Genomic DNA, 144,179 nt, shown 5'->3' with positions numbered 1-144,179 from the left:
TTTAATAAAATTGTTATGCAATATTTTTATAATATTTCCTTTTCATATCAAGACTGAAATACATAGTGAAAGTTATATCAAAAAATCAACACGTTCACACCAGGGTGAATCACGCTTGACGGTCCTATCGGGGGCATGGATCACCGGTTGGGGGGGTCAAGTTTGAATATTCGATCAGACACCGCGTAACAGTCACAAAATCCTTGTCTGAAGAGACTGAGAGTATTCTTGTTCTTGATGGGTTTTTTCCTGCCTCTATTTGTAAATTTATCAGACAAATCACGTATTTCCATATCCATGTTATCTATTCATATGGCAAAAATTTAAAAAGGAAAAATCCCGACCACCTTTCTTATTACATTTACTGGGAATGTGTGGTTTAAGATGCAAAAAACGCACGAGTCGTACAACTTGTGAAGTAAACGCACTTTATTACTGGGCGAACAGTTACACATGCAATATCTGAATAAATGATAATAACGCGCCGTCTCACACCGAAAACATGAATATCGGTGCCCACTGAATGGATTAAACATTCTGCATAGAAGAAAAGTAAAACATCAAACTGTTAAAGCATTTTTCTGGAATATCTTAAAATAACGGATTATTAAATCAGATGATTTTCAACTAGCAGGTTTAATAATTGTTTTCCTTGTCTTCTTTCTAGCAAATTCATCAATTGTTTTCTAAGGCCATACAGTTTAGTTTAGTATAGTATAGTAAGTATAGGGCCATACAGTTTAATATTTCTTTTGGCACTGTATTCCTTAAATAGCCTTTTATTCTTTTTAAGACAGAAAGATACTTACATACTCTGGAAGTACTGGAAATTAAAATAGTAAAAAAAAAAAAAAAAATTAAGTAATTTCTACATAAAAAAAGTTGATGACATTTCTCTTCGAGCATGATATAATTGTGCGTCAAGAATAAATTTGTCTTTAAAAACAATAAAATCTCTTACACTTCTTCATTAAAATGTATGACATTTTATTTTTAGCTTTCTTAAAATTCAACATTTTTTTTTTTTTTTTTTTTTTTTTTTTTTTTTTTTTTTTTACATGTCAAAGATGTTATTGCAATTCTCTCTTTTCCTATCTTAGAAGATTTTGTATTGTTACGAATTTTACATCTGTGTTAATAATTTAAATGAAAATTGTAGCATCTGTTCAAGGCAGTTCCTGGCGCGTAAAAGTACGCGGGCGGCCGGACTCTGGCGATATCACGCCTAAATATTTTTAATTCATTGTAAGTACTTTTTATACAATTTGTCATATGTAAGTACTTATTGAGCATGAAATAAAAACTTTATTAATCATTAGTAATTTGGGGGCGGCAATCTTAAGAAAATACGCAGGCAGTCAATGGCCTAGGAATCGCCCTGCATCTGTTGTATAGTAATAGCATGAAGAACCTCGGAAATTCGAAGCTTTGCCCGAAAAATAGGATGTAACTTTATCGCCCTACGTAACTATAACTGCGTAAGCCTTTCAGGAATTTAGAAAATATTGGAAAATTCTCTGCGGCCGGAAAAAAACTATACAAGACCGGAAAGAGTTTAACTCAGAGAACTGTTGTATAGTAATAGCATGAAGAACCTCGGAAATTCGAAGCTTTGCCCGAAAAATAGGATGTAACTTTATCGCCCTACGTAACTATAACTGCGTAAGCCTTTCAGGAATTTAGAAAATATTGGAAAATTCTCTGCGGCCGGAAAAAAACTATACAAGACCGGAAAGAGTTTAACTCAGAGAACGAAGAGATTACTGCGTGAACCTACGCATTTTGCACTGTCTTGTATTTAATGTTCTTAGTAGTTTAAACTGATAACTACTGATTGGTTTCTGTTATACTGAGAACAGTTGCCGAGTACTTTTGTGAAACGTGCAAGAGCTGTAAAGTGTTTCTTTTCGGAAAACGAATTTTATCAACCTATCATCATTTCTGTTTGCATTCAATCCACTACGAACCAGTACGCACGTAATGATTTTTGGTGACAGGAGTAAGATTGATTATTGGTGACGAGAACGATGGAAGTGCAACTGAGACAGACTTTGCTTCATTTAAAGAAGAGATAAAACTTGGGGGGAAAAAAGATAGAAGGAGCAGTCAAATAATTTAAAGCAGATATGAAAGTGAACCAAGAAAAAAAATTCTGCTGTTTGAAAGAAGGTTGGCAGCTTTTAAGGAAACTCACAGTGACAGATGGAAACAATTCTGAGCGCTTTAAATTCCTACCATTGTCTTCTCAACTCTCTGAAGGTATCCTCGTATCATGGAGAGACTTCCTAGCAACGTGCAAGACTCAGTTCTCTGGTTCTGGCGGACGCAAATGGATGGGATTCTCCAACTAAGGCCTGTCATCTCGCCATTTCTGTCAGAGCAGACGCAGCGGACATCCTTCAAACTTTGCCCGAAAACAAAAGGCCGGACTTCGAAGCTGAAGCTGCGCTTTGGTGAGAAAGATTTAAAAACTACAACAGACTTCAGTTAGAATCTCGCCAACAGAGGCCTACGGAAGCACTCCAGGAGCTTGCCATGTGTATCAAAGGCTGTGTCATTTCGCCTTCTTGGATTACACTAGAGAAACAAGGAAAATCCTGTCCTTGCAGTATTTCGTCAATGGTATCCGAGATCTTGAGAAAACAGAAACAGTACGAATAACGGATGTCAGTGATCCAAAAAGCGCAGGACGTAAAAGAGAAGGTCTTGTTCATAAAGCTGAAACAGAAAGTGAGGAATGATGATTTAGTCATTTGCCACTGATTGTAAAGACTCAATTCGCAGTAAAGAAATAAACGTTTTAAATTTGAAAAAACAGCCTTAAAAAAACTGTGTGAAAAAAGAGCTTTAATTTAGAAGAGAAGATGTTATTAATATATGCATTTATAATGTTTAAAAGTTGATAATACTTATTTATTAATTTTAAAATAAAAAGTTGCAGGTTTTTTCCTCTGTGCATTTTTTATTAAATCATAAATGAAATAACTATGGCATTCATTATCTTTTCTTCATCTGCTTACTAAGTGCGAGAATTCTATTACTCTTTCTAAGATAGCTATAATAAAAGCTTTTTAAAGTTAGTCCAAAAAATAATAATTTAAAAAAAAAAAAAAAAAAACTTAGTTTGGCGGAGTTCTGAATATAATTTTTTTTTTTTCTGCAGCTAAAGAAGAGAAACTTATGTTTGACTGCCCTTGAATTTGACTGTTAACTTACTCTCAAATTTATACACATATATTACATTTAAATAAATATATGATCGTTGTCTTACGTTTGACAAAACTTTGCTTCCAATATCTAAAGAGAATTACTTAAAATCGTTCAAAAAGGGGCAAAGGAGGAAGTTTATTTTTTATGCGAAATTACTTACTATTCGATTATAAATTACCTAATTTTTTTTGTTTGTTTTTTACAAATCAACAATGCATTTTTGTTTATTTTTACAGTTAGGGCATTCAGCAATATTTATGTCGTCATTTGTGACTTCTATTTTAAAATCATTTGTATCCGATTTATTACTTGTATTTCTATCATTATTTTCGTAATGAAATGAATAAATTTTCTTCAAACATAATTTGTATAGTCTTTCAAAATCACTCTGCATTATATTTCTTTTCTTGGCACATTATTGGATCTTACAGTTTCTTTTATGGCTATCCAAGCAAGCCATTTTTTATGTCATCTTTCACAATTATTACATAGAAAATGTTCGCTGAAAATTCTTGTGCAGCAAATGCAAGAAGACATATTACGTAAACGTTACTTTACAACAGTGGTCTCAAACTTACATTGCACACGGGCCAGTGCACAATTGAAAGCAGAAAAAAAATTAAAAAAATTGAAAGCTTTCAGATTATGCCGTTTAATGTTAATTTTGCAGCAATATCACAAAATATTTAAAAGAATATATCTTTAGAATTTCCGATGCCCAGTCTCGCGTGTTGGAGATACATATATTTTTTTCCCGTACAATGTTGCCATTTCTCGCTTTGAAATCGTTGAGTTTCTTAATCAAAAACTCATAAATGCTTTACAAAATAGGAAATAGGTAATAAAACAAATTTCAAATTTGCGCTTTCAGATGCCCATATTCGGGTGGAGACGTACGTTATTCAAAACTGGATGGCTTTAGGTACCGTTGCTTTATCACAGTGCGAGAAACATGTATACATTTATGCCGATTCTTCATTATTTAATTTCTTTAAATATAATACAGGGCTCTAATATTTGGTGGCAACAATTTCAAAAGTGATTCGCCGTTTATTGTGAATTGACTCAAAATGCCAAAACGAAATTAATAGCCCTTCTGTTCTAACGCTCCTTTGAACCGAGACTTTTTTTAACGAAACAAAATTTGTTAATTTGTTTAAAAACTTTTTGCTAATATTTGTAAAAGCATACGAATAAAAGTAACGCAAAGAAAAATAGAAAATTTATACTTCTATTTTGTCTGAAATCTAAAAGTTGATATCTGCAAGATATTTGTGTTCCTCACTATTTGGAATTCAAATAGACAACTAAATATTAAAATTTTGAGATTGGCATTCATTTAAGATATCTCTTTAGATTTTTCGCGTTACATTGCACAGAAATTTACAACAATTTCACATATAATTGCACTAAAATCATCTATTTATGTACGAATTCGTAAGATTCCCCCTTCCTAAGGACTGCACTTCCCGGGCAATACAATACCTGGACAGGAAGCCATACTTACAACTAAGGCAAATCAATGCAATACTTAACCAACAATTTCAATAAATAACGTAAAACAAATCAAGTACTAAATCAATAAATGAGTGCACAAATTTAGAAACAAATAGGACAATGGTCTTATGCTATTTACATTATATACACTACATACTATTGCCATAGTAAGGAGCTAGCCTGTTGTAATGAACGACTTTATGGTTAGAATTCGTTGACTTAAGATCCGAACTCCGACGTCGTTCAGCCTGTTTAGGACTGTGTAAGGTCCATCTCAAGGTGACTATATTTTAGAGATAGAGTCCTTTCCATCGAATCGGATTCCAAAACCATACATTGTCCTCTTCGTTGAATCGATGTCCTGTAGCTCTCGTGTCGTATCGGGTCTTCATCTTCTCCGTCGACTAGTGCTCTCGTGCAAGATTGTGCATCACTTCAAATCGTGCCTGGAGATCTTGGATGTATTCCTCAGGCGATGAAGGCGCATCCGGAGGGAGACCAAACAAAAGATCACAAGGCAAACGAAGAACACGACCGAAGAGCACCTGAGATGGGGAATAGCCGGTAGTTTTGTGAACAGCACTGGAATAAGCCTTAAAAAATTGAGGTAACTTCTTGTTCCATTCCTCCTCGTTTCTGGAAACCACCGACGAGAGGTTATTACGAAACGCTCGATTTCATCTCTGTACCATACCGTCAGACTGGATGTGTTAAGGTGTCGTTTGAGTTTTGTCAATGCCTAGTAGTTTCTAGAGATGTTTAGTTACAGCCGATGCAAAATTTCTACCTTGACCGGAATGTAACTAAAGAGGCACTCCGAACCTGGAAATCCGATGCTGTATCATTACCTCTGGCTACTGTGACAGCCTCTTGATGAGAAATAGGATATGCTTCAGACCACTTGGTGAAGTAATCTGTGACAACGAGGACGTATTTGTTGCCATTAGCATATCGTGCAGTAGGTCCCAGGATGTCAAAGGCGATACGTTCAAAAGGCGCTCCTATATTGTAACGTTGCAGCTTGCCTCGTCTGCGTTTCTTCGGTCCTTTCCGACTCGAACAAGCACCGCAAGATCGGCTCCAGTTTTGCACGTCATGCTTTGCATTACTCCAGTAAAAGCGCTCTCAAACTCGCTGCAAAGTCTTCATTATTCCGCAGTGGCTTCCTATAGGGTGCTATGTAGTTCTTTAAGAACGTCCGGGATCTTGCTCCGGATCTTCCTCTTGTCCGCGATCATCAGTATCAGCTGCCATAAAAAGCCTTTCCATCACCCGATTCGAATTTCCGGTACAAGATACCGTTTCGAATATGGAGTGAGTCCCAGATAGCCCAATATTGCTTTGTCGTAGGACTACAAATCGAAATGTCCTGCCAAGTAGGTTTCCTGTTTGAAGATTCCATTAAATCAATTACTGGTTTAATGTCGCAGTCTGCCAACTAGTCCATCATGACATTTTTATCACTCCCCGGGTCTCGATCAGCTGATATAAGTTGTAACTTGCCGTACGACCGGATTCAGCAGCTCGTATTTCGCTTCTACCCTGGAATAATATCCGCAGCTTTCTTGGCAGGGTCTTTTGCACAGGGCATCGGCATTTCCATGTGGTGACTCCTTTAGACAACGGGCAGTTATGTTCTCAGAGGCTGAATGCAGTTCGTTATTTTTACAGTTCAAGAAAAAAATTATATTTCCTTATAAAATCTAGTCCGGGTGTGCAAGGATCTGTAATATCTACCACATACGCCGTGTAATGGTAGACTGCACTTCCGAAGTGATGTTTAAGTTTAACTTCCCATCAATTTCGATTTGTATCACCAGACGCATTCTGGAGGGTAACGCAGGATGACGTCCAAACGACTTTATCTTTAAACTGTTGAGCCAAATATTTTCGAATGATCATAATATTGGCTCCTGTGTCGACGGTCATTACAAGGAACTCGATTAATATGCCCATTGATGAATAGTCCATTACTGCTATCACTCAATGTAGAAATCTGAAGAACTTTAAAATGCTCCTTCTTATTGTCTTTCAAATTCCGCTAGGCGAGATGGCCATTACTTTGTTTCTTGCGTTCTTGCTGAGGAATGGTCTTATTTTCCGTACCCTGGGGTTTTCTGCAATTCCTCCGTACATGGTCTTCAACACCACAGTTCCAACTCTTTAGGTTTGGTTTTTTTGTCACTCCTATTCCATCTAAAATCATTGATGTCTGTTTAAATCGTGTGCGTTATTTTCCGTAGCCTGGGATATTCTGCAGTTCTTTCGGACGCGGCCTTTAGCACCACAACAGTTCCAACACTTTTGAGTTGATTTGTTGTTACCCCTATTACGTACGAAGGCACCGACTTGTCTGGTTAAATCATCTAAATGGGCAGTCACTCGATCCACTGGCATCTGGAATTCAGCTGCTCTGATTGGATGGCGGTCTGTACGATTTATTTGCTGGGCTGCCTTGAACTCCATGGCGTACACTAGAGCGGTTTTTAAATCCTTCGCATACGCCATTCGTAGAGCTCTCTGTATTTCAGGATCCCGGATTCTGTCGATGAAATACTGCAGGTAGAGATTTTCCTTGTTTTTGTCCGGCACTCCGAAAAGGGGAGATGAATCAGCCTTTCAACATCCGTGGCCAACTCCTGGAGTTTTCTGTGAGCTTATGTTGACGGGATTTTAATTAAAGTCTGATGTAGTCTTTTAAACATTTCTTCCCAAAGTGCAGCTCCAACGCATCGTATAGAGATTCGAAGGCTAGTCTTTGGTTTTGGGGAAGGGTTTGAAGGATATCCGTTGCGTCTGCTCGAGCGGCGAGATGACAAGCCTTAGCTTGGGAATCCAGTTCATTCACTGATGCCACTATAGAAAATTGTGTCTTATAACCTTGCCAAGTCTTTTCATCATGTGTGGATAGCTTCCCAGAGAGACGCGCAGGCATGGATAAAGCTTTAAAACCATGGCTTCCTGCCGTCTCTACGAATTTCTTTAAGGTACGAACTTCTTTGGCCACCGCAGAAATCCTGCCATTTACTTGTTGTTCAATTTGCTATTGGACGACAGAAACTCTTCCTTAAATTCGTTGCTCCAAACAGAAACTCTCCCTTCTATTTGTTCTTTGACAGAAGAAATTCTTTCTTCAACTGTGTCCAACTCTACTTTCAACACCATCTAGTCTGCCTTCCATAGCTTCAGATTTGTTTTCTATTATGCAGGTACTTTCTCTTTTCATTTCCTCTTGACTTGCTTTAACTTTTTCTTGACCAGCTTCCATCGTTTCTTGAAGATCTTTCGTATCTTTAACGGAGTTCACGCCGCCTTCTGTCTTTTCTTGGAATGCAGCAAAGGCAGTCATCAACTATCTTAGTTGCTCACCATCGCTCTTGTAACAGGCATTCAATCCCACTTCTGACACCAAAATGTGTTGTGTGCGTACAGGTTTGTAATAGATCAAGTCCGATTATAATATAGATTAATAAAATTTATTTTTATCAAAAGAAATATCTCAGAGCTCTGGAATTTTCCACAGAAATATTCGTACAAGTGTTCACAGTATCATACAGTACAATCAGCAGTTACACTTCAATCTTCAAACTCTAAGAAACGTTAAACACAACACAGTGCGAAGCACATTTAAAGAGAAAGCTAATCAGATCTTACGCTGAACTAAAAACTCGTAACAACAGCAACAACAACAACTAAAAGCAGATGCTGTCTCTCTGGTCTTATATAGTTTACAACCGGGCGCTGAGATATTTCTAGTACTTTCTGCTTCTCGAAATTATTGGAAAGCAACATGAGGGTCGAATTATGGTTGCAGCTAATATAGCGATCAATTACATTTATTCAATTATAATACCTATTATGATGATACAGAGACCAGACCAAAATGTCGTCAAAACCACTCTCAGCTTGGCGATATCTCGCCAAATTATCAGGATAACTATTTACTCAATGTTAAATGGACTTGCTCCTGTATTACTTTTCTCGCATAGCCTCTCTTTTTAGATTTTTCTTGTTACTTTACACAGAAAAATACAACTATTTCACATAAATTGCCCTAAAATCATCTATTTATGTATAAAATGTGTAACAATATCAACAATGATAAGGCCATAACTGATTTGAAGAACTTTTGTAGAGATGTGTGTGTGCATGTATTCGTAAAGGTGAAATCATTAGGGGCCCCGGCATGATTGTTGAAATAGACAAGAGTAAATTTGATAAAAGGAAACACGTTAGAGGTAAACGAGTGGAAGGAAACTATATGTTTAGTGGTATAAAACGAGGGAGTAGAAGGTGTTTTTTTTTTTTAAGTGGTTGAGGACAGAAGAAAAGAAACTTTGTTGGAAGTAATTCAAAGGAATATCTTCCTGGAACAACGATTATATCGGATTGCTGAAAGTCGTACGATTACCTTCCTGATAATGGCTTCGTGTACCTCTCAATAAAACATGGACATTTAAGGATCCGATCATATCGAAGGTATGTGCAGTATAATAAAAGGGATTTTCGAAAGAAATGTTACCGACAGTCCGGCACTGCAGAGGATATTTTTGATTCTTACTTTTATGAATTTATGTGGTGACGCAGTATACAGATTCCAGTTCAGATAATTAATAACATTTTTAGATGCTCTTAAGGAATTCTATGTGCCACACAGAAATTCTTAAATAAGGTAAGTCGATATTTCCTTTTTATACTTCGCCAAGGGAAGCCTGAAATATATGTTTACCTAAATTTATACATTTATTTATTGATTTGTTGTGTTATTCATTGAAATCATTATTTTAGTAATGCAATGCTTTGCCTTAGATTTAAGTATGGCTTCTTGTCCGATTGTACTGCCCAGTATGTGCAGTGTTTGGGAAGGGGTTCTATGTTACGGAATTTTATTATACATGTAAATTGTAGTGTCTGTGGTATAATGTACATGAAAGGCCTCAGAAAACAAAGCAATGCTAGGCAAACAGGATTTCAGGGTTAAGTCCATTAAACATTGAGGTAAACGACCATCTCCCCAAATTGGTGAGATATCACAGAGCTCGCGATAGAGTTGGAAATTAATTTTTGTTGCCAAATCTAGTGAGAAATCTCCAAATTTGGCGACTTTTGGTCTGATCCCTATGTAAGTGTAAATGTAATTATGTATGCCTTCCAGCAATTTCGAGAAGTCGAAAGTATTGGAAAGTTTTCGGCGTTTGTGGGAAAACCATACAAGACCAGAAGCAGCATCACTTTAGTTTTAGTTCAGATTATTTCGAGATTACTATGTGAGTTTACACATTTGAAGGTTTTTATAACCTGTGGTTAACATTCTTAGTAGTTTGAAGTGGTAACTACCGATTGTGCTCTGTCATGCTGAGAAGGAGCTATACGAGTATTTTTATGAAGAGTTCCAGAACTGTAATTTCTTTCTTTTCGGAAAATAAATTTTATCATGTTATCATCGGTTCTCTGTGCATTCAATCCATTAGGATCCTGTACACACACGTAACATTATTCTTATCTGACATATTTGTGATGACTTCGTGATTTAATAAGGCACCATTTAGCAAGACGAAACGAACATTTATTAGGAAAATGTGATTCAAAGCATAATAGTAACTCAGAACAGTACGTCGCTCCTACCGCATAGTACAATCTACTACTACCTTCCTCTTCTGAGGCTAACACGCAACTCTCAATAAATACTTTAACCCTTCTTGGCGAAGAGCTACATGCGCCAAGCACGATCTGTTCATCGCCAAACAGTCGCCAGATATCACACCCCCGTCGTAAGATTGTTATTGATACTATTTACAAATCTATCAGCAATCTGGAAACTAAAATCTAGCAACTGTCTGCGATCAACGAGAGAAAAAAAAAAAAAAAAAAAAAGCTACATATATTTTTATACATTCTATCCAAATTTTCAAATCTCAACTACTATAGACATTTGCAACGTAATACCTCAAATTACATATGAATTTTTTACATAAACATAGATTTACATAAACATTTTTAACTTCACTTGTTCCGAACATTATTATTATTGTAACAATTTATCAATTCTTAACCCAAAGAAACCCAGTTGATATTTTTTCTTTTATAAACATGTTAAAATATATCCTAGTATAATTCCAATGATGACAGTAAAATTATTAAGCTTCTTATATATATATATATATAATTATACTCTTAACGTTCTCTTTAATTAATGATGCTGCAGCATGATTTATATCCTTGGGAGACAAATATCTAAATTTACCACTTATCTCGAATATTTTTTATCCAACAATTTTTCTATCTATTTCAAATTACGTAAACATCTTATTTGCACAAAATTGTAAAATTATTAAGAAAAGCAAAGAAAAACTATCTAATCGTTAACTATACAAAATGTTCGTAAAGATGATCAGTAAATTAATGTTCAAAGTTAACAGGTGGGGAGTCTGGATAATGCACCTGCGTTCGACAGTTTTTTTCCAGGGCAATGTTCTATTTCGAGATTATACTTCTGCAAAGCTATGGCCCATCGTTGTAATTTTGACGATTACGAAGCATTTCTCACTATAAAGGCTAGAGGATTATGATCAGTCACAATTTTCACCGATGAACCGAATATCCGCTGCGGATTTAAATTTTCTAAATTCTGATTTGCATCTATCTTCCAAGGGGGTCGAGAGATCTTTTCCTAGCAAAGTTATAATTTCTCAAAATTCTTCTTCATTTTCAAATATCAGTCCAACTGCATTGACGCTAGCTTGGAATTTTCTAATTTTATTTGCATGAACATGTTTGAACTTTCCATCAGGTAGTTTTACTTTATAGAAATGCGGTGGGCAATGATTCACGATTTCTCCTGGTCCAGTCCATCGTGCATAGAGTTTGTTATTTGAATCTGGTATGAGTAAATAAACTTGTTCTCCGATTTTGAAATTTTTTGGTATTGATCTCCGATTCAAGTAGTCAGCATATTTTTGTTGTTTATCATTTGCAAATAAATTGGCTTGTTCAGCTGCTTGTTCTAACCTTATTTTTAAATGCTGTAAGTAACCCACTGCCGATTCACTTAGATTAGGTGGTATAGGTATTTCTCCTGACCATGAAGACTTCAATACTGCTAAAGGACCTCTTGGTTGTCTTCCGTACATCAGCTGAAATGGTGAGACACCCGTGGTGCAGTTTGGTACTTCTCTGTATGCAAAGAGTAGGTATGGGATGTGCTTATCCCAATTCGAAGGATCAGTCCTGATGACATGATGTAACATTTGTTTGAGGGACTTGTTCCATCTTTATACTAATCTATTTGAAGCACTGTAAGCAGGTGTAGAGAACCTAGTCTTTTATGGAATTCTTTAATTAATTTTGAAACAAAGTTACTTCCATTGTCACTAGCTATTGTATTAGGGATTCCTGTTCTCATGAAAATCTCCAAAAGCGCGTCACAAGTGGCTTTTGCTGTCAAGCTTCTCAGTGGAATGGCTTCTGGCCATCGGGAATGTTGATCTACCAGACATAACACATATTTATGTTTCCTAGCAGAGGGAGGTTCAATAGGTCCAATAACGTCGATGTTAACTGTTTCGAAAGATAATCTTGGCCTTCTGACCGGTGTGATGGGAATCTTGTCTGATCGCTTTTCTGGACTTTTCAACTGACAATCTTTGCATGTTTTACAAAAGGTTTCGACATCTTGTGCTAATCCAGGCCAAAAAAATGAATATCGTATTCATTCTTTTGTTTTCCTTATTTCAAGATGGGCACCGAAAATGGAGCTATGTGCTAATAATTCCAACATTTGTGCTCTTCTACTAAGCGGAAGCACTAACTGAAAAACAGTCTGTCCTAATATTTTTTCTTAATGATGTAATAGATGATCTATAAATAAATAATTTCCTTTTTTTTTCTATAGCTAGCTTCCATGCTTCTCTGAGTGAGGGACAGTTAACTTGCTCTTCGCGTAGGCGTTCAGCAGACGACAAGTCTGTGTTTACGTAAGCACTCGCCTTCTCCTCTTCGTTTTTCTCCTCCATAAGCATTAGCGAGGGGGACTCGACGCTGTCGTTTGACTGTGCATTGGCGAATAAACTTTGCACGTTTTCGCTTCCGTAATTATTTCTTTCTGCGTTTGATTCTTCTGCTGCAGGATTAATCAACATTTCGTGTATTTCTAGAGTTATTACGCAAGGCATATTAGCTTATCAGTCACTGCAATTAATGTATCCACAAAATTAAATATATTGCTTCCATGATCTTTAAGGTAATAGGTACACGGCAAACTTTTGCTTCAATTGGTTGTCCAAAAGCAGGTATTAGCAATATTTTACCTCCTTCTCTCTCCTCTAAAACTGGAATGAGCGATGAATGTATGATAGTTATCTGCTTTCCAGAGTCTACGATAGCTTCGATTTTCTCAGAGTTAATAAAAACATCTACTTTTTGCAGTGGTTGAACGATGCGTTCTGCGAATTCGGATTGTAGATGGGATGAGTCTACTTTAGCTACGATGGTTTCTTCTTTTGATGTTCTGTTTGAATTTTTTCGAGTTTTGGAATCATCCTTTCCCTTCTTATTTACTGCAGTTTCGTTCTTTCTTCTTTTGTCTGGGCAATTTCTTGCGATGTGTTGATAGTTTCCACAAATATAACATTCTTTTCTTCTCGCGTGAGATCCTTGTTGTTTTGAATATTCTTTTCTCATGTGTGGCGGAATATATTCATCTTGTGTACATGTTGTATCCAGGAATCTCGGTGATCGCTTAATTCCATTTCGAACTTCGTCGAAAGATTTTCCTTTGGCCGTGAAATAAATATCACATTCTGTAGCTAATTCTTGAGGCTTCAGCCATTTATTTCCTTGGCCTATTGCGATGTGCGCAGCTGTTTGGAATAATTTATCCGAAATAATTAACTCCTTGAGTGTTTCGAAATCCTTTACTTCTCTTGATTTGCAGTAATAGTCCCATGTAGCTGTTAGTCATAAAGCGAACTGGATATGCGTTTCGCCGGAATAACGTTTAGTTCTGAAGTTTTCTAAACAGATTTGAGGAGTAGGTTGGTATTCCTTCAGAACAAGAGTTTTCACGTTTTCGTAATTTTGCAGATCTTCCTCCTTTATATAAACAAGAACATTTGAAGCTTTTTCTCCAATTAATTTCAATAATATTTCCGATTTGTATTCTTCGGGAACCTTCTTGTGTTTAAATGCTCTTTCGATAGCATCGAAAAATATATTCCATTCTTCTACTCTCTTCGGTACTGGTATAGTTAGTGTTTCTACTCCTTTGATCAGCTTGTCCAGGGAAATTTCGGTTTCTCGTTCTGTGTTTTGGATTGAAGGTGTCGGACTTCTACTTCCTTCATTTTGAGTTGCTCGAATCTTCGCTAATTCTATTTCGTGTTCTCTTTCTGTTTTTAATCTTTCTTCTTCCATTAGCATTCTTTCCATTTCTTCTTTTCTTTTTCTATTCTCCACTGTAGTAATCAGAATTTCTTTCACGAACTCAGCATCCTCGATGTACTCCTTGCTATTCTGGAGTTTGTGTTTCAGTTCTACCAGCTTCAAATTTGGGAATGCTTCTTCATCAATTTCCAATAGAACTGTTACTAAATCCTCTTTCTTTGCGTTTTTGAACATTTTCTTCGATTTTCCTTTTAGAATCAAGCTTTCGAACTCTCGATTAAATAATTCTCATGTTTTTATTCCCTTTTGCAAATGTGCACTTCTTCCGTGAGTTAGGCTTAACTTTACTCCTCTTCTGTTTTCAACGCACTAAGTTTCTAATCTCTCTGGTTCTCGTAAGAGAGCGTGTCGTGATGGCTTCGTGGTTTAATAAGGCACTATTTAGCAAGACGAAACGAACATTTATTAGGAAAATATGATTCAAAGCATAATAGTAACTCAGAACAGTACGTCGCTCCTACCGCATAGTACAATCTACTACTACCTTCCTCTTCTGAGGCTAACATGCAACTCTCAATAAATACATTAACCCTTCTTGGCGAAGAGCTACATGCGCCAAGCACGATCTGTTGATCGCCAAACAGTCGTCAGATAACACAATATTAACTCCTGTTTAAGTGCAGAAAATTAATTAAATGATTTTTTGGGAGCTACATATATGAAAGAAACATAAACTAAGTAGGTATTGCTGACATTCTAAGCAATTAACTTCATTAAGTTCAAATCGAAAGGAAAATCATGCTAATATTTGTTTTCTGCTTAAAAATTTTAGAAATATTCAATTTGCCAATTAACAAAACTATATTATTCAAATATTAAAAATGAAAGAAATGTATGAACCAGTGTTTAGTAACATTGCCAAGTCCTTCCACTGTTCCTAGGGCTATGTCTGAACCAGCAGAACTTACTGTATTTCGACTGTACATTACCACTCTTATCTTCCCAAGGTTAGGTTATTTGAACTTGGCAAAGCATATGAGGGCTACCTGCCTAAGGAAAGAGATGATTTTGTGAAGGATTTTCTATGGGAAATGGCTTGTATTTACATTACTTATATAGCAAAGCTCAAAAATCAACCGTGAAACCAGCTTGTTCGCCTATGATTGAACTCGAGGGGTATTACCAACATTTAGTGGTCGTAACTACTCGTCCACAAACGGAGCTTTTGTCTTTCCATGAGGAAACGGCCCACAGAAATAACCGATTAAGGTATTTACCAGAGTGGACTAAACGGAAGACAGGAGTAACTTATTAAAATACACGCATGTTTTCAGTAATTTTAAATACACAACTATGAATGAATCTCATATCATAATTATAATTTAATGAGATTAAAACCATGCCATTTAGTTGTTGATAAATACCATTTACGGCAACTGAATTTAGGTATACGAGACAAAAAGGGATAAAATGATACTTTTATCCCCATTTCGTAATTAAACTTTAAATGCATTTTTAAAATCAACCACAAGAATTTCTGTCCTGAAATGAATTCCCTTTACTTTTTATGTGTTGCATTAAATGTATTTAAGGAGTTTCAGTATATTGTTTAAAATCTAAGTCTTCTAAATAAATTTCACTGACAGTTGTTGCAGAATTTTATCGCTATCATTCCGATTTACTTTTGATGCAAATGGTGATGTACATGCAGAAGAGAAATCTGTAACAGAGATGCATAATAATTCTCATCCAAAACATCAATTTAACAACCGAATAAAAGGTATAATATTAAATAAGCTTTCTGTAAAAACATGCTAAGAAAAAATAACTGATTATTTTATATGTGTCACCTGGACAAGAATTACACTTTTATAATGTTAAAGAGACCTGAAAGATGATATACAGCATAAATATGCAATAATTTTGTTTCTGTTCTGGGTTGGATTTTAAGCAAAATTAAAATGTTAATGCCAAAATAAGCTTTTCAAGTGTTTTCAATCGAAGTTTAATTAAAGAATGTTTAAATTTGAGAATTATTAATTGTTTTCTCACAAAAAGTTAATTTCATAGTATGGTAATTTTTCAAATTTTAATTAAACTGAAATGCTATTTCATTCACGAAGGATAATCAAACATAATTATCAAATGCTTATACTTATCAGGTTAAAAAATATAGAGCAGCAATAAGGATTTTCCTTAAGAACTCAATAAAACCATATACAGTACAAAGTCTGTAATCCGGGCCTCAAAGACACAAACGTTTTTTCTGTATGCTTTACGCATGCAAGTAACGCGTTTACGTGCTTGCTTAATGTTTATGCATGCATGTTTATGCCCAAAAAACGAAGCAACTTAACCTTTTCGCGACATCACACCTTTGTTTAAGACGCTCGTGCGGGACGGAAGAGAATCAAAGGCAGTCACCGTACAGGACGGAGGTTTTGCATCGCTAAGCCTAATTTTATAACAAAAATCAGAAAAACAAAAAAGTTTTGCTTCTAGCATCGTAATTTTTGGTATCATTTTAGATTATTACTTGAGCTCTTATATATGTTAAAATCAGCTCTTAAAACATTTTTTTCTTTATTTTACATGAAAATATACTTCTAGTATCACTTTTTAACTCTTTAGAAAATGAATCAGTACTCTCATTTGCGTTAGTAAATGGTTCACTAACCATACAAGGGCATTCTTCCTCTGATAAATAGCGCCTTCCCGCCATAATAGACTGGGTGAGGCTTTCCTAAATAAAAAAAGAAGGAACGGAAATATATCTGAAGGCAATGCAAAACATAAAAAAACTCCGCACAGTAACCCTAAAAGACCGTACATAGAGGGAAAAAAAAATAAAAAAAGGAATTGGATATAAATCAGATACGAGAATGTTTTCATTAGCACGCTGCCACTTAAAAAGCCCACCTCTGTTTACGCTTTCCCTCCCCCCACCCCACCCTCGAACAGCTGATGAGTGAAATGCCAGAGTTAAGCAGAATATATCAAACTCAAGGTCAGAACCTAAAACTGTGTTCATTTCAAAAGTAATGGACACAGGATGCCATCTAGTGGCCTTCAGAAAAACGTTCCACCTTAAAATGTGTATACCAATCACCCATCCTCTGAATGCGATCTTTACTGATGCGTGGATGGGACGCCCTTCTGTAAGAGACGTTCTTAGGGAATGCGTATATGGGACGCCTGTCTTGAAAGGGTTAAACAACTTACATTGAAAGAAATGTTTAATAAAGTAAACAAATAAATATTAAGCTGTCCTCGGAGGTATCAAATGGCCATGTTTGGAGAGAAATTATTTTAGTGATTAAACCAATATTGATACAGTAAAATAAATCAGCAAAAACTAAATTAAATAATGCAAGAGTTTTATTGACACAAACTCTACATGCACAGTCCAACACATGGTTCACAACTCAGAGACACTCTCTCTTCAGTTCAAAGTTGCAGTTGAAAACACAGTGAAAAATTAGGAACTTAAAACAATTAAACAAACAGAAAAATCTTTACTTTACAATTAATCATTACTTTATAATTTATTATTATTTTCTACATTTCCACACTAGCAGGCAAGCCATCTTTGAAACTGTGAATAATCTGCTTCATGCATAGTGCAGCCATCTGATAATGAGATAATGAAGTGAACATTGTTCTAACAAAGCTTTTTTTTCGTAAATTTTGATACCCTCTAGAGCATAATTGCTCTTTATTTCATAAATTACGGTTTCATATTTTTAATTGTATAATTTCTGCATGCCATCTTACCAGATTTAAATAAATGATCTATAATTTGGGAAAACCCTTAATCCGGAATCACCGAAGTCCCAACGAGTCCAGATTATGGACTTTGTACTGTATGATGAAATTACTTTATCAAGCTTTATTGAATATAAGCGATCTGAATTCTGAAGAGAGCAAACATTATTTTAGAGCCAATCGGTAGAAGTCTAATTTATATTTATCATTAATATCTTATATGTGTAGTGCCGCCAAACTTACTTAAAAAAGTGTGGAAAATCATTTATGTTACATTATGTAACTATTAAAAAAGGTCTTTGCGGAGAATGTGAAACAGAAGGATTTCCATAATGGCCATTTCCCTGAACTTTAAAAAAGAGGAAAATTTTTCAGATTTTATATTATGCCCAAAAGGGGCTTTTATCTTAACGTTTTGTGTTCTTTTCATTTATTAAATATCATGCTCTTCACACTTAAACTATAAAATTCAATTCAACAGTAATATTGAAAAATAATTTAAAAAGAGCATATCTTTAGAATTTCCGATACACAATCTCGAGCACTGGAGATAAAAATGTTTCTTTTTCTATACAATTCTGCCATTGCTGGCTTTGAAATCGTTGAGTTTGTTAATCAAAAACTCATAAATGCTTTACAAAATATGAAATAGATAAGAAAACAAATTTCACATTTGGGTTTCCAGATGCTCATATTCGGGTGGAGGATTACATTATTCAAAATTTGATGGCTGTAGGTACCATTATTTTATCACAATATGACAAACATACACACATTTATGCAGATTTTTCACCCTTTTGGGCTAAGATGAGCAAATGGTTAGAATGTAACAAAATTTAAGTGGCCACTTTTTTTTTTTTTTTTTTCAGATTTGTTGCTTCTAGGTAACATGGATTGATGAATATGTTGTCATTTTAGGCTATTTGTAATAAATAATTTTAGTTGATTACCAATTTGTTAATTAGAAAAAGGTTATATTTCCAATTGACTATATAGTCATAAAGTCCCTTCGAAACTCAGGCTCACTAGTTACTCGACCCATGAGGTATAAATGAAATCCTTTTTATGATTTTTAGTTAAATGCAACTGCAAAAATTAAATGATATAAAAAAGTGCATACACATAAAAATTTGGACTATCTTGCGAAACAAACTCTCTTCCTTGCTATGCTTCAGCAAAAACGATAGGAAAACGTTTTTAAATTTTAAAAATGCATAATATTAGTTAAAAACGAATTAAAATGCACGATTTGAAAATATTTAAACTACCTGAATTTAATTTTACATTAAATTCTTATGCATCCAGACATTCCCAAAGAGATTATTATTCAGAACGGAAAGTTATTTGAATATTCAGACATGCTTTTAACTTAGTGATTTAGATAATGATTAATTTTATTCAAGAAAAATCCAGAGTTAAAATTTTTATGATCATAATTTATAGAAATAAAATTAAAAAATACCCATTTTGTTCATAAAACTTGCATTTCTCCTTCCAAACACTTGTCATAATTTTTCATTATTTAAAATTACTAAATTTTGATTTCAGCTTAATATTTGACATGCAGTCAATTAAAAAAAATTCTCTAACTTAAGCTAAAGGATCTATGATGATTTTTTCTAAGCTATATTATGTGTGGAAAGCTTTTAAAGGTGTTAAAATACTGAGAAAATAAGAATCATTTGATTTTTTAAAAATCTTATTAGGTCTCATTGCTTTTTAGGATATTTTTTTTTATCTTAATAGTTAAGTATTGAATCTCTTAATTTTTCTCCGATTTTGGAAGATTAAAAGTGTATTCTGATTTTAAGACAGGTACGCTGAATTTGTATAATTGATATTCGTTATAATGATCATTTCATTACAATGACTGGTACAAAAAGCACCCAACCACCCACCATATTAAATTAATTTTTGCTAAAGTCGCCATACATTAAGTTCTTTTTCTAGTGGAGGTAAGGCGTCGATATGACAAGCATTACTGGCATAATGAAACAATGATTAAAGTATACTTTCCTGTTGAGAGAGAAAAGAGACTGGCTTCTTTAACATTAATGTACACTGCTCAAAATAAAAAATGGGACAGTGCTATATCTCCCATTCTACTGGGGCGATTCACGAAATTCAAATTGCATTCTTCATGTCTCGAAAGCGCGACTTAGGATATATATTAGATTTATATATAGCACTATTCTAACATAGGTATTTTGACACAAAATCGGACTTTTTCTGAGATAACATACCAATTTTTTTACATATTTCGATTCTACGATGCAAATTATGCCAGAATACCAAGTTTTGTAAAAACCGTACGAGTAGTTTTTGAAATATTAGCTCTCAAAATTTGAGCTCCTCAATGTTAATTGAATTTGGCAAATATTTATTTATCTCTCTTTTTTTATTAAACTTTTTTGATTTTTTCTTTCACATTTCGGTTCATTCCAAATAAAATTTACCCATTTTTTGTGTTTTATTTTTTAAATTTCTATTTTTAAATAATTTTTATAAATTTTTTGAGAAAAATTTTGAATTATAACCTATAAAATTTTTACCATCATCTTAAAGTAGGTATATTTTTAAGCATATCTGCAAAAAATTAGACTTTTTTACTCAAAAGTTTCTAAGATATACACAAATTTACATATTTTCGCGTTTTGAAATTTGGCATCTTTTTTTTGAGCGATAATAACGCCAAATGTGGTCTATGGATTTTTGTTACACTGTATTGCCACAACTATTTTTAACCTTAAATTTCAAGTAAAATTTTACGGAGAATTATATGACATTTTTTCCCTCAATGATGCGTAATAAATATTTATTAATACTATATGAAAAGCTATTTTTTTAAATAAATTTTTTAATATTTTTTTAAAATTTCTCTATCTTTTTTTTTTTTTTTTAATAAGAGTAAATTTTTACCTTCGGCGTTTTATCGTCTGCTACTTTACTTCGTTTAAATCGAAATGTCTAAAACTGAGAATTTTCGTTTGATGTTTATTTGAATTTTATGACATTATAACTGCACAATTTATTTCTAAACAAACTGATGCTTTTGAAGTGGCTGAAAGAGCGGCTGGTACTATCATCCATATTTTTAAAGCACAGTATATTTTTATAGAAACATAAGATTTAGAATAATCATTTTTATAAAAGTCAAATTATGATATAAATATACAACCCTCTAGAGACTGAATTAATGGAAGTTCAAGGGTTATGTAGAAATGATCTGCAGCTACTTAATCGCTGGATAAGTCAGCAGATTCCGTGGACAATTAAGAATAATTATATAAACAACACCCAACATTCTGAATTCAATTAACAACGAGGATACGATGTTTATTAAATGAATTCAAGAAGTTTTAAAACATAAAAAATCAACTCATTTTTTATCCTAAAATGTATTTTTGTGCGTAGCGTATTTTCATTATTCTAATTTAGAATGTAATTGTCAAGAACTGATTCCTAATCATCAGTAATATAATAAGTAATTATTACGATTATTAATAAATCCTTCTTATAAAGTAATTGCAAATATTTCAAAAAACTTTCTGTCTGAATGCAAATATTTTAAATTTTATATTAATCAAGATTGCACACGATATTATTTATTTGCACTTCAGTTCTAGTAGAAGTTACAAATCAATTATATTTAATTAAGGATTGGATTGGATTATTTAATTATGGCAAAGCACACGAGGGCTATCTGCCTAAAGGGAGGGATGCCTTCGTGGAGGACTTTCTAAGGGAAACTGGCCTCGTATACACGTTACACATCGGGAAAACCACGAAAACACCCATGCAACCAGCCCGTTCGTGGGATTCGAACTACCAGTGATCAGCGTCTTTACCGCTCGGCCGTTTGTGGGCCTTTATGAAATGGAAGGCGATAACTTTATTTAAAATGATTGTCAGAAATACGAAAATGTTTCGAAAAGTTGGATACTTTTTAATATACTTTCAGAATGCTTAAAGAAAAAGAGAAGAAAATAAATTTTTCGTAAAATTTAGTATTTGTATTTTTTTAATTTAAAACTTTTCAATGTTATGATATTTGATTCTTGCAATTTCAAAAATAAAATATTTGACTAAAATATGAATAACATTTTAAAAAACCAAATGTAGGATAAAATTGTGTAAAGCAATGGGCACAATGATAAAACTGTTTAAAGCAGTGTATGCAAGTCATCCTAAGTTAAAATGTCGGTTATACATCTCTCTTATTTATATATATCTTTTCTGAACGGAACATTGAAAGGCACGTAAAACTGTGCTTTACTGTATTTTCTCTTTTAATATAGTATGCAGTTTTCAAACTCATCGTAGTCTGGGTTACATAGTATTCTTCCGAAAGAAACGTAGTTCAAATAAATAAAATCAAATTCTGGAAAATTGATATTAATAAATATATTTAAAATGCTCAGTTTGAAGGAATAAATAGAAAATTTTAAAACAATTATCCGAAGAGACAATGCAACACAAACAATTAAAATAAAAGTATAAAAATTTAAAAATTACCTAAAATAATAACTATGACGAAAAATATATATAAAGAAAACTATTTGAAAAAAAATAAACACTGCACCTTTATTTACGCAGTTCGAATAGGTAAATAGAAATTTTTAAAACAGTTATTCGGGGGAAAAAAAAAAGTGCAACTTAAACAATTAAAATGAAATTCGAAAAAGAAAAAAGTGCAACTTAAACAATTAAAATGAAATTCGAAAAAGAAAAAATTACTTAAAATAATAAGTTATAATTAAAAATATAATATAAAGAACATTATTTGGAAAAAAGGAACGATGGTGACTTTTTTTCCTCTCACGGGAAAGGAAAGAAACTAGGTTGTCATATATTAAGCAGTTTGCCAAGTGAAGTATTCTTGGCGCAAACTGACAAAAAAGTGCCAACATAAATTTGTGAATTTCTCCGTAAATTTCGCTCCAAATTTTACAAAATTTCATATTTAGGCGTAATTTGAGTCGTAGAATCGAAATATGTAAAAAAATTGGTATGTTATTTCAGAAAAAGTCCGATTTTTGTGTCAAAATACCTATGTTAGAATAGTGCTATATATAAATCTAATATATATCCTAAGTCGCGCTTTTGAGACATGAAGAACGCAATTTGAATTTTGTCAATCGGCCCAGTAGATCGGGAGATATAGGACTGCCCATTTTTTTTTTTTTGAGCAGTGTACATGAAGTGAATTTACTATTTCATTAATACTGAAAATTATTTGCAGAGATGGATGTATATGAGAAGGAATGTATGACAAGCATCACTGGCATAATAAAACAATGATTAAAGTACACTTTCTTGTTAAGAGAGAGAAAAGAGTAATTAAAAATTAACTAATTTGAATAAAGTTTCATTTTTGTACATTAACATTTTCTGAACAGTCATCAATTTTTCTGCTATTCTACCAACTAAAAGTAAACCATATATCATTTACAAGTAGTTTATTTTTTGCTTTAAAAAACACATAATATACATATTTCACAGAATTATGACAACTAAAGAAAAAGAATTAAATGTATACAGAACTAAATATCTTTTTAACAGGTTTAGGTTACAGAGCTTGATAGTCATTTTTCAATTTATGTGCACAGTCGAATAGTACTCTTTCCAGTAACAACTATAAATTCATCATCTTGAAGATCTTTAAGCACTTCTTCAAACATATCCCTGGTAATCATCTATAATAAATGACAAACACATGAAAAAAAAGATTGTAGTTATTTTTCAGTCATTTATTACATATAATGATAAAAAATGCTATATTAATACCTACTGCTTTTATTATTTTTCTAAAGCTGACCCACAATACATTATTTGTCAAGCTACAGAACAAAAATCAAAAATAAAATCCTTCCCCCCCCCCATGATAAGCTGTAATGCTTAATTATGCAGCATTTTTAACTTAAAATTATACACAATATCATTATTTTAACTAAAAAAAAAAAAAAAAAAAAAAAAAAAAAAAAAAAAAAAAAAAAAAGGTTATTTACACATTTTAGAATAAAGTTGTTGCATGTTTTACAATTAATGAATGTTTTGGATAAAAATATTAAGTATTATATCTGTTGGCCCTTTTTCTGGGCTCAATGAAAATGGCTTGATTTAAAGATTAAAAAGGCATTTCTTACAACTGGTAATATTATTTTACTTCACTCTCCTTCTTTTGCTTTTCTTAGGATTGTATTTAATCATTTTATCATTCCAGGAACACGATAGCTCATTCACGAAATATTATGGGACTTAAGTAACGTAAACAAAAAATATAAATTTACTGTTTTTTTTTGTCTTTTTTGAGAAATTTAATAGATTTAGATGTTAAGACACAAACACACGCCGAATAAGTACTAATTCACAAGTCAAACAACAAAAATCAGCGTTAATTTTCAAAATTTTCACAGGACTAGTTTCGATGGTTTTATCGAACCACCATCCTCAGCTGCAAAACCGCAAATGAACAAGATAGGAAATAATGATTAGATAAGATAAGAATAAGCAAGTGGTGCCATCTGTTGGTGAAACCAGAACAAAAACATAATTTCTTTAAAGGCCAAAGGCAAATCCATCTTCCTGATCAAGTTGCCCGAATTTTTCTGGCTACATGCCTGGTTCTTACCATCAACAGTTTTGAATGTTTTAGGGTGCTATTTGCCATAGATGTAGCTGGAATGCAGTGTTAGTCATTTCAAGCTCCACGCTCTTCATTTCATGCTCTCCATCTGCATATGGAGAGCATGGAACGATTTATTAACATGGAAATGGCAGACATGCAGATTATGGTGCAGTTCACTGCAACAATGGAGGGCTGCAGCACGATTGTATGCCAAATGGTACCCAAATGAACATGTATTGAATTACTGAATGTTCATGAATTTGCACCATAATCTGTGTGAATACATCTGCAAGCACAATACAGGGCAGCCATGAATGACATGCACATCTTCCTTAGAAAATGAGTATTGCGTTGAGTGGAAGAAGCTTCTGGTACAAGCACACGATCCATTGCCCATGATATTGCAACATCTCAATCAAGTACACTGGTGTGCAAAAATTAAGGACGAGAAGGTTTTTTTCAATATAACTTTGTACAAAAGCTTTCTAAATCAACACATTTAATACCGTAAGATCCCCAATACGTAAGGACATGAGTAATGTAAGCAAAACTTACTAAAAGAGAAATCAGAGGGATAAAAAGAAGCTTTATTGAAAAAGTAGCATGGAGCGCAATGCGACTGAAGGCCGAAACGGTACACACTGTACGGGGCGTCGTGCAAACAGACCCCCACCGTGCAGTCTTCTGGCCGAGTTAAAATGCGATATCGGTTGTCCAGTCGCCTGTGTCGTATGTCTAGCGATTTCTCCCGCTATCTGCCGCCTGTTTCTTCTGGCCTGTAAGGCAATATACCGGTCATCTGCGGGTGTGGTTCCTTGTGGACGACCACTACTAAACCCCGGATAGCTGTTCCTGTAGTTTGAAATTGTCTCCAAAGTCGTGAAACGATGCTGTGAGCAATTCCGAACTCTGCAGCCACACTTGTCACACTGCGGCCTTCCTCCAACTTCCCAATGATTCCACCTCAGGTAAAAGCATCCAGATGTCGTCTAACAGATTGATTATTCTCCATTTTTCGCTGAGGCAGCAACTCGGTATGATTTTAACTGCTATACGGCATGCAATCTCTTTGCCAGAAATACTGATCTTACACCGACAACATGCTTTATACTACTCAGACACTCCCCCATTACGTCTACCTGCATATCTGCTCATGTGCTACAACTTAATCTGCTGATTGGTCTTTCTGTCCGCTCTGCCTCTTCGTTCAGCTGATATGCTAATTTTTCAACTTCGTCCTTAATTTTTGCACACCAGTGTATATAGTGTGCACTACGTAAGGAGTATTTACATCTATATGATTTGCAATGGCTCCAACTACTTCATCCGCAGGATTATACCGATGCATGGAATTTGCACGCTGCGAGTGGAAAGTAGAACCTGGCCTTTCCATCTTGCATTTTTTTCACAGATGACGCCATTCTCTTTTGTGAAGGGACCTTCAATCAACACAACATTCACATGTGAAACCATGACATGCCATGAAGTATGCATCCACATGCTGCCCAACGAAGGTTTTCCATGATGTATGGTCGGGTATTATTAGTGATTACTTAAGCAGACCATATCTCTTACTAGCCCTATTGGATGGTTAAAAATAATGCATTTTTCTAGAGTTGGTATTGCTACAATTACTGGACAATGTTCCTATGGCTATTCACTGAGCAATGTAGCTCCAGTTCATTTTGCCAGTGTCAAATATGAATAACTGAGCATATCGATTCTTGATCCTTTATATCTCACGGATATTATTGCAAGACAAATGTACAGAAGATATTTACATATTTTTAGAAAGATTTTGGGGTGGTTTAATAATGTTTAAAATGTTAAGACCATTTTTTTTTTTTAAAGTTTGCTACGACAACCTTTTTCTATACTATAAGTTTGCATCATGATTTCCATGAAGGTCTTTCCATAAAATTCCGAGGGGTATTGATTTCCACTCCTCTTCTACTTCCTTCCATTGTCTATCAGTTATGATGGGTTTGTGCTCAGAAAGTCCTCTTTTTAAGTCCATAGGTGGAACACCAGAGGACTTCACAAGAACCTACTAAATAGCATTCATACAGGATTCTACAAATTGCTCTGCATTGAACCACATGCCTTGCCAAAAACAGGTGAATGGGTGAATATTGTTTTTTAGTTTGTAAAGCTTGGTTTATTGTTTTATTTATTTGAAATTCCAGGATTTTTTTATGGTTAGTGTGGCGAGTTTATTTTTCTTGTAATGAGTCATTGTGTCATTGTAAAGCCTGCCTGCTAATGAAAAAAGAAGTATTGAATTTTTTTAGAAATGTGGTTGTTGTGCCTAGTAGTAGAAAATGTAAGGGGGGGGGAGGTAGGCATTTTGTTATGTATTTTCTTGCATTTTTAGTTTAGTTTATTTGTTGCTGTTTTATATAATTTTCAGTGCTTCATTATCAATGCTTATTTAATTTTTAGTATTTCATTATGATGTTCTGTTTTTCTTGGGTGATTGCGTAATAGCTGTTTTTAGATAAGTGCAAATCTCTGATGGTTTTTAGTGGTATAATAGGTGCCGCTTTATGTGATCACGTTTGTCCATGACTATTTTGATAATATTGATCAAATGACAACATTAAGCAATGAGAAAACTATCTTTCAAAATATCACTGAAATTTAATATAACTAGAAATGTACAATTACTTACTTTCACATAATTTTAAGTAGTAAAAAGTCATTAATAGTTGATTGACTGCAATTACTATGTAAAAGCCCTTTTATGCATTGTTCATATTCATAATGTTTCAGGAAATTATTTGATCGATGCTATATTTTTAATCTTTATACTCATAGGGCTTCTTTTATTTCAGCATTTGCAGGGAAAACACTGATTTCATCATATTGTTTCTTCAGAAAATTTATCATATGAGATGGCCTTAGATTTGTTTTAGAAAATGGCTAAAAAATAGCTTCTTCTGTCCTGACACTGCAACTAGAGTTTTTTTCATCAATATCCACCCAAGTGTTAAAATCCTCATAACTGATGTTAATTGGAGATACTTTTAGTTCTTCAACTTTATTTCATCATTTATTAAAAGGGAGGCATGCTTAACAGTCCTTTATTGCCTTTTTTTTTTAACTTAATCTGACTAACTCTTTCTCTGAAGAATCCAAGATTTAGATGTTGCCTTAAATCAAAATTAAAATGGTGAGTGACTTAATCTCATATTTGGTGACATCTCTCCATTTGGCAGTTTTCATATTCTATTTCAAACTTATTTGGTAATTTAATTTTTTACTTGACGACATTACTTCAGATTAAAACATTATTTCTATAATATTTTGATAACAACAACCAACTAGTTGATCACAATAAGCGATGCATTTTCCATATTTCTTTGTATAAATTGGCAGACTTTGGTATTTTGATAACAATACCCACACGATAACGTTAACCACTATTAAGTCCAAGCGGACCTATAATAGTAGTTTTTGCATAATTTGTGCAATTCTCTGATACTTTAAAGTTAAAACAAGTGGATGTGTACATAGAAAGCAGTGCTAAGTTGCTCTGCGATGCTGAGAATTCTGCATTTCTCTGAAGCTTTTTAAAGTTAGAACGGATCAATGTACACATAGGCAAAAGAATGGGAAAAAATAATGTTAAGTTTTTCATCATGGATGATTTTTGTGTTTTTCATTGGCCCGCGATTTTAAAAGTCGTAATTGTTTTTCACATTAGGTTGGTGAAAAATTAGTCATTAATGATTAGCAACTTTACAGGAGTGTTGGGTGGTTAATGACAGCTACCAGTTTCACTTTCGGTAAGGTGCATACTTATGCAACAACATAACACTTCAACAACTACTTCAGGCCCCAGAAAATCATACTTGGAACGATCTACCAGTATTTCATGATTTTTGTCACTCAGTTGCTTAAATACGAAAGAGGTGAAAGGCTCTTGTTTTGTGTATGCTGTAATCTAAATAATTTGCATGTTTTGTATGTTGTAATTTAAATAACGTTCCTATAAAAATTACACACTTTTTAATTTTAATAGAAATTATAATTCATTAAAATACTTTTGTTAATTTTCTTAATAAATATGAGAAACAAGAAGAATCTTTATTAAATTGTTAGTGAAAAAAATAGATTTTTAATTTTTAAAATTTTAATTTCTTTGAAATTTTTGGTTACTTTATGATTATTTGCACTCCCATTGAAAAGGCGCAAAAAAGTATTAAGAAAGTAAAGTAGTTTTTCAGCAGAACATATTTATGTGTTAACCTAGATATGCACTCAGAACGTATGTTTCGGTCCATGCACAATGCCAAGATTGTAAAATTCTCCAATTTTTTTAAAATCGAAAACAGATCGTTATGCACAACAGAAAAAAGAAGATATCTTGAAAAAGGTTAAGTGTTTTATTACAATGTTTCTTGCTTTTTCAATTTTATAGGCTTTTGTACAGAATTCTTAGTGCACTGCAATTTTGACCACTATCGTCTTTCATGCATTGGCTTGGCAAAAAATTAGTCACCAGAGAGTTTTAACTTTTCGGGGCAGATAATCAGAAAGTACCAAGTTTTTTACTAACTGCAGTTCAAATGTAGACTCATACAGGTTGATAATCATTGAAATTTTACAATGAACCATTAAAACTATACTTACGATATCAGACTGAGTTTTCAATTCTTCAAATACTTTGGCATAGTTAAATGTTTTAGTAGTTTTGCCTTTAGTTTGCAACATTTTTCTGAGATTCTGACCAATTTCTATTCTACGCCTGCGAGCAGTACTACTCATTCCAGTGGTTAGGATGGATATGTCAATTTTTCCCGAGGATGGATCAGTTGCAGATTGTTTCAAAGCTTCTCGGTGCAATCTAAATATTCAATAGAAATTTTTCATAATTAATCAAATAGAAACACTAATAAAATATTTTTAAAATAATGTAAAAATCTAAAATACAAATGCCCTGTAGCACTAAATTTTAAAGGAATTTTTTTTTTTTCTTTTTTTTCTTTTTTACATTTTATTTTGTAAAACATAGACGCAGAATGAAGACCAGAATGTTAATTTTTTTATATTAAAAATATAGATATATGCTTCTTTCTAACATATGGAACACTTTTCCACTCTTGTGAAAGAGGAGCCCCAGATGAAGAACTATCCCGAGATGGTTACTGTTCAGCCACCACTTGATATCCTTAGTAAAATTTGATGGTTTTACTCATATGCTTTAAGAGAAAATTCAGCAACTTTCCTACTATTAGAATTTCCTACTATAAAATTTTAATATGAAATATAAATACACTCATAACCACATATTAAATAATAGCAGCGATGCAGCTTAACATATCATTTTCTCCTACTGCTAATCTCTTGCCCATGCTGATTCTTCATGATACTGACGCAATTACTCTTTTCATAAATTTTCATGATCAGGAAGACTGTTTGTAGTTTTTAGTTTTTTTAAGTAGTAAATTGAAATATTGACTTAAATTTGGAATATGCTTGTTTCTGTGAACACTTTATGTTTACAATATCATGATTTCACATAAAAAGCGAGTTGGCATTCCCAGTAAATAATGTCAGTTTTATGTAGGAGGCTAAATGCTAAGCATGTCATTAAACAGAAGTTGAGTGATATCCACATAAAACGCTAGAATGAACATTAAATACACAGCTCCTGCAGCATTAAACACAATAAACAGATATTCATTTTTTTCCAATAAAATGTACAGTTTTATGAATAAAAGCAGAACAATGTAAATTATTAAAATACAGAATTAAATGAGATTACCATTAAACATTTATTGCATTTTTCTAAACCATAAAACAATCTTTACCTAATATAAACAGTGTACTTTTAATCCTTTCTGGAGGAGTGTCCCACATATGCATTCCCGACGAAAATCTCTCATAGCCAGGCATCCCACCCCAAGTGCATTCACCAGACTGGAGAATGCACTTAGGGAATGGGTGATGAATATGTGCATTTTCAGCTGAACCCTTTTTTAAAGACCAATAGACAGTGCCCTGTGTCTACTTTTGAATTGAACATAGTTTTAGGATCCTGACCTTCAGTTTGATCACATTCTGCCTAACTTAGCATTTCTGATAGCCTTTTGAATCCTTTTTTTGCTACTTTGTAAGTCCTTTGTGGGCTTCCCTTTCTATTTCGAAAAGCCTTGACTCCAGTTTATTATGGTGAGTAAGCATTATTTATCAGAGGAAATAAATGCATACTAGCATGGTAAATGAGCCAATCATTGTCATGGATGAGAGTGATGATTCATTTTCTAAAGAGTAATATTTGTAGTGATTCTGATCTGGACATTTTGTCAGAGACGGAGTGCCTGCCTTCCACTTCCCGTGACAGATTTTGTTACTTCTTCTAGTAAATAGTCCTTCTTTGTATTTTTTAAAAATAATTTTATAGTTTATTAATTATTTTATCAATTAAAACTTTAGAATAATTTGATTAGAACTTCTGAAAATGATTTCTCAAAATAAGCAATTTCTTTTACATATTTTCATGTAAAGCAAGGGAAAAAGATTATTAAATGTTTATTTTAACATATGTGATATTTTAAATAATAATCTAAAATGGTACCAAAAATTATAACGTCAGGACTTAAGCTTTTTGTGTGCAATGTTTTTTCTAAAGTTAGGCTTCGTGATGCAAAACCCCACTCTGTGGAATGATTACTTTCGATTGCCATTCACCTTAAGGAAATGTCTTAAACAAAGGCATGCCATCTCGAAAGGGTTAAAGCTACAATAAAAGTAATAACGATATTAAAATGATACAAAGAAATTTATGAGCTCTTAATTTTTTTAAAATGTGAAATAAGATACTTATAATGCTGGGAATAAAACTCCATTTTCATCAATTGAATTAAAAAAAAAAAAAAAAAAAAAAAAAAAAAAAAAAATGTCATGTCAAACATTATAAGAAGTTTTAAAAATATACTTCTAATGGATTGACATTTTATCTCCTCAAATACTTTGGTATAACTAAATGTTTTAATGCACTTAATTTTGCACTAGTTTCTTAACACTTTGACTGATTTCATTTGATCACAAGTTAGCTGGTTAAAAGATCTCGCAGGTTATTTCTGCATGTGCCAGCAGTTTATAAACACTTAATTTAACATTTTTATTTTACAGTATTTTATATTTTTTATTAGCAGTAGAGAGCAGACAGGAGACTGAATAAAATACTTCTTTATAAAGAAATTCAATAGAATAAAATATATATTCAAACTGGGAAAGAAGCACACCAATGTAAAATTTAAAATTAGGTAAAAAAAAAAAAAAAAACCTTAGTTTTGCAAAGATTTTGAAGACAATCAATCCCACACCCTTTCCCCCCTCCAAGGCCATTTTTTTATTTAGAGTAAAATCTATGCCAAATTATGATTTTTATTGGCTTAATAATAATAATAATAAAAAAAAGATAGAGAGAGCTGGAGTTTATTTTACCTTTTAGCTTCTTCAACATCAACTAAATCAACAACACTGGAAAAGCGTACTTTAGCATGTGCTTCAGCAAGACGTATCAATGATTCCAATTGTCTGGGATAAGCAGATACTTGCCCACGTCCTGCACCAATTTTACGCATTTCCACGTAAGCATGTATTAATGCCTGAGAGGCTTCCTCACTCAGCTTGGGATGAATATAAGTACGAGCATATGCAATGTAGTCTTTTAAAAGGCTCAGGTCCTAAAAACAAGTTTTTTTTTTTCAAATATGATGATAAATTTCTAGTATTAGGATTAATTAATTATAAAGTGTTATTTCAATTAGTAAATGAAAAAATGTAAGCTCTTTCTATGCACTTCAAAGATATTCTTTAGTCAAATATATATCCAGCAATATTATATTTCAATAATTCATAAATATTAAAAATTTTAGTTTATATTAATTTAAAATAACTTAATATAAAAAAGGGTTAATAATTACATCTATATAAATTTACCAAAGAGAAACACCATAAATAGCATAAAATAGTTGAGTTATATGAGAACTCCAGCTTTCGGTGTAATAACATATGAGAATAAATGCTTGATTTTACAGTTGGTTTTTTAATAGGATTAGAGTCAATTTTTTGCCTCAAGGTGATATTGTATTTGTAGCGCAAAAGTTTTTTCACAATAGTTTTTGCTTTACCAACACAGATTGAAAACATCGATGCAAATTCTTTGATAGTGATACACATCATTCAAATGCATTACACCTAGATGGACATTCTTCCCTATATTCCTTTCTTGGAAATTGAAAAATTTCAGATGACTGGACATTTTCTTGAATAAGAAACTTGATTAGAGTGCTAATTTTACTCTCAACTCTTGTGACTGCAAAACACAAATGATCAAGTTCTAATGTGTATGAGAAGTAAGGTGAAGGTAAAGGTTGTATTCATCCAAAGACACACATTGCTGTGTATAAGCAGTAATTTGTAACAGCAACAGTCCTGGCCATATTTGTATCCCTTTTTAATCAAATAAAAATTTTTCACACTTTTACATTTTTGTTATTCTGCATTAAGAAAATTTTTTTGGATTTATTCAACTCTATGTACAGGGTTCGTACATATTTCTGCACACGGAAATTAAGTACTTTTAAGGACCATCAATGAAAAAAATTAAGGACCTATGAGCAAACGGGAACTGAATAAATTCAATTGAAGGTATTATCTATGCTGAATTTCACTTTTGTAATACCATCCTAACAATAAAATAGATCCCTAAGTAGTATGCATTATTACTAAACATGAATTAATTAACATAATTGTTAATAAGTTTGAGAATAAAATAAACTATGCAATTTATCAAGTAGCATTAAATATTTTACACTTTTGATAGTTGGTCATATTTGAACATTTATATCGATTTCCTTTTCGTTAAAGCATCTTTTCTAACAATTAGAGATTTGTCTCAATATGCAAAGCAATGCTCTCACTAGTTTCTGTGTGCTTCATCTCCTAACTTGTCAACTTCTCCATAATGTACCTATGAGGGTTTAACTGATCTGGTAAAAGTTAAATAGTCCAAAACCCCCGACAGACATGAAGCATATTATCACTATGTCTGAAATTAACTACAATATCATACAAAGGTTTAAATGAGCCTCTTATTTAAAAAGAACTTGGAACATAAAGGCATGTTCTGATGTTAACAAAATCAATTACAGCTCACGGTGACGTAATTAAACAAGAACAGTCAAATTCAAACTGATAATGTGGACTAGTGGTCAAAGATTATATACAATTGTAATTTAATCTGGCTCAATAACAATATCATATGAGGAAATAGAAATGGGAAATTATAGTAAAAGTTGAAATCATAAACAATTGGGTAATTTACATAATAATAACTGCACATATCTTTGAAGAATAATTTCCTTTATGTACTCAGTTTCTTTCTTCAGCATGTTTCCTTTTCATTTTAGAAATTTTGGATTTAATTAAGGATTTCCGTTATTTTAAAAAACACTAAATGCATATAGAATGTACAGAAAAAGCGGCTAATTTTATTTCTTTAGTAATATGAACATTCAGAAGCAATATGAAATATATATAGTAAAGGACGGTTACAGAGCTGATGTGGCAGAATTTCTAGAATTTAGTGACACACCAAACAACAAAATCTAGAAATGGCAAAACTTTTAGAATTTAGAGCAAGCATTGGAAGCAGAATTTAGGATCCACAGAGATTGCATCAGGTGGGAAAATGCCTAGTGTCAAGTATGTGTATGATGCATTAAGAAATATTAGATGAATCTTTTAAATTTAAGTTTTCAATTTCTTTATTAATAAAAAAACCCCTTTCTATAATGCCTGTCCATGTGATAAGATCAGAAGCACTTTCGATGTTTTCCATGCTTCTGTCTAGTGAAAAGTAGAGAAAATAAAGAGAAGATAAACATGTTAAGATTCTAGTATCAGAAGTAATACATTCAAATATCATGTTTTCATTGTTCTTCCAGATTTTCTCCCAAAAATGAAGAAAGTCATTGCAAATTTTCTGTAAAATACATCCACTATGCGTTGATACCATGGAGATATTTTTCATTTTGTCACATATTTCTCTAATCTTCTAGAATCGTGGGTCTATAAATCTTGCCTTCAAAACCTTCTAAACTTTCTAAGCTGCAATGTCTAAAATCCTAAAGAAAAATTATCCTTACCATTTCTGTAACAGAAAAAAGCCAGAAATATTTTGAAAAAAAGTAGGAGGGAAAAAGTATAAAATTAATTTTATAGAGAAAACTGATGCACATTCTGAGAATTTTGAATATTCTGAGACATTTACAAGGGAAAAACTCTTACTATGAAAAAATTAAAAACAAGAAATTTTTAATTAATTACATAACTAATTTTGCTTTTGCTAAGAGCTGTTTAGTAAATGGTGCTTTAAAGCATTATACCTTGTTTATTTCTCAGATTTAAAATATTGTATAAGTTGCCAAAATGAAACTTTATAATATGACAGCGAAAAATAAAAATGTTTTATTTTAATTTTATTTTTTAAATATAATTTCAATATATTACCATTATTTTAATAGAATTTATCAATGTTACGATGTTTTAAAAAAATTGTCGAAAAATTCGCAGATTTTGGAATTAATAAGTTTTTATAGAAACTAATCTTAAAATCGCCAAAATGTCGAAAAGTCGCCAAATTTAGAACCGTTTAATAAAAGAATTCACATTCCCAAAAGCAAAAAGTTGTTCTTAAACAACTTCTTAAACAAAGTTGTTTAAGAACAACTTTTTGCTTTTTTAAGTTAAGTTTGTTGTTTTACTAGAAAAAATGAATTTCGAAATGCTTATGTTTCACTTCTTGCTTAGAAACTCAATCTCATCATTTATATTAGAAATAGAAATATTTCTAATATAAATGATGAATCATTTATATTATGATTGATATTGATATAAATGATGAATTCATTCTAATATAAATCCCATCATTTATTTATATTAGAATGAATTTTGAAATGCTTATGTTTCACTTCTTGCTTAGAAACTCGAGTATCCCATCATTTATATTAGAAATAGAAACAAATTATAACTCATGAACGCATTCAAAAGATTACCATATATACAGCAGTGAATTGCCAAAAATATTCCTCAAAATGCTAATTCACACTCAAAATGGCAATCGTAAAAACAGACAGAAATTTCAGGTGATTAAAATTAAGGACCTTCTGTTGATTTTGGCCAAAAATTAAGGACTTTTAAGGACCAAAAATCGATTCCAAAAAATCTAAGGACTTTTAAGGACTGTACGAACCCTGATGTACAAAGAATACAAATAAGGACATACCAGAAGTTCTTCTTGTTCTTCATCAGGACTTCTATAATACAAAGACACTAAATGACGAGCTAATCTTCGATCGTATACTTCATCTTGTGGATCCAGGATCAAAAATATAAGATCAAACCTATGAAAAATAAGAAGACATCACATAATAAAATCACAAAACTAGTTGTTTTTTCTTTCTTTCTTTCTTTCTTTTTTTTCTTTTTTTTTTTTTTACAATTCATATAAACAGCTGAAGTTCACTACCCATGGTTTCAGATATATATTGTAAAAATGGTGACTTCAGAAAACATGACTACCGAGAATGTTCAGTACCATTATTTAATTATGTTTCGAAAGTGATCAGTATTTCTGAGAGGTAGCAATCTTAGGAATGGTTCCATAAGAGGCTCCATCTGTAATTCGGTGATAGTTATTAGTGCCTTGAGGAGGAAATCAAAAATAAAGTATTTAACATATGCTATAGAATGTTGAAAATCTTGTTAAATGAAATGATTATTGTTGATAACTTCAACAGTTTAAATCAAAAATAAATTCATACTTTACTTCATATTGATCAAGTAGTGTATATACTAAGAAACTATGAAGTTTTAGGGCTTAAAATGATTTAAAACTATAAGACATATTATGTGCAAATGAAATGAAAATTAATGCTGTTATATCGTGGAGCAATAACAATTTTACTTTACACCTGACTGCCACTGGCTCCGACATGGCAATGTGAATACTCTACATCTAAAATTTTAAAACACCATTTCAGAATTTTAAATGTTTATTTAATAGAATTCTATTCATATATTTGCCAAGTTATACACTATAAACACAATAACAAAAATTTCAACTTATCTGCACCAGCATGAATAAGCCCGGCATAATTTCTGAACTCGACGCAACTTTAGAAGGTAAAATACCGCAAATTCAAACACAAGGGTTTCATCCTTTTCAACGCAGCTTATTTTCTAAATCTAATTTACTAATATTTGCAGTGGGTCAGCGTACTCCATTTCATTCACCCAAAACTCAAATTTTGTAATGCAATAGTATAAAAAAAAAAAAAAAACTGAAACTCAAAATTAAAAGTATATAGAATATAGAATATCATCCGCTATTGCCATTCCAACACTGCCAAGTTTTTCTTCCTGCAGCTGTTGCCAGACTTATCCTCGCTGTATGTGAGAGGTACAACAAATGCCTATTTAATTTACATGATAAAATTTATAAGCTTACAATAAATACTACTGCTCTGAAATACATACATCAAAGCCTATAAGAATACCTTCACTGCTATTTAAAAAAAAAAAAAAAAAAAAAAAAAAGGGGGGGGGAAGTGAGATTTGTATTTTTTTTTTTTTTTTTTTTATTAAATAGCTTATAGATAGATGTTCAGTACAAGATGGAAATATATATATATATACAATACAAAGTCCAAGATCCAGAATCACTGGAATTTTGGCTTTTTCGATCATCAGTTTAAATCAAGTAAGATGACATATAGAAATTAAAAATATAAAATAGCTGTTTATGAAATAATGAAGTATTTATGACTTTAAAGAAAATTAAAATTTATCCCCCCAAAAAAAAGAGTTCAATATTCACACGTTTGTTTTATTAAACAATTATTTCAATGTAAGTTGTTCACATGGTGTTTCACTACTTTCATTTTTCCTCTTTCTTTCTTTCTTTTCTTTTTTTTTTTTGCTAACACTTTCTCTTTAATTTTACAGATGGGTATACTATTTTTTTGTCCAGTTACAAAGATTCGCTGCTCAAGTCCTGTAACTTCCAGGTCAAAAATTCCTATTAAAATGTCAATTGAAATCTTTTAATTCTAAAAAATTTCGTTGTCATTTTTGTCACTACTGGTAGCAATATTTTCTAGATTTCAAGGCATATTACAGATCTCTCTGTCTGTTAGTTGATTGCTGATTAGGGGCCTGTCACTGCAACAGAAAACTGCCGTTATGCATTCTGTTATATATTGTATTAATTTACTATCACGTCTACACATTTTTTTACAAATTCCATTATTTGGAAAATTTTACCTTTTATAGTATTAAAATCTATGCCAAAACAACCTTGCTGTTTTGCCTAATTTGGAAACGGTACTTTCTTAAATCTCAACTGTGCCAATGCCATTTCTCTTGCACCAAGGATTGATTACAGACGTCAAGTAACAAATACAGCTCTCCTTTGCAGATCATTCTATAGCTTCAGAATTAAGACTCTTTTCAACAAAATTGAAAATTCAAAATGTAATTTTGGTGAGATAGCTGTAATAATAATAACCTGCAAAAAATAGTAAGCCAATTAATTAACAGAGAGCTCTCCTCCCATTGTTATACCAACAAAAGAAAAACCAGTATTGGCAACATCTTACTCCAAACAAATATGCATAGAATTTACAGCTTTTGTTTAGGTCGCACAGAAAAATAATGTAAATAATTTTAGTGAAATTATTTGTGTAACACAAGATGTGCTTGAAAGTGCGTGGTTGTAACATGGATACGAGCCAGTTCCCCTTACACAGTCCTCCATGAAAACATTTCTTCTGTTAAGCAGACAGCTTTCATGAATGTAACAAGTAATCCAATCTAGTTTTACTTGGTCAACAGTTGCTATGCAAATAATCAACTAATTATTTATAAAATGATTTAACAAGAAATGCATAAAAAGTTAGTTTACTTGAATACGGTAAAGCACACGAAGGCTATCTTCCAAAGAAGAGAGATGCTACAGTGGAGGACTTTCTAAGGGGAACTGGCTCATATTCAAGTTACACAATGAGGAAACCATGAAAACCTAGCAGCCAACCCGTTCACTTGGGACCGAACCTAGGTTGAACAATCTTAACCACAGAATTCAACAGCCTTAATCACTCGAAATGCATAAAAAGAGTTTAATTTTAATCTGCTACATATTTAATTTCATTCAAAATTGTCACTGCTATGCAATGAAATTCAGATGATTGAAAAGTGGCAGAATTCCCAGGGAATTAATAAATTATTTTGCAAAAATGAAACTATCGAGATGAGAGTTTTCTATATCATGTTATAGAGTTGTTAGATTTGTGGAAGTTGGCAGTATGAAAAATTAATAATGCCCTCGCCAGGGTTTGAGCTCTGGACATTCTGATGGTAGGCTGAAGTTGAAGGCACAGATAATAGAAAGAACCTTACAACATCAGCAAACCACAGTATTATTTTAATTACAAAAAAATTTGAGCTAATGAAAAGAAGAAAATTAAGGACATAGAAAAATTAAGAGGGGAAAATCTTCAGCAAATGTATCGTTTATAAAAAAATTATAAACTGTCAAACAATTTTGTTTATGAAATTTCAGACATAAATGTTTGTTTTAAGGTTAGACAATACATTTTTTATGCTCAAAAATGGCTTATTTTTATTTAATTTTTTAAAAAATATTTTGAATATTTAAAATTTGAGAGCTAAATTATTTATGGTGTAAAATTAATATAATTAATTTTTGTAAGTTGTCTGTAACTTAGTCATTTATTAATTTTTTAAAAACATTAAATAATAATAATTATGATAAAGGAACCTTAGATTGGCACAAATTTCATATCAAATTAAAAATAAAATTTTACATAAAATTTTCTAATTTACGCCTTTTCTCTTTAAACTTATATTTCATGTTTCCTTTTTATTTTACATGACATGCTTTTTTTTTCTCTACAGATTTATTTATTTATCCCCGATTCATCCCTGATGAAAGGAAGATCTCATAAAAACCTGATCCTGCAAAGCTGGATTAAAAACCAACTGATGCCAGGAACGAGACTACAGTTTTCACTCTTTGTTAACCTAAAAATAGATAAAAGGAAAAAGAAAGGGGGGACACTTTGTAATTTTTCTCGCAAAAAAAATTCTATTATCAATTTTCCACCTTTGTACCCAATAAGTGCATGCTTATAATACGTAGTAATTAATTCAGCCCCAACCAAAGTCCATCATTAGTGAAAAGCTCTTGATTCCCCCTTTTTTGGGAATTGTTGTAAATCATGAAGAATGGGGCGCAGAATTTTTTTTTTTTTTTTTTCACAGGAGCCCTCAAACTCTACTTATGCCACTGATAACATGAGAGCTACATGATATCAGTTCAATGAAGGTGACAAGGTGTGGTTACGGAATCCAACTGGATGAAAATCTCTCATAAACTACAGTCACCCTGGGGCGGTCTTCACATAGGCTTAAACAGGTAGGTAGGTATGATACGGCCCATCCTCCTGACAAGCCAAAGCTCGCCTTATGACTTTTCTAGCCTGGCCACGAAGGAAAAACATAAAGGACAACACAACATGAATAAACGATGTCTCCAGCAGCAGCAATATTGGGTTTTTTTTTAGTTATTGTTCTATTCCAACTGCAACCAGGTTTTTATTAATCCTTTTCACAATCTCTTTTGCTATGTTTTTTGATTTATTTCCAGTATAAACCAGGTCTTTAAATCCATCTTGCTATTCCTAAAGTGTTTTGTCAATTCACATTCTTTTATAGTGACTGTTATTTCCCAGCTTTCCGCATAGCAAACAGTTTGCATTTTCTTGAATCTGTTTAGGTAAGTTGGGAATCTACCTTGACCTGAAAGGATCTGAAAAAGGTCTTTATCGGTTATAGTTTTAATTTTTTTGAGACTTCAATATTTTCTAAGTAGTCCTTTCTACGGTCTGAATCTCCCCATTCTTTTTATATATTTAGATCCATTTTCTTTACTGCTTTCTGTTTAGATCCCTGATAATCTATTCTATCTATATTTACCTCAGTAGCAGCCTCTTTTGCAAAGGCATCTGCCCGCTCATTTCCCTCATATTCAGCGTGCGCTTTCACCGAAGAAAATTTTATTCGATGTTTTGTGGAAAGATCCCTATAGAGTTCTTTCACTTCTTGAGTATCAAAACTCGGCTGGTCCGTGCTGGAGAGGCTTTCTAGTGCTGAATAGAATGTGTATCATTAAGATAAATACGACAAAGAATACGTATTATTAAGAAGTAAAGCTTCACTAAAGCAGGAGTGGCTCCATTACATCGTAGTGGGAAACAGCTACACATACGCGACACATACAGTTACAAATAGCTGTTGAAGCACATTCAACCTTAATACCCTTTTGCGCATGTGTAGAATAGTTGTCGAAGGTCATGTTTGTCATGGGGATGAATGACATCGTAGTTTGGATCTCTTAAGTGATCAAATCTTAATCCTAAAGTAGTTTAGTATGATGGGCTAGCCCTTTACTATGGCCATAGCGCATAGTCCTCGTAGTGTATATATCGTAAATAGAATACTAAGATCATGGTCCTATTTGTATATATGTTTGTAAATTTATGCATTTATTGATTGATTTAGTATTTGATTTGATTTATGTTACTGAAATTATTGTTTTAGTATTGCATTGATTTTCCTTAGTTGCATGTATGGTTTCCTTTTCAGGGATGTACTGTCCAGGACATGCAATCCTTGGCAAGGAGGCAATGTTACAAATTTTGTACATAGATAATTTTAGTGAAATGAACATGAAATGGTTGAAAGAGAAGATACTCTGCTAGAAAAATAAGATTACGGAGGCAAGTCTATTTAACATTGAGTAAATTACCATCTTGCTAAAGTGCGAAAGGTCACCAAGCTGATGACACTTTTAGCAACTAATTTTGTTGCCAAAACTTGCCAACATTTTGGTCCACTCCCTGTATAACTAACTATAAGTGGTACTGTAATTGATCCCTATATGTAACTGTAAGCATATCCGGCCTCTACATGTAAGTTTAACTGTATATGCCTTCCAGTAATTTCGAGAAATGAAAGATACTAATGATTTCTTGGCGGCCAGGTAAAAACTGTATAAGACTAGAGAAATCATCTGCTCTCAGTTATTATTTCAAAGCTGATTTTGGAGTACTGAAAAATCCATGAGAACTTTGCCTTATAAATGCAATTTGCAATGCATTGTGTTTAATGTTCTTAATAGTTTGAAGTGTAATTACTGATTGTGCTCTGTGATACTAAGCAGAGCTGTATGAGTGCTTTTGTGGAAAGTTCCAGAATTGTAAAGTATTTCTTTTAGGAAAATAAATTTGATTAAGCTATTATCAGTTTTGAGTGCATTCAATCCATTATGAACCTGTATGTATGCAATAATGTTAACCCCTCATCTCCACCAGCAGTCAGAGCCCAAATATGTGGTGGTAGTGGTTAACTAGGGCTGTGGAGTCGGAGTCTGAATCAGAGTTGGGCAGATTTTGGGGTAAAAGGAGTCGGAGCTGGAGTCGCTAAAAACAGGTCAACTTCGACTTCTAACAGAAAGACCCCATTTAAAAAAATTAATGAAATTTAAAGAAAAACGAACAAAAACAGAAGAGGAATTCAGTCAACTTCCATGCTATTTCATCGGGGGGAGGAACATTGAAATCAATTGAACTCTCTCTTCTAAAAAAATCCTTGCTTTTCTGTATCCAGAATTAGCCGATGAACCATTTCAATGTATTTTAATTATTATAGTTCACCCGATAATTCTGGCCCTTCCCCAAAGCAAGGAAAAATAAAATAATTTCTAATTAGATTAGAAAAAACTTAAAAAACACAAAAAGAAGTAATTAAGAACCTCAAGCACTCTCATTAGACACCAGTCTTAACTATGAGATGTGAAACAGAAGTGACGTACAGGGAGTCTTACAGTAATATTTAGGAAGTCAAAGTTGGAGTCAGTCATTTCCCCTACTTATTCCACAGCCCTGTGGTTAACATCAGTCAATGTATTCCCCAACTAGCAGGCGTTTGAGACTTATATACTGAAATATCAGTTAGTTGAGGGGCAAAGGGGTTTTCATCGCATATCTTACTTCTTTCTGGAGTATTATATTCTCCATTCTTAAATTTTGTGGGAAAGAAAAATGGTGGTCAAGATATTAGGTTGTGAAGGATATTGGACAGCCAGATTTCAGACTTTACAGACAGACAGTACTGTATAATATTTCTACTTAAGAATGGGAAAAACAAACAAAAATCTTACCTGGAAAGTAATGTATGAGGCAACTGTATATTTTCTATAATTGTTTTATTTTTATTCCATTGTGATTCCACTGGGTTTGCTGCAGCTAAAATTGATGTGCGAGCATTGAGCTGACATATGATACCAGCTTTGGCAATTGATAGTGTTTGCTGCTCCTAAAGGAGGGGGGAAAAATTGTCTCATGCAAAAACAAGATAAATAAATAAAAGCAAAAGAGTTCAGTTTGTAATGATTACTTAAAAGAGCTCCTTTAAAGTTTAATCTGGTTTATTGGTAGAAATTATCAATAGAGGTGGTCAAGGTAGAATAGTGAAACATTTCATATGGTAGTACTCAGATTAACATGGGAACATTTATACATCTTCACTATATTTGTTTGTGAAAAAATATATAGTGTAATTTTGTAAAAAAATTTAATGTTTTTATAAGATATATCATGAATTAAATGCATTTTTGTTTAAATTAATCAGATTAAAAAGTAAAACATCTGACATAGTCAGCAAATGACATCTCACCAGTTTTATGTTAAGACACGGAACTGGCAAAATATCAGCAAGTTTTAAATATGACTTATGTTTGACCATAGTACCTATGCTTGTTTGTACATATCAGCATAATGATCCTGATCCTAAACGTACTGTCCGAAATGTTTGCTTGTGGTTATTATATAACTATCCTGAAGTTATCAAAAAATCTTTGTATTTTCAGATTTAAATCCTATTCTCTATTCCTGCAGAAATTTTACTGCGGATTCTTCCACTGCTAGAAAGTTACGCAAGCATACATTTATAATTAAGTTGAAAGTAAAATATCATGATTTGTTTATAAAAACTGTTGAAACTTGGAATACAACGAAAAGAATTCATACTAAAATGCCAACATTGCTTAACTGAAGAATTGTAATCACAATGGTTTCACATATGTTTGCTAGAGTTTGGCAAATTCTGAAAAGTTGGTGATTTCTACTAAGGTGGTTGTGATAACATATAAACACCTTTTGCAATTCTCTACACTTTTGAATAATGAAAACCACAAAAATAAGAGAGACAATAAAAGAAAGAGAAATAAATTTGAAATCAAAAACAGAAATGATACTACTTTATTATTATTGGCCTTATTACTTAAATGGCTCCAAAAGCCCTCTTGCTATTGTACTGAAAAGATACTTTCTTATTATTATAGTCCCCATTACTTAAATGGTGTCAGCAAGTTTTGTTAATGGGCTGCACCAAAGTGGCAACTTTAAATCGAGCTCTTGACAAATTGTTGCCACTTATAGTTCACACGTCATAAAAAAACCGAGTAGGCTTGCCACTTTGGCACAATTCTTTACCAGAAGGGCTTTGGGAACCATTTAAATAATGGCAGCCATAATAATAAATTACCCTTGAAAATCAATTTTTTTTTTCACAGCTTTTCTAAAAATTTTCCATACTACATGAGAAACACATGACAGTCTTATTGTAAAATGCATCTATTTTTATATTAATACTATTAATACATTTTTGTTTAAAATTTTGCCATAAGCTTTACCCAGATTTTACCTATTAAAATACCTGTCACTTTCATCACAATAAAAATCAGAAAGAGTAAATTGAATTTTACAGAAAAACTAATACATATCTGAAAATTTTGAAGGAATTGCATTCAGAACTGCACTGATCATAAAACTTAGTTTCACGCCTCCATCAAAATAACCTAATGACTCTACAAGGTTAACTTCCAGTTGTTTCATCCTTTTTTACAAAACAGCTTGCTTACTATCATCATTCTCCAGAATGTTCTCCTCAGTTTGTACTGTGTCTATGCTACTAATTTTCTTGCTAATTTCCTTATTAACTTCTTTCTAAATCTACATATCATAAAACACACAAATAGCTGACCATTAAATAGTCCTAATAAGATAGTGTAAGAAGAAAAAATGGTATTTTAGCTGTAACTACATACTCAAGGAAAATAACAGCAACAAAAGTGAAGGAATGTAATATAATCATCCACACAGCATCTCAAAGGTACGTAACTGTTCTCAGCGTACTGGGAGAGAAATCTGCATTTAGATGAAAGTAAGGTAGAAGCTGAACTTTCATTCCCGTCCTGCTATACATTTCTGTACAATAAATTAAATGCAAACAGCTATTGGAGCACTGCAACAGACAGTGCTGATTTCTGGCTTATGCAAGGTAGGACAAGACTCTGCAAGACTGATGAAAGTTTTAAAGGAAAACTTTCCTGATCAAATTATTAAGTATTCAAAGTTCACCATTGATGGGACCAGGAATGGATGCTACATAATTCCTCTCTCTCTCTAACTGTTAACATTTCAAAGATTCTGTCAGATTAACAAAAATTTTTTAGTTGATTAAAAGTTATGTTAATGGTGAAAAACTCCTAAGTGAAACAACAGAAGGTCCGCATGTACATATTACTGACACAGTGATATGAAAAGTGACAACTCCTCCTTAAGAAGAGAAAAATGAAAATTGATAGTCTTCCCTTTCAAAATCTATGTCAATGTGAGATTGCTTTTTTTTTTTTTTTTTTTTTTTTGCCTAATTTTAAACTTAAGTATGTTTTTCTGCAAACTAACAGACACAATGCTGAATCATATTATGAGAAGATGCAAAATACACAGTCACCTAACAAATCATGCGTCCTATAATCAGTAAGTGGTATAATAATGACTTCTTCCATTCTAATAATTATTGAAACAACTAAAGCATGTATTTCATATCAAAAGACACAGTAGCTAAATCCCATCATTCATTTGTACTATATAGCTGAGAAATTCACTAACATGCCAGGCAATGTAAAATCAGAACATTATTAAAAATATCTTAAGAGAGATAACTAAAATTTTCTTGATATGAGTTTCATCACATATATTATTTAATTAAGACTAGCAATACATCCCTTCATTGGAAAGAAAACATATCAAGTGTTTAAAAAAATTCGGGAAGTACAGAAAAAGATCAAGCAATTGCAAAAGAAAGAAAATCACCCATCTAGCTATGAAGTGGGTGATATTATGCTGTTCACAAACGATGAAATGAAACTTCCTGCTGTGATGTTTAAAATCATAACATGATAAAAAAGAAATTGAAGAAAATCCCTTAATTAATATTTCTTGACCTATCTTGTATGAAAAATGGATAAAGGTGCCTGTTAATATAAATGTCTGAATAATAGCAGCAATTACATGCTATAATTAGTAAGCAAAATAAGTAAATAATGTTCAAAGAAAAACACTCTCCTATAATAAATTTATTTTCTAAAAATTAAAATAATGTCTAACTTTTTTTAACATGTTTCATGGCTACAAGAAAATTTCATTCAGTGTAATTGATCTTTTAATGAAAAATATTCTATATTAATTTTCATTTATCATTTTATCAGTTAATAAATATTTAGAACACAGAGAAATTTTAAAATTGTACATTAATAAATTTCAGTTTTTGCATGTTTGAACTGAAAGTGTGACAGATGGGATATTATATTCAGAGGAGTGCTTGACTTTATGCATGAACAAAATTTTATGATACTCATTGTTTGTTAGGGGCATATGAATCATAAAATAAGGTGCAGAAATTTAAAAAGTAAATTTTTATCCAGAGGAGTGCTTGACTTTATGCATGAACAAAATTTTATGATACTCATTGTTTGTTAGGGGCATATGAATCATAAAATAAGGTGCAGAAATTTAAAAAGTAAATTTTTAGAAGCAGAAAAACCAATTTAGGAATACATTTTTGAAATTTATGTTTTACATAAAAATTGTGATTCTTTCAGTTAACTTGGATAACAAAATGACAAGATTTCAATGACACAGCATATACCAGAAATTTTTTTAACACACATGTTGATATAACCTGTGAGAAATAAGAACTTCCAAATATCTCACTCACTTCTGCGATTACCACTTAGACATTAGCATTTTTCTTGAATACTTGGAACTCCTTCAATCTGAGTTTATTTTCTAGCGGTGCTAAAAAAATTTACTTCCTCAATAAAAACATTTTGTTTACATCTTCAAAACGTTTTTAGACATTCCTTGATGTTTCACAATCAATGGCTTATACATTAAGAAATTTAAAAACCTATTACATATCCCAAAATATATTCTCAGATATGAAAAAAAAAGAATAGATTTTTTTTCTAAATAATTATAATAAAAAAGACGAAATTTTTTGCTTCCTTAAATTTGTTGCAAGAAGATAAGAAAATTGTGTGGAGACATTAGATATTTGGAAGCAGAAAAGATGAAAAATTAACAAAATCTTCGCCGGGAATCGAACCATGGACCTCTGGAATACCGGCCCAGCATGCAGAACCATTACACCACGAAGGTGGGAGAAATACCTTATATACTCCCCCTTTTAAAGGCCGGAGTTTTTAGGGGACCCAATCGCCAAATCCTGGGTAAGGAGAATCATCATCCAACACCCTTTTAGTTCAGGCGCCACTGTAGAGACATTAGGTATTTTTGGAAGCAGGCAAGATGAAAAATTAGCAAATGCCTTCGCTGGGAATCGAACCACGGACCTCTGGAATACTGGCCCAGAGTGCAGAACCTACACCACGCTAGGAAAGCGGGAAAAATACCTTATAACTGTACTGCAAATAATATTTAATATTTAAATACTTAGTCTCAAATTAACCCTCTTGGGAATTCATGTTTGTTATTTTAAATGAATATAAACAAAAATTATTGACTTACCATTACTTCATGCAGAATTGATCGAGTACTGTCACTCATTTTATCAAATTCATCAATACAACAAATTCCATTGTCACTCAAAACCAAAGCTCCTCTGAAATATTATGAATAATCTTAATTATAAATATATGAGGATTTAAAGTTAACAAACACAGAAACATTTGATCTAACTAAGGCTTACGTTTGCAACACAAGCTGCCGTGTTTCAGGATCGCGAGTAACGTATGCAGTCAATCCTACAGCACTCGATCCTTTTCCAGATGTATACTGCCCACGAGGTACAAGATTATATACATATTGTAGCAACTGCGATTTACTGGTTCCAGGGTCACCACAAAGTAATATATTTATTTCAGCTCTAAAACAAATACACATGAACATAAATTTATCTTATATATTCATATCAATCTACAAAAAGGAAGTTTATTATTTATCATTTGATTACATTCTTGATTCTATTTTAAAGCATAACTCTTAAACATTAACATAAGATTAAAGATTATAGAGTTACGTTATGAAGTAACTAATCTGAAAAACAAAATAATGAAATTGAAGAAAGGAACTTCAGGAAAATAAGCTTTAAAAAAAAAAAAAAAAAAAAAATTAAGCGGAATCTACAAAATGTTCAGCACCTTCTTGCGCTGAATAACATTTTTAGGAATCTGAAAATATCATCAAATTCTCTGCTGCTTCTTCACACTGTTTATAATCACTTGCAGTCAAATTTTTTACATTGTAATTTTTAATCATTTTTAAGTCAAACAAATTTATTTTGCGATGAACACGCAGACAATCGCTTGTTCTGGTCTCACGGAATGCTCAGTAAATAGTGTTCATCAAATTCTATAATTTTATTCCCTCTACCTATCATGTGATTTTCTTTTTATCTAACACAAAATGTAAATTAATTCCACAGATAAATGCAGAGAATAGAATCAAATGCAAATGACAAATAAATATACCTTTTTTCCCACTAAGAAAATGTGACAGGAGGTAATCAAAAATTATCCAAAACAACAAATGCCAAGTAGTATATATATTTTTACATAATAAAAATTTTCCAAAATTAACTTTTCAAATGAAAGACAATATACAAATTCCCTCTCTTTAAATTTGAAAATTAGTGATATTACCTGAACTTTCCCTTTCCTTTATTTGTAAAGTCCTTTTTTGTACCTCCAAAAAGTTGCAGCAATATGCCCTTTTTAATATCTTCATTTTCATATATGCTTGGAGCTACATTTGAAAGGAGAAAATAAGAGCCATTCAGTCGTAACTCCAAAACATTACTATGTTTTAATAAAATAAGTTGAAAGAAGTTTTATTATTATTATTACACTAAAAGAACTTAATTTTATTATATCGAAAAAGGAGCTAGGGTATCATATTTTCGATCAAGAGAAAGTGCGTCTCTGCAATACTTTCAAAGTGATGATGGGTTTGTGCATTGCCATAACGTACATGGTTTAATGGAGAAACGGGAATTTCGGCCTATAGCCGACTAACTAAATAGCTATAGCCTATTCAGACTAAAATTCCGTAGCAAACGTACAACAATGGTTCAAAGTTAAGCTTGAAGTGTGTCCTCCTTCACTATGGAAATTTATTTCATGCAGTCCTGATTGATCATTCAGTTTGTATATAAAGAATATGAAGATATAAAGAGAGTCATTGATTGAAAGTCTAGAAATCCGCAAAGCTTGGGACCAGAGGATTTTAGGATTTCAGGACAGAAAAGATAAATCATAATATTCAGACTAAAAGTGAAAAATAAATAAGGCATATTAGATACATTTAATTAAATTATTATACACATTATTGCAATAACTTGTTATATGGATTAAATTATTATTACATATATAAATTGATTATATTATTCATTGTATTATATGTACACAGCATCAAGGTTTTCCGATTTCGCCTCATGCAAAGATTTTTGATTTCGGATTCCAGTGTCAGAATCACTGCTCTGAATCAAAATTTCAACAGCTTTTCTTTATTTTTCCGTATATCATACACAGTCGTGTCGCAATTCCATACGATTCTGCTACAAACCGAGAAGTAGCACCTGCTTTGCAGAATTTCCACTTTTTGCATTACCGTCAATGCAATGTGTTTACATTTTTCAACTTTGCAAGCAATAAAATGATGAGTGCGTTTCTTATCTGTCATTGTATTAAAAAGGGCCGAAATTAAAAATATTCTTAATTTATCCACAAAATATCTGGATTTAAAAAAAAAGGCAGCATTAAATAATCTTGCGAAATAACAAAGCTCAGAAAATACAACATGAATCATGAACTTAAATGAATCGTCTGCTTTTTTACCTCGATGCAGATTAGAAGGGAAAAAACTTTTATCATGATGTCAATAATTTAGTATTTCTGTTATGACTCATTATTATTCGGTAATTATGATGTCATTATTCAGTAGGTATTTTTTCTTCAATATTTCGTACTCAATGTTGCGGTTTCTGGAACCTATAAACTTAATGTTTATATTTTGAGAGGGTACGCGGATTTCAGGAGCTGGCGGATTTTCGGTATTTGACTGTATACCAAATATCTCTGTTTCTTGTGCGAGACAGCAGAGCTTGTACAAAGCGTTAGGTACAGTTGAATTGGCTACCAAGAAGACCTGAAATTTGATGATCCAAACACTCAACAACAGCCATTTGTTGACAGAGAGAACATCATATTTTCACATCTACATATAAAACTGAATCTTATGAAACAATCTGTTACAGTTTTGCCAATTAAAGGAGGCTGCTTCAAATATCTCTTTTCGACATTTCCTAGCCAGAAAAGATAAAGGCTGGCATGTTTGAAGGTCCACAGATTTGGAAGCACCTTAAAGATGAACATTTCTTTGGAATAATGACCAAACTTCAAAAGAATGCTTGGTTGGCTTTCAAAAACATTTTCAAACTTTCTTGGATATACACGATCACAGAATTACAGCAAAACTGTCCAGCAGCTTTTGGAGAGGTTCAAAATGCTTTGTTGTAACATGAGTATCAAATAGCATTTTTTTTTTTTTTTTTTTACATAGTCATCTTGATAACTTCTAAAAAAAATCTTGATGGGGTCAGTGATGAGCAGGGTGAGTTATTTTAACGAGATTTGAAGGTTATGGAGGCACAGTCCCAAGGGAGATGGGATGTATATATGATGGCTGACTATTGTTGGAGCATCAAGCAAGAACGTCCCCACATTATACACTCCAGAAAAAGCTATAAGCGAAAATTTTTACCTCAGTATATAAATGTTTACCGTTTGGTAAAAAAACTTTTACTATTTGTATGAATAAAACTATTCTTTTTAAATTATTATTCATTTGTAAAGTTTACCTCTTATATGGCCATTTTGTATGACATTTGAGACAAAGAGAGGGTATCCTGTAATTTAAAAAGTTGATGTGATAGGGAAGAAAAAAAAAAAAAAATGTGGTTATTTTTGGATTCAGAGACCGAAAGTTATTCAAAAACAAGTGACAGATCTAGGACAATAAAACTGCTCTTCCCCAGTGTTATATGGATCCTATTAAGTATTTAAAAACATTATCTGGGCTTACGGAGTATCTATCATTTCTTGAAATTTTTCAAAAACTTTTGTTTCCAAAAAAATATCAGCATGTAGCATCCAAGTAGCCTAGATACTTTTTAAAACATATTATTACTGGTGATGAAGCAAGACTAAATACACCACATCAAAGTCAATCAAAAATCATGAATGTGCCTCATGAATTTCTACTTATTGGCTTAACTGTCAAAAAGGATATTATTTTGGTGTTTTGTGGTGTCTGCATGAAGAAATTAATAGAAAACATTCTTAACTGTAGCAAGAACTTATGGATTTTGCACCACCATAATGCTTTTATTTTTCATAAATTCTGGACCCAAAATTCAACACATATGGTTCCACAAGCTCCAAATTTAACTCAGCAGTATAGCTAGGGTGGGGCAAAGGGGGCGTCAAATTGATGTTAGGAAATTTTAGAATGAAATGTTTTCCATTCTTGGCACACAGAAAGCAGTGCAAAATCTTCAGTCATCCCTGGGCTCTGAACACTTTTGTTACGGCTCTTAATTTTACAGAACAATTTAAAATATTTTCTCAATATATCATTAAATATCACTGATTTCTTACCCTCCACAAGAAATTCCATACTGCATTAACTGTACTGGGTGTTTAAAGCAAATAAAATTCCCTTACAAAATATTTTACTTCTACAATAATAATAATAATAAAAAACAGAAGGTATAATGCTGCAATATCTGTATTAAACACAAGTGAATGTGCTTCAAATATTTTTAAAGAAAAATGTTGTAAAGGTCTTTTAAATAATAATAATAATAATAAAATACCTAAAGCTCTTGCAAGCCGTTCATATATGTCTGGTAACTTTGACAGCTCCTTCAGCTTTTCTATTCTTTCAGGTGTATAGCGAATATCTACCCTGAAATTTGAAAAGTACACGTTCATATAATAAATAATTTAATATTTTGCATATTCATAACTCCAAAAGACTAAGCTTCATGTTAAATTTCAATTTAAAATGATATACATACCCTTCTTCAATATCTTCATACAGTCTTTTGGTATCAACTTTACGAAAATGAACCACATCAACATGTGTTCTGTATACTGCTTTCAAATTTCTCTGTCTTGGATTTATTCGGGCAGCCATAGCTCGATAAATACCAGTTACTGTTATTCTGAAGAAAAACCAAAGGAAAATGCAAACAATTAATTTCTAATGATAATACAAGATATATATACATATTCAGAGTTCAGAAATAATAACTGATCAATCATCTAAATACTTCCTGTTTACTCAATAAATTCTTTTTGATTTTTTAACTTATCTAAAGATGTTTTAATAATAGCTAAATATGATATATGACATATTCAAGATATGTGAAATATGAATAAATAATATTACCGTATTTGACGGCATATAAGATGCACTTTTTTTTCTAAATTCGGTCTCAAAAAAGTTACCTGCGTCTTATACGTGAAGGTAATTGCATTCAGTAAATGTTTATTTGGATTTTACGAAACGTGAGAACTAAAAGAAACCACGCTATTGAAACTTTTTTCCCTTGTGTGTGGCCGTCTAAATAAGGATGCATCTTATATGCCGTAAAATACGGTAAATAAGTCATTAAATAGTTATAAGTACTTAATTTTTACATAGAAAGACAAAAAACTTCTTATCAGGATAGTATATTGTAAGAAATTATGATCAATTCTATTTTTAATGAAATTTCATCGCCTGACAAACAGCAGCAATAATAATAATTTTTATGAAAGAAAAATCTTACTTTTATTTATTATCATACTTCCGAAGGGAATAATTTCAACATGGTATGCCATGTAAGAATTTAAATTAATTTTAATGTGTTCCTCACAGTAGCGTCACCAGCATTTTTGCAAAAAAGCGTTTTTAATTTTAAACAAAATAACAATTTTAAAAAAGGGAATCTAGTTATTAAATGCTTAGTTTTGACTTACCCTACTTAACACGAATGATGAATTAAATATATAAAATTTTAACATATAAATTCATTGCTGAATTGAACTTGATAATAGTAAGTATAATTTGCTTAATTATTAAATACTGGGGAAGCAGGAAAACGGCTCCAAGGGTCTCCCACCATCTTTCCCTAGAACCTCTTGAGAGGGCTTCCGGTTGACCATGTATTTAGAGTGCCCCCATACCGCAAAGACACTACACATTTACAAACATCCATGCCTTCTCTGGGATTCGCATCCGGACCCTTCGGTATTGCAGTAGGCTTCCCTAACTACTATGTATGTAAGTGTGTACTATATATCTGTATATGAGATGTATATGAATTTGTATTTATATGTATATACATATATTTTGATTGTACTCTTCTTCAAGTGCCTTGTATGCACATGTATATACAGTCGTTAATCCGGACTCGTCGGGACTTTGGCGATTGCGGATTATCGATTTTTCCAGATTATAGATTATCAGTTTAAATCTGGTAAGATGGCATGCAGAAATTATAAAATTAAAAATATGAAACCTGAAACCGTAATTTATGAAATAAAGTACAATTATGATCTAAAGGGTAACAAAATTAAAAAAAAAAAAAAAAAAAAAAAAAAAAGCTTAATATTTATTTGTTTATTTTATTAAACATTTCTTTCAATGTAAGTTTTTTAAGTTGCTTCGTTTTATGGTATAATACTTTCTCTTTAATTCTATAAACAGACATAATTTCTTCTTCAGTTACAAAGATCCGCTGTTCAAGTCCTATAATTGCTATGTCGAGAATACTGACTAATTCGTCATTCGAAATTTTTTCGTTTTCAATAACCTCTGTGTCACTTTCTTCACTATCGGAGGCGAATTATAATGACGAGGAATTTGATTTAAATCATATCAAAGGCGGAGTACATCGAGATGAAATACTACATTTAGTAAGGAATAATAAGCCAAATAAAATAAAAACATCTGCCCTGAAGATAAGGATAATGCGACGCATGCGCAGAAAGTTTGTAGTTTTGAGGTCCGGATTATAGGTGTCTGAATTAACGACTTTTGATTGTATTTCTTTGTACATTCTTGTACTCTTCTTTAAGTGCCTTGTATGCATATGTATATATTTCTTTGTACATTGTTGCACTCTTCTTCAAGTGCCTTATATGCATATGTATATATCTTTTTTGCATTTTATAAATGTCATCTGCTCAGCCGGGGCTGCGGCCTGGTAGCCAATAGTTGACTCCCGCCGAGTTGGTAACCAATTCTGCATAGATATATCTATACCTGGGTCGGAAGCCAACTCAGCGGTTTACCTCCCTTAACTACTATACCATCTGGGTGGCCAATTCAAATCTGGATAAAAGGAATAGGGGGTTTTAAATTTATATATATCAAGCATTGGATATTTGCAACACAAAGATATTTATTCTATTACACAATGAATCTGAGACATACTCCACCTTGGATTAGTCGAGGAAGTCATGCATATCATGTACGAAAACATGATGAAAAAATGAATTAATCAATAATATATTTGTTTGCCCAGATGAAAAGTCCTAAGTATCAAGTAATACAATATTTCATGTAAATAAAATAATGCACTATGATACTACATGAATGATTTTTAAACTAATATTATAAATCCATCACATAATTTCAGAAAGACAGCAATAATACGTGCACACCTTTTTTAAAAAAAAAAGAGACACAGTGGGGGAAAAAATTAAAACAGACATACCTATCACCGGGTTGTACAGAATCTACCAGATCATTATGAGCGTACAATATAACAGTATGAGGAGTTTGACCAGGTGGCATATCATCTATATAAACAAATATATAATAAGCCCTTGAAAAGCATTTTACTTAACAATTTTGAAGATTTTAGGAGCTTTTCATGTAATTTTGAATGAAAAATTTAACAGCATAAAATTATGTGTAACATAGCACTTTTTTCAAACCTGATTCGTTGAATCATGCATTAGGTAGGAACAATTTGACTTAAACTGAAAATTAATTAAGCAAAATAAAACATAAATACTGTATTAAGGATTAATTACTAATCTTATTGTAAATTATGGATTTTTTAACTATATTTAACTTTTTATTGATTCCTCTAAAAAAATTTTCATGAAAGTTTTTTCCATACTGAAAAAGTATGTCTACGTTTGGCCAAGTACATCTCAAGTAAATTATTTAAACCCTAAGCCAAAAAATTTTTCAAATTTCAAAAACCTTGAATTTTTCTGAAATTTGAAAACTTTTATAGATGTACAAAAATACAACACTAAATGAATGAATGATTGGAAGGTACCTTAAAATATTGACTATGGTTCTTGATCATATACTAAATATTTGTGCATTCACATGACAAAACAGCACTTGCAGCAGAAGCAAAAATATTTTGCATCAAAGGTCTATCAGCAAATAGAAAATTTGCCTACCAGTGCTTTGCATAAACTGATCTCAAAACATTTCATCATGGCATGAGCTACTTTCACCCAAATATTCCAGAAATGACTAAATTTTTCTTAGATAAACAACAATATTTTAATAAATTCTGTAAAAATTCACTGTAATTTCTTGTTATATAGTGCAATTTCCATTGAAAGGTATACAGCATTCTATGCTAAAATCATTCGCTGAGTTTTTTTTTTTTTTTAATTAGTTATTTGAACAGGCTGTGTAAATGCAATCAAAAAAGAACTAACACAAATTAGAATAAAACATTTGTGTGATGGTAAACAATTGTTATTTCGAAATTCATCATCCCCTCCAAAGAGGGGATCCATTGCAAATCCAGATTTTCTTTTTGCGTAAACCTTTCATGTACACAAATACATTTTCATGAAGTAAAATTTTACAACCTCGATATCACAATCTCTTTTTAATCTTTAAAAATTATGAAATTAAATATTATATTCATGCAAGGAAATTTTATTTATTCAATATTTTATCTCAACTTATTTAGAATTAAGATGTCAATACCTATAAGAACAGTTTACAAGAACAGTATGTTTTTAAAGATAGAAAAGGATAAAATAATCATGACTTTCTCTTAATAATGTTTTACTTATTTTTTACAAACAGCAATACAAAATTAATGTGTATTCTTCTATTTCAAACAAAAATGTATTTTGTCAGATAATTTATTAAATAACATTAATTTCAAGTTGCATTAATAAAAATTATGAACATTAAAAAATAAATGATCAATTAGGAAATTTTAATCAAATAAAGTTATGACAAACATTGTTTTAATTTTTACAGTATACAAAAACAGATAGAGAGCAAATTTAATATTACTGAAAGAAATTTAACACACATATACATATGCATGCACTCATCATACTCTCTCTATACATTGAGTGAACAGTATATTTTCACATGAACAGCAGAATTAAAACACTAAGAAATTAATGATATTTTTGAATTCTAGTTAAAACTTGATTTCAGTGGGGTGCTACAGAATTTTTTTTTAAAGAGACATTTTTAACTAATAAAACATACCTTTAAAAAAAAAAAAAAAACTAGGTATGTTGAGGTTGACTATATGAGTTATTCCTAATTTATATATTCATAGAAGAAATTCGAAAAGTATACCAAAAACAAGAGCAAACTTCACACGTGTATTTTATTGTTCACCATAGACAATTAAGATTTTTTGGATAGTGAATGATTGCTTTTTTCACTTTACCTTTGAGAAACCAGACATACTGTGGCAATCCTTTAATCTGCATTATATCAATTCTTTTAAACAATATTGGTATTTTAAAATTTGTACACTCTTCTTTACAGCTTTCATGTACACTCTTCTTTACAGCTCAAAACAACTATAGCTGCACTTACAGACAGCCTACTTTTGGAAAAGTAGGGACATTTTACATATTTTTGTGCACAAACAATATGAAAATTAATTATGGCTTTAATTTATTACATTTTTATTTTATTCCATTGAATAAAATTTAGCTTTTACATAAATACAATACAGGCAAAATAACCTTTCTTTACATGGGAAAATAAAGCTATTTTTCAGATTACACAAAATTACTGGAAAAACTCACATAAGTAGAGGAAATAATGAATACGCCCATAAAAATGGGCAGCTCTAGCTACTCTGCAGAATATAGCAAATAAGCAGGCTTTGTTTTGAAACATGCTATGAGGTTTTTAAAGAGACAAAATTGCAAATGTCTCGATACAAAGCTGAAAGTGTTTATTTCTACTGTCATGTTATTTTACCTGACTTTTCACTATTTTAAATTTCTGCAAGAATGGCACAGGTTTGCTTTTATAATCTATGAAAATTTTAAGACATTAAAATCAATAGAAGATAATTGATCATCACAACTGAAGATAATTGATAACTGCACACACACAAACGAAAGATTAAAAAAAAAAAAAAAAAAAAAACTACTGATTTTAGGAAAATCATCAAAAATCAAATACATTTAAATTAGAGTTTTGGAATAAACTACACTTGAGAGATTATTTCACAGATTAACTCATGATAAAATAATGATTATTTTGGTTGTTAAGTGAGCGTATGTGTATAAAATTCATAGAGATTGCTTCTACATTACACTAAAGAAAATCTTAATTGATTTTTGTCCTCCTGCCCCAAAAGACTGCATTTTAGTTCATATAAACTCACTAGAGAAGTCTGCACACAAATTTTTTATGCTTTGGGTCTTTCTATTGCTGTAATATGCATTACCTCATCATCCACACAAATACACAAACTCTTCCTTTCCCAACTGAAGATTTAGCATTAACAATCAACATAAAATAGCATGAATGCATGATAGAACAAGAGTAAATTGGAAAATAAATATTAGCCATATGTTTTCTATAGGAATGGAGTTATTAAAAATAAGTCTAAATGCAATGCAAATAAAACATAACAACAGCAAATATACCTGGTGATTCTTGCAATTTAATCATTTGCTTATCTGTGAACTGTGAACGATTATGACTCAAACTGAAGGAATATCCTGTATTGCAATTTGTACATACTGTTGGCTCAGCTATACGTCCACGATCTAATTCAACAGCAGTTGTTTCATGGCACAGACTACATGTAAAAAATGCTTCTCGCATCTCAGGAATAAGATTTGACGTCCTGATTACCATACCACTTATAGTGACTAGCTGATCAATATCTAAAATCAATACAAAACACCATATTTAATTAATTATTAAAGAAAATATTTACTCATTAAGAACTAATGACATAATTATCACATGAGCTGTCACATCTACGCACAAAAATTAAGATATAATGATGATGTCCAAATTATGTTTTCAAATTACAATAACAATACAAAACTCCTTTAATTGTCTGTTTGGAAAAAAGATTTATATAGAGTCAAACCTTAAGTCAGCGAATGATCGTGGCTTTGTATTTTACTGAAGAAATGTACAGTTAATAGAAGTATGTTGGGTCTTTTATTTCCAGATATTTAGAAGTTGTCTGTTAATGTAAGTTTCATTACATATAAATCTTTTTAACACAGACAGGATTCATGCACATTTCTGCCCATGAAAATTAAGTACCTTTAAGGACCACCAATGAAAAAAATTAAGGACATATCAGAAAGCAGGAACTGAATAAATTAAAGAAGGCAATTTATGACTGAACTTCACTTTTTAAGTTTTACTAACAGTAGCTTTATGTTGATTCTTTTTTCATGCCTTGTTTCATCATTACTCGCACAGTCCAGAGTTTAACGCAGATTTTACGTCAAGTGGCTTAGGTTAAAATGATAAGTGAAATCATAATTAGCATGATTCATTAATAGAATCTTGGTTGTCACCATTACTGCTGCTTCCTTACAGACAGAGAGAAAGTTGCTGATAAAGAACAAAGTGGAGCCCTTGACATTAGCATGCTTGTTAAGTGTTGAAAGTTAGTTGCACTTTGTCTGCCTGATCCAGTTAGTGTTCTAGCTCCGCACAGAGTTCGTTAACATATTGTAAATTTCCACTCAAGTACCAGCAACATGACAATCAAAAGAAACTAATGCAACTTAATGTTACTTAGGAACCGAGACACAAACTTGGTTTTTATAAGCATGCTGTCACCAAATTACATGGAATTAAAATAAAATTGGAGTTGCTAATGTTGAGCACTTCCTTGTTAGAAATATCTGTTGAAAAATAAAATCTAATCTACAAACACATAAATTTTCTACAGCCAAAGGTGATATGCACAAAACTAGTAAAGCTGAAGCAAAGTCAACTTAAGTCAGCAAGAAATTAGATATTTTGTTAGAATTACTGTTAAATTTATCATGTATAAATTAAATATAAAAAATATTCCTGATTTTAAATTCTGTACTCACCTTCTGGTCCCAGATTTCTTAAATTCTTTGTCTTTTCGGCATTAAATGGACGAACTTGGATTTGATGAGGTAACTGGCTTTCCGGATACAGTTCGAAATATAACTCATTAACAGCCATATCTAAAGTGGGAATCACTTCTTGAGGATATTGTATGAGCTGACGATATAATTCTGCATCAAAACTGTTGAGGTGGGCACAGTTCACATTCAGAAATGGTTCTTCTAAGGTGTTTATCTGAAACAAATTTTATCTTAAATTAAAGGTAAACATTTTTGATAAAATACATAATAATAATAAAAACTGAAAGATTTTATTTAACACCCAAAGGGGTGTTTCTTTAACGTTTTGTGTGTTACTTTTATTTATTAAATATCATGTTCTTGGCACTTAAACCATAAAATTCAATTCAACAGCCTTATTGCAAAATAATTTTAAAATGAGCAAAGCTTTAGAATTTCCGATACACAGTCTCGTGCGCTGGAGGTAACCCCCCCCCCCCCGATACAGTGTTCTCATTGTTCGCTTTGAAATCTTTGAGTTTGTTAATCAAAAATTTATTAAAGTTTTACAAAATATGAAATAGATAATAAAATAAATTCCAAATGTGGGCTTTCAGATGCCCGTATTCAAATGGAGTTGTATATATCCACTCGAAAAAATTATTCCGTTAATTCAAAATTGGATGTTTATAGGTACCGTTGTTTTTTCACAGTGCAAGAAACCTTCGTACACTCATGCAGATTTTTCATTATCTAATTTTTAAAAATATAATACAGGGCTGTGATATTTGGTGGCAACAATTTGAAAAGTAAACCAACATTTAAAGTTTCCAACATTAAATGCCAAAATAAAATTAATAGTTTTTCAGGGCAAATTGCCCCTTTGGACTAAAAACCAACATTCAAACTAAAGTAATATGAGCTAAAAATATTTTTTATATCTATTGGTTTTATAATAATACATAATCTGAAAGATTATGATATACAAATTTGATGCAAATACATAAATATGCACTTAACAGTGATATTTTTATAAATGACATGTATACATAAATGTTAATCAATGTGTGTCAGTAAATAAATGAAATGCACTAAAATCATTATTTAAGTAAGCAAGCAAACGATTCAGGTTTTTTAGTCATGCAGATATTTTTAATCATAATTACCTGATATCTTTAGTAATTTGCCTACTATTAAAATGAGAATACTTTCCAATTAAACTTTTCACATTTAAATTTAGAAGAAATGGGTATGATGGTGAAAATGGGCAACTGATTAAAATGCAATTTACCGATAACAGAGTGTTTGAAAGAGTTGTCGGGACCAGATTCCGAAACGTATATACGTAAGCATATGAGTATATATGTGCATACATTCCTGAATCCAGTCCTTATAACAGAAGAGTTTGCCGTATCTAAAGTTTAAATATATCAAATCTAAATTAACACTCTTTCCTTTCAGCAATCACTGGCAAGATAATCTACAGTAATTGAGTCATAAGCAAACCAGGGGTATTTTTATCTTATAAATTATGCTCAACTTCTGATTTAATAAATTTACAATTTAAAATGCCTAAATTCATCGTCATTTTACATTACTAGGGTGAAGAAGCTATTTATTAAAACTTTTGTTCAAATATATTTCTGGTTAAAATATTTTAAAATTATTTTTCTTAAACTTACCTACTTTGAAATGAAGATAAGTTTCCCTTGACTAAATTCACAGAAAATTATACATACACAAAAAGATTACCTTTTCAAATGGTTTCCTTTACATTTCTCCCACTTTTAATTGCGTGAAAAGTTTCAATGCTTTCATATAATTTTTTCCTATCCTTTTTAAATGTAATTAAATGATTTCATATCAATGAAGTCTTATAAGTTTTCTATGAAAAAATTATATATTTGACGTAAAAATATTAAAATTAATCTCTACTTACATATTACCTATTTTTTGATAATTTCTAAACTTCTATACACATTTAGAAACTTTTAAGTAATTTTATCAACTAAGATAGCTTGCAAAAAGCATTTTAATCTGCAAACTTGAAACTTGTTTGAATGAATATTTTTAAAAAGTAGAAAAGTAAAGTTTACCTCTTCTAACTTTTGCATGTAATAAGGACGATCTAAATCAATATTCTCCATCATCTCATCTACTTCTATGTTCATGTCAACATATTCAGAAATAAACTGTCTGAACTTGTCCTTGCACTGGCTGACGACAACATCTGTGCCCCATATAACCAACTGAGGTCCCGTATGTGATTCACTAGACATAGCAGTTGGCTCTGTGACAGCAGCTGGCTCAGGCTAAAAAAGGAATTTCACTTTTCAAAATAAAAATCAATCTTTAAATCTAAAAGTTTGCAGTTTTTATTGCAATGAAAAACATTCATCTTCAGATTGAATTTATGTGCTATTCTTTTATTAGCCATTCAATGCGAAATTTTGTGCTTGGTAAAAAGAGAAAGATGTTCACGATGAGGATAATGCTTGATTATACTGTGGATGAGGTAATTATATTTATTTCTAAAAAATAAAGCACTGATTATTTTGTAAAATATGAGTAATTCAGTTTTCCCTATTAATACCATTTATTGAAATTTACCATAGCTTGCAAATGCAAAACACACAGTGTTTCAGGCAAACTTCTTTCCTCATTCTATAACTTACAAACAATTTCTAAAACAGCATATATAAAAAAAGACATGAACAATTGAACAGTCTCAATGCAGAATAGAAAAAGTATACAGAAACAGATTTTAAGAAATATACTTAATCTTAAGAGTTGTAATCGAAATAAAATTTATTTAAACAGGATACAGATTTTCTCCATAATATCTGCTAAAATTTCTATAATCAACATTTTCCACAAGTTTTCTAATATTACTCTTTGAAAGCAGAATTTGAAATATTAACAAAATATTCCTTCAAATGGAATCAAAAACATATTTTTAAAATGCTTCTCATTAATGATATAAAAGTGCGTTACCACGATAAAAGTGTCCCTTTTCGTTAATTTCAAGATTATAATTATCAATGCACTGCTATTATAATAGTAATTTATTGCTTACATTCCATATTGCAGATTTATGCAGTTGAAAATTGCAAATATATAACAGGTAACCCGTTTTAAATTTTAAGTTGAATATTTTTTGCAATAATCCATAAATATTACTGAGCTTTTGGCTATTTTGCTAGTAATTTGCTACATTCAAATTTCAACAGTTATTTTTCCAACTATTTTCAAAACCTGGTTTTGTGATAAATGTCAATGGCAATAAATCATACAGGCGATAAATAACATTCTACCATGATTTTTCCATTTTGTAAAACCATATATAATAGTAGCAAAAATGTAAGTTTTAAGAGTATTTATCTTTTGTATAATATAAAATTCTACAGGAAGTAAATTTGAGTTTTCTGAAAATTCTTTTACAGTAAAAAATTGCCAGAAGGAAAATATCAACCAGGATAATCGATAAATACCAAAAGAGAAAGAAAGAAAGAAAAGAAAAAGGAGAAAAAAGAAAAAAAATTACAATTTAAAACTTATTTAAAAAAACTTTTTTAGTGAAATTTATGAACATTAAATGGCCACATAAAAAAATGTTTAACCTAAATTTTATGAATGCAAATAGGAAAAATACCTCATCACTTCCAAGGTTGACCTGCCTCATTCTTCTTTCATTTCTAATATCATGGCGTTGTCGGATAGGTGTTCCACGACTGCCGAAATTATAATATTAAATACTCATGCAATTTTATGTTATGAATAATAAGATATAAACATGAATAATCAATAAAATACAGGAAATAAAAAACATTTAATAATGAAATATAACGTTGATGGTATATGAAAATGCTTTTCCCTCTCTAACCGAAAAAAATTCAGAGAACAAAAAGTTATCTCTGCAACAAGGAGTTCTGAATGTGCGAAGCTTCTGAATTATTCAAAATATCTATATTGTATTTCTTGATGGCAAATTACTCATTTATAATGTATTCTACGTCACATGTTATAATACAAGGTGGTCAGAATTAAAATGCCTCTTCTCTGAGCTCTCTAAGCATCGAACTACTGAGTGCAAAGGCTCCAAAACTGTTGAATATACTGTTCAAGACATGGGGGAAACGGATTACACATCAAAAAGAAAAAAAAAATCCAGAAATGCTGATAGATGGCACAATACAACAGAAAATGTGCTGAAAGGATGCAAATAATCACTAACAAGGACAAGCAATATAGATTTTTTTCATTCATAACCTATGGGGATTCAATGGAAGAAATTTTACATCATTTTTTTCTGTAGAGTTTAAGTTTAGTAACAAATGACAAGTACAGATTTCACCATCATGTTCCACAAGTCATTATTTGCCTCATGAACAGATGCATTATTTGGTTAAAACATACAAGGTTGGATCGAACAAAGGTATAACAACATGAGACAAAGAATACAAAGGTGTATCAACATGAGACAAAGAATATTACATGAGCTGAAAGATAATGTATAGTATTCACTGTTATTGCTTACTATAAGTGGATCTGAACCATGCTACATGAATTCATCTGTGACTATTACAGAACCACTGAATTATTCCACAGTTGGTAACAAACATAAAGACTTATAAGTTTTGTTTGTGTGGATACCATGGCCATTCATAGTAAAAGGAGTGACCACTGATTTATTAAGACCCATAACATCTCATTAATGTTAAAATGACCAGTAGGTGTGAACTCTCTATCAATAGATGCAACAATGTATACTGATGGGACTGATCAGAGGCTTAATAGATCAGAGGATAATCTGATTATAATACCTAAACTCTGCATATCTTTTTATTGAAGTTTTGCTGAAATGGGCGACTGGTATTGGAAACATAATTTTTTGCACTGACTCAGAACTCCTTAAGTAATATGTGCAATTTTAGTGCACATTTACCTGCCTTCCTCCTTTTTAAAAATGACATCTTACTCAAAAATCATGTTAACATAATTCTAACAAACAGTAAATAATAGCAGGCCTCAACTTTATACACAGAATTTACAGCTTAATTTGTGATTAGTGCACAGATATTGTTGTTTTGTAACTGCAGATAATGTAACCTGATAGATCAGAACTTTTCCCCTTGTATTATCTGTAGTATTATTTTATACAAACCAGCCAATTAGTGGAACTGATAACTCACATAAATAAAAAAAATAATTTTAATATTCAGCAAAATAAATATACATAACAAATGAGTTCTAGAAACAAATTTTGTTTATATATTTTCATAATACATATTTTGTTATTACTATTTTTTACATGAAATTGTTCAATATAAGTATATAAACAATGCATTTAATTTCAAGCGAGATTGTCAGGTAATGAAATATATTATTTAAAAGCATTATGCATTAAAACTATTCTATATCATATGTAATATGTTCTAATATTAATACTCAAGTTAATTTAAAAACAAGTTACATGTTATTTTTCACAGTAAATTGAAAATATTTATGAAATGTAACATACAGTAGGTGTCACCTAATGTCACTACTCATAACAATTATAATGTTCATAACTATTTTGATAGCATTTGAGAGAAAAAATATTTTTTGAAATATCAATGAAATTTAGCTAATTTAATATAAATGCAAGTAGAAACATATAAATACTCACTTTCCAAGTTAATAAATTATTATTTATATCCATATCCAGTAACAAATTGCAATTTATTAGTACACTACATCACTATTTATTCAGTGATATCTCTAGATGCAACTTTACGAGCACATTATATGGGTTTGGCTGACATATTATTTGGGTCATATAATATCTGACTGGTCTGGTTGACATATTATTTGAACCCATATAATATGTTGTCCAAATAATATTGACATATTATATGGGTATGGCTGAAGCTCATTCCTTGTTGAAAAGCCACACATTATATGGCAATGAAGAAACACGAATATAGTTTATATCAGTTACCAGATGATACAGTAAAATAAAGAACTGAAGAACAAATACTCTTTAGGGTACTACTCTTATATGCGTCTTGAGGCCGCCAAATGCGGCAATATGTGTTGGTTTTTGGTGCAATTACATGTTCTGTGATGGTTTTGAGGGCGATGTTTGGTTTCTATGGCAACCCTTTTTATGTGGAAGGTTGGATTTCAGTTGGTTTTAGTTTTTAGTTGATTCGTGTGGTATTTAAGTGATTTATGTATGCTGGACATTGTATACTCTGTGTCACAGAAGATAGGAGGGAAAGATAAAGTGGTGGAAATGGATGAGTCAAAGTTTGGAAAAAGAAAATATCGTGGCCATCCTGTTGAGGGGCAGTGGGTATTTGGAGGTGTGGAAAGATATTATTTATGGTGGCTGTGCATGATAGAAGTAAGGAAACTCTGATATAGTGTATTAAAGAGTGGACTGAGCCAGGTACAACTATTTTTTCGGATGGTTGGAAATACTACAAGGATTTAGGAAAGGAAGTTAATTTATTAGCAAAAGATAGTAACAATTTTTTGGATAGTGAGTCTGGTTGTCATATAAATATGAATCCCTTTCTGTTTGTGATAGTGATTACGTGGCGGCATGAAATTGGTATTTCTGCTGTTCGAAGAAGCATTCATTTATGGTACGTGCATTTTATTTTATTCTTGTTCTTACTTTGTACAATGTTATGTTCATTGTTTTTTAGTATGAATTTCTGTCTTCATTATTGTTTTTTTGAATTGTTTGAAATTTATTTTAGTTTATTTTGTTGATTAGTGCACAATGCCTAGATTGTTCAATTCATAGATGTTTTTTAAAATTGAAACAGAATGCTGTGTACACAGTAGTCTTGAAATTTGTTGTAGTTATGTTAATTTATTAAAGCAAGATGTGCATAGTTTGTAGATTCCTTCGCTGCCTAGATCGTGCAATTCATAGATTAAGTTTAAAAACAACGGTGTACATGGTATTCTTTGAAAATTATTGTTGTTATGTTAATTTATTTGAGCTAGGTATGCGTAGTTCGTAGATTCCTTCACTGCATAGATTGTGCAATTCTGTGATTTTTTTTTTTTTTTTTGAGTGTATTCTGTGATTGCTGTGTACATGGATTCTTCTGAAATATTTTTGGTTAGAAACTTTACGTTTTTGCTATCTAAATTTTTTGTTTCGGATTTTTAGCTTATATTGTGTGTTCAAAATGTGGTTTTTGCACACATTTTAGGCTTAAAGTTCGAAATGTAGACAAATATAGGTAGTAATATGGCAGTGTGGAGTTTCTCACCAAAAATGTTTGCCAAGAAATTTGTCACCAAATATGAGAGTATATGAGGCGCATATGAGAGTAGTTCTGTCTTTTGTAATATTCTTTTTTTCTCATTAATAATATGATAATAAATAGCTAACTTTTTCTTTAAATGAATACTCTTCATTTCCAGTCATTGACAATTCTGTTACACTCTTTAGTTACAGTGCCAACATATGTAAAGAAATTTTTATCATCATCAGGCACCTTAATGATTTCATTTAGAGAACTTCATATCTTGACACAGATGAACTTCTTAGCAAATTGCATTCAGATACTTGGTTTAAAGAAAAATAATAAACGCACCCTCTTCCACTAACCAATAAGTAAACACCAATTAGCAGTACGATACAATATTGATCATGTTAGGATTTGCGCTTAAAATAATAATAATTCTTTTGAAGATTTCTACATATCAGTCAAAAAAGTAGTTGTAAAATTCTGACCTAATTCCTAAACTGGTATTTAAGTTTATATTAATCAGGAAACTAGGCTAAACTACATTCTAATAATGAGTGTTAATGCATACATATAAATGTGCAGAATTGAATAGAAAATATACTCACCCAACAGACCGAGCTGTACCATGAGAGCTAGGTGTACCATAATTTAAAGGTGAACTTAAGTCTAATTCACTGAATACTGTAAAAAAAAAAAAAAAAAAAAAAAAAAAAAAAAAAAAAAAAAAAAAAAAAGTTATTTTTTTTATATAAAAAAATTTAAAAAAAAACTTTTATACCAACATCATGCTGTTTCCCACATTATGACATTCATCATATCAACATAATATTATAATTTTATTCATATAGGAACTTTTGATTAGTATTAAAAAGGCCTTGGTGCTACTTTGGTAGACGGTAGCACGGATTTTTGGCGATTTACGTTGGCACGATTTTTACAATCGTCAGCCATCTTGAGAAACGCTGTTTTTACGCATAGTAAAGTATTCGAAACTAAAAATAAATAAATAAATAAATAAAATAAATATCGTTAAAAGTAATGGATTAATCTTTTGTTGAAAATGTCTTTTTTTTTAAAGATGGCAGGCAAGTGTAAATAAATAAATTTACTGTGAGTATAAAGTACTAAAATAAGGCTATCATTACTTTCATATAGCAAAAAAGAGAATAAAAATATTGTGCCAACGTTTAATTAGATTAAAATATTACTGAAATTGAATATCGAATTAAAAACCATCCTACCAACATTTAAAAGAATTAGAATATTATTAAATTCAAATACTTTAAAATACGTTATATAAAATATAATTAACATTAAAACATATGTGACAATAATTATCTCAGCAATTTTTTGAAAATAGTGTATTAATTTTTTTAATAAAAATTGAAGTATACAATTATAAAATAAAAGAAAAATATGTACTTACATTTTTTTGAGTAATTTAACCTCTTGTTTATTGATAAGTAGAACAAAAAAATTCGAAATCATAATTGAATCGGATCTTTTAACTATCTTCATCTGTTATCAAAATATCTCGCACTTCATTGAAGAAGCAATTAGCGAGGTTTCCTCCAAAATTTCCTCTGACGCTATTAACAATTTATAAATAAATCTTTGATTAGGAAAGACAGGTTGGCCAAAATAAAGTCTCAAAGGGCAATTTTTTTTTATTCCAATACCAATAATTCTTGGTAATTACCAATAACAACATTCGTCTTCGAAACGGAGATATCCATTTCATTTGAAATCCGAGGAATTTGAAGAGATGAATAATAAAATTTTAAAATGGCGCGGTAATGCACAAATATTCAGTAACCAATCAGGGAGCTGATTACATCACGCATAGAATTAAAATTATTTAAATAATCATTCATAATAAAATCATTTTTAAAACAAATGCAAAATTAAATTTTATTTTAATATTTAACAGCCATAAATAATGTTTAAAACATTAGATTAAATTTATAGATATTAATAAAACCAATTACTTTTTAAGTAAGGTGACTTCATTGATTACATCATCCACAACATAAAATTATATAAAATATTATAAACAACAAAATTTTTATTTCAAATAAAAATGTAAAATTAAATTGATTTTTAATATTTAGAAGCCATAAATAATATTTAAAACACGGAAGTTATGCATAATAAAACGCATTATTTTTTTAATAAAATGACAACAAAGTATCGGTTACCATAAATAACTTATCCAGCAATGGGTTTACCATAAGTTGTATTACTCGCCAAAAGGCAAATCGCCAAAATCCGTGCAACCGTCTACCAAAGTAGCACCAAGGCCTTACACAGAGGCTGATCATAATTTCATCAGACACAAATGAGATGAACACATGAGTTTCACTGTATTAAATACAAATCATTATAAACTTTTAAATACCTCAACATGTCACAGGTCGACATGTGTTTTTCATCCATGTTATTAAGTGTACAGAAAGACTAATTGAAGCCTTTTGTTGTTGATTTAAATCAAGTGTTTTCCTTGGAGTGCAAAATTCTACTGTGTAACCACTTTCAACACCCCAGGTTATGTGGCCAGGAAGTCTATTCGAGATGTACACCTTGCATAAAAAAAGGGGGTACAGTTCTGTATCTCCCATTTTACTGGGCAAATGGATGAAATTTAATTTGTGCTTTTCATGTCTCAAAAGTGCAACTTACCATGAAATCAAATAAGAAAGTGCACATGAGAAAGTGTAAAACTTTGTATGAAGTGTGGATGAAATCACATGAAACCTATCAGGTGATAGGCCCTATAACTAAAGCTTTGTGAAGCAACTTATCTCAGAAAAGATGAATACAAACAAAACAATGCAAGATTACTAATTTGTTTGAAATTGCAGATAAACTTTCGGGAAAAACATCTGAAATTCCAGAGGAATTCCTAACTATTTGCTGCTGTAACGTCTTAAGCTATTTTATCGACCACCACGAAGTTCTGAGAAAAAGAATGGCAACCTTGAAAGTTCCCATGGACAGAGTATTTCTTAACGATTTCTTGGAATGAAGTGACCAGCAGTCACAAAACAATCTCAAGTTTTTGTTCCTCTGATAATTGTTCGAAGATAATTATAAACTGTAATTGTCTGATAATTGTAAACTTTACATCCCTTGATGTTAAAAAACTTTTGAAGGAAAAAATTAATCAAACAGAAAAGAAATTAGGTATAAAAAATATTAGGACGATTTCGAATAACAGAATTTTAGTGCAATGCTCTTCCTCAACTGATCGTGATAAACTAAAAGATGAAATCAACAACAAACCTGAACTAATTTCTTCTCTTCCAAGACAGAAAAATCCAGCTCTACTTATTAAAAATGTGCCAAATGAAATTGATGATAACGATGTATTAACTGTTCTCTTTGATCAAAATCCTGACATTTTTTATGGTAATGAATGTATTAATAACATGAAATTCTGTTTTACTCTTAAAAAATTCCAAAACTCAAAGTATATCGTTGTCGAAATGAAACCCGAGCTATACAGAAAATGCCTACCTTTGGGGTATTTGCATTTTGAGTGGTCGGCTTGTAAAGTAGAGGAGTTTATCATAATAAATAGATGCTTTAAATGCCTTGGCTATAATCACAAAGGAGCTAACTGCAGAAATTCTGTTGCTTGCTTCAAATGTGCAAAAGAACATAAAAGTGAGCACTGCCAAACTCAAGAAACACAAGCTTGTGTAAATTGCATTCGTTATAATAGCAAAATCAAGGATGTTGGCAAGAAAGTTGATGTCAAGCATAAGCCTTTCTCGGAAAATTGTCCTTCTCACATTTTTATGAAGAATAGAATAATTTCTCAAATTAATTATGGCTAACTTTCCCATTTCTGTTCTTAAAATTATTCAACTTAATCTTCATCGTTCGAAAATGGCTACTCAGCAGCTTGTTTTAAATATGGAAAATTCTAACATTGATATCGCTCTTGTTCAAGAGCCTCATTCTTATAAATGCTCTCTTCCCAACTTGCCTTCCTCTTACCGGGTTTACTTTGATGCTAATAGTGATACCATTAAAGCTGCTATTATTGTACGAAATCAAAAGCTGTCTACTCTGCTTGATATTAATAATCTTGATTATAATATGGTGTTTATTCATGTTACTCTCAATACTCAAGATTTTATCTTTTTTTCCTATTATTTTGAACCTAATAGAAATATCGACTTGGATCTGCATAAAATTAATGTAGCATTAGCTTCAAAAAATTGTAATAGATTGATTTGGGCTATGGATGCCAACAGCAAATCTGAAATTTGGCATAGTCCAGTTTCAGATTCTCGAGGGGTTAAACTTTGTGAATTTTTAAGTATGAATAATTTGTTCGTTCTAAATGAAGACTGTGGTCCTACTTTCTGTAGTACTCAAGGTTCAAGCTATATTGACATTACGGTTGTGGGATCTGATCTTCTTGCAGATATTTTGTGTTGGTGTCAACTAGATTATGAATCCCTTTCTGATCACTGTGCGATTGAGATTTCTGATCACCGTGCGACTTTCTGTAGCTTCTAATAACACTCTCTATGACAGAAAAAACAGCAAAATTGTCTTCAGTGTAAAGAAAGCTAACTGGAATATTTTTTACAATACATGTAAGCAGTCGATTGATGAGTTTTCGCAGTTTATTGAGTGCTGTACGGATAAGCATGCATTAAACTCTCGACTAGAAAATTTTGTCTCGATTCTCTATAACGCATCTAAGGCTTCCATGCCTCTAAAAAAGTCACGGGTTCATAAGGTACCTTGGTGGACTACTGAAATCGATTGTATGATAAAACAGGTTAACGCTGCTAGACGTAGGTTTCAACGAAATCGTAACCCTACTCTTAGAGAGTTATATAAACAAAAATATCTTCACTTAAGGCATAGTTACAGTTTAAAGCTCCAGGATGCAAAGCTTAAGTCTTGGAGAGAATTCCTAATGAGTATAAATGAAAGGAATGCTTGGAAAAAAATATATACGAATGGTATAAAGAAAAATTTTATGAAAGGAATTGAAGTCAGTGGAATTTATCTCCCATCTGGTAATTATACAAAGTCGCTTGAAGAAACTGCTAATGAGGTTCTTAACAGAAGCTTTCCCACGGACCATTTTAGCATGGATAATTCGTTTCATAGAATGATTAGGGCTGAAGCTTCATTAAATTATGTTGCTAATCCAGATCCTCCATTTACTATGTCAGAAATTAATAGTGTTATAGAAAAACTTAAATGCAATAAAGCTCCTGGTCTTGATTCTATTTCAAACGAAATTTTGAAGCAAGTTCATAGAATGTTTCCAAATTTATTCTCCAAAATCTTCAATACTTGTCTGAGGCTTAGTTCATTTCCTCGTTGCTGGAAAACAGCGAATGTCGTTTTAATCCCTAAGAATAGTGGTCCTCGTATCCCGCATTTAGATAACTTGAGATGCATTAGTCTTATTCCCAGTTTAGGAAAATGCCTAGAAAAGCTGTTTGTTAATAGAATTACCTGGTTCTTGCATAATAAAAAAACTGCTAAATAAAGCACTGTTTGGTTTTACCTCTCATAAGAGTTGTGAAGATGCTCTTTTGTACTTAAAAGACATAGTGGACGAAGGTAAGAAGAGAAACTTACACACAGTTTTAGTGTTTCTTGATATCAAAGGTGCTTTCGACCACGCCTGGTGGCCTGGGATACTTGTTTTTTTAAGGAAAGCTGGTATTCCGTGTAATATTTACCACCTTATTAAAGATTTTCTGCATGACAGATCTGCATTGCTCTCCCTTGGCCACGTTTTTTCCTCTCGCATTTTGGAAAGAGGTTGCCCTCAAGGCTCGGTTTCCGGACCTTTATTGTGGAATTTAATTATGAATGATTTACTCAATAGACTCTCACATTGTCCGAGTTGTAAAACAATTGCTTTTGCTGATGATCTACTAATTTGCTTTCAAGAGAAGTGTCCCATTACTCTCTTTAATACGGCTCAAAACACCCTTAATATTATTTCCAATTGGTCCAGAGAACAGAAATTGGAATTCAATCCTAATAAATCTAAAATTATGATAATTAAAAGAAAGCATGTCAGCTATACAAACCAACAACTGTACTTGGATAATACCTTACTCGAAACGGTGAATGAAATTAAATATTTAGGCGTTATTCTTGATCATAAGTTTTGTTGGAAAAATCATATTATGTATTTATCCAATAAGTGTGAAAATATACTTAGAGGACTTAATCGTGTTTCTTGCAATACTTTTGGTTTAAAATTTAATGTTATTGATATGATTTATAAGCAGGGTATTGTCTCCTTTATTTGCTATGCTTCTAGAGTGTGGGGAACAGCTTTAGAAAAGAAGATTAATTCCCATATACTTCGCAGAATTCAAAGAAGAATTTTACTAAGAGTTGTGCGTGGTTACAGAACAAGCCTGTTTCGCAATTTCAGGATTTCCTCCAATTGACCTTCATGTTTTGAATGACAAAAAGTTTAAAGATACCATCAGCAAATTTATGTTCGATGCCAAGGTGTTGTTTGAAGATCTTCCTCATCCTGCCAATCATTTGCCAATTCAAACTATCATTTATGACAATTCTGTTGATGATAATTTCCCTGTTGTGTGTTATACAGATGGCAGTAAAATTAATAATCAAGTTGGATTAGCTTATGTTGTTTTCCATAATGGTTCTGAACTGGAATACAAACTCTTTAGAATTCCCAATGAATGCAGCGTCTTCCAAGCCGAATTACTGTGCATTAGTGAGTCAATTAAGTGGATATCTAATAACTGTTCGCTAAGTGCTAAATTTCTTATTCGCACTGATTCTCTTTCATCCTTATTTTCTCTTAGGAATATCTTTTCATATAATAAATTAATTGTGACTTCCCATGCTCTTCTTAAAGACCTTAATAATAAAGGCGTTGATGTTATCTTTTCTCATGTACGTGGCCACACTGGCAATCTAGGAAATGAACGGGCTCATTGGTTGGCAAAACAAGCTACACATCTTCAAGTAATTACTCCAATGATACTTCCTAAGTCATTTTACAAGAACAAAAGTAGGGATGATACAATACTCGAGTGGAATGAACTATACAGGAATTCTACTACTGCCTCTTTGACTAAACTATATTTTCCTTCCATTCCTCACAGACTGAATAATAAACACTTTTTCTGCAATTTTGAAGTTACTCAATTTCTAACTGGACATGGTAAATTCAATTCATATCTGAAGAGATTTAGATTATCTAGTACAGACTTGTGTTCATGCAGTTTCGGGGGAGTGCAAAATGTCGAACATTTGTTATTCTATTGTTCAAAGCTCAAGGAAGGATGAAAGGAACTCATTTCTAGGTTAAAATCTGTGAATATTACATTTACCCCCCTTCACGTATTTGTCCAACATAAAATGGCTTTCTCTTTCTTCTGTAAATTTGTCTCTTACGTGTCATCTGTGAATTTGTAAGTTATTTTATTTTGTGTTGTGTTGTTGTATTTGTTTGTTTTTTTACTTATCACTGTAAGCCTTGTGTAATACTATGTGGTGCACAAAGATTTAAAATTTTCAATAAAAAAAAAAAAAAAAAAGTTTTTGTTTTGAAATCAGGAAGTTTGGAAAGAAATTGAAGCAGAGTTTGCTGCTATTGAAGATGAGAGACTAGGCCGTTCAAAATCAGAGTGAAAGGTATTCTACAGAATATAAGTACTTCAAATTTGATTTTGAATGAATCTGCTAATGGTAATTCATGCAAATGTACACTTAAATTGCCAAAGCTTGAATTACAAAAAATTGATGGTGATATTAAAGAACAGTTATTTTTTCAGTTTGAAAAACTGACCAAGATGCAACAATTTCTGACAATGATAAATTTCAGTATTTATTACAAGTGACAACTGAGGGTTTTCATGCAAGGGAGGTTACAGAAAGCTTTCCTCCTATAGCAGCTAATTATTCCAAGGCCATAGAATGTTTAGACAATTGTTTTTGTCGAAATGATTTGCAAGTGGAAGTTTATCTGAGAGAATAGTTAAAAATTAGTCCTGAGAAATGCAAATTCCAGTAATTTTTCCAATAACTTATGTACATCATATGATCATTTGGAACAACAGTGCTGCACTTCTTTAGTTGAGTTTTGCTTACCTAAAGATATTTTAAGGCCCATGAAAGAAGTGCAAATGTTGACCGTTAGTGTACACTGGACAGTTTTAAAAATTTTTTGAAATCATAAGTAGAATCCAAAGAACGCATAAATTTAGCTATGGGTGATTTTGATTTGTTAACACTGTTCATGAATGACTTTCAACAGCAGCAAGTTTGCTGAGTGCTGATCCTTCTGCTCAGAAATGCATGTACTGCAGTGGAAAACATGATTTGTTTAATTGTTTTAAATCTAAAAGAATGCAATTTTCAAAAAGGAAAAACTTTTAAAAAGATAAGGGCACTGCTTTTGCTGTTTAAAAGCTGGTCACTAAGCAAACAAATGCAGGAGTTCTGTTAAATGTGCAAATATCAATAATAATAACTAATAATCAAAGTGGAATTATGTATTTGGAACTGCCTAAAAATAAAACAAATGTTAAGAAGCATGTATTAAACAGCAATGGAAAGTAAACAAGCAAGGAAGAAAGTTTGTTAGGGTTAATCAGTTCAAGTACTTTTGCCGACCTTGAAAGTGAAATCTGTTAGAAATAACTTTGTAATCGAGCTTTATATGACATAGCATCACAAAAACTGTATTTGAGAAAGGACTTCACTTCTACTCTAGGCCTATTTGAGCCATGCCCCCTTTTGGAGGAAAAAAGAATGCCTGAAAATTTACATAATGTTTGCAAAATTAAGCTAAAGATAATAATTTTGCTTGCATTTTTTATACTTATGAGCAGGATACAATTTCCAATGCTATACGTTCTATGTTAACCCTTCTATCTGAATTGATATAGCCAGACCCATACATTTAAAAGGGGAAGATAAAGCTTGGATTTGCATAGACACATGTTCTGTGTATAAAACTGTCCATTTTGAGCTCATTTCCTTATTGTCTACAGAGGGCTCTCTTTAAAGTTTTCATCAGTTTATATATAGCTTGCAGAAGTCAACCTTCTGTAGTCTACTGTGATGTACTTTGCCCTTTTTCATAGAAATGCAGATGAAAATTAGGGGTGTGGCTTATACCTGTCATGGATTATTAGAATTTACAATATTATATTAAAAAAGGGGCTTAAAAGGGAAAAATTAGAAAAGTTTAGTTGCACAAATCTGAAATAGTCTGGTTTCCGGGTTTTTTTTTTTTTTTTAGAAGATTACCAGATCTATTGCAAACTAAAAAACAAATAAAAGTTTTCAAATAATTCCAGTAGATTAGTCAACAATACACAAACAGGAACATTCTGGACTCACCATTCCGACTCCTATCAGCTGGTGAAAAGGGGCATATTGGTAGTTCAGGAGGAGAAGATGGAAGAGGCATTAATTCTGAACTGTCAGGGGCACCATTAGACCTACTTCGTCTTCCACCTATTATATAAAAAAAAAGAAATTACAGAAAAATACACAAGGATCGTATTCACAAAATAATATTTTTAATTTGATAATCTAGAAAATGTATAAATAATTGATATATTCACAAATCATTTTTAAGCAAGTGCTATTCAAATTCAATTACCTATTCCTGATTTGCTCTTATACAAACAATGAATACTGTTCATAGAATAAAATAACTGTTTCATAGGCTGTAATGGATTAATCAAGTTAACAAAATGCTTTTCTTGATCTTCCTTAAATTTTAGCAAGAATGCCAGTAAATAATCAGTAATCCAGTAAGTTTTTAAAATGAAATTTGTGATTCAGGGAAAATATCACAGAACTAAAACATAATACAAATTTTATTAAATAGTGCTGTAGAGTCAATAGAATTTTTCTGAATGAAATTATAAAATTTAATTGCTTTAATTAAGCAAAACTACGAAGGCATGATTGAAGGAGCGGGATTAAGGGACCCAATCGCCAAATCCTGGTGGTGACGAATTATTGTTAACCATCTTTTAAATTGGGCGACACTGTATAATCATTAGGTTTTTTTGAAGCAAGAAATATGAAAAATGTGCAATGTTCTCGACAGGAATCGAACTTGGACCTCTCGAATATGCATTAAACGTGCTATTGTTACACCAAGAAGGCATGCAGAAAGAAGGGACTAAATACCTTATAGTGCAAAACAACTAATTTGAATTAAATAAATAATAATAATAATAATAAAAAAAAACTGTTCGGATGCTTAGAAAAATTGATATTAGTTTAAACAGCCACTAGTGTTTAATGTATCGGATTACTAACAGAAGTGTGAGGATGTTATAGAACAAATAAAACAAAAGATTTTACACACACACTTCATCAATGCACTAAACAAGAACATCAAATCTCTTGAATTAACAGTTGGATTAATATATATATGAACACTAGAATAAATCTTTACTGTCCATTAATTACATCAACTATACAAATATTGCATGCTTCTGAATCCTGTTTCCCCCTCTTATACTCTTTAATAGTAAATTATGTTGGTACACAAACAGCTATACTCGCCAAATCGTTCACCACTATCTCGGTGAAATAAAATACAGCAAACATCACCTAAACACACTGACTGCATACCAAATGACCTTGCCACTCGCATACGGTTAAGCAACGCATGAAACTTTACCAAAATTTCGCTATTTTTGAAGCATTACTCTGTGTTATATCCTTTGTCTAATTTCTGTGCAAAACATTTCTGTGCTTGCTAATGTACTCTTTCATCAATCTAATGACGTATTCAGATTGACGGCAATATTTGTAGTTTCGAAGATATAAGCATTCATGCACACCTCAAATAGTCTCTTAATTTTTGCTTTCTCATCAGACAATTAATGGAGGAATGTAACCGTACATTAAAAATACTTCATCATATCCTTTTGTGGTTTAATATCAACCTAGTAGATAATGAAAATTCGGTGCATTGCTTACATAATGTGGATTTTTAAAAGACAAGTTTTTCAGATTGTTTTTAATGATTTTTATATTTAAAATGATTTTTAGACATCAGCAGTTTTATTGGTATTTGCAGATTTTATCAGTGATCAGACTGCTAAGGAAAAAGCATCACCAAGTTTAGATACCATACTAAATAGAGAAAACATTTTTATATAATGGAATTTTAATGGGGAAAAGATAAAAAAGAGAAACTTTATTTAAAAAAAAATTCCTTGGCACTTCCTTATTATTATATTAGAGAATAATTCTAATATTTAAAATATGATCCCCATTTTGTAAACAGCACCAAAATTATTTATATTCTCCAACGCAAACCATCATCAAATGGCCACCGGTTCTCACACAGTCCTGTATAAGTTTTCTCATTATGAGAACAGCTTTGAGTAAAATACATATTGCATTTCTTTTATTTCCTTTTTTCATAAAATGCTACCATTTCAACAGTTGGTCATAATTCTTTTATTAAGAAAAAAGCTGAGTATTCCCTGTGCTAAAAGTATTTTCTTTCTTTAAAAAAAAAAAAAAAAAAAAAAAAAAAAAAAAGTTCAATTTGCCAACAAGTGAGAAAGATTATATATTTTTAACCCCAAAAATACAACAAGAAATAAATTCAAATCTGCTTCCTAGGTCAGAAATTTCTTTTTATGTAAAACTAAAAAGTAATTTGGCACAAACTTGAGCAAAAACAAAGTAAAAAATTGTACAAAATTAAAATTTTTTTAAAAAAAAGTTTTGTTCACTTTGTTTTTGCTTAAGTTTGTGCTAGATTACGTTTTAGTATTTTTTTTTTTTGGGGGGGGGTCTTAGGAAGTAGACTTAAATTTACTTCTTGTTGTATTACCATTACTACTTTTGCACTTAATATCTGTTATTACTAAATTATATGCCTATATGTTTTGTTTATTTTCTTACAAAAAAGATACATTTTACCTAGCATTCAAAAATGAAAAAATAGCCATTGAATAAAACTACATAAACAAAAGTCTGTTCGTACAAGGAAAAAACACAGTTGGTAGGGTTCTTCCATAATACTGAATGTTTGGCAGATTATGCTGAGAAAATGCTGCATTCTTTTTCTCTTTGCTCAGGTTTCAAGAATCATCAACCATGTACAAGAAGAATCAACGGTTTATTCAGATTGCTGGTGAGCATATAAAACAGAGGAATTGAAAAAAAGCAGTTGAACCAATAAACTTTATTTTGCTGATTCAACAAGAGTAGTGCATACATAAAATGTGTTTTTATAAGTGCCATTATAAAACTTGAGAAGGCCCAATTTACCATGAGTCTTGCCTTGTGAAATTCATGTGATGAAAGTTCTTGGGAGGAGAAAATGCTTCGGATGTCATATTAAAAGCAATCACAGAACTGCATAATGTAATGTGTGCGAAGTAAACAATAATATAGTGATAATCTTGGTACCTACTTAGCATTAAAAAAAAAAGGAGGAAAGGGCACAATAAGGAAATATCATTTTTTTTTAGAGAAAAGATACAATTTATGCATCAGGTAGCAATAATCATAGACTCCAACCTTCAGAAAACCTTGTCAGTAGTCAACGCGCGAACGACATTTTTACAACTTTGAAAATGTGCGCGTAGCGTATGTTCTAATTAACCATTCATTAATTTTAAATTAATAATTAATTGTAATCAATTTTATTACATTTAAAATCCATATACATATAAAACTGAATAATTAAAAGTATACCTTGTAAATTATATGCACATTTAATTAGAAATTTTCTTTTAACTCCTCAAGCATTCACTAATAAAAAGTACTTCAAATCACTACTAATCATAGAAAAAATCAGAAGCTATAAATCATATCTTTATTCTGGATATGATTTCTACAGAGAAATAAAATTTAAATAACCAAGAATGATACATATTATTATATAAGTATTAAACAAAATACGCATAATTTATGAATGCAAAGATTTATATGTAGCATGCTTAGCAAGCTTAAGTTCTGATTTTGAGAATGTTTTTTTATAACACAGTTCTTCATTTGCCTGCATATTTATTTTTTCAATCAAAACTGCTTCAAGAGTTTTAAGACCTAAATTTGGTCGAAATTCCGTCTGATTTTTTTTAACAATAGAAAAAATTCTTTCGCAAGCTGCATTTGAATGAGGTATTATTAAGACAGCAAGCATTACAGAAGGCAATACTTTGTATTTAATACACCCATTCATATTTTTTAATTTGGCAATTTCTCCCCATGCTATATCAATATGCAAATCTACAATTTCTTTCAAATCATCTACTTGATACATGGAAAATTCAATTTCTACTTGACATTTTTCATCAATAATGGATGGAAAAGTATTCATCAAGTAAAGAACAGATGAAAACGAGACTTCAGTTCTCAAGTTGATGTCAGCAACTTCAGCATTTTTTAGAAATGGATCACTCAGTGGAAATTCATCAATTATATATGAACATGCAGTTACAAAAAAAGCTCGCACAGAATTGAAAAATGATTTCACTTCAGTTTCATTCAACTTGGCATTTTTTAAATATAGTCTTGTTTCCGCACCAATCACTAAATTTTCATTTTCTTTTTGTTTACTATACTTCTGAAATGGAATAGACGTTAGAGTAACATCTTCATTTTCTTTAGAAATTACTGATGGTTTTACGAATCTAACAAATAAATTCATTAAAAGTTCTCTTCTCAATTTATGTATATAAGGAGCTTGTTGTTGCAAATTAATATTTACTGTTATAAACAAAGGCAAAGTATTTTTCAAAAATAACAAGTACAATTTGGTGGTCGGTGACTGTAAAATTTTTTTAATGTTTTGCAATCTCTTTCCTTCATTCTCACTGTTATCTGGTTTATCTCCAAAAAAATTTATCACGGCATCCCACTGTTCCAAAATCCTTGTTATAGATTCTAAAAGAGACAACCATCTCGTACTGCAATATTTCAAAATTTTATGAGATTTTGCATTCTGTCCCAAAATTTGTTGAGCAACTTTGAAGCTATGCTTCCGTTTCGAACTTTTCTCCAAGTAAAAATATATATCTATTATCAACATTTCAATTTCTGAGCCAATTAATTTTTCAGTAGCTTTTTTTGCAGCTATATGCAAGAGGTGGCACGGACAACCTCGGGTGATTATACTTGGTTGATGCATTTTGATAAATGATGCTACACCTTTAAACTTTCCAATCATATTACTAGCATTATCTGAAGAAAATGATAAGCAATTTTTCCATTCTAAACCTTTGTTTTTAAAGTTTTCATTTATACAATTAAAAATACCTTCTCCTGTATTATTCGTGCATTCTAAAATAGAAATCAATGAAGTAATTATCAATCCCTTTTCTTTACTGTAGTATGTTATAACCAATGGGTACAGTTTGTTATCATTACTTCCATCAGTACTTAGAGAAAATGATGTACTGCACACTGATTTTATAATATCAGCAACAGTATTTTCTGCAAGCGTTTTCACAATAGCAGCAGTTTTGGTATGACCGCAGCTAAATTTTTTTGCTATGGCAGAATCCGGAAACATTGCTTTGAAAAGCTCTTTGGAATGATCCGAAACAGAAAGCGGTAGATTATGTTCAATTAAAAAACGAACAAAATAGCATTCGGCTTTTATAGGATCTGTTTCATCATCTTTTATTAAGAAATTTGTTATTTCTTTAGATTTTACGGTGCCAAGTTCTATATGCTTTTGAGAAAACACATGCCGTTTACAGTCATCTTTTCCGCCATGAGCAACTGAGAAGTCTTTGTTGCATACACTGCAGTGTGCATGATTCACAGAAATTTCGGATGCTTTAATGCATGGAAATTCTGAAGAATATGAATCTTTAAACTTCTGCTTTGATAATTTTGGCTTCTTCGTTCGAGGCAGCATTATGATTAAAAATCTTTCATCTGATTCACAGTTCACAAGACACACGCTAAGCTCTCGCCGTAAACTACACAATGCAGCCTAAACACGCATCAGCGAGGAACCTGGGAGACAGACAATTGGGTGGAACTATTGATAAGTCGTTAACGGTTGGAGTTACTGATCTACGATTGGCTAATTCTTCAAAACTAGGAACGCACTCAACACGTGATATATGATAACACGAGTATTCAGCCAATCATCGGATGAATTAGTTGGTTCCGTTTTGCATACTGGTTCTCCTGCTCTTGTTTCTGTAAAATCCGTAGTTTTTTCCATACTTTTCGTAGCTTGTAGTTTTTCATGAATTTCCGTAGAAACTACGGAGAATCCGTAGTAGTTGGAGTCTATGAATAATGACCAACAGTACATAAATCTTACCACTATCAGGTATGTGACTTTTAAAACAGAAAAACAGCGGTCAATGCAAGGGCCTTTCTTTCTGGCAGCCTTTCACACTACATCTTCATATGGCTTCCACAGTGGTATATAAGTTTATTACACAAGCATATTTGCAAATTCAAATAGAGGGTAAAATATATTGTCCTTGGAAGAATGTAATAACTATTTTTTCTGATTGCAAAAAACAGTTTCCCAATTTTTATTGCATAATTTTAGTTATGGTTTGCTATATTGCTTGGTGATAAACACAGTCAAACTTATCAATTAATTGCTGGCTGTTAGAAAAACCGATAAGTACATTCTCCACAAATTTACAGAATAACATTATGAATACAATTTCTTACCTTCTCGAAGGCACAAGCATATTTCTTACTATATCATTTTATTTGTATATTTAAATTTTATATACAAAAATTAATTTTAGATGAAATACATATGAATGCAGGGAAAGCCTTAAAATGTGATTAGTGTAAATAAAAGTATTACCTGGAGATGTAGCTCCGGCTCCCACACGTGAATTTCTGCTACTACGTGGAGAATCAACTGCTGATGAGCGAGAACCTCTTGCACTACGAGGAGAGCCTCTGGCATTACGAGGAGAACCTCTTACACTACGGGGAGAACCTCTTGCACTACGTGGAGAATCTGCTGTTGATGATTGGGAGCCTTTGGAATGAGGACCTCTCATGATGGCGAAACAAGCACTAGTATAAATAAATAAAAAGATTAATTAAGCATAAAATTTGGGAACAAAATTTAGACTAACATAGATTTTATAAAAAATTTCTGCACTTTCAATAATAAATTTATACAAGTCCCTTTTTTTCAGAAGCAACAAAATTTTGCTTAAAAAATTAAATTATACAAATATATGAATTTAAATTATATATAATTATAAATTTAAATTATACATTTTAGAAATGAACAGACACTATTAAAAGAGATAATATTATCTTTCTATATTAAATAAAAATACTGATAGAAATCTTAATTTTCTTCATTCATCCAGTGTACTAATCTAATTCATTCATCCAGTGTACTGTAAAATCTTAATTTATTCCTGAATGTCATTCATCATCTGAAAATTTTGTAAACTGGAAGTGTTGTACTCATAGATATTAAGGTGGTTTGTTGAGAAATGTCTGCCTGTTCTTTTAGTATAGGTAAATTTAGTGACATAAAAATAAATACAGTGAAGTGCCGAAAACGTCTCCCGATACACAGAATATATAATCCAAATTCAGCAGAAGTTAAAAAATGGAAGATTCTATCAGGTCAATCATAAATATTTGCCAAATATGTTTTTTTTATTCCTTTTTATGAATCATAGACGTATTGTAATCAGAAAAAATTCCAGGTACCATATTTCAATAGAAATATCCATTTTGACTACCCATTACTGAAGATTATTTTGGTGTGACGTCTGTACATACAGACAGAATAGGACTGTAAAGTGGATTAAAACACAAGATTTTTTCATGACATCTGTATGTACGTATGTATATATCTTGCATAACTCAAAAACGATTAGTAGTAAAACGTTTAAATTTTGTATAAAAGATTTGTATAACATTTAGCTGCGTACTTCCCTTTTTTTTTATTGCATTTTAATTAAACTCATCCCCACTTCAAGGATAAGCTTCACAACATTTTACATAAATCTGCAGCATGTTACATTACTCTTTCGCTTCAACGCAAAATCTTAAACCCAGTCGCTGCTCAGGATTAAAGAAAATGCTTTCTGACTTATAAATATGACTGCAGTTAATACAAATCACCTTTTCTCACCTGTTGCTGCTTGAATAAGCTATGCCTCTTGCTTCCCCTTCTTTCCCTATTATCTAAAATGGAAATGATGTATAACCATGTGAGAAGCATTTAGCATCCCTAGCATGGTTTAAGTTTAAGCAAAACTGCATTTCTGAAGAATTTTTCCTGTCCAAAATAAAAATGATGTTTTCTAACCACTTGCGATTTTCCATTCAATCATCAACACAGCAGTTTCTCTTGCCCATGACTAAAGAGTGAATTGGTTTCATCTTCCACAAAAACCACAATATCACAGACAACTGGGAGGAGGTTTAAAACCTATGCAGCTAACCCTAATGGAAAAGTATATCATCCAAAATATGTGAATTTCAGAGCACCAACAAAAGATTTGAAAAAGAAAGAATGATCTGCAGATCCATTTAGGAAGCAGGAGTTTTCATAAGCATTTTTTAACAGTGATCGAATGAGTGTACTTCAAGAAAGTTGGTCAAATACCAGTGCACCAGGATTTTCAGATGTGTGTTGCAACACTGAAGTGTGCTTGCTAAAAGCGAATCTGTAATTTTTCTATACAGTAATTTCAATAAGTTCCCTTTTTAGGAACCAGTCGTCAAATCCTGGTGGTGGAGAATTGGCATCCACCACCTTTTTTAGTTCAAGCACCACTGTAGAGCCATTAGGTTATTTTTGGAAGCAGGAGATGCGAAAAACGTGCAATACCCTTGCCGGGACTCTAACCTTATGAATATGCACTGAGCGTGCTGACCATTACACCAAAAAGGCGGGTGAAATACCTTTTTTATGCCTAATACAAGATCTGAGTAGTCACAGCGAAGCAAACATGAACTGACACTTAATCTGATTTCGCTGAGTCAGCTGCACATTCACTGTGTTTAATTATTTATAGATAATTTGAGACCTACAGAGCAGCACAAACAAGAAGAATGGAGAAGATTTTTTATTAGATATTGTAATGTTTATATTGTTATGCATTCCTAGTGGAATGTACATTCCTTTTAAAGAAAGATAAAAATATATTTGAGGGTGCCCCTTGGCGAAAATTGGTGATTTGCTAGGAAGACAAAGATGGCCGCAACACGAAACAACAATAACCAGTTAAAGAATTGCACAAACTCGGTGTCCATGTACACATCGATCTATTTTCAGTTTAAAAAAAAAAAAAAAAAAAAAAAATCAGAGAATTGTACAAATTCAGCATTGCACACTACTTTGACTTCGTCCATGTACACATCAATCTATTTTTGCTTAAAAAAATTAGGAGAATGAATACATCATATAATGTTAAAACAAAGTTACTCGTCACCAAAATTGAACAAAAATTTGTAGCCATTCAAAACTCAATAAACTGCATTTTAAATCACACAATGAAATAACATAAAAAACGAAATAGCGACTTAACGATACTTAGAAATTTCTGTGCCTTCAAACACAAAAATTCCTTAACAGCATCCAAGAACTTTCTAAAATTATCTGAACAAGAATATGCATATTGTCATCACATAAATTTAAAAAAATAAGAGAAAAATATATTCTTTGTATTGTCGGAGGCATTTTTTGCATGAACCTTTCTTTTGACAAACCCATCTGAACAATCTGTACGTTCAACCATACGCATTTCCTTCATACAAACAAGAGACTTATAGTGACTACTAAGTAAACCTTCATTTACACGCCAGTCAATTAATGCTTTCCCCCCCTTTCGTTCAAAATCGTACAGAAACTTCAGATTAATCTCATCACATACAGCCATTTTATGGTGTACAACACAAAATAAGCAACGTACTTCCTACCTGACATCCAATGCAGAAATAAGCCCTTACAAATATTTTCCAATCAGTCGTATTTACTGCAATCACATAACCAATCAGTCATACTAGGGTTTCCATAACATTCAACTACTCAGGTTATCATAAATGAAACAGCAATTTGGCGATAAATGAAACAACTTGGCGATAATCCAGAGTGAGACCCGAAAATATAGACTAATCTGAAGAAATACTGTGATAGTTACTTGTAGTTTACCCATGACTTTTTTATTTGTTATGTTTTTACTGTAACCACATACTTTAAATTCCATTAAGAAATTCATTTAATAATACACGGTAAAATCCTAGTATAAGGTGCAACCTTGGCACGATTTTGAAAATTATTGCTAACACCAAAATGACACATTTAACTACTCATTGTATATGTCCGGTTCACTGCTCATTATAAAGTCCCCAAATCCCTTGTGAACCAGATACTAAGATTAAACCCATTACACCAAACATTTTTCATAGTTTCATAATGTTCACATAAAACATTTAATCTTGAACGATTTTTCTACTTGCGAATTTAACACTTGCCGTTAAAGAAATTTTAAAAAACAGAATTTCTCTCTTTATATTGTTAAAGAAATTTTTATTGACAGCACATATTTTCCCAATCTGAATTGGAAACATCAATCTTGTTTTTACAGCAGTGAAGCATTTTTTTTTTTGTTTGTTTTGTTTTTGTAAATACAACTTAACTCTCAATACTCTCATACCACTTACTATCATCATTTGGATTTTTAAGAGTTGAAGGCAATTTAAATGTTACCAGAAAATGTTACATTCAACATGAGTTTTGTTTTAAATTTATGATAAATCAAAGAAAAAAATATACAAAACTGCAATTTAATTAAAAAATAATAACGTTTAATCCTAGTATCCGGTACACAAGGGATTTGGCTACTTTATAATGAGCAGTAAACGGTACATACACCATGAGTCGAATATGATTAATAAAGTTATAAATTCAGTATTATGTTGCTAGCAAACTATGTTGTGAGTAACTATAATCTGAAGCAAAAATATTCCCGCTCAAGCAGTTTTTAATAAGATCCTTGGCAAATTTCTTAATCGGATTTTGTTGTACCTTCAAAAGTTATATCTAAGATTTTTAACTGTACTAGTTTTTAACTACATTAATTCCAAAATACGACACATACAATATTAATTACATTTATTACATTTATTTTCGCAAATTATTGATAACCGCCTTAAAATTTTCGGTAAAAAACATCCTAATAAAAGATACATAATTTTAAAAATAAAAGATAAAGTAGAGGTAAACAACTGTATATAAAATCAGAACAAAGGTTCATTTATATCAGTTAACTACAATAAAAGTAAAGGAATTTTAATACACATAAAATCAATATTCGGTGACTATAATACATGAAAGAAACATTTGCTTTCAACAAACGAAAATTACACTATTTGCAGCACACAAGGAGCAAATGAAAGTAAATTAAAAATATGCGTACAATATTCGTTTAAAACTTTTAAGATATCTTCCTCAGTCGGTGGAGCTTTAAATAAAACAAGAACTTAAAACCGACTGGCACAATAATCTGAAAACACCGCGCACTAGGAACAAGGCACGACTTTGCCGCCAAACAGTATAGTCGTCTGTTGAGGTGTTTTCTTTCTGACTCGATGACAGAAAATAGTAAAATAACTAACTGCAGTTTTAAAAGGCCATTAAATGACAAATACTTTTAAAATTTTTAACCAAATTCGTAATAAATAAAATAATAAGTATAACTTTTGTTCTTTTTTATATAAGGAATGAGCGAACTTTATCTCACGAGCTTTATCAGTCAGTATTATAAAATATTATGTCAAGACTCAATTCAACATGCTGAAACCGATAATGTTGTATTTCATATAACATATAGTTTGTATTTTATACGTACTTTCATTTAATTTTATTTACTTAATGTCGTTTGGTCACTCATAATTATTCTTACTTTTGTTTTGTCGAAATCGTAACAAAACAACTAATAAAATTTGCAAAGATATGTGCATCTAGTGAGTAAGATTTCTAAAAGAACAAATAGTTTGTATTCTATATGTACTTTCATTTAATTTTATTTACTTAATGTCGTTTGGTCACTAATAATTATTCTTATTTTTGTTTTGTCGAAGTGGCAACAAAACAACTTATAGAATTTGCAAAGATATGTGCATCTAGTGAGTGAGATTGCTAAAAGAATGTTTTGTTATTTACATGAGTTTTGTATTTAATTAAGATCGAAACTTATGTTCAGTAAAAATCAACACTATGGAATATGTTTATAAGACTCTAGAGTCCGTGAAATGCTAGTAGTGTAGTAAATAAATTATTCTGACGCATAAGCGAACATTTTTAGATTCTTCAAAATTGCAGTTGGAATTTATCTACAAAATGTAAGTACTTCAAATCTGATTTTGAATAAATCTGTTAATGCCGACGTACATTTAAACTTCCAAAACTTGAATTACGAAAATTTGATGGTGAAATTAAAGAATGATTATGTTTTTGGAGTTATTTTCAAAAATTGACAAAGATACTACGATTTCTGACAGTGATAAATTGCAGTGTTTGTTAGTAAGAGACTGTTAATGGTTAGCGTGTGAAGGAGGTTATAGAAAGTTATCTCCTTAACAGCTGCTAATTATACCAAGGCCATAGAATGTTTGAAGAATCGTTTTCGCCGAATATAATGTAATATATATGATAATGTAATATATACATGATAATATGGAACAACCATTTCGGGCTCTGGAAACCGTTGGGCCACTACAGATAAAAGTGCTGCACTCCTTTATCCTCTAATTGAACCTTCCTTACCTGAGGATGTTTTAAGACCCTGTCGACAATGGTTCAGATGCAAAATGTAGACAAGACTGTTTATTAGAATTTTTAAATCAGAAGTACAATCCGAAGAACGTATAAATTCAGCTATGGCTGGTTTCGGTTTGAAGAACGAAATGTCTTGTGGAATTAAATCTCAAAACTGGGCACGAACGATCATCAATTCGACTGACGTAAAGTCCTATCAGGCTATCCTCTTGATATTCGTCTTCATCGAGAGGAAAATAATTTATTGACTATTTAAAATTTCTGAAAATTGATATTATTTCCTTCAGAGACCCTAAACTACTCGATCGCTCAGCGTGCTCTTCTGATGATGCCTTTTTATCCCAATCCCGAACGGAAAAACAGGAAACCAACGCCTTAGAATGCTGAAAGTGATACTGCTAGTTTCGCTACCTCCAAATCTGATGATAATGGACTACTCCGTCCAAAGTTGCTAAGATAACACCAACTCAGATTATTAGTTTTAAAACTCAGACTAACAAGCCTGCGCCTGATCATGCTCCTGAAAAACTGTTACCTCCACGGATTAATTCTTAATAGCTCTACCAAGAACAGCTTTGAAGCCTTAAAACAGATCCTGTTTCTGAGAACATGATAGACACTAATGATGAACCCTCTGCTACAGAGAGAAATCAACTGAATGTTAGCGTCGTCACCATTTCAGATGTTGTCGCTGCTTCACTTGAAAAAGTAAAGAACTTGTACCGCCTATCGTCTGTCCTCGACTGGTGGTATCCCGGAAGCGTATTTCCAAACCCTACCCCACTTTTCGAAGGAAATTAGAAGCCTTTTTACTAAACATGGCGTAAAAGGATATACAAGAATTCTGACCAGTGGAAAAATTACTATCATATTTGACAACGCTGCCAGTCGAGAACTCCCACTCACAGTTTTTCTTTAAAATAAATTCTAGTTCAGTACTTTTCGACTGAAAAAAGACTCACCTCTCGCGATTTGTAACCGTGGATTACCGGAAGATTCGGATATTAATCGTCTCGGCACTTAATTCATTAATGATGGTTTTCCGATCTTCAAAGGTACACAATTTGTTCGGAAATCTAATGGAACTGAAACGAAGCTGCCTGCATTTTTCGCGCCATTGACTAGAAATAATACTGGCAGTATTTACAAGGAGAGTCCTGTATCTTCATGTTAATATCCGTCGATTCAGGTCAAACAGGAACACCATAATGAGTTTCCGTTTCCAAAGGTTTGGCCACCAATAATGCGCTGAGGAGTCTAAAGTTGGACTTGACCATCTAACCTACACTTTTCCCAAAGGAGAAAAACCTGCCTCTGTTAGGTGTAAAAAATCGCATATTGCGTCGTTTAAAGGATGTGAATTTTTTCCCCAAATTCGCAATATTAAATCCGATGAATCGTAATATTAAATCCTGAGCCGCGCAGAGAAATTAGAAATAAAACTGCACATCCCGGAAAATCTATTCCTGATGTTGCTGCTGCTTCAAAAGCTTCAGATGCTAAATTGACTTCGGACATTACTTCAAAGGCTGATACCTAAGTTGTTAATATTCTTGAAAAATCTGCTGGATTCTTCGGCAAAATTTTGCAGTTTGTTACGATTCTCAAAAATATGAACTCTCAAGAAGACAAACTACAACTTGTTCTGCAGTTTATTGGATTAGTCGAGGAGTTGAATCGTTAATCCTTTTTCAACTACTTCAAAGCGATGATTGTGAATAAGTGTTCCAGACCTTACTAGATGGCGCCACTTCTCAAGTACGGTTCGTGACTAACTTCACGACTAACTTTCTTCTTAGCCATTTATGCCCACCAGCGGCCGAGCGGTAAAGACGCTGAACACTGGTAGTTCGGTCTGAGGTTCGAATCCCGCGAACGGGCTGGCTGCATGGGTGTTTTCGTGGTTTTCCCCATGTGTAACGTGTATACGAGCCAGTTTCCCTTAGAAAGTCCTCCACGAAGGCTATCCCTCCCTTTAGGCAGATAGCCCTCGTGTGCTTTGCCATAACTGAATAATCCACTAATCTTAGCCATTTATGCTCCGGCCCTCGTGCTTTTTGTTTTAAACTGATGGCCTTTTTTACTTTTATCGCCCTCAAACACACTACTTCATTGAGCCGGCAAAGAGCTAGTTTATTATATTAGGTAGGCACGGCAGATCAGCGAACAGGAACGCACTTTGTGTTTGAGTTTTATATGACACAGATTCGCAAAAAATCCTATTTGAGTAAGGACTTAATTTCTACTCTAGGTCTGATACCTTCTAGAAAATAGATTTTGACCCATGCCGTTTTTGGAGGAAAACGAACGCTTGAAAATTTACATAATGTTTACAGAATTAAGCTAAAGAGCCTAGACGATAGCTTTACTTGTAGTTTTGATATTTCTGAGCAAGATGCAATTTGTGATGCTGTACTTTGTCTTAAACGATCCATGAGTTAGAGTTACAGTCCATGAATATACCATTTATGGCACTAAAGATTTATCAGGGCTTATTGATCTTTCAGTTGGTGTAGACGTGGCTGGTCGACCTTTCACCGGGAGAACAAGAGTACTTTGTAGCGATATTGTAGCTATAGAAAGTTATTTGTTTTGGACATTAATTGAAAATACATCAGTGAATACTGAAAGAGAAAATACGGCAATAGCGATTGTAACAATGTTTGTGAAAGATGCTAATACTCCTGACCTTTTTTCTTTAGACATCCTAGGAATATCCTATCCAGTCGAGGTAAAATCACGAAAAGAAAAGGAATTTCTTATGAAGAAATATCTTCAAGAGACACTAAGAATTATGAATGATGGAAGGTAAGAAGTTGCCTTGCCATGGGAAGACGATCTTTGCATGTTCTCGCCAACAAAGATGTAGCGTTAAAGAGACTTGAAGCTGCAACAAAAACGCTACATCCAGAGATATTTGATACATATGATGATGTCTTTAAGAAACGAGCCGAATTGGGAATAATACATGGTGTCACAGATGCGCATGTTTGACACCAGCACTTTCTTCCTCGCAGAACCTGTAGTTAAGGAACATGGTAGTACAAAAGTACGTCCTGTGTTTGATGGGTCTGCCAGGCAAATTGGATCCCCATCTCTAAACCAGTGTCTAGAATCTGGTCCCAATTTATTAGAACTCATTCCAAGTGTTCTCAGATTTAGATAATTTAAACATGGTGTTACTGCAGATATTGATAAGGCTTTTTTGTAAGTGAGCGTTCAGCCGGAGGAACAAAACTAAATGAGATTCTTTTGTTGGAAGAATAGCGAGTGTAAAGAAATTAAGGTGATGCAACTTAACAGATTAGTCTGTGGTGTAAAGAACAGTTCCTTTCTATTGGGAGCAGTCTTAGATTATCATTTTTCTCAAGTTTACTGAGTGAAGAAAATTCAATTTAAGAGGTGGGCAGTATAACAATGATAATGATTCTCAACCATTTTTGAATATTACGGTTTTTGTGCTGATGATAAATTGGATTGTTTGGTTAGAAAGATTTATTTTTAATTGTCTAAATGCTATGTCTTCACGAATTATTGGAGAGTTATCCTACGAAGAATCAATCAAATTTTACTCACCACTTTTGCAGCTTAATGTAATTGTGGAAAACCCTGTGCTATCTCCATTTTGGAGGAACCGTTCCTCCGTATTTGGCGGGAGGAGCAGGTTGCGCGTACTGGTTGTTAAGGCTCTCAAGTGGGTTTGAATCCACGTAGACACTCGGCCTGTCTCCTCCGTATTAGGCGGGAGGAGAACTGCAACTTAGAAAAAATCGTACTAGTTATTGGGTGTTGTTTTTCAAGTAGTATCTGCCAAAAGGCTGAACAACGCATCTGAGCGAAGGGTTTTGCAGCGAAATCTCTGTTAGCAGTGCACCACACTATGATCCACTGACTGGAAGATTTGTCAAGGAGAATAAGATCGCGAACAAATAGTTTTGCTTGTGGATCTCAATCACGAACCTTTTAGTTTTAAACTTTATTTAAATTAAAAATTATAAAAGAATACAAATTAGAAGATACAAAAATAGTAAGAGATTGAACAAGGAAGCTATTTATAGTTTGTATAAGAAGAGCAGATGCTGGCAGACCCGGCATTTACATGAACTGTAGATCAGATAGAAGGTTACAATGCTGTTAAGAACTTTGATTCTTCATCTACAATTAATTTGATTGTTGTCCTAATACCCTTTATGCCGACTGGATATTTTACTAATGAGGAGATAGAGGGGAAAAGACCTACCTGACTCCTGCCAGAAGGGGACAGCTGGAGATGTAGTGGTCCGGGTAAAGATCCACTTGTGCCACATGTGTATTTGACTCGTCGTCTATGGAACCTGATGTAGTAGCTAGCGAATTTCCCATGATTTGTAAGGGCCTGAATCTCGTGATGATCTGTTTTTAGTCGTTTTTGGGAGACCATTGGGAAGATTCTATATAATTCCTGTCAGTTGTTTCTTTGTGCCATTTTTCTTGCCAGATGTTAAGAATTTCTTGTTTTATTTTGTGTTTTGCCGCTTCCTCTGAAAGGGGGATGTCCCCGTCTATTGTGTCCTTCGTCGATGCTTGCTTTGCCTTCTGATAGGATCTTTAATTTCTCTCTGTCCCTCATGGGCTTTCACCCAGTGAATTGTTGCTTTTTGTGTGGTTATAAGCGTGCGTAACATTTCTTTATTATTAGGACATTCCTTCTTTTGATGATGATGCTGTTTAGCCGGAGTAAAGCATTTTGACTATCTGTAGATTTTGATTGGGGTGCCTCTGCTGACGTTGTAGTCAAGCCACAAGAAGGCCTGTCTTATTTCCGCTTGAAAAACTGTTGCGTCATTGCTTAGTCTAGAGTTGTCTTTGTAAATGTCATTTATGTATTTGAAAATTACGAAAGCCGTTCCTACATTGTAGTTCCCGTCCTGTCTGGTAAGGTTTTCCTCATATTACGTATTCTCATTTTGCTGCATGTGTTGTGCAAACCGTATAAGGTATTTCTGCCGCCTTCTTAGCATGCCTTCGTGATGTGTAATGGTCAGCACGTTTTGGCACATATTAAAGAGGTTTGAGGTTCGTATACCGGCGAGGGCATTGCTTATTTTTCACGTCTCCTGCGTCGAAATGACCTAATCTTTCCACAGTGGCGCCCGAACTAAAAAAAAGGGGGTCGATAATGCTTCTTCACCACCAGGACTTGGCGACTGGATCTCTTAATCCCCTTTAAAAAGTCCTTTAAAAGGGGTCCTTAAAAGTCCTTTAAAAGGGGGAGGATATAAGGCATTTCTCCCGCCTTCCTAGCGTGCCTTCGTGGTGTAATGTGCAGCACGCTGGCAGTTTATTCAAGAGGCCCGAGGTTCGAGTCCTGGCAAGGACACTGCACATTTCTTAGATCTCCTGCTTTCAAAATAACCTAATGACCCTGCAGTAGATCCCGAACTAATTAAGTGGTGGATTAAATTCTCGAACACCAGGATTTGGAGATTGGATCCCCTAATCTCCAGTCGCCTTTTAAAAGGGGGAGTTTATAAGGTATTTACCCCGTGTTGTTAGCATGCCTTCGTGGTGGAATGTTCAGCTGACTCGGCGCGTATTCAAGAGGTTTGAAGTTCGAGTTCCGGTGAAGGTACTGCTCATTTTTCATGTATTCCTGCTTCAAAAAAAATTCTTATATCTCTACAGTGGTCCGAATTAAAAAAGGTGGTGGATGATGATTCTCCACCACCAGAATTTGGCAGATTGGGTTTTCCAATCTCCATTCGCCGTTTAAAAGGGGGAGTATATAAGGTATTTTACCCGCCTTCGTGTTGTGATGGTCAGTACGCTAGGCTCGTATTCGAAAAGTCCGAGGTTCGAGTCCCTGAGAGGGCATTGCACAGTTTTCCTGTCTGGTGATTCAAAATAACCTAATGTCTCTTCAATGGGAAATCTATCTTGCACTGTATGATTCCATATTTGGAGGTCATCTGTTGAAAAGTTTTCTTTAAAGTGGATTAATCTATATATGATGGCTTCAATTTTGGTTTTTATGTCTAATGGGTTGAAATGGGGGCCGTTGAATAGGCCTTTGTTATACATAGTAAGTCTATCCTTTGGATCTGATCTAATACTCAATCTTCTGGTCTCTGTGAACCAGATGGGGAATACATAAAGCGTCATCCTTTCGATTCCGTGGACGTATAAAGCTTTGAGAAGTTTACTTTTGAAGTGCCATCGGTGTGGTTTAATCCCGTTTAAAATTATTTATATGTTTGAAAGTTCTTTTTTTTATTTCCCCTAAGTAGGGCATCCATGTAAGCTTTTTGTGCAAGGTACACCCAGATATTTAAAGGTGCCCCATTTTGGGGTTGTCACTCCTCACTATGACTTGCTTTAGAAAAGAGAATTATTTTGTTTTGTCAACACTAAAGTTTAATTTATAAAATTTGCTCCATTTTTTAATTTTGTCTAGTGCGCTATGTGCCTTTTCTTTCAGTCTTAACCTGTTTCCGCCGGCTATGATGACAATGAAGTCATCTGTATAGGCTTGCAGCATGACTTCCTGGAATTCTTATATTGAGGGTTGTATTATGCTCCAAAGAATGGATCCCAAGTTTGAACCTTAGGAGGGGTTTTTTGTTGTAATCGTGGGTTATGTTCATACCGTCTGTATTGAATCTTATTCTCCTGTAACTTAGATAACTTTTAAAAAGAAAGAATATGTTCCTTGGGCAGCTGATTTTTTGTAATTTTGCGAAAACGCTTGGGCATCATAGGTTGTTAAACGCCGACGCGACGTCTAGTGAAATTACGCAAGTTTGTAGGTTATTATTTCTATTATGAGTTTGCTTGGAGAGTCTCTCTAAAACGTCTTCTGTACGCCTGTCTGGGAGAAACCCAAACTGTCTGTCATCCAGTATTTTGTGCCGTACTAAATAATGAATAAGTCTTTTAGCCAGAAGTTTGTCTAGGATTTTATCCCATACGGACAGGAGACTGTATGCATTTGGGGATGATCTATCCTTCCCTTCCTTGTGGAAAAGCACTAAATTTCCAGTTTTCCACGTGATTAGAAAATAGCCTCTTGATAGGCAGACATTTAACATTTTTTTGTAAATACGGCATCATTGGCTAGAAAGAGTTCTACTGTTTCTAGTGAAAGATTATCGTCTCCTGCGGCTTTAGCCTTTCTGCAGTTTACTCTTGTTCTGACGTTTCTAATGTGAACTCTGAGTCATTCTCTGTGGAGGGGAATCGAGTTTGGTTTTTCTCTCATTTCTTTATGAGTATTCTTGTCTTGATTCCTATTGTTCTGTGAAAAATGGAATCTTATGATGCTTCTAACCATATCTTCTGTTGAGTTGGTAGATACCTCGTTTGGGCATTTTATCCTACATAATTTTAGGGGGTTGTAGGTCTTTTACGATATCGTAGTAGGTCCCAAGGGGGATGTTATTTTTCCAAAAGGCTTCCCACGAGTCTAATTTTGCTTTAAAGATGCATTTTTTGTATAGTAAGCCGCTGTCTTTCAAAATTCTTGTGAAATTTTTTAATATTCTCCTCTGCTCTGTTAGTACACCTTAGACCTTTGACCTTGTTTCCTTAATGACTTGCGTAACTGTTAGTTTTGGAGACTTTGTGTGTATTCGAGAGGTCCGAGGTTCGAGTCCCGGCGAGGACACTGCACATTTCTCACATCTCCTACTTGCAAAATAACCTAATGACCTTGCAGTGGATAACGAACTAAATAGGTGGTGGATGAGATTCTTCAACACCAGGATTAGGCGATTGGATCCCCCAATCCCTTTTAAAAGGGGGGTATATAATATATTTTTCCCGCGTTAATAGCATGTCTTCGTGGTGGAATGTTCAGCTGGCTCGGCGCGTATTCGAAAGGTTTGAAGTTCGATTTCCGGTGAAGGCATTGCTCATTTTTCATGTATTCCTGCTTCAAAAAAAATTCTAATGTCTCTACAGTGGTCCGAAATAAAAAAGGGTGGTGAATGATGATTCTCCACCCCCAGTATTTGGCGACTGGGTCTCTTCTAATCCCCAGTCGCCCTTTAAAAGGAGGAGTATATAAGGTATTTCTCCCGCCTTCTTAGCGTGCCTTCGTGGTGTAATGTTCAGCACGCTCGCAGCGTGTTCAAGAGGTTCGAGGTTCGAGTCCCAGCGAGGACACTGCACATTTCTCACATCTCCTGCTTGCAAAATAACCTGATGACTCTGCAGTGGCGCCCGAGCTAAAAAGGTGGTGGATGGGATTCTCTACCAGGATTTGGCGATTGGGTGGCCTAATCCCCAGTCGCCCTTTTAAAGGGAGAGTATATAAGGTATTTTTCTCGCGTTGTTAGCATGCCGTCGTGGTGTTATGTTTAACAGGCTCGACGCGTATTCAAGAGGTTTGAGGTTCGAGTTCCGGCGAAGGCATTGCTCATTTTTCATGTATTCGTGGTTCAAAAAAGTTCTAATGTCTCTATAGTGGCGTCCGAACTAAAAAAATGTGGTGGATGACGATTCTCAACCACCAGGATTTAGCGATTGGGTCTTCTGATTTCTAGTAGCCGTTTAAAAGGGGGACTATATAAGGCTTTATGACTTTCTTAGGATGCTTATGTAATGCTTTTAAATGGCTGTTGTACGCATCTTTAAGTTTTATAGAAATCGCTTCAATGTTTGAGTCAGTATCTATATTCCTCTTAACCTCTGTATGTTCCTTAAATGTATAAAAAATTTTCCTCTTTAACTGGAGCCATTTTGTGTTTAACATCTTCATTCTTAGGGCTTTCCTTCCGGAATTTTTATATTGACCCGGAAATTTACCACAAAATGGTCATAAAGTTTCTCTTGTGTCTACTTCCCAATTGTCTACAATCATGCTATTATTATTTTTTAAGATTATTTCGTCTATCCTACAGTTCCCTCTCGTCTCTGCAAAGGTGCGGCTGCTGTCTGTGTCGCTGAGTATTGTGACGCTTGTTGAGGCGGTTAAGTCGCTCAATCGATGTCCTCTTGCGTTTGTAGGCTCTGGGTCCCAGTGTGTGCTTTTGGCATAGAAATCTCTGCATATGAGAATAGACATCCGGTCATGGTGTGAACAATCTTTTCAATTTTGGTTAAGATTGTGTCTAGATCATCATGGGGAGGGCAACAGATTGACATAACTATGAAAGGAGTCTCTTCATCAATTTTTAAGGCCACTATTTGTTTCTATGACACTAAGTTCTAGGATTGGTAGATTTTGGTCTGTAATTAATATGGCACTTTTGGTTTGGATTTGGGTATAATATAGTCTGTAATGGAATGGGAACCTACAAATCTTTTTTTCGATGAGGAAGGTTTCCTGAACATACATAATTTTAAGATCACTTTTATCTTATAAATCTTTACGGAGTTATAAGCTTGCACACCTAGCGTGCTGTAAATTTAGATTTGTTATTTCAAAACTATCCATAATTTATTTTATGTTTGAATATATCAAGTTCTCTTTGTTTACTTGAGCAATTATCGGTAGAGCTATGTCTTAAGTTTAATTGGAGGTTAAACGTTTCATTAGCCTTTTCGCAATTTATGCATTTCTCCTTTTTGATACAGTCTTTCCTAATATGATCCGTTTCCCCGCATTTTGTGCAACACTGCTCTCTTCTTGGAAGTTTCTTTGTTTGGCCGAAGACCATGTAATTTTGACACTGAGTTATTTGTATGAACTCCTTTAGGTTTTCCCTTGTCCAGAAAATATTAACTTTGCAGATTCTCATTATCTTGTTTAAAGATTGTGGGTCCAGAGACACTATCCAATGTTTATCAAATTTTCCTTTTAAATTAAATTTGACGTCTATGTCTGTGTCTTCTAGATCCTAGTTCTGAGTTTTAAGAGTTTCTCTAAGGGTATAAGGTATTTCTCCCTCCTTCTTAGCGTGCCTTCGTGATGTAGTGATCTGTACGCTCGGTGCGTATTCGAGAGGTCCGTGGTTAGATTCCCGGGCAGGGCACTGCTTAGTTTTCAAGTCTCCTGCTTTCAAAAAATCCTAATGTCTCTACAGTGGCGCCCGCACTAAAAAAGGTGGTGGATGACGATTCTTCATCATCAGGATTTGGCAATTGGGTCCCCTAATCCCCAGTCGCCCTTTAAAAGTGGGTATATAAGGTATTTCTCTCGCCTTCTTAGCGTGCTTTCGTGGTGTAGTGGTCTGCACGCTCGGCGCATATTCGAGAGTCAGTAGTTCCATTCCCGGTGAGGGCATTGCTTATTTTTCAAGTCTCCTGCTTTAAAAAAATCTTAATGTCTCTACAAGGGAAGTTGCATCTGCGTCCTCTTTCACATTATAAATGATGATACTCGGATGTATTTTCTTAGGTCTCTGTGGTTCAACTAAGTTTTTCATTTTGTTTGGTCGCGACCTCTAGGATTTTTATATCATCTTCTGTAACTGTTTCTATTATGACTTCTCCACGTCTTAGGTTTTTAACACTTTTAACTCCGATTTTAAGGCTGTTAGGGATTTATATTCTTGGTAAGTTTTTCTTTGATGTCTTGGCAGGTAGTACCCTCGTCCTTAGGATACACTAAGAGTGAATGTTCTTTCCTCTTTTTTGAGCGGGATTGAGATCTTGTTTTTTTGAGGTTCATTTTGTTTCTTAAGTATTTCTGCAAAAGTCTCTTTTGGGTCAGCCATTTCTACGACTTCCTGAATATAGTCCTCAATTATCTGGGTTTGTGTTAGACGACCCTCAAGATGAGCTATTTTTAAGTTTTGCTTTATCATTATCTTTAAGAGCTTTATGAACTGATCTTTTACGTTTTTCCCTCACTTTTTGGAAATTTTCACCTGATTTAACAGTTAACCCCGGTTATCTAAACACTCACGAGACTCTTTAAGAAAAGCATCAGCATCTGCCGAACAGAAAGTGTCCTTATTCTGTTCTCTGGCAATATTCTGCTTTTGAGCCATTTTTGAGAGCCTGTCTCTCTCTAGCTCGCCTTTCGGCGTAGACATTGCACTTTGTATCTGTACTTCGTACTTTATCTTGTAGGGATATGTAAGCCTATAGGAAATCACCACTAACTCCGTGAGGGAAGCTCCGTGGTGCCTTTCGTAAGCCGGTACCCTTGGGTTCTCAACGGACTTACTACTTAGGTTATTGAGCAAATCTGGACCCTCCGAAGAGGGAGCCCTTATACCACCACAAGGTAAAGCTCAAATGGAAGTGCCAATCTGCCGATCCAATCTTTACTCGTCACATCACGCGGCAGCACGCAGACCCTTTAAGAGGAGATAGATTGTACTAAAGCTCGAATCGTATTCACCAAGTTTCCAAGGCTTCAGCAAAAAACTACATATATAATAGCACTTCCCTTGGTGGTAATAAAGTGCTCCCATGCTGCATAGACACTATACATTTAAAACAAATATCCAGGCCTTCTCCGAGATTTGAACGCAGGCCCTTCGGTACGGCTGTAAGCGTCGCTAACCACTATTCCAGTTGCGAACACTTGCATAGAATCCAGAATCCAGCTGATTTGCTTTCGCGAGGATGTTCCGCTTGACAACTAGTATTATTAAGGTATTATCGACCTCCTTCGAGCATGCTTTCGTGGTGTAACCGTAGCAAACTTAGCGCATATTTGAGAAGTCCAAGCTCGAGTCCCGGGAAGGGCATTAATCATTTCATTGCTTCCTGCTGGAAAATAACCTAATGAATTTACAGTGGCGCCGAACTAAAAGGTGGAGGACAATAATTCGTCACCACCAGGATTTGGCAATTGGGTTCCCTAATCCCCAGTCGCCCTTTAAAATAGGGAGTATATAAGGTATTTTCTTCCTCCTTCTAGCATGCCCTCATGGTGTAACGATAGCATACTCGGAGCATATTCGAGAGGTCCAGATTCGATTCCCGGCGACAGCACTGCTCATTTCACGTCTTTCTGCTAAAAAAAAACAGAAAGTAAATGGTGGGAGGGACCCATTTGGTTATTAGAACTTTCATCTAGCTGATCTATCACAGACCAAAATTTTTATGAATATTCAAGAGCCAAGGAAAAGAAAAAAAATCTAATGGGCATTCTTCTATCTGTTCTCTGAACTACTCAAATACTTGTAGCTTCAAAAATGATGAAAACAAAAATAATGAATGTAGAAATTCCGGATTAAATTTGTGTTATTATATTTCAAGCTATGACAAAGTGATACGGTTGATTGTTTGGATAAAAAGATTTATTTTTAATCGTCCAAATTCAAATTTTTCGTGAATTATTGGAGATTTATCCTACGAAGAAGTCAAAAATGCGGAAAAGAAGGTTATATTGTTAAAATAAATTCATATCTTTCTGATAATTTAAACAAAAGAAAATTAGAATATTTGGCAACTCACGAGAACGAAGGTGGTATTATTAGACTGAAAACAAAAATTACATTTCGAAAGGACACAGAGAACTTTAGACATCCGTTTGTTTTACCGGGAAAGCATCAGACTGTCAAAAGGTTATTTATGGCAGAACTCCAGAACTCTCATGCTGGACATCAAATGTTCCTGAGTATTCTAATAGAACATTATTGTGTTTTAAATACGAAAAAAATGATAAGATCTCTATCAGAATCATATTCATATAATCAAGAAAAATATAGGTGTTTTATTCTTTTCAATAACTGTGAATTACAACAGTTTTGCTTAGGTTACTTTCGGGAATTCCTTGGTCTTGTCTACAAAAGTGATATTGAATACAAATGACCAAATTAGCAGAAGTTTCCTTCCCTGGTTTGAATCAATTATCTCACACGATAAATATATTCAGTCGGGATCTTATAGGTGTTTGTTTTAAAGGAAATTTCTGCATCACCAAACGTTACTCATCTTCCAAACTTTTGCTTTTTTAAAATCAAAAGAAAAATGATACGACTTCCTCCAATTTTAATCTCTTTCTTTTAATTTTTCAAGTTCTCTCTTCACGTGTCCATGATCTGATGCAACGTGCTTTTCGGGACAACGTGCCATTTTTCTATATCTTAAATTAAAGACCCTTTTTTGTTGCCATCAAGCATACAATCTACTGCTTGAATCAGGTATAAAGACTACGACCCTATCATCTGCTTTAAAGGTTTTATTTGAAGAACACAAATTATAATATTGGACCATCCTACCTGTTGGATTTCGCTAGTAATGTCAGCTTGCTCAGCGGCCTGCTGCTCCTTTAAATCTTGAAAATATCTAGGTATCGGTTTTAAATCAAAATTCAACTTATTATGCTCCCTTAACCATACTGATTTTAAAATAGATATTGGTCCTTATACCAGTCTACCATATAATAGTTGGAAAGGTGACACCTCTGCTGTGCTATTAGGTACTTCCCTATATGCCCAGAGTGTATTATCTCAACATGCCAAGCGCGACATACCTCTCTAATAGTATGATTCAACATGTGTTTCAATGTCGGATTAAATATTTCGACTAAACCATTTGACTGAGGGCACATGAGCGTCGAAAACTCGGACTCGACCCTAACCTTTTCTCAAATTCCTGGGTTAATTCCCATTGATTTCCAGTTCTAGAGAAAGTCTGCAGCAATGCATCACAGTTGTTTTTGCCGTCAGAATGGTTAATCATATCACCTCTGCTCATCTAGGTATACTGGTCTACTAAGCATAAAATATATATATGCCCTTTCTCGGTGGATCTATAGGTCCGATTAAATCTACATTGATAGCCTGAAAAGGTTATCCTGGTCTTGCCACCGGAGTAATTGGCACTCTATCTCTTATTCTTATCTTCCCCAGCTTAGTTAATTGGCAGCTTTCACATTCATTCACAAAACTTCTGGACATCTGGTTGGTTAGTGTCGTGTCTTTTAATAATTGAAATCGATGCATACGTGGAAATCACTGCTTTTGCCAATTTCACTATCTTTTCACTATATAGCTCTTACTAGAAAGGAAATTTCTCCAAACTTTGCAGAACTGCAAATATTGCCGGACGGGGGAAGATGTGCTCTAGAGAAAGCTCTGTTCCAGGGCAGTTTCTACAAGGTCTATATGATTCAGAAGTTCGCAACCAACATCACCAAAATACTTTACTCTATTTAATCTTAAAAAAGTTTCATGAGTAATTAATATTGTCTGTTGCCATGGTTACACTCTTTATCTCTCGTTTTTATTATTACAAATGCTTTGAATATCTTTTAATATCATGACGCCATCTGGCGGTAGACTGTGGAAATTGCTAACATTCGTGCATCCTGACTAAGCAATTGCCCTCAATTATCGCTTTTTTAACAAACATTGTTGGCAATACCATAAGAATCTATATTTTGTGCACAGTATAATCATAATTTAAAGTTCTAGAAGAAGTAAAAAGTTCTACCTGTCGCTTCAGGAGTTAATAGCCGAGTTACCTGGTTCCTCTTCGTTAGAAATTATCTAGGTTATTAACATGCCAAGGCTTCACCTGACTCACGTGGGCTATTGTTGTATACAGTCTACTACGCTGTTTTTCCTTCAGTTGGGTCACTCTGTAAGTATAATTGGGGAAGTCTTCTGTCACAATCAAGGGCCCTCTATAATTTGGTTGAGTTTTTGTAAATCCACCTGTTGCTTTCGATGGTCGTCGAACAACCACTGTTTCGCCTGATTTAAAAGTCATAGTTCGGCACTTTTTCTTGTCGTAGTTCTTTTTCATCTTATGCTGTTTCCTTTCGATAACACTGCGCGTTTCTTCCTGAAGTTCTTCTGGATCAGTCCATACATCTGCACTTTCATCAGCAGCTTTTCGTAGGATTCCATCGTTAAATCTCGGGGAATAGCCATGTAGGGTTTCAAAAGGTGTTTTATCCAAAGTTTTGTTGATATATTACTCAAATTTCGTTCAATTTCTTTTATCCGTGAATCCCAATCTTTGCGGCGTGAATCACTCATGGATATGGATATCGTGGATAAGATTGTTCTATTAGCTCTTTCTTCCATCCCGCTAGCCATTGGGTGTTGGGTAGAGTTTAACGTGTGATTTATGCCGTTTTCACGACAGTACTGCTCGAACTGATGTCATGTATAACAGCTTCCTCTATCACTGATGATTCTCAGGGAGTCTAAATTCATCAGCAAAATCTTTGAGAGATTTTAAAACATATAGAGAAGATGTATTTTTTACAGGGAACAGCCTGGTAAATCTTGTGAAATTATCGATTATTATCAGCAAGTCTTTATTTATTCTTGAACTTTTCACAAATGACTAGGTGATCCATGTGTGCACATACGGAACATAAGGTCGAAATCTTAAATACTGAACATCACAATAAAGTGATTTTTCAGGTGACAGCTGCATAGGCTGCAAGTTAAGATTGCTGGAAGATTGGCTTTTCAAAAAGGTTTGTAGTTCTGAATCCCGGTGTTGTTCATTCGCAAGGGCAGAAAAGTTTATTGGCGAAGGAACGGCTAATTCTTCAATATGAGACAACGTGTCTGCAGTAATATTCTGCGAACCCTCAATAACGGATATCTGCTGAAAATTGGCCTTTGAAGTCTAGGTGTCACATTTGACGAGGAGAAGCTTTATCCGAACGCTGTTGAAAAGCATAGGTTAAGGTTTTGTGATCTGTGAAGATCATGAAAACGCGCCCCTCTAGCATATGTCGAAAATATTCGACAGCTTCATAAATTTCTAATAACTCGCGATCGTAAATGCTGTCTCTGGTGTATGCTGGTGAGTTTTCTAGAATAATATGAAAGTGGTCTCCATAATTCTTGATTTTCTGTGGTAATACTGCTCATATACCTGTTGTTGATGCATAAACCTAGAGTGATAATGGTTTAGACGCTGAAGGATACTGCAAATTTGTAGCCGAAATTAAATCATTTTTGCATTTTTGGAAGGCTTCGCTAGATTCTGTGGTCCAGGTTATAACAAGTTTATCGTTTTTCTTGCTTCCAACCAAAAAAGAATTTAGAGTTGCTTCTATGGTCGTTCCATGATGTAAGAAAAGTCGATAAAAATTGAGCATAGCAAGAAATCTTAAGTCCTTCACTGTAGATGGTTCGGGCATATCGCGGATAGCGGTGACTCTATCTGAAAGGGGTCGAACGCCATCAGCGGAAATTTCATGACTACGAAAGGATACTCTAGGTTGGCCGAAAACGCATTTTGAAGGATTAAGACAGATACCGTAACTCTGAAAACGTTCAAAAAACTGTTCTCAAATGTGATAAGTGTTCTTGCTCTGAAGAGGAGGCGATTAAGACGTCATCAAAATAAGGCACACATAAGTCTAGGCCGAGTAACACCTGATTCATGAAGCGTTGGAACGTTTGAGCAGCATTGCATAAGCCGAAAATCATGACCGGAAACTCAAATAGTCCAAAAGGCGTAATTACGGCAGTTTTTGGAATATCAGCTGGGTTAACGGGCACTTGGTGATACGTCCGCTCAAGATCAAGGGTTGTAGAAATAGCTTTTCCCTTTAAAACTTACATACAGTCTTGAATGTGCGGGACTGGGTAACGATCAGGAATTGTAGCTGCATTTAACCGGCGATAAACTCCAGACGGACGCCAGCTGTCATTTCGTTTTCGAACTAGATGGAGCGGACTGGCGCATGAACCTTTTGAAGGACAGCAAATTCACTGTTTTATCGTGTATTGAAATTCCTCTTTGGCGGCTTTAAGCTTGACAGGAGGTAAGCGTCTTACTTTAGAGGCAGCTGGAGGTCCGGTAGTTTCAATATAATGTTGTACATCGTGCTTGATTTCGGAAATACCCATAATTGGGCGCGTGATTGTAGGGAGTTCTCTGAGAAGTTGATACCATGAGGAGTTACCCGAAATCAGTTCAATGTTCAAATCTTGACTATTGCGAATTACTTTCGAATAAGTTAAGTTGGTTGGGAAATCTATCAAACAGCGATTCTTAAGATCGACAAGCAAAGAAAATTTTTCTAAAAGGTCAGCGCCAAATATAGGACTTGAAATAGTAGCAATAATGAAAGACCATTGGAAGTTGCGGAGCAATCTTAAATCAACAGGCGTTCAACAAACGTTTGAATAGGAGTTCCATTTGCTGCATAAAGTTTTAACTTAGTAAGGCCTGTGATGTTGCTGGCCATAATCGTATAAAATTAATTACACTAAGAGTATCAAATGCGAATTAATTCCGCGTAAAAGTTAAACTAAAAATTTAGTGGTTAGTACATTGCGTGATCTTTAATACTAAGAATAAAATGACTTACCCAATAAGGCATGCATGAGTCATTCGCCCTCTTTCAAATATACATTTATTAAATCACAAAAACACACATTCCTTGATTAGCCTAGATAAATCACAAAAACACACTTTTCTTGATTAGTCTATATTCGATATGTTATAACAAAAAAAAAAAAAAAAAAAAAAAAAAAAAAAAAAAAAAAAAAAAAAAACATTCATGAATGCTCTTCGGCATGTCCTACTCGTTAGTCCTACGGGACTGTCACAGCGTTCATTTTTTACGGTATATTGCAATTCCTAATCCTGATGCATCAAAGGCACATCACTTAGCATCTTGCAAGAAGCTTAATTAATATGCAGTGCAATTACTCGTGATAGAAGTGATAAAATTTCTGGTAGATAGGCTTGAAATTGGCGCACATGGTCGTCACTTCGAAACATCCAATTGTCAGGATTATACACGTTGAGTCACAGCACAGGAACAATTTTTACCTCGCAGCCTAATCAGTAAAGTTTACCTGAATTCTTATATTCTTCGTACAAGAACATATTTTCTCCTCCATCCTTGAAAAATGGACATCAGATCGAGTAACGTGGACGATTGCGAGAGCTGTGTGTGTGTGTGTGTGTGTGTGGCCCGAAGGCCCACACACTCGTTAACACAACGACAGGCATAAAGAGAAAGACAAAACCAGTCCTTCCAGTTTTTATCTACTGCGATGCACGTGGCAGGGCGCGATAACGATTTAAGAATCGATACAGCCACCGTGTTCACTGTGAGAATTCTGTGTTGTCACATTCCCTCCGGCCGAAGAAAAAAAAATTTTGTCCGAACACTGGACAAATGCAATCCCTCTCTGCTGGATACACTTGAACTTTCGTCAGCATCACATACACATTTCACACCAATCTTTATATCACTTGCAAAGGCACTGCACTTTATCATTTCGTTGGCACTATATAAACATTTCACATTACCCGCACACAGTTGAGCTCTCGTATGCACTATACGCACATAATTCACATTAATTTTTCACATGGCTTGGGAAAAAAAAACGCAGCAATTTAAACACTTTGTGATACACATTTTTTTACATTCTTAAATTAGTATTATTCTTTTACGTACTCATGCATGTCTACTCTTACCTAAAATATCACCACAGATGTGATTCCATAAAAGAAATTTTGACATATATAATTTATAACTCACATGTTATCAGGTTCAGTGTTCCTCCTTACTTGCTTTGGGAACATTAAATGACCTGACTCGGAACAGAGAGCTTACTAAAGCTATGTTCAATAAATGTGGGAAGTAGACAAGATACACAGGAAGGGTATACGAAACCCTTTATTTTTCTCTCTTTACAATGATTTCCGGACTTCGGAATACAGAGAGCAACCACTTGTGATCTGAACGTAAGAATATAAAAATATTAACTAAATTCTAACTAAACTAACTTTGGATTAATAAACAAGTGTCTACTTGAAGATTGGCCGTATATTAACAGAAAGGCCGTATGTAGTACAGAGAACTGTTAACACTACGATACGTTTAAAATTATCAAGAGGATTAAACCTCTGGCCTTGAAGGCAACCAGCAACCGAGTAAAACTGCAATGGCAAGCGGCCTGCTCCTAATCACTCCTTCCTCTCTTTTGCTTGGCAAAAAGCCACAACTTAAGTACTTGGCGTTAGCAAGACAAATTTGCATAAATAAGTTAAAGCTTTTAATTCTGGCCGGAAGTAGAAAATAAGAAGTGATAGTAAAGATTTAAAATAAAATAAACGTTAGTAAAACTTAGGATCCTTACATACTTCCCGCCAGAGTTAATTAGTTTGAAACTGAGGTCTAAAACGACCTTGTTGAAAACTTTTATCTCTAGAATCTAACGCGAGGCCAATCTTTTACAAACATTTCTCTCTAGAAATTATCTAATCTAGAAATTAAAAAAGTCGTTTTTACATTATCAGTTCCATGGACAATTACTTTTCATCTGTACTGCATCTAAGCAGGAGCTCTTAGTTGAAATCTGGTTCCTTCCAGAGATCTGGAAGGAAAACTAGTTTAATGAAATATTACACAATTAAATGGCAAGTAACATGAATACTTATATTTCTCTTAACATTCTTATTTCATTCATGACTTTATTTAATTCTCTCCCCGTGCTCTCTGACATGTGTTGTAAAAGAAAACACCAAACACGAACGTGTTTGTGTACAAGTGTTGAACACTACCGCCTGCAATCAAAACACTAACGTGTTAAAATTCAACATAACAAGACCTCATAACACACCTTATATTCATCTCTAAACCCTGAGGTACTATTCTGAAAGTGGCTAACTCTGAAGTGTAGCGTCAGAGAGCCTAACTTCATTCATTGAACCTTTAACACATATTCACAATAATTTTCTCTTTTTACAGTCACACGAATAAGTTAAAAATTTTTGGCATTACTTTCACTTTTAACATATCACAGTATTTCTTAACGTTTAACATAACAGTTCACATTGTATAAGGACATCTTAACATGCCGTTAATTTTACGCATTTTAAAACATACATTAGTAGTAAATTGTTAACTTCTATTCTTTTCCAAGCAAGTGCCAATTCTTCTCCATTGAAATACTACATTTCAAAAGTCTTTCAGACTAAAACTTCTTTCTCGCCAGAATCTTTTAAATAAAATTTTATACAATAACTTTTACAATATTCAAGTATTTACACATTCCTATTATATATTAATTTTAGTTCTACTCGCGAGTAATTGAAAAACATACCAAAATAGGTAACAACTCATTTCTCGCCTTTTTGGCGATAAAGGTAGACCTCACATGAGGTAAAACGTCTTGAATTCTGCCACTTGCAGTAAGAATGAAAGATTAACTTAAGGTTGCAAAGTAACATAAAATTTTACTTATCTTTGTGATATTCGGACATTCTTTTTTCTGCCCAGTCTTGGAAGGTAGCAAAGACTAGCGTTTGGTTTATCCTCCTTCTTGTGCGGGTGCGCCCTTCAGTTCCTTCCTCTATGAGCTTTCTTGTCCTTCCAGTTCGGTCACCCTTGAAGACCTTCTTTTTAGCCTCTGCCTGTGGTCTTGGCCGTTTAATGGCAGCTGGTCTTGGCGGAACCGGGACACTTCTCTCTCTTTCCTGCTTGGATCTCGTTGCTGGCTGTTCAAATTTTCCTTGTTTCTTTGCCTCTGCAGCTGGTGTTCCTTCAGCCATTCGTCGACATTTGCTGCGTAGACTCCTGTCCGATGAGTAGATCTTCCGTTTGGGAGCCGGGTTATAGTTGCCGTTATTTCTCCTGGCTCTCTTTGCATTCATCGTACTTCTCCCTTCTTCATTCTGGGGGTGGTCGTGCGCTCTCTTTTCTGGTCGGTGGAACGGCTTCTTTTTCTTGTTACCTTCAATTTTCCAGCGGGGAAACTTTCTTTTCAATTGCTCCTGCCTCCTAATGGCTTGCCCTTGTGATTGTCGCTGTTCCACCTGTGGAGCTTGTGCCTGCAGTGCCTGTAGTACCTGCCATGCCTGCCGTGCCGGATCCTGAAAAAGATCTTTAAATATTTGCATTTTATTACGGTCATAGAATGGTTTTATGTGGTCAATGTTTGCGGAGCATGTTTCACCATTCCTGGCTTTTAACACCACTACAGCCTGAGTTATTTTTTCTATGACATATGGTCCTTCAAATCGTGGAAAAAATTTGGCGGTCTTATCTTCTGGTGCTGAAGAAAGTGAATGCTTAATTTTTAATATTTCATCTCCTACTTTATAAGTTACTCCCCGTCGTTTCATATCGTAATAAAGTTTTTGTTTTCTCTGTGCTACTTCAGTATTCTTGTTTGCTTCTTTGGTTAATTTTTCTATATCACCCATTTTAAATTCTGGGGCTCTTTGTTGAACATAAAATAATTTATCTAACGGCGTTATAATCTTTCTGCCTAAAAATAACTCAGCAGGAGTTTTACCCGTTGTATCATGTTTTGCGGTCCTAAGGGCGAAAGCTAATTCATTGACATAGTTATCCCAGCTTTTATGAAAATTTTTAACATAACTACGGATAATTTTCACTATATTTCTATTGACCCGTTCCGCTATATTTGATTGCGGCCGATACGGGACCATTTTTAAATGACGTATGCGCAGTTTTTGGCACATGTCTTCAAATATATTACTTACAAATTGAGGACCATTATCCGATATAACTTTTAGGGGCGCCCCGTATTTTAAAATTCATTTATTTAAAATAGAATCGGTAACTAATTTCGCGGAGGCTCGTTTTAAGGGAACAATTTCGGTCCATTTACTAAAATGATCAACCATAACAAGGAGATAGCGACTTTTGTTTAACTGACTTTTTGGGAAAGGGCCCAATAAATCGATGCCAATTATTTCATTTGGAAATTAGGATTTAATGCTATTTAGAAACCCGGCCGGGCGGAAATTAATATAATTAACTGCTTGACATGTTGGGCAGGACTGGACATACGCCCTTGTTAACTTTTGCAGTTCAGGAAAATAGACTGCTTCGCGTACGCGTTGGATAGTTTTTCGAATACCAGCATGAGAAGCTAAAGGGCAGTCGTGTAACTCCTGCAGGATATTTAATCTAAGACTAGCTGGGATAACTGGTCGAAATTCGTTGTTGGAATTTGTAGTTTTTGTATAAAATAATAGACCATCTATTAGTTCGTAATGGGCCGCCCTATTTCTTATCGCCACAATATTAAAATTTTCAGGATCCTTTAAATACTCATAAATGTTTCTAAATTCAGGATCCTTACCCAGTTCGGTTATTACAGTTTCTCGGGAATTTATTGTACATGCTGTGAGCATTGCCACCTTTACAGTATTACTTTCTTCATCTATTTTTTTCTGGATAGGGCATCTGCGACGATATTATCCTTTCCGGGGGTGTGCTTGATTACCAGATTATACTCTTGTAACTTGAGTGCCCATCTTATTAACCTTGGGGATAAGTTTTTCTCTGAGTACAATCTAGTTACCGCCGCATGATCAGGATACACTGTTATTGGCGCCCTTCCAAAATAGATTCGGAACTCTTGCACTGCTAACAGAACTGCAAGTGCCTCTCTATCGGTCGCGGAATAATTTCTTTGTGTTTGATTTAAAGTTCCACTAAAAAATGCCACGGGCTGCTGATTTTGCGAAAGTACCGCTCCTACCGCATAATCCGAAGCATCCGCTGAAATTTCTAAATTCTCATCCTTTTCAGGAAATTTCAAAACAGGGGCTTGCGTTAATGCTTGCTTTAATTTTTCGAAAGCACTATTGGCTTCGGCCGTACACGAGAATCTTGCCTTTTTCCTTTTTAATTTTAACAATGGTTCAGCAATAGCTGCAAAATCTTTTATAAAGGACCTATAATATGAACAAAGTCCTAGAAAAGAAGAGAGCTTCTTCGCCGTATTTGGAGGCGGATACCTTTGCACAGCGATTATTTTTGATTCGTCTGTCTCGATTCCTTTCTGAGATATTTTGTAACCTAAGTATTTTAATTCAGGGGCTGCAAATTTGCACTTTTCGACATTAACTTTTAGACCGGCCTCATTTAATAATGAAAACACCTGTCTTAAATCCTGTACATGTTGGTCCAGATTATCACTAGTAATAATGATATCATCTAAATAGATAAATGTGGACTTTCCAAGAACAGGCCTTAGCACAATGTCCATACATCGCTGAAATGTTGCCGGTGCCCCTGAAAGGCCAAACGGCATACGCAGGAATGCATAAGTGCCAGACTTGGTTATAAAAGCAGTCTTAGGCACATCCTCCGGTCTAACCCCCATTTGAAAATAACCAGTCGTTAAGTCTAAAGTCGTCATGTATTTGGTAGAAGTTATGTTCCTTAGAATGTCTTCAATAATAGGTAACGGATATACCGGATATTTAGTCATGGAGTTTAATTTACGATAGTCAATCGCAAAACGCCACCTTTTTGGATGTGTTACTGGATAGTCATTGTTTTTCTTACATAAAACAACCGGGCTAGCATAACTACTTGAGATGGGCGTTATGATCTTTTTACGTAACATATCTCTAATGTGCCACTCTATAATTTTTTCTTTATTCTTATCATATCGGTATGGTTTGTGGCGAACTGGCAGTGAATCTCCGGTGTCGATACTATGGTTAGTAACTTGAGTAAATCCTGGAATATCACTAAATAACGAAGCAAATTCACTTACCACTTGTCGGATTTTTTGTTGCTCTTCCTTAGGCAGGTGGTCAAGGTTTAACATTGGTGGTTCTTTTTTTTCTTCTCGAACTGGTTTCATCGTCAGCTTAAGGGACGCTTCGTTAAAATCCAGCGTTGCTTCTGCCTCTGAAAGAAACTTAAGTATTTAAGTACTTAAGTACTAAAGAACTTAAGCACTTAGCGTTCGCAAGACAAATTTGCATTAAATAAGTTAAAGCTTTTAATTCTGGCCGGAAGTAGAAAATAAGAAGTGATAGTAAAGATTTAAAATAAAATCTATCCCTAAGATGATATGTGCTTGCAAATTCTTTACTATAAAAAACATAATCTTTACTTGTTCGTCCTTGATACGAACGTATAGCGGTAATTTACCTATGCACTTGCATCTTTCTCCCTGCGCAGCTAACACTGTCGTATTATCCGAATTATATATGCGGTATTTCCGAAAATACTTCCTAAAAAAATCTTCTGCCACACAGGAACACTGCGCGCCTGTATCCAGGAGTGCGGTGGCTGGGATGTTATTCACCAACACTTCAATCTCTGGAAGAGTCAAATTTTTCACCATTACTGTATTTAACTTGAAGGAAGAGGGGTTTTCTTGGCCTTCGGATTTCCGCACCCTCCCGTCAGCAGAAATCCGTTTTAGTTTAAATCTTATTTTTTCCTTTCCATGCTTTCCTTCTTTTTCCACTGGCCTTCAGACTTGTTTCCTGGATTACTATTGAACTGTCGACGTTCGCCGGTTGTTTTTGGATACTCGGGTTTCCTCGTCCACTGATTCGCTTTGCTTCCGTAGCCGTGTTATTGACTTTGCTGTGGTCTTGGCGCACCAAATTGGTTTCGTTGTTCATACTGGCGTCTTCTTTCAATGTCCGCCGTTCTTCTTCTTTCAAACTAGATTGCTAGCTCAAATAACGTTTCGAGTGTAGTCGGATTCCTTAATTCAATAAAGTCTTGTACTTGGGGAAGTAACCTCGGCAAAATCACTTGAATTATCTCAGGATCCGGACGGTTTCCATACAAGAGTTTGAAGACGTGAATTTTTCTTAAAATAAATTTGGAAAGACTTTCGATTCGTTGCTGATATATGCTGAAAAGTTCCGTTTCTAATTTTGCACGATCCCTTACGACAGGGAAGGCTTTTACTAAGGCAGTCTTGAAATTTTCGTAAGTATAGGTGGGACTTCCCGCTTGACCCAAGAGGCTTCTGCCTATACATTTGAACCAATTAAGCGCTTGGCCCCTCAAAGCACTGGTAGTTAAGGTGACTTTCTGGAACTCAGTCACGGGATACATCATGAAGTGGTCCTCCAATTTTTCTAAAAAACTGGTTACCGGTGAATTTCCATTAAATGTTGCTTCTGGTTTCATCGATGCTCGCATGGTCTGGACGATGTAACCAAATCCTTCCAGGGCGGCAGCTGGCATTTTTGGATTCTGAGCCGCTTCTGCAGGCAGCACAGGTTCTTCTTGAAACTCGGCCATGGTTATTCTTCTTCGTCGGGCGCCACTATCAGGTTCAGTATTCCTCCTTACTTGCTTTGGGAACATTAAATGACCTGACTCGGAACAGGGAGCTTACTAAAGCTATGTTCAATAAATTTGGGAAGTAGACAAGATACACAGGAAGGGTATACGAAACCCTTTATTTTTCTCTCTTTACAATGATTTCCGGACTTCGGAATACAGAGACCAACCACTTGTGATCTGAACGTCAGAATATAAAAATATTAACTAAATTCTAACTAAACTAACTTTGGATTAATAAACAAGTGTCTACTTGAAGATTGGCCGTATATTAACAGAAAGGCTGTATGTAGTACAGAGAACTGTTAACACTACGATACGTTTAAAATTATCAAGAGGATTAAACCTCTGGCCTTGAAGGCAACCAGCAACCGAGTAAAACTGCAATGGCAAGCGGCTTGCTCCTAATCACTCCTTCCTCTCTCTTGCTTGGCAAAAAGCCACAACTTAAGTACTTAGCGTTCGCAAGACAAATTTGCATAAATAAGTTAAAGCTTTTAATTCTGGCCGGAAGTAGAAAATAAGAAGTGATAGTAAAGATTTAAAATAAAATAAACGTTAGTAAAACTTAAGATCCTTACAATGTGATAAAATCAATTTATCAATTACTAATGATATTGCACTATCAATTTGATGTTACTCCTCTTAACCATTGTTTACCTTTGTTTACATTATCTCATTCTTTACATTTTAGAATCACATGCACTATTTCATTACTTAGCTACTTTTATCATTTGATCATATTCATTTCACATATATATTTCATATACCAATGTGTCATGACATTGTTACAAGCTACACTTGTATTAGATCCACTACTAAATTACATACCTTCAATTTGATTCAGCAGTAAGACAAGGAGATTAGCACCACACTCTTTGTTTTTTAATCTGCTACTTAGTAATCAATGAGACCCTGCATAACACAATTCAATTCTTCTGGTATATGGACCAGCCAACTCTACCAAAATCGTGCAATTAGCGCTTTATTACACTAAATTGACCCATACCACACATGATCATCATTCATTATCTAGCTTGTACACATGCTACATTCTTATCATAATCACAACTTCTTTACACTTTTTATTTTTGATTTGCTGATCTACAATTTACAATTGTGTTACACTCCTAATCCTCATTTTGTGTTGAATCTATTCTTGAAGGCTTTTTTAAAAATAATTTACTTACGTGAACTTTAATGGTTTTATTCTCTAATTGTATTATATAATTATCATTTCGTAGCTTTTTAAAGATCTCATATGGTCCCTTGTATTTTGGATGTAACACCCTTCTATCAGTAAATTCCTGCATAAAACTTTATCCCTGATTTCAATTCTGGAATTTTTCTCCCTTTCAAATATTTTTTTGCACAATTAAAGTATTCATCCTCATTTAATTTTACTTGTTGCTTATCTCTACTCAATTGTTCCTTTATTCTTTTGGAATATTCCTGAAAATCTTCTGCTAATTTAAGAGGATCATTGCTATCTATGGGAGTATTTAATGTTCTACCAAAAATAATTCTGCTGGTGAAAATTGAGTTACAGAATGTTTAGCATTATTATAATACAGTTTAAACATCAGTACTTTTTGTGACCATTCAAATATTTTGTTTGATATTGCTGCAATTGATTCTTTCATTACCCTGTGAACTCTTTCAATCAACCCATTGGACTGCGAATAATAAATTGAACTTTTTCTGTGTTCTATTTTAAGCGATTTTAAAAATTGATTAAATTCTGTGGAACAAAAATAGGAACCGTTGTCTGATAACAAAAGTTTTGGAATGCCAAATCTGGCAAAATAATCATTTAAAGATTTTATGATGGATTGAGAAGTGCAGTTGTTTAACGGAACTGTTTCCATATATCTGGAATAATGATCAATGATAGTGAGTACATAAAACTTATTATCTATGGATCTTGGCAGTTTACCAACTATGTCTATAGCTATCATCTCTCCAGGAGCAAGATCTTTCTTAGGAATTAGACGTGGCAGAGTGTTGTGAGGTCTAGACTTATTTTGTAAGCAATCTGAACAATTTTCTACAAAACTTTTCGTATCGCTGTACATACCCTTCCAATAATACTTTGCCTTTACACTCATATGTCTTTTGAATACCAAAGTGAGGCGCATGAACTGTCTGTAATACATCTTTAATTAATGCCTTAGGAATTAGAATTTTCTTCTGGATACTTCTGTCTTTCTTTCTAATATTTACAGGTTTTAATTTTATCATTACTATATCTGTATGACTATTAATAAAATATTGTTCTACACTTTCTTTGTGGTTATCCTGTAATTTTTTTAAAATTGATTTTATGTCTGGATCACTTTGCTGTTTACTAATTATGTTTTGAATAGACAAATTATCATTAGTCTAATTATATTTACATTGTTTACCACTACATTCTCCGAAACTCTTGACAAGTAGTCTGCTGGGTTTTTTAAACCAGGAATATGCTCCATCGTGTGTTGAAATTCCTGTAAATATAACAACCAGCGTGCTACAATATCTGGCTGTTTGTCAAGACTAATATGGAAAGTCAGAGGTTTAGCATCCGTTAATATTATAAATTTTTTCCCATACAGATGTTCGTGAAATTGCTTTACTGATCTGAAGATTGCATAAAGTTCTCTCATAATTGAAGGATACCTAGCCTCAGCAGGTGTTAAAATTTTTGAGTAAAATTGTACTGGGAAAAACTTATCATCATTGTTTTGCATTAATATGCCACAAATGGCTGATCTAGAAGCATCGGTTACTAAATATAAAGGTTTATCATTTTCTATGTTTTTTTTGTGGGTTTTTCTAAAATTAATTCTTGTATTTTATCTAATGTATTTTGGCATCTCTCGTTCCACACGAATGGTATATTCTTTCTTGTTAAATTTACTATTGGCTTGACAGTTTCTGCATAATTAAAAATTAAGTGTCGAAAATAATTTACCATGCCTACGAATGTTTGAACCTCTTTCACATTTTTTGGCCTAGAGAATTTGGCTACTTTCTGAATATTCTCCTCTGAAGCAGCAAAACCATTCTTATTAACCGAAAAACCTAAATACTTAATCTCTTGTTAAAATAACTGCAATTTGGCTGGGTCTAGCGTTAAATTAAATTTTTTTAACTTGTCAAACACCTTTTGTAAAATAATTACTAGTTCATTTATACTGTTAGCTGCAACAATTATGTCATCTAGAAAATATTGTAAATTTGGACCCTGCAATTCACCTAAACATTTTGATATTAGAGTATGGAAATAAGCAGATGAATTTTTTGCACCAAAAGGTAACCGAGTTGGTTGAAAATTGCCAAGTTCCGTGCAAAAGGCTAATTTTTCTTTATCTTTCTGATCTAACTTTATTTGAAAAAATGCTGACTTAAGATCTAGCACACAATAATAACTTTTACCTGCTATATTATGCAAAATATCTGAAATCTTAGGTAGACATATTTGATATGATTCAGTTATGCAATTTAGCAATCTATAATCTACTGCCATTCTAAATTTTAATTTGCTAGGATCAGTATTAGGTGGTGCTTTCTTTTTGACAAAAATTACTGGAAAACTGTAACTCGATGTCGATGGCTCTATAATACCTGCTTCTAACAATTTGGCTATCTCCTCTTGAGCATATTTTTTAGCAATGCGAGGAATAGTGTATGGTCTAGTTTGAATCGGAAAGTTATGTAACAAATTAAATTGTGGCACGACAGCATCAGTCTCACCCAGAGTGGTGTAAGATTTTGAAAACACAGCTGAATTTCTCATGAGCATTTCAATCATCTTATTTTTTTGTTCTGCTTCTAAATGACTTAAATCAAAATCATCTGGGCTTAATTCCTCCTTTCTTAATTTTTTTTAAAATTTCTTTTAAAGTTATATGGTTAATCTGCAAATTTTGTTGCTCTCTAGGTTTTTCAAATTGTTTTTCTTCGACTTTATATACCTTACCAATCTTTTCACCCTTTCTTAGAATAATCGCGGAATTGGAATTGTTTTCAATTATGGTGAATATATATTGCCTGTCACTTATCTCATGAATTGAATCAGTCATACCTATCTTGCCCACTTTTCGCCTGTCTGGTGAGAACATTATTTGCTTTTTGCTTTTCTTTCTGCATATGACTGGATTGACTCCAATTGGAATGCTTAACTTTACTATCTCTGCTGTATTTGGCGCAATTCTGGTATTCAATACTACTCTTACAATACCCGACTCCTCTGGTCTACTATTCTTGTCTACCTTCTTTGCATTAATGTTAGTACAATTTTTTCTTTTGTCCAGAAGATCAAAATATGTGTTATCAATTATTAACTGACTTTTATCTGCATCTATAAGTATCTTATTTTTTTGAATGAAATCATACCCTAAAATCATTTGATAATTTGTGTTCCAATTATGTTGTGTAACGAAAAATTGGTTGGCAAGCCATTTATTTCCTAAACGAAATTTTAAGTTTACAGCAGATAAATATGGGATAGTGGCATTATTTAGCGTATGTATTCTTACAGATCTGCTTAAGTAATGAATCTTTGTATAATTTTTTATTACCTGCAAGGTGTCTGGCTGTATTAAGCTTAAATTTGCACCTGTATCGCGTAATGCTTCTACCACAAAGTCGCCAAATTTGATTTCTATTACTGGTGATTCTGTGATACTATTAGTCTGAAAAGAAGCTACCAATTTTTGTTCATTACTTTCTTTAATTTTGTGTCGGAATCTTTCATGTGTATTTGGCCTATTTGAGTTCCTTATTTTCTTAATTTTGTCTTGTTTCCCCCAAATGTTTTTATGGGCACTTGAGTAATGCTTTGTGTATCTGGGAGATCTGCAAGTACCCTTCATTAGTTTAAATTATTTCTACGAGTATTGAATCTTCTGTATTGTGGCCTATTTCTATTACTGTTCTGTGGTCTATTACCTCGCGTGAAAGCATACTGACTATTATATCTATTCCTTCTATTGATAAAGTTACCCCTATAGAAATTTCTTCTGTGGTTGTTTCTAGTCTGTCTATAATATTGAAAATTATTATTTGAAGGAAAATAAGGACACTCTGTAGTCCAATGATTCTGTTGGCAAATATGACAAGATTCTCTATTATTACTACTTTGTGTAGCATTATTTTCTAGTCTAGTTACGTTGTAGTCTAGTTACATCCTGGTCACGGCACCATAAATGTGGTGTTGCTGGCCATAATCGTATAAAAGTAATTATACTAAGAGTATCAAATGCGAATTAATTCCGCGTAAAAGTTAAACTAAATATTTAGTGGTTAGTACATTGCGTGATCTTTAATACTAAGAATAAAATGACTTACTCAATAAGGCATGCATGAGTCATTCGCTCTCTTTCAAATATACATTTATTAAATCACAAAAACACACATTTCTTGATTAGCCTAGATAAATCACAAAAACACACTTTTCTTGATTAGCCTATATTCGATATGTTATAACAAAAAAAAAAAAAAATCATGAATGCTCTTCGGCATGTCCTACTCGTTAGTCCTACGGGACTGTCACAGCGTTCATTTTTTACGGTATATTGCAATTCCTAATCCTGATGCATCAAAGGCACATTAGCGCACATGGTCGTCACTTCGAAACATCCAATTGTCAGGATTATACACGTTGAGTCACAGCACAGGAACAATTTTTACCTCGCAGCCTAATCAGTAAAGTTTACCTGAATTCTTATATTCTTCGTACAAGAACATATTTTCTCCTCCATCCTTGAAAAATGGACATCAGATCGAGTAACGTGGACGATTGCGAGAGCTGTGTGTGTGTGTGTGTGTGTGTGGCCCGAAGGCCCACACACTCGTTAACACAACGACAGGCATAAAGAGAAAGACAAAACCAGTCCTTCCAGTTTTTATCCACTGCGATGCACGTGGCAGGGCGCGATAACGATTTAAGAATCGATACAGCCACCGTGTTCACTGTGAGAATTCTGTGTTCTCACAAGGGCCTTTTGTTCGTCAAAATGTGGTGGAACGACGGAAAGATAAGCCCCGGTGTTTACAAGACATCTTAAGCTCGAATTCTTATCGATGACGAAAAGGCGAGCAAAATTCCGGCCGCTGCCGTTCACAACCTCTAGCGACAGCCTTTCTAGTTTCCCTTGTCTTTATAATGACACGGTGGGCTGCATTTGTTTGCCTTGTTTCCAAATTTGTGGTGGTAAAAACAAATACGCGGAGGAGGTCTTTCATAACGTTTCCTCAGTGGGCTACGACGTGTATTTCGACCACGTGATGTGGAGCAGTTGCGCTGAAAAGCTTCAGCTTGGATGGCTACTAATTGAACGAACAGTTTCAGCAAATCAGTCATTTGAGTCTGTAACGCCACATTACCTGGACCAGGAGCCTGCAATGTGTGTATTTGAGGTATAATGGCCAGCTCATGAATTTTATCAGCGATTTCGGGTAGCTTTTTAAGTGTCTTACTACTGGCCGCTAAATTGGCTTGCATGTTAGATGGGAGTCTATTCATCCATAATGTTTTAAGAATGTTATCCGTTAGGTTACTGGCGGCTACGTATGACATTTAGGCAGCAGTTGAGAAAGCCTCAAATCACCCAACTATAAATCTTTCAACAGCTGCTTGATTCTAAGGGGAAGGAAAATACAGTGTCGTCATATTTGAGAGCAATAATATTTTCTTTGATCTCATTATCATATTTCAGGAGAGATGACTTCTTAAGTCCTGACTTGTAATTCCAAGTTCCAAAAGTCCTTCTCGAGATGTGCCCCATGTCTAGTCTCCTAGCTTAGTTTGTAAATTTGAATGTGAGATATTTCCTTCTCTAAAGGGGTCAGAAATCCGCATGTTCTGCGTTAATGTTGCTGGTAGATGAAATATCGCTGTATGTTATTTTGGCTGCTCTTGCCTGTATCGCATCAAGTTTTCCCAATGCGGTCTCAGAAGCATGTGCCAAATATGTGACGGATATTCAAGATTTGGTCTTATCAACGCTATGTAAGTAGATCTTGGTATTTTCAGAGTGGTCCCCCAATACATGCCACATAAGCTTTTCAGAATTTGAAGTTCCTTTAGTACTTTGTTAGAGCAATTTTCCAAATGTGCAGTGAAGCTTAGGTCACAACCAGATATTTTAGGTTATCCGCCCTGGTAATTAGCAAACTATCTATTAATATGGTAGGTTGAAAAGGTTTTCTGCCTTTTCAATCTGTGGTGAAAATTGCGTAGCTTGGTTTGAGAAGGTCCATCTTTAATTTTAGCTCTCTCGACCAAGCCAGAATGCCTCCAAAGGATTAGTTTAATGATATGGGTTGGAACACCCATATGCATCTCTAATTCTAATTGGGCTAGAGAGAAATGTTTTTTCAAATGATAGTCTGAAGACAAACATTTTGGCTATTTCTGGTTTTTAATAAATACTAATTTTTTAGTTTTTATCGTATTTTAAAATTTTAGGTAAAATTTAAAAAGTCGCTACGATTTTCTATCGACCAGTTCCGGAGAAATCCTCGAAAATATTTAACATTATGGTCGAGAACACCATGACCCTACACGGAGAAATGAATTTCTTTTGACATGAAAAAATATAGAGCTTCCCTCGGGCTATCTAAAACCGCAAACCGCGTTTCAATTGGAGTCGTAGTTACCGAGAAAATCGGGGCAAACGTTTGGCCAAAAAACGGGTTATCCGGTTTTTCCAGGTTCGAGTCAATTAATCCCGAAATATTTTTTAGATGAAGAGTTTGGGGCAAAGGAATGGAACCGCATCGGTGCAAACCGCATCAAAATAGGACCATTAATTCCCGAGAAAATCGCATTTTTGTCCGCATACTTTATTTTTCTTCCTTTCCGATTTCGGTTTCTGTCGCAGGTACAAAGTGAACGCTTTATGTGAGTGGCATGTCTCCCGAAGGGCAAAGAATGGGTAGTAGCTCATCGCTCTAAAACTTTATTGGGAACTTCATTCTTTGAGGCCAATTTTCATGTGGCCCATGTACGCAACTTGAGCTCTAATTGGTGTAGACACATACATTTTACATTAAAATGATGGGGCACAATAATGGAATCTAACTGTGCAAACCACATCGCAATCGTACCATTAGTTCTTGCGAAAAGGGCATTCATGGCCTCAAAATGCAAATCTCCTCGAGAAACGTGGTTTATGCTACTTTATTTTTTTTTGTTCTCCTATTTCGGTTTCTGTTACAGCTACAAGCAAATGCAAATCTCCTCGAGAAACGTGGTTTGTGCTACTTTATTTTTTTGCTCTCTTATTTCGGTTTCTGTTACAGCTACAAGTGAACAGTTTATATGAGTGATACGTCTCCCTAAGGGGAAAGCCTGGGTAGAAGCTCATCGCTCTAACGTTATTAGAAACTTCATTTCTGTGGGGCCAATTTTCATGTTGCCCTTGTATGCAGCTTGGGCTCTAATTGGCTTAAAGACATATAGTTTATATTAAAATAATGGGGGCCTAAAAATATGGAATCTAACTGTGCAAACCGCCTCGAAATCGGTCCATTAGTTCGGGAGAAAATAGTAGTTTTTCTTTTCTCTCAAGAAGGTTTTTTTTTAAAGAGAGATGCAATTGTTACCTTTCTTTTCTCTTAAAATAAGACACATTTGCGTTTGCATCACAAACTGTGGCATTTGTCCCTGGAAATCACATATTCATTTCGTTCGTTCTGTTACAAATTTCGATCATTTTATACACTACTGGTCTTCATCATTAAAAGCTTCGTCAAAATGATACTTTATGATCCTTTAAAAATGTTACTGTTGAGGCATACAGTTTCATAAAACTACCTTCTTACTTTTAACGTGCAGCAGACTGGACTTCGTTGAGTCTAGGAAGTCTACTTTTAAAAGTTCGCGAATTCATACCGCTTATTACAACTAAGGAATACTTACGAGCTAGACATCTAAGCCTCACAAAGAAATCAAAATGCCAAAATAATCTTTTGTGAAACAATACCTGCAAAATCACAATATTATCATTTAACATTCACAGTGAAGTCATTCTAAATCAACTAGCTTTGTCCAATAACAGAAGAACTACATCTTAAAAACCCGACTCAGAACTTGGATCTGTTTTTAAGATATGCAACAGCAAATAAACACCTTCGAATAAAAGTACAAAACATAACCAAGTTCTTAGCAGCAAAAGGACAACAATTATGTGCCCACATGTAGTAACATAGTAGTTATACTATAATTAGCGAAAAGTACGATAGAGCGAATCATCTGCAAAGCTTTGTATATAGTAACTGAGTACTTGTACAATCATAAAATAAATTAAATATTCAAATCAATGTATCTGCACTGCAGCATGTATATTCATAACAGTGATATGTTAAATAGAATTAATATGGTATAACTTTTATAGTATGCACTTTTGCAAACTATGTGATTACAACAAAATGAATGCAAATACGAACTCTGAAAAATATGCTATATGTAAAAAGAATTCTTTGCAAGAAATGTAAGCATCATGGAACTGACTGAAAGAACTCTAAAACTTCAACCCACAAAATACTGTATCAAACAAACATGTGGAAACAATAGTAATTTATGTGATTTTAACAAAGATGCAACAAATTTTTACCTACCATGTAAAATCTGTTGTATCACTATGTAGAAATAATATTTATATACCACCATGCATAATGTAACTTTTCGTAAATATTATATATATATCATCATATATATTTCATAAATATAAATGCACTCAGGACATGCGGACGAACCGCCAGTGTACTTGAACATGAACACCACTACAGGAGCTCCCGACCTAAGGCGTTAGCCTAGTGGTATGATACTCCTGCAGTGGAAGTTATCAGATCAGCGGTATTTATTGAAAATTTTTGCAAATATATACAGCAAGTTACATTTTCTTGTTACATTGCATATGTGAACTACGTGCTGCTTTACAAACAATTCTGTCAGAATATTTTTTCCAAACATGTTTACAGTTACATAATAATACTAGGATACAGAACATATGATACAAAAATACAATATAGCTACACATCACAATTTTGATAAATAATATAACTTAATGTACTGTATGGGTAAGTTTCGAAAAGCTTCAAGCGGATTCCAAGAATAACCGAAGGATCGAAGAATGAGCGGAAGGCTTTTCGAATGTGCTGCTTTGGAGCCGCATATTCGATAAGCCTGGCCACATTCGATGCCGAAAAGCCTGACCACATTCTTGGCCGAAAATCATTTGCTAGAGAGGGATACGAAACTGAATGGCAAACATCCATTATGAAACTGAATGGCAAACATCATTATGAAACTGAATGGCAAACATCCAGGATGTTATTTATGAATCTCTTATTTTGATTCCTTTCCGTTTTCTTTACTCTTTTTCATTCGGTTTTTGTTTTATTTTCCTGTGGCAGTCGAGAAGCCTCTGAGAAGTGCACTCGTAGCCTTTAGGAATCCGTGGAGCTCAGACTGGGAGTCACTGCTCTGGAGAGTTTGTGTGTTAGCAACACAACTTTAATCAATTAACATTATTGTATACCATAATACAATATGAACGAGTACTAAAAATAGCAACAGCAGATTTTGTAAATGGTTAAGTACCTTTAGCTGCTCCAAGCAGTTGTGTATTATTGTTTCATTCTCTTTCTTAGCATATTGTACGAAGTTCATGTAAAACAGCATAGGTCCACTTTTAAAACCGTTATCATTAGCATTTACTAATTAGTATACGTAATTAGTAACTGGGCTTAACTTGTGTGTCTGAATCAGCAAATGTGCACATATAAATTGCATTAGTATTTTCAGATTTTAACTGCAACATTCATCCGCTTGCATTATTGTATAATATAACAGTATGCAAATAACGCAAATAATTCTCGTTCCATAATTGCAGTCTGTAAATATTTAGTAATTTAATGTGCTCCTGTATGTACATCCTGTCCTTATTGTATTTGTACGCCGGATATTACCGTAAGAGTACATAAGATGAGATTTGCATTAGGAAACTCTATTGCAAGGTTTATTATTTGCTGTAATTGTGTGTATGCTGTACCAGACAAAATCACTGCCTGCAATATGACATTTTTACCAGTTAAAACGCTCTTTCTGATAACAGCATTTTAACTGTAAACAGTATGAGCCATCATCAGCATTTTATCCCTTAGGCTCAATAGTAGTGTCCATACTACGTACTTTTCCTATTTGTTTCATTCCTTTCTTATTTTACGCTGAGAATTCCTGCAGGACACAGCACGAATTAATCCTCTCTTTATTCACCCACCAGCAGCCGTGCGGGTAAAGTCGCTGAACACTTGGAGTTCGATCCGAGGTTCGAATCCCGCAAATGGGCTGGCTGCATGAGCGTTTGCGTAGTTTCCCCCCTGTGAAACGTGTATACGAGCCAGTTTTCCTCCACGAAGGCATCTCTTCCTTTAGAGGGAGAGCGCTCTAGGCTTTGTTATATTCACATAAAACAACCAAACCTCCCTTCATTCTTTTAAAGTGTAAATGAATAGGGAGGCCCGGTGCCGCAATGGTTAGCGCGTCCTGCAGCTACACCACAGTTCATCTAAGGCCTTCTTCAAGTAGCCCCAAGTTTTTAGTTAAACATCTTTAATTGAATGGAGGCTTAAGTGTTCAAAGAAAGATTTGATTTTAAACGAGTTTAACCTTTAGAAAACAGAAGTCTTCGCTGAACTATATGCTTAAAATAATGAAACGCTTGTACCGTTTATTTTCTCCCATCCCCGTCCATTAAAGCACAAAGAGGTGTGAAGCTTTCAAATGATATCCTTTAAATTTACTAACAAAGAAGCTTCCATTAACCTTTTAGGACAAGCTGTCTGCAATAAACTGATGCAATGCATTTGGGAAAACTGCACTTGCTGTTGCATATCTTAGGGGTAGGGAAGAAAACAACAACTCAGTCTCGGCAGTTTCGGGCGGTTGTGGTTGTTTGAATGAAAAGCCGTCTTTAAAGGTTAAATGACTGAACAATAATATAACAGGCAAATAATTTAAAATTTGAGGTAATGTTTTTGACAGGTGTAAAAGAATACCAGAACAGAAAAAAGGGTAAAATAACCCTTTATTATTCGCCAACCTCTGAACACAAATGTACGAACTTCGTGCTCACAATAACACCGATACAATAATTCTTAAGGCTAACTAGGCTGACTCAACAATCTACCCGGCGATGTATTTATTAAATGGCCAAAAAGGCGTATCAGAAACTCAGTGTAACAGCGAGGACAACTTAGTAATTTCCACTGTCTAGAGAAATCAAGTTCTGCATAAACTACAAGATTCGTTCCTTTTAAATACTCACTTCACTTTACTTTAAATATGCATCCCGGCGGGGAAAAGCGAGGGGAAAATGAGAGGTTCAGGAAAGGTACTCAAAATAATTTGTCATGCAAAATAAGGGAAACCCTACACCGCCCACCAAAATACACTCTTAGATTAAAAAAAAAAAAAAAAACGACGCAATAAGAAGGAGTTATCCGAATGGGACGTAAATCGGTAGAAGGTACATGTACAGAAAAATAAATGATTACGTTTTGAGAAAAACTGAATGATTTATTGAAGTGATAGAGCTTCACTCAGTGAAAAAGTCAGTATCGCGTTCGTCCACCTCTAGCCCTTATGCAAGCACTTATTCGGCTTGGCATCGATTGATAGAGGTTGCGGATGTTCTTAGGGATATCGTGCCAAATTCTGTCCAACTGGCGATTTAGATCGTCAGCATCCCGAGCTGGTTGGAGGGCTCTGCTCAAAGTGCTCCAAACGTGCTCGATAGGGGAGAGATCCGGCGACCTTGCTGGCCAAGGTAATGTTCAGCAAGCACTAAGGCAAGCAGTAGAAACATGTACAGTGTGGAGGCGGGCATTATCTTGCTGAAATGCGAGCCCAGGGTGGCGTGACATGAAGGGTAACACAACGGGCTTTAGAGCTTCGTCGAAGTACCGCTGTGCTGTAAGTTTGCGACGGATGACAACCAAAGGGGTCCTACTATGAAATGAAATGACACCCCAGACCATCACTCCTGATTGTTGGCCTATCTGTCGGAAGACATTCAGGTTGATATCACACCGCTGTCCGGGGCGTCTCCAGACTCGTCGTCGTTTATTTGTCTAAGCGTGTAAGATCAGAAAGCTTTCAGATTTTATATAATATGCACAAAGAGGTGTTTTTTTCATTTACACATACATACACGTTTCGAGAGAATTTGGGCTAATGCCCCTTTGGGCTAAAGATATTTAAAAACAGCATAACTTTATAATTTCTGATGGATAGTATCGCGCGCTGGAGATAAAAATAATTTATTCTGTACTGGTGCTGGCAAAGCTCGCTTTGAAATCATCGAGTTTTTTTAACCAGAAACTTGTTAATGATTAAAAAATATGAAATAGATAATAAAATAAATTTGAAATTCAAGATTTGGGATTACAGATCCTCATATTCGAGTGAAGGATTGCGTTATTCAAAATTTGATAGCACCGATTCAGTATCATTTTTTTTTACATGCGAGAAGCATACATACTTTCATGCAGATTCTTCATTTTATAATTTCTTTAAATATACTACACGACAAAATATTTGCTGGCAACAATTTGAAAAGTGATACAGACATTTATAGTGATTCGACGCAAAATGCCGTTTTCAGACTAATAGCACTTCTGATCTAACAACCCTTTGTGCTAAAAATATAATTATTCTGCGTCTTATTTTTTTTAATTAGCGAAAACATAAGGATGTATTTTAAATAAGAAGAAATGAATTAGCTTGTTACTTAGAAGAGCCACTTAGAAGATTAGTTTTGTCATTTAGAAGAAATGTGCATTGGAAACCTGGGAAGTAAAAAGCAATTATTTACCGCTTGCCCACTCTTACAGAGAATTAAAATTTGTGGTATTTGATGTAAGGAATAACCATCAATAAAACCTAATGCTTGATGCAGAATGACCTGCAGCTTATGAATGTAAACAGCGGTACAGTAGAATTTATTCGATATCAATTTACACATATCATAGAATTTAAATCCTTTTTATATGTAAAGTCTAAAAAATTTAATATACTTGCTACATGCTACAAAGCAATTACTATGCAAGGAGAGAAAAACTTTTTTCTTGTTTGATGAAAATAGAAGTACGATTCAATACGTTTCAGTTCTTTTGTGTTACGTAGGAAAACTGATCTATCTTGTGCAAAACGTATTTATTGGAAGTAAAATTTAAATTTAAAACGAAATTTATTAGGTTATTGAAAATTCAGGAAAGCTGTTTACCTTTCAGTTGAAAAAGAAAAAAAGGTTTACTTAAAAATTTATTTTTATTCTGTCCGATGGGATGCTCGCAAACATCAAAGCTTTTACTATGATTGAAAAATAAATCGTAGCTCCTGCAGAGTATATTTCTCTCCATGATTTCTCTTTTCATAGCAATGGAAGGCTCAAATGAAAATGTATCTTTTAGATTTTTTTTAGGTTGCTATAAGATATCCTACATTTTAAGTATATTGTTGATTCGAAATCATAAATACTTTGTATATATTGTAGATTTATTAGGACTTTTTTTGGAAGCAGGAGTGATGAAAAATGAGCAACGCACTCCCCGGGAATCGAACTACGGACCTCTGAAATACGTGCCCAGCGTGCACTACGAAGGCACGCTAAGAAAAGAGAGAAATACCTTATAATATATTTAAATAACAACCAAAGTATTTCAACTGCACGTTTCAGAAAAATTGGGATTTCTCAAAAATATAATGAATTTCCTCCTGGATTTTTATTAAATTTCTCAGAAGACTTGGAATTGTTTAAACTTAGAAGATATTTATATTTATAAAATTGAAAATTAAGAATAATAATTAGAACAAAAAAAAAAAAAAAAAAAAAAAAAAAAAAAAAAGAACAGAAAATATTTTTTTTCATATTTTCATTTAAAATAAATTTATTAAAACGATAATTTAAAATTAAGTCACTTTTAAAAAGATAAGTTTCTCTCCCTAAAATTTCAAGTCCTGCTTTCAAAATAAATTTATTACAATTTGTTGCAATAGTTCTTTAATAAACTTGAAGTATCAATGCTTCTAACTCTAAGAACATTTACCAGTTTTGTAACGGATGTCATGATTCAGAAAATTCTCATTCTGCATCAACGGAGATAATCAGAATGGGATTTGAGAATCTATAGTGCACATAATGATTGAAATTCTGTTTCCAGTTGTCTACAGTAATCGAAAATTAGTTTTATAAAACTACATATAACAAAGTTTTCTTAATGTTGAGAGAAGATATGAATGCTGTTTTTGATTACATTGCCACCTCTCACTTGCCTCTCAAAGTCATCAGATTCACATGTTTCACTAGTTCCTATCTTCATTTATTGTTTACAAGGAGAACGAAGAAATTAAATTCTGTCTTCAGTTAGATGTATAATCCATATCGTCTTCGAAAATTGATACATTTTATTTTCGTTTTTACAGAAATCAGGGAACACAATGGAATTTAGCATAATTTTTACGTTTCTTTAAACAGAGAAGCAAATGGATTTAACTCTTTCGCCTTGCAAATACTTATTAATAACATTTTGCTTCCAATACAGATATATTTCATTCTCAGACACGGTGCTATCTGCACGTTTTGGTTTCATTTGAAGTTCACTGTAATTATGGGCATATAGTGTCTCTCAAAAGTGTTTGCAACTTTCAGAATTTGCAGAAAAATCACTGCAGTCCGGAATTCAATTAGAATGTAAAGTAATCATTTCTAAAATTTTTAAATAATAATTTATAAATAATAATCATTACTAAATAATGAGTAATCATTATCATTTCTAAAATTATGTTTCTTCAACACTTAATCGGCCTTCTCACCAGGTTTGAAACTATGTATTCATGGAAACGTTGACAGAAAGAGGAGTAAACGTTAACCAAACTTAAATTTTAAAATTAACCAAATTTACAGGTTACAAAAAAGGATATTACAACCATTATTTTAACAAAACTAATAAAAGCAAATTAATAAACTTCATATACTGGCAAAACTGAATTAAGAAGCAAATAAAACTTAAAACTTGAAATTAAGAAACAATTAATACATAACAGTAACAATTTTACAGAAACGAATCTGGAATCCGAAATTTCTGATATTACAATACTTCCTTTACTTCGTATAAAGAAGTTAAAAGTACACTAGATATTACAATACTTCCTTTACTTCGTATAAAGAAGTTAAAAGTACACTAGTGTGCAAAACTTAAGCAACAGGTGTTCGTTTTTGCATAACTCCACGAGAAAACATCTGAGAGACATGAAACTCAGAATTAAGAGACAGCATTTTGTAATTAAACGATGACGAAAGCATAATTGCTCTAAAAATGAATATAATGCATACATTATGGAATCAAACAAAAATAGGCTTTATTGAACTCATAGTATCGTTAATACATGATTGTCTGTACAAGAGGAAGAACATCAAGCAGATGTTCCTTACTATGAGATATGCCCTTCCCTTACTGCAATGGTTGCTTCGAACGGTCTCTCCATACCCAGCACAAGATTGTTCAATAGATATTGAGGTAAGAGTGCCCATTCCTCGATCAGCATCTGTTTCAGAGGCTGGGTGTTCCCCGGAGGATGTAATCGTGCCACAAGGCATCTCCCCAAAGCATCCAACACATGTTCTACGGGATTTAAATCAGGGGAGCACGCTGGCCAATCCATTCGAGTGATATCTTCACTTTTCAGTAGCTTCTGAACAGCAGGAGTCTGGTGAGGCCGTGCATTGTTATATAAAAACGAAGTCTGCTCCAATGACACCTCGGAACAGACGCACATGAAAAAGAATCACCTCCTGATAATAGCGATCTCCGGTTATAGAACTTCTGTCGAAAACGTGGAGCTCTGTCCGCCCTTTCAGCATAATGCCTCTCCAGACGAGATCTTTAGGATACCGTAACGGTCTTTTTTCGTGATGTTACTGAGATTAAACCGTATTACGACCTCTCTCCAAATCAATTTGTGTTGAGAATCGTTTGTAGCACTAATACGACTGTCATCCATAAGGAGGATACGACTCCATTGAATGAGATGCCAGTTTTTGCGCTCCTTGCACCACTGTAAACGGTGACGCCGATGGCCAACTTTCAAAGGGATGCAGCGTTCAGGAAGGCAGGCGAATAAGCCACCTTTGTAAAGGTGTCTGCACACAGTAAACCGCGACACTTGTCGCCCCTTTACTGTACACAGTTGTTGAACTATGGAGTTTGGTGACTGGTTTCGGGCTCTTTTCGTCAGCAGGACTATATGTCGATATTTGCTGCAGTTGCTTTCCTGGGAAGGCCACCACCAACCTTTCTAATAGCTGTACCTATGGTTTGGAAGGCTTTCTAAACGCGCGAAATGCCACTTTTGTTGATTCCGAAATCTTCAGCTATACTGGTCATACTTCGCCCTTACTCCAGGTTTCCGATCATCCTTCCACGTGAGAAGTCATTCAGACCATTCTTCTAGCAATATTTCACGAAAGAACTCCCTGTACTTGCAGTGAATGTCTTTAACTGCGTCTCCATCCTTCCTTTTATGGTAGTCTCGAGTTGAGCGCGCCGACCGTACGCGTTTTGCGTACGCTCACGTAGCCTGTGACTTTTTTCTTGACATTTGCATACGCATGACCTTTCTACTGAATTGCGTGTTCATTGTACTGAACGCAAGAACCCCTTTTCTACAATTTAATGGCTATCTGATTAAAATTTACATTGTTGCTTAAGTTTTGCACACCAGTGTAACATTTATTTGGTTGGATTTTCTCAAAACTTCGGAGAGCATGTGGTGGTGATTAGAGAATTATGTCTAAAGTAGTTTTCTAACCAGTTAATTCTGTTCAGAATTCAAAGGTTGCTTAGAAATTGTGATATACATTTAAAACTTGAATTTTATTAGGGAGCACATTATTCATTATCTTCAGTACATTCGTTTTTTTCAATCTTTATACTACAAACGAGATAATAACACTTAATAAGTTCTTTAAATTGCGATTAATAAAAAATACCAGTAAAACAATATCTATCTATCATAAAAAATATTTACAAACTATCATAGAAAATATATTTTTTTTTAAATTTAAGGAAATCGTTACTTGCTTATGTAAATTTGAAATATCACACAGGAACAAATTCTAATTACATGAAGTCAATTAAATTCACATCTCACACTTTAATATGAAATTCAGTTTGATGTTGATAGTCATTATTATGCATCAACAACAGTATAAATAATTATCTTTCGTTACCTACTCACGGAGTCTTAGAATCTAATTAATTACCTTTCTAAACTCCGCAAGAAGACTTTGGCGTATAATTATCGGTTTTATTATCATTGAAAGATCTTATATCTCTTCTATAAAGCTGACAAGCATTGTATTCAGATAATAAATCTCAGAGGATTTTTAATCACAGAAATTATACTTTTAGAGTTTATGCATTAACGATCACGTTAGATGGTTTTCTCGTTATGTATTTTCTTTATCGATCTGCAGAAAGGCTTATGTAGAAGCATTTTCCAAGACAGAAAACTATCGTGTATTTCATTGTAATTTAAATAACCTAACCTAACCGTCTATTGATCAGACTCCTAATGCTTGCGCTGTATAGAAGAAAATGTGTTGTTATTATCATTATCCTGTGTGGACTTTAATCGTTGTTTTGTCTTTTTATACATCACACACATGAGCCGTTTCCTTTAATTAAATTTTCTGTTTTCAGTATACTTCATTGCATCTCAGAACTGTGTAAGATAATTTAAAATGTATCTCTGTTGCAGCCATTGTTAAAGAATTCACGTGAAACGATCACTGAACAATGTGAAACAGGAGTCTTATTTTCTGAATGCTCGTTTGCCAATATTCCAAATATTTCCTCTTATTCCAATTTCTTTTTTTTTTCTTGAGAATTAAAAACAGTTTCAGAGTATTAAATCGATTCAAATTTAGTTTTCAATTTGGTGAACGTCCCCCCCTGCAGAAGGAGAGTTTGTAAAATGATTACAGATTGAAAATGGCTTCCCCACAAACGATTCTTTATGCTGTCTGATAATGGATTTGTAGTACAACTTAAATATTACGTTCAAAAGAGTGTTTTCTTAATTTACACATACATACCCGTTTCGAGAGCATTTGGGCTAACACTCCTTTGGACCAAAAATATTTAAAAACAGCATACCTTTAGAATTTCTGGTAGACAGTCTCTCGCGTTGGAGATGAAAGTACTTTATTCCGTTAAGTGTGTTGCCACTGATCGCTTTGGAATCTTTGAGTTTCTTTATCAAAAATTTGTTAAAGTTTAAAAAGCGTGAAATAAATAATAAACCAAATCTGAAATTTAAGATTCGAGCTTCTAGGTGGCCATATTCGGATGAAGGACTATGTTATTAAAAAAATTTTATGGCTCTAGGCATTGTTTTTTTTCCACAGTGCGAGAAACATACTACACACATTTAAGCAGATTCTTCATTATTTAATTTCTTTAAATATAATACAAGGCGATAACTGGTGGCAACAATTTGAAAAGTGATACAGCCGTTTATAGTGATTCGACGCAAAATGGCGTTTCGAGATTAATAACCCTTCTGAGCTAATGATTTTTTGGGCTAATGAAAAATCGAAATCTAAAAGGACTCAGATTTTAACGGTCGCCTATAAAAAAGCAAAATCTCAAAGGGTTCAGAAGCTCCCGAAAGGGCGCCAGTTAAGGTTATTTTATGCTCTCGCACTTTACTTCTTGCTCGTTTCAAGTCAGTTGCTGTCCGCCTTCAAGGCCAGAGGTTTAGTCCTCTTGATATTGAAGACGTATTGTAGTTTTCCAGCAATTTACGTACTACATACGTAAACATCTAAAAGGCCAAATCTTAGTGTTACTTATGTTAGTGTGTAAAGTATTCAAGTTTAGATCTTATTTAAATTTAGCTGTAGCTATTATTTTCTTACACTCAGACCACAAGTGATGGTCTTTGTATAACGGAGTGACGAAGCACCTTTGAATTGTAAAGAGTAAAGGGTAGTAGTAAACATCCTTTCCTCATTTCAATATAATGGATATTGAACCTTGTAGGAAGAACAAAGCTAAATTTTCAGAATGAACAAAATACTTTTATTTGAATTTTAAAACAGAACCAAAAAAAAAATAAATGCTGCAGCTCTTAACTATCAAAATTTTAAACTCTTAACTACTACAGTTAAAACTCTTACAACTATTAAAATACTCAAAAAAAAAAAAAAAAAAAATTAAACTCTCTAACCAAATATATATATATATATATATATATATATATAAAAATCTTCCGAATCCCTTCTTGTTGCCACCCCGTAAAATGCAAGTTCTTATCCTATTATTTATATTTCACGTTCTCTTTAAGTCACGATCTTTACAAGTCATGATCTTTAAGTCACGATCTTTACAAGTCATGATCTTTACAAGTCACGATCTTTACAAGTCATGATCTTTACAAGTCACGATCTTTACGAGTCACGATCTTTACAAGTCACGATTTTTACGAGTCACGATCTTTACAAGTTCCCCCACAAGAAGCACATTCGTCACCGTAGAGACAATGCTGCTCAGAGTTCATTGAGAGAGAAAGAGTTAACTGCTAACCTTGGCAAAGCATCAGCATTCCCATATGAATTTCCTTTGCGGTATGTCACAGTCATGTTATACCGTTGTAATGCTAAGGCCCAACGAGACAGTTTAGCACCATGAGGGGCGCTTTGGGTCAAGTAGTTGAGGGGATTGTGATCAGACACAATTTGCACTTTGGCACCGAAAATCCATGTGTCAAATTTTTCAAGGCTTCGATGACACAAAATGCTTCTCGTTCGATGGTTGACCATCGTTGTTGACAGGGCGTTAGTTTCTTGCTGGAAAATGCTATGGGCATTTCTTTGACATGTTTGTCGTTTTGAGCTAAACACGCTCCAATTGCGAAAGCATATGCAGCCGTATAGAGTTGAAAGGGCTTGCTGATGTCCGGAGTATGCAGAGATGGCATTTTAATCAACTCTTCTTTAAGTTTGTTGAAAGCTGCTTCTTTTTCAGAGTCCCATGGAATATTATTTGGAACACTCTTCTTTGTAAGGTTTGTTAGAGGTAAAACAATCTCAGAAAAAATTATGATATAATCCTTATAATAGCTTGCTAGCCCTAAAAGACTTCTGATTTCTTTTTTAGTGGTAGGCTTAGACAGATTTCTGATGACTTCTACCTTCTCAGGATCTGGAGAGTGAGTGCAAGAAACCTATTACGTGTCCTAGAAACTTCACGTGACTCTTTCCGAAATCACACTTTTCTAGATTTGCGGTTAGACCTGCGTTTCTCAGTGTCTGAAACACTTGGTCGATGTGATAGAGGTGGCCATCCCAAATTTCAGAAAATATTGCTACATCATCAATATATGAACGGCAGTAGTTCTTATGGTTTGCAAGCACCTTATCCATCGATTTTTGGAAGGTACTTCCAGCATTTTTCAAACCGAAAGGGAGAACTTTCCATTGGTAATGGCCGGAATGAGTGATAAATGCTGTGTAAGGTTTAGCTTTTTCTTTTATAGGAATTTGCCAATATCCCTTGGTTAAATCGAGAACTGTTATGAATTTGGCTTTCTCTATTTCGAATAGTAAATCTTTAGCAATCTTCATCGGATAGGCGTCCGGAACTGTGAAGCTATTTAAAAGCCTGAAGTCTATGCACAGTCTAACGCCACCATTCTTTTTCGCAACACATACTATAGGATGTGACCAGTCACTATCACTGGGCTCTATAAGATAACATTCTAACAGTTCTTTAACTTGACGATCGACTTCCTCTTGAAGTGAAACAGGAACACGGTAGGTTCTCAATCATTTTGGATTACATTCTTCTGTAACCTTGATGTCATGACCATCAACATTGGCTTGACCAGGTTTGCTACTGAAAACATCTACATAAGATTTTAGTACTTTAAATAGTCCTTCCCGTTGGTAATATTTTAAGTCGCCTTTCAAATTTTGTAAATGGGTCCAGATATCATCAGCAGATTTATTCATAAGATCTGCTGGTGCATAGTGGATATCTCCAAACTCTTCATCTTAGTCAAAAATGATACCAACGTGATCTACACGAGCAATATAAGGCCTTAACTTATTTATATGGAGTTCTCTAATACTTCCGTTTTCCATTTCGATTTTGGCAGAGTGTGGCCTGGTAAGTTTGATCACGGTAGCTGGTCCTTGCCACGTGTTGAGCAATTTATGTGATGATGATGGCATTAACACGAGGACTTTGTCCCCAACATTGAAAGTCTTTTCTTGAGAACGTAAATTGTATCTTAAAGTGTACTCTGCTTGAGATATTTTGGAATTTGCTGATGAAATGTCATGAGCTTTTCTTAATTTTTCTAAAAGGTCTTGTAGATAATTTTCAATTGAACGGGAAGCTGTAACTGGAATGCTACGTTCACCTGTTCATATCTCTTTCAGCAAAGATAATGGTCCTGGTGGTATTCTTCCATATATCATCTGGAAGGGAGACAAACCAGTGGTGCTATGTGGCACTTCTCTGTAGGCAAACAGGAGATAGGGAAGATTCAAATCCCAATTTCTGCCATGTTCTTGGATATTTTTGTTCATCATCTCTTTTAAGGTTCTATTCCAACGCTCGACAGCACCCATACTCTCGGGATGTCCTGGAGTGGAGAATCGTGGAGACACACCAAGTAAGTTCTCAAAGGCTCGGGTGAGTTTGGCTGTGAAATTAGTTCCCTGGTCGGAACAAATCACTTTTGGAAATCCAGTTTGAGTAAAAAGCCTCATCAAACCGTTTTCGCACTTATGTCTTTGACGGGGGTGGCTTCTGTCCATCTGGTGCATAGGTCAACTGCACATATCACAAACCGATGACCTCTCCTGGATGGAGGTTCTAATGGCCCGATACAATCCACGCTCCATACTTCAAAGGGTGTTTCCGGTCTAATAATAGGTTGAATTGGGATTCGATCTTTGTACGTAACTGTTCTCCTCAATTGGCATTCTTTACAACTTTCACAAATTTTTTAACATCTTGCTTAATAGTAGGCCAAAAGAATGAGTACTTGATTCGTTGAATTGTCTTTTTATCACCGAGGTGGCCGGCAAGAGGGATTTAATATGCCATTCTTAGGATTTCCCTTCTTTTTTCTAAAGGTAACACAACTTGCTTAATGTTTTCACCACAGATATATTCGGAATGAAGTAATATGCTCTCATCGAAAGTATATGAATTTTGATTTTTATTTGCCCATTCAAAGCATTTTTTCAGAGTTTCGTCTTGTTCTTGATGTGTCTTGAATTCTAGTCTTACTCTGTTCGTTGTTTTCAGAGACTCTATGTTTTCTTGGAAAATCTGATTAACAGCAGCCAAATTTGTAGTATTGTCTTCAACTGGTGAAGGTTCATCATCTGTGTCTTTGTACTCTAAGGGGGATGCATCCCAATGACGATCACTGCTCCACAGTTCAATATATCCACAGAGCGTTTCATAAGCTGAAGAACTCAATAGCAAGTCGGTAACTAGCTTTTTTGAAACAGCACACGTAATGGACACTACCGTGAAAATCATCGTCAATTTTCATCTGGAAAATCTTTAGTGGAGTAATTTCGTTTTCACCAAAAGCAGGAGATATCTCTATTTTACTTTCTCCTTCGCAAGGTATGTTGTCAACCAATTTCTCACGGAGTACTGAAATTTGTGCTCCCGTGTCTACGATTCCATTTAGAATAATATCTCCACATTTAACTTTGACAAGTTTTAATTCATCTATGTTTCTAGACACGTCCACTGATTTTGAGACAGGAATAGAGATCTTGGCAGTTAGCACTTCTGGTTTTTCTTTTTCTGCAAGGGGTGCTTGTATTTGTATTAAGTTGTTTTGTGCTGTTGCAGGAGCACTTTTTGGTATCCGATTTTTGATACATAACTTAGATGTATGATCTTCTTTTCCACAATTATAGCAAGGTAGTTTGAAACTAGGCTTTCGTGGTTCGTCACTCTTACGGGATGGGTACACTCTTGGCGTGTTCTCAGCGGACAGCGATCTCTTTCTGAAAGCTCTTTCTGGAAGTGGAGAATGAGGTTGCCATTTGTCATTAGTTCTGTCTGTTGATGGATTACCACCAGTCCGTTTTGAGATATTACGAATACTGTCATATTCGTCAAGCTTATCAGCTAATTTGGTTGGAGAAACGAACTTCGCCCAGTCGTCAAGAAGATGGTCTCTTACTTCATAGGGTACTCTTTTCTTAATTTGGTCAGTAATAATCAAGTCTTTTAACACGGCAAAATTTGTGATTTCAAGACCATTGATCCATTCTTCAAAATAACTTGTAATTTCGTAGCAAAAATCTCTCCATGATTTTTCAGCGCTCTTTTGGTGCATCACAAATTTTTTTCTGAAGCTTTCAGGATTTAATTTAAATCTCTTGTCCTTTTAGCTTGTCGTTCAAACAAGGATAAATAAATTACAATATCATCGTGTCTTAAATTGAATTTGGGAATAAGCTTAATTAAATCAAAATTATGATGTCCATTTTCATTTGTTGGTGGAGTTTGTGTTAGTCGAACACGAGATTCAATTTCGAGTTTCCTCATTTCAAACTCCATTTGCTCTCTTTTCTACTGTGCTTCTAATTCTTCTTTCCTTCGTTGTTCTTCAATCTATTCTTTCTTTCGCTGTTCCTCAATATCTTCTTTCCTTCGCTGTTCCTCAATCTCTTCTTTCTCCTTTCTTCGCTGTTCCTCTTCTTTTCTTTTCCTCTCTTCAATAATCGTTAAAAACACTTCTTTAGCAAATTCTTCATAATATGTATCACTTTGAATTATTCATTTTTTATCGCCACGATTTTCATACTTGGATCTACTTGAATTTCTAATTCAGCAGCTAAAACCAGCAAATCCTCTTTTTTCCTACGTCCCATAAAAGCCATATCTCGATTTTAAATAAACCTCATTCTTTGCAAATTTAATAAAAAAAACTAATTTCTTGTTAATGCGTCCTTCAATTTATCCTTAACATTAGTTAAAGTATGAACTCCCTGATTGCGGTTTTCTCTTTCGTTGGGGAATAAAAAAAAAAAAAAAAAAAAAAAAAAAAAAAAAAAAAAAAAAAAAAATTCAGATTTTATTCAGTCAATAGACTCTTAGTTTTATAAAAAGCAATTTTTTTCTTTTTCTATTTAAATATAATTCACAATGAATTTAATTTTATTCGGCACGAAAATCAATTAGTGGAATCAATACTTAATGTGTTGTTCACCTACTCTGGTGAGTCAAACCAAATTACATTTGAACATTGGCGTATTCATTACTTTGACAAGTAAATAAACTAAGATTCCATGACGGAAACAATAATTAACTTTTCATAATCTTAATTAATTATTTTACGTTTACAAGGTAAATTGAGCTCTCACCTGAGTTATTTTGGTTCGTAATTATATGCGGGGAAACCCCGATCCTGTCGACTGCGCCAGTAAAAATCCTTTCCTCATTTCAATATAATGGATATTGAACCTTGTAGGAAGAACAAAGCTAAATTTTCAGAATGAACAAAATACTTTTATTTGAATTTTAAAACAGAACCCCCCCAAAAAAATAAATGCTGCAGCATTTTAAACTCTTAACTACTACAGTTAAAACTCTTACAACTATTAAAATACTCAAAAAAGAATTAAACTCTCTAACAAAAATATATATATATATATATATAAATCTTCCGAATCCCTTCTTGTTGCCACCCCGTAAAATGCAAGTTCTTATCCTATTATTTATATTTCACGTTCTCTTTAAGTCACGATCTTTACAAGTCATGATCTTTACAAGTCACGATCTTTACAAGTCACGATCTTTACAAGTCACGATCTTTACAGTAGTGAAACCCTTCCCCTTTCTTGTCATCTCTTCTACAGTTTAAAGAACATAGTTTAGTTAAACTCACTGTTCTACTCAGGACACTTACATGTTTCCAAAACAAATTAGAAGAAATAGTAGTCCTGATACGCTGAGCTCGTAGTCCACCAGTCTACATTTTTCACTTACTCCTGCCAACCCATTTCTTTTCGTATTTTCAGCTTTGTTAATAAGCATTAATTTTCTTCGCTCTTATGCCATGTACAATTCAGTAACAAAACTGCAAAAATTTTAAAAGCAGCATATCTTTAGAAATCCCGATGTTACAGTTTCGAAATTAAGTGTTGGCCTACATTTTTATATTTCTTTCAGTCTTTTATCATTTTATCATATCACTATTCAGTTTTCTTAGTAAAACTTTCAAACTCTTTTTTGGCTTCTTACTATTAACGTATCATGCATTAAATTTATTAAATAAATATCATGTACTTCGCGTTTATCCCACGTACTATTCAATTCAACACAAAATCACAAAACATTTAAAATTATGTCATACATATCTTTAGAATTTCCGATAAGCAGTCTCGCTAAATTGTTTTATTCCTTACAATATTGCCACTACTCGCTGTCAAATAGTTAAAGTTTCTTAATCAAAAATTCATTAAAGTTTTAAAATATGTGGAATAGGAAAACATTCGGGCTTTCAAGTGCACTTGTTCCGGTGGAGGGCTACGTTATTCAGAATTAGATGGCGCTAGGCACCGTAATTTCGTCACAGTGCAAGGAAAGTACATTCATACTTACATGCATACTTCATTATTTAATTTCCTTAAAACAATGCAGGGTGGCAATATTTGATGGCAAGAATTTGAAAAGTGATTCGCCGTTTAGAGCGAACGGCGCAAAATCCATTTCAAGACAAATAGACCATTCGGGCTAACGCCCTTTTGGGCTAATAATAATGCAAAGCTTTCTTAGTTTCTCGATTAAAATTTACATTTTATATCATTTTCTTAAACTTGCGACTCTTATTTAGTATTACTCGCTTAGATCAAGTATATTCATAATATATATACAGTGGTTTATTATCAAAATAAAGAAAACAACTTTAAGAAACCATCGACATTAATGAACTAGTAAGGAAATACGTGTAAGGAAAGGAAGCACTTAAGGATAAAATTCCTTCGAAATTCAGAAGTACAACACAGATTCGAAAGAAAGCTAATTTTTATTTTTAAAAAACGTTAAATTAGTTTAATACATAAGAATTAAAATTTTAGAAATGAAAGTTGCTATTAAGAAAATTCAAATTTCAGCTAATACAGACATTGGTACCCTACAAGGTGGGACTCTAACTTAGTAGTCAGTTAAAACAAGAACAAAAATTTAAAACCGAACAAGAAAACAATTTTAAATTAGAATGGATTTCGAATGAAACTTTATCCATTTCGAATGCGATTAGGCGCAAGTCTCTTTTTTTCAAGAGCAAAAATGTGGGGAGAGAGACAACCAATTTATATGGAAATTAATGGGCGGAGGAAAGCGAAAGCGAGTGTAACGCCATCTTTTGAGAAAAATAGTAATACAATGAGAAAAAGCTAAAAGGTTGAGAAAAAATAGATCGGAATGATGTCACTAACTAAAAGACAATTTTTATGAATGTGAAAAGTTTCAAGGAAATTCAATTCACCAAATGAGACTTTCTGAGTAATTTTCGCAGAATCATCGAAGTTAAGTGCCGAACTATGTGTTAAGACAAAATTGCGATTACAGCTATGATAAGCGAAGAGGATTTGCTTTTTTATGTTTTTCGAGCAATGTATTTGCTTTCGCTTGGTAAGAAGTTTTAATATTCTTCTAGATTAGTCAGTAACCACATTGATAAGATATGTTATAGATTTTTTAACAATTAAGACCAGACATGGAACTTCTATACATAAAGAAAAGTGGCTTTCGCTTTCAAAATACAGAGAATATTATCCCATTTCTTTACGTATTTTCCCGCTTAGCATTTTAGCGCCAAGTTCTGAAAATTTAAAAATATTCGCATAATTTTGCCTCTCCTCAATGCTTTCAGAGACCGAGCTGTCCCAAAATTTCAGAATGGACTCGTACACTTGGTGACTGTTTTCATCTTTTCTCGCAAAATACCTGAAAATGTCACGCTGAATCTTCATTTAACCTTGCAGATTGACTCAGAAAAGTTTGCCAAGTTGTATCGCAGGTTGACCACCATGATAATAACTTCGGCGAGAAAAATGCGAAGCAGATATTCAAAATTAAAAGAGCTAATAGAAATAACAACATGCGCATTCAATAGCGAAAGCACGCTCTGACTAACCTTTCCGCTACTTTAGTTTTAAAAGTTTAAATACACTCTCGTTCACCCTAACTTGTCCTGGCGAGGAGATGCAAGACAATAAGAAAAGATAGAAAAGGCTAATAAATTGAAATAACTATTAGTAACAAGTCATATAAAAAAATAAATTCCTACCTAGGTCAACAAATAAAATTTTTATTTTAGTTACTTTGTAAGGATCCTAAGTTTTACTAACGTTTATTTTATTTTAAAACTGTACTATCACTTCTTATTTTCTACTTCCGACCAGAATTAAATGCTTTAACTTGTTTATGCAAATTGTCTTGCTAACGCCCAAGTATTTAAGTTGTGGCTTTTTGCCAAGAGTGGGAGGTGGTGTTGGTGTATTTAATTATGGCAAAGCACACGAGGCCTATCTTTCTAAGGGGAGGGATGCCTTCGTGGAGGACTTTCTAAGGGAAAATGGCTCGTATACACGTTACACATGGGGAAAACAACGAAAACGCCCATGCAGCCAGCCCGTTCGCGGGATTCGAACCTCGGACCGAACTACCAGTGTTCAGTGACTTTACCGCTCGGCCACTGGTGGGCGCCAAGAGTGGGAGAGAGAAGGAGATTTAGGAAGCAAGCCACTTGCCACTGCAGTTTTAGGAGTTTTCACTCGGTTGCTGTTTGCCTTTAAGGCCAGAGTTTTAGCCCTCTTGATATTTGAAAACGTATTGTAGTTTCAGAAGCTCGACGTACTACATACGTACCCTTTTAAATAAAGGCCAGTCTTAATGCTATGCATTTGTATACTAATTTAAAGTTAGCTTTTAGTTAAGAGTTTTAGTTAGTAGTTTTATATTCTTACGTTCAGACCACAAGTGGTTGGTCTCTGTATCCCGAAGTTCGGGAGTACTTGTAAAAGTATAGAAAATAAAGGGTTTCCTATACCCTTCCTGCTTGTGTCGTCTGTTCCACTCAATCTTGAACATAGCTTGAGTAAGCTTCCTGTTTCTATTCACACATCATGTTTCCAAAGCAAATCAAGAGAAACACAAGTCCAGACAACTTTTTATTAACATTTTGTTTCTAATTTATGGAGCTGATGGGGGTCTATAATGTCTCATTCTATCCACCTCTTGTAATGCAAAGATGTTATTGCAAAGAACCTTTCCAGTGAGTTTCGAGTAGTCGAGTTCTTTCATTTATATTCCATCTAATGATTTCACACGTCTCAAGGCGACGTATGCTTGACCTGTTGCAAAGAGTCCTAGATATGTTACTGCATAATCTACAGTGATACAGTGCTTACTGCATAATATACAGTGCTTCGCAACTTACTTTGCGAAGTAATGGGACATTACATATGCTTTATCCAACTCTATAAAACTACAATTCGTTAATTCCATACATTTTAAAAATCTTTAGAACTCTGTCTTACTGTTGCCACCTATTTTTATTAAATATTACAATCCCATTTATCACAGTCATGTACTATTATTTATAAATTGTTATAAAATTAAGTTTTGCAGCACGTGAGAACTCCTAATAAACAGACATTATTTGTAAGTTTTCCGATAATATAAAAACAGCATACCTTTAATTCCGATAAACAGGAATAAATAAGTAGTAATTGACTTTAACATTAATATGTGAAAAAACTGTATTAACATGAAGTGTCATCCACAAGTTTAAAAAAATGTATTTGAACTTGAGTGGATAATTAAATAATAAGTATTTCATTAATGGTTGATTATGTATACACTTATATTGCAATATTACAAATTTATGGACATTTTTTGCTACATATTTTAAGAATATTTTTAAACTTTTTTTCCCTAATTTTAATGTTTTTCCATTCTTTTTATACACTTGCGATTTTTTCAACAATTGTAATTTTGGTTTGGTTTTAATGTTTCTTCTAAGCAATGAAAACACTCTAAAGGTTATAAATAAAATTTTACCAATCTACATCTCTGATAATCTCAAAAAATGCATTGCACAAATCAATTTTCTTTTCATAGCAATGTTTTTCGAACATAAACATAGCCAAGTGGTCATTTTGCCTATTATATGTTGGGAAACGTGTTTTTACGTGTCTCCAAGTGCTTTCGATTGTCTTGGTGTGAGCGCCCGTACTTGGATCAACAAAATTCAGTGAATGGTTAACGGTTAAATGACTAAATCCTTCTTTAGTCAACACATCGTGATTATAACCTTTCCAACAATCCGAAATGATAGTAGTGCCTGGCTCTATCCATTGTTTAATTAATGCAATTAAAGTTTCTTGACTCCGCTCATGAACAGCCACCAAAACCACCTTTCCCGAATCACGCTCTAGACCCCCAAAAACCCACTGACCTTCGACATAATGCTCTTTGTTGTATTTCCTTTTACCAAATTTTGATTCGTCTACTTCCACAACTTTGCCTACCCCAGCAATTTTATTTGACATCAATTCAATATAATCTAATACTTGTTCATTAACGAATTGACTCCAGTCTGCTAAAGTCGAACAAGAAAAGCCAAAATCCTCTTCAATATTACAAGACGCCGTACTCTTAATTAATTCCCATGTTAAGAAAACGATTTCCTGTAAATTGAGCTTACTACAGGCGAACCAAGATCCTCGCCTAATTGATTTCTTAGCTCTACACTTCTTGCATCT

General features: G+C 33.6%; 1 protein-coding gene across 1 annotated transcript; it reads right to left on the bottom strand.

Annotated features, from left to right (window-relative positions):
- Positions 1-23,295: 23,295 nt before the first annotated feature.
- On the bottom strand, positions 23,296-87,201 carry dpa (disc proliferation abnormal). Its single transcript, XM_035368993.2, has 19 exons — positions 87,046-87,201; positions 82,452-82,669; positions 76,016-76,132; positions 67,240-67,315; positions 63,031-63,109; positions 61,475-61,690; positions 59,379-59,613; positions 57,954-58,196; positions 54,773-54,857; positions 52,085-52,231; positions 51,881-51,972; positions 48,648-48,750; positions 47,696-47,872; positions 47,515-47,608; positions 42,801-42,955; positions 35,784-35,901; positions 31,937-32,178; positions 29,117-29,330; positions 23,296-23,549 (listed from the first exon to the last, which is right to left on the bottom strand). The coding sequence occupies exons 2-19, from the start codon at positions 82,651-82,653 to the stop codon at positions 23,451-23,453; spliced, it is 2,694 nt and encodes an 897-aa protein (XP_035224884.2). The 5' UTR covers positions 82,654-82,669; positions 87,046-87,201; the 3' UTR covers positions 23,296-23,450.
- Between the last annotated feature and the right edge of the window lie 56,978 nt (positions 87,202-144,179).

The sequence above is a fragment of the Stegodyphus dumicola genome, chromosome 5 (genome assembly GCF_044657685.1).
Source record: "Stegodyphus dumicola isolate Sdum_Otavi_A_Nest chromosome 5, ASM4465768v1".
Classification (NCBI taxonomy): Eukaryota; Metazoa; Arthropoda; class Arachnida; order Araneae; family Eresidae; genus Stegodyphus; species Stegodyphus dumicola.
Note: the sequence above shows the minus strand (reverse complement) of the source record. Positions and strands in the feature narration are given on the sequence as shown.

What these genes read in the sequence shown, in the direction of transcription:
- dpa (XM_035368993.2), bottom strand. Translation starts at nt 82,653, where the DNA reads ATGAGAGGTCCTCATTCCAAAGGCTCCCAATCATCAACAGCAGATTCT. An exon ending in AAGAAATCTGGGACCAGAAG is followed by an intron (nt 58,197 to 59,378) that starts GTGAGTACAGAA and finishes TATTGATTTTAG; the next exon opens with ATATTGATCAGCTAGTCACT. An exon ending in AAGAACAAGAAGAACTTCTG is followed by an intron (nt 32,179 to 35,783) that starts GTATGTCCTTAT and finishes ACTTGTTTTTAG; the next exon opens with GACCTGAGCCTTTTAAAAGA.